Below are 144,179 nucleotides of genomic sequence, written 5' to 3'. Positions count from 1 at the left end.
TTCTCTGACCCCGGCCCTTACTAGATTCGGACCCCAAAATAGGACCTTTTTTCAACAAAATCTCATATATCTTCTATAATTTTAGTCGGACAGCGAAAATATGCGATGACCACATATACCCCCATAAAACGAATCTATGCTACAGTCTAACACAAAATCTGAAACCGAAAATTTTGGGACATTTTCTCTGACCCCGGCCCTTACTAGATTCGGACCCCCAAAATAGGCCCTTTTTTAACGAAAATCTCATATATCTTCTATAATTTTAGTCGGACAGCGAAAATATGCGATGACCACATATATACCCATAAAACGAATCTATGCTGCAGTCTAACACAAAATCTGACACCGAATTTTTTGGGACATTTTCTCTGACCCCGGCCCTCACTTGATTCGGACCCCCCAAATAGGCCCTTTTTTAATGAAAATCTCATATATCTTCTATAATTTTAGTCGGACAGCGAAAATATGCGATGACCACATATATACCCATAAAACGAATCTATGCTACAGTCTAACACAAAATCTGACACCGAAAATTTTGGGACATTTTCTCTGACCCCGGCCCTTACTAGATTCGGACCCCAAAAATAGATCCTTTTTTAAACAAAATCTCATATATCTTCTATAATTTTAGTCGGACAGCGAAAATATGCGATGACCATATATATACCCATAAAACGAATCTATGCTGCAGTCTAACACAAAATCTCACACCGAAAATTTTGGGACGTTTTCTCTGACCCCGGCCCTTACTAGATTCGGACCCCCAAAATAAGCCCTTTTTTAATGAAAATCTCATATATCTTCTATAATTTTAGTCGGACAGCGAAAATATGCGATGACCACATATATACCCATAAAACGAATATATGCTGCAGTCTAACACAAAATCTAACACCGAAAATTTTGGGACATTTTCTCTGACCCGGCCATTACTAAATTTGGACCCCCAAAATAGGCCCTTTTTTAATGAAAATCTCATATATCTTCTATAATTTTAGTCGGACATCAAAAATATGCGATGACCACATATATACCCATAAAACGAATCTATGCTAAAGTCTAACACAAAATCTGACACCGAAAATTTTGGAACATTTTCTCTGACCCCGGCCCTTACTAGATTCGGACCCCCAAAATAGGCCCTTTTTTCAACAAAATCTCATATATCTTCTATAATTTTAGTCGGACAGCGAAAATATGCGATGACCACATATATACCCATAAAACGAATCTATGCTTCAGTCTAACAAAAAATCTGACACCGAAAATTTTGGGACATTTTCTCTGACCCCGGCCCTTACTAGATTCGGACCCCCAAAATAGGCCAATTTTTAATGAAAATCTCATATATCTTCTATAATTTTAGTCGGACAGCGAAAATATGCGATGACCACATATATACCCATAAAATGAATCTATGCTACAGTCTAACACAAAATCTGACACCGAAAATTTTGGGACATTTTCTCTGACCCCGGCCCTTACTGGATTCGGACCCCAAAAATAGGTCCCTATTTCAAAAAAATCTCATATATCTTCTATTATTTTAGTCGGACAGCGAAAATCTGCGATGACCACATATGTACCCATAAAACAAATCTATGCTGCAGTCTAACACAAAATCGGACACCGAAAATTTTGGGACATTTTCTCTGACCCCGGCCCTCACTAGATTCGGACCCCGAAATAGGCCTTTTTTTAATGAAAATCTCATATATCTTCTATAATTTTAGTCGGACAGCGAAAATATGCGATGACCACATACATACCCATAAAACGAATCTATGCTGCAGTCTAACACAAAATCTGACATCGAAAATTTTGGGACATTTTCTCTGACCCCGGCCCTTACTAGATTCGGACCCCCAAAATAGGCCCTTTTTTAATGAAAATCTCATATAGCTTCTATAACTTTAGTCGGAGAGCGAAAATATGCGATGACCACATACATACCCATAAAACGAATCTATGCTGCAGTCTAACACAAAATCTGACATCGAAAATTTTGGGACATTTTCTCTGACCCCGGCCCTTACTAGATTCGGACCCCCAAAATTTCCCCTTTTTTAATGAAAATCTCATATATCTTCTATAACTTTAGTCGGAGAGCGAAAATATGCGATGACCACATATATACCCATAAAACGAATCTATGCTACAGTCTGACACAAAATCTGACACCGAAAATTTTGGGACATTTACTCTGACCCCGGCCCTTACTAGATTGGGACCCCCAAAATACGCCCTTTTTTCAACAAAATCTCATATATCTTCTATAATTTTAGTCGGAGAGCGAAAATATGCGATGACCACATACATACCCATAAAACGAATCTATGCTGCAGTCTAACACAAAATCTGACATCGAAAATTTTGGGACATTTTCTCTGACCCCGGCCCTTACTAGATTCGGACCCCCAAAATAGGCCCTTTTTTAACGAAAATCTCATATATCTTCTATAATTTTAGTTGGAGAGCGAAAATATGCGATGACCACATATATACCCATAAAACGAATCTATGCTACAGTCTGACACAAAATCTGACACCGAAAATTTTGGGACATTTACTCTGACCCCGGCCCTTACTAGATTCGGACCCCCAAAATAGGCCCTTTTTTCAACAAAATCTCATATATCTTCTATAATTTTAGTCGGAGAGCGAAAATATGCGATGACCACATATATACCCATAAAACGAATCTATGCTGCAGTCTAACACAAAATCTGACACCAAAAAATTTGGGACATTTTCTCTGACCCCAGCCCTTACTAGATTCGGACCCCAAAAATAGTCCCTTTTTTAATGAAAATCTCATATATCTTCTATAATTTTAGTCGGACAGCGAAAATATGCGATGACCACATATATACCCATAAAACGAATCTATGCTACAGTTCAACACAAAATCTGACACCGAAAATTTTGGGACATTTTCTCTGACCCCGGCCCTTACTAGATTCGGACCCCCAAAATAGGCCCTTTTTTCAACAAAATCTCATATATCTTCTATAATTTTAGTCGGACAGCGAAAATATGCGATGACCACATATATACCCATAAAACGAATCTATGCTTGTCTAACACAAAATCTGACACCGAAAAATTTGGGACATTTTCTCTGACCCCGGCCCTTACTAGATTCGGACCCCCAAAATACGCCCTTTTTTAATGAAAATCTCATATATCTTCTATAATTTTAGTCGGACAGCGAAAATATGCGATGACCACATATATATCCATAAAACGGATCTATGCTACAGTCTAACACAAAATCTGACACCGAAAATTTTGGGACATTTTCTCTGACCCCGGCCCTTACTAGATTCGGACCCCAAAAATAGGTCCTTTTTTCAACAAAATCTCATATATCTTCTATAATTTTAGTCGGACAGCGAAAATATGCGATGACCACATATATACCCATAAAACAAATCTATGCTGCAGTCTAACACAAAATCTGACACCGAAAAAATTGGGACATTTTCTCTGACCCCGGCCCTTACTAGATTCGGACCCCCCAAAATACGCCCTTTTTCAACGAAAATCTGATATTTCTTCTATAATTTTAGTCGGACAGCGAAAATATGTGATGACCACATAAATACCCATAAAACGAATCTATGCTGCAGTCTAAAACAAAATCTGACACCAAAAATTTTGGGACATTTTCTCTGACCCCGGCCCTTACTGGATTCGGACCCCAAAAATAGGTCCCTTTTTCAACAAAATCTCATATATCTTCTATTATTTTAGTCGGACAGCGAAAATATGTGATGACCACATATATACCCAAAAAACGAATCTATGCTTCAGTCTAACACAAAATCTGACACCGAAAATTTTGGGACATTTTCTCTGACCCCGGCCCTTACTAGATTCGGACCCCCAAAATAGGCCCTTTTTTCAACAAAATCTCATATATCTTCTATAATTTTAGTCCGACAGCGAAAATATGCGTTGATCACATATATACTCATAAAACGAATCTATGCTACAGTCTAACACAAAATCTGACACCGAAAATTTTGGGACATTTTCTCTGACCCCGGCCCTTACTAAATTCAGACCCCCAAAATAAGCCCTTTTTTTAATGAAAAACTCATATATCTTCTATAATTTTAGTCGGAGAGCGAAAATATGCGATGACCACATATATACCCATAAAACGAATCTATGCTGCAGTCTAACACAAAATCTGACACAGAAAAATTTGGGACATTTTCTCTGACCCCGGCCCTTACTAGATTCGGACCCCAAAAATAGGCCCTTTTTTAATGAAAATCTCATATATCTTCTATAATTATAGTCGGACAGCAAAAATATGCGATGACCACATATATACCCATAAAACGAATCTATGCTGCAGTCTAACACAAAATCTGACACCGAAAATTTTGGTAGATTTTCTCTGACCCCGGCCCTTACTAGATTCGGACCCCCAAAATAGGCCCTTTTTGATGAAAATCTATAATATCTTCTATAACTTTAGTCGGACAGCAAAAATATGCGATGACCACATATATACCCATAAAACAAATCTATGCTACAGTCTAACACAAAATCTGACACCGAAAATTTTGGGACATTTTCTCTGACCCCGGCCCTTACTAGATTCGGACCCCAAAATAGGCCCTTTTTTAATGAAAATCTCATATATCTTCTATAATTTTAGTCGGACAGCAAAAATATGCAATGACCACATATATACCGATGAAACAAATCTATGATGCAGTCTAACACAAAATCTGACACCGAAAAATTTGGGACATTTTCTCTGACCCCGGCCCTTACTAGATTCGTACCCCCAAAATAGGTCCTTTTTCAACGAAAATCTCATATTTCTTCTATAATTTTAGTCGGACAGCGAAAATATGCGATGACCACATATATACCCATAAAACGAATATATGGTGCAGTCTAACACAAAATCTGACACCCAAAAATTTGAGACATTTTCTCTGACCCCGGCCCTTACTAGATTCGGACCCCCAAAAATAGGCCATTTTTTCAACAAAATCTCATATTTCTTCTATAATTTTAGTCGGACAGCGAAAATATGCGATGACCACATATATACCCATAAATTGAATCTATGCTGCAGTCTAACACAAAATCTGACACCGAAAATTTTGGGACATTTTCTCTGACCCCGGCCCTTACTAGATTCGGACCCCAAAATAGGCCCTTTAATAATGAAAATCTCATATATCTTCTATAATTTTAGTCGGAGAGCAAAAATATGCGATGACCACATATATACCCATAAAACAAATCTATGCTGCAGTCTAACACAAAATCTGACACCGAAAAATTTGGGACATTTTCTCTGACCCCGGCCCTTACTAGATTCGGACCCCCGAAATAGGCCCTTTTTTAACGAAAATCTCATATTTCTTCTATAATTTTAGTCGGACAGCGAAAATATGCGATGACCACATATATACCCATAAAACGAATCTATGCTACAGTCTAACACAAAATCTGACACCGAAAAATTTGAGACATTTTCTCTGACCCCGGCCCTTACTAGTTTCGGACCCCAAAAATAAGCCTTTTTTAACGAAAATCTCATATATCTTCTATAATATTAGTCGGACAGCGAAAATATGCGATGACCACATATATACCCATAAAACGAATATATGCTGCAGTCTAACACAATCTGACACCGAAAAATTTGAGACATTTTCTCTGACCCCGGCCCTTACTAGATTCGGACCCCCAAAAATAGGGCCTTTTTTCAACAAAATCTCATATTTCTTCTATAATTTTAGTCGGACAGCAAAAATATGCGATGACCACATATATACCCATAAAACGAATCTATGCTGCAGTAAAATCTGACACCGAAAATTTTGGGACATTTTCTCTGACCCTGGCCCTTACTAGATTCGGACCCCAAAAATAGGCCCTTTTTAAACGAAAATCTCATATTTCTTCTATAATTTTAGTCGGACAGCGAAAATATGTGATAACCACATATATACCCATAAAACAAATCTATGCTGCAGTCTAACACAAAATCTGACACCGAAAATTTTGGGACATTTTCTCTGACCAAGGCCCTTACTAGATTCGGACCCCCAAAATAGGCCCTTTTTTAACAAAAATCTCATATTTCTTCTATAATTTTAGTCGGACAGCGAAAATATGCGATGACCACATATATACCCATAAAACGAATCTATCCTACATTCTAACACAAAATCTGACACCGAAAAATTTGAGACATTTTCTCTGACCCCGGCCCTTACTAGATTCGGACCCCAAAAATAAGCCCTTTTTTAATGAAAATCTCATATTTCTTCTATAGTTTTAGTCGGACAGCGAAAATATGCGATGACCACATATATACCCATAAAACGAATCTATGCTGCAGTCTAACACAAAATCTGACACCGAAAATTTTGGGACATTTTCTCTGACCCCGGCCCTTACTAGATTCGGACCCCAAAAATAGGTCCTTTTTTCAACAAAATCTCATATACCTTCTATAATTTTAGTCGGACCTCGAAAATATGCGATGACCACATATATACCCATAAAACGAATCTATGCTACAGTCTAACACAAAATCTGACACCGAAAAATTTGAGACATTTTCTCTGACCCCGGCCCTTACTAGATTCGGACCCCAAAAATAAGCCCTTTTTTAATGAAAATCTCATATTTCTTCTATAGTTTTAGTCGGACAGCGAAAATATGCGATGACCACATATATACCCATAAAACGAATCTATGCTGCAGTCTAACACAAAATCTGACACCGAAAATTTTGGGACATTTTCTCTGACCCCGGCCCTTACTAGATTCGGACCCCAAAAATAGGTCCTTTTTTCAACAAAATCTCATATACCTTCTATAATTTTAGTCGGACCTCGAAAATATGCGATGACCACATATATACCCATAAAACGAATCTATGCTACAGTCTAACACAAAATCTGACACCGAAAAATTTGAGACATTTTCTCTGACCCCGGCCCTTACTAGATTCGGACCCCCAAAAATAGGCCCTTTTTTCAACAAAATCTCATATTTCTTCTATAATTTTAGTCGGACAGCGAAAATATGCGATGACCACATATATACCCATAAAACGAATCTATGCTGCAGTCTAACAAAAAATCTGACACCGAAAATTTTGGGACATTTTCTCTGACCCCGGTCCTTACTAGATTCGGACCCAAAAATAGGCCCTTTTTTACTGAAAATCTCATATATCTTCTATAATTTTAGTCGGACAGCAAAAATATGCAATGACCACATATATACCCATGAAACAAATCTATGCTGCAGTCTATCGTAAAATCTGACACCGAAAAATTTGAGACATTTTCTCTGACCCCGGCCCTTACTAGATTCGGACCCCACAAATAGGCCCTTTTTCAACGAAAATCTCATATTTCTTCTATAATTTTAGTCGGACAGCGAAAATATGCGATGACCATATATATACCCATAAAACGAATCTATACTGCAGTCTAACACAAAATCTGACACCGAAAAATTTAAGACATTTTCTCTGAACCCGGCCCTTACTAGATTCGGACCCCCAAAATAGGCCCTTTTTCAACAAAAATCTCATATTTCTTCTATAATTTTAGTCGGACAGCGAAAATATGCGATGACCACATATATACCCATAAAACGAATCTATGCTACCGTCTAACACAAAATCTGACACCGAAAAATTTGAGACATTTTCTCTGACCCCAGCCCTTACTAGATTCGGACTCCAAAAATAAGCCCTTTTTTTAATGAAAATCTCATATTTCTTCTATAATTTTAGTCGGACAGCGAAAATATGCGATGACCACATATATACCCATAAAACGAATCTATGCTGCAGTCTAACACAAAATCTGACACTGAAAATTTTGGGACATTTTCTCTGACCCCGGCCCTTACTAGATTCGGATCCAAAAAATAGGTCCTTTTTTCAACAAAATCTCATATACCTTCTATAATTTTAGTCGGACAGCGAATATATGCGATGACCCCATATATACCCATAAAACGAATCTATGCTACAGTCTAACACAAAATCTGACACCGAAAAATTTGAGACATTTTCTCTGACCCCCGGCCCTTACTAGATTCGGACCCCCAAAATAGGCCCTTTTTTAACGAAAATCTCATATATCTTTTATAATATTAGTCGGACCGCGAAAATATGCAATGACCACATATATACCCATAAAACGAATCTATGCTGCAGTCTAACACAAAATCTGACACCGAAAAATTTGAGACATTTTCTCTGAGCCCGGCCCTTACTAGATTCGGACCCCCAAAAATAGGCCCTTTTTTCAACAAAATCTCATATTTCTTCTATAATTTTAGTCGGACCGCGAAAATATGCGATGACCACATATATACCCATAAAACGAATCTATGCTGCAGTCTAACACAAAATCTGACACCGAAAAATTTGAGACATTTTCTCTGAGCCCGGCCCTTACTAGATTCGGACCCCCAAAAATAGGCCCTTTTTCAACGAAAATCTCATATTTCTTCTATAATTTTAGTCGGACAGCAAAAATATGCGATAAACACATATATACCCATAAAACGAATCTATGCTGCAGTCTAACACAAAATCTGACACCGAAAATTTTTGGACATTTTCTCTGACCCCGGCCCTTACTAGATTCGGACCCCAAAAATAGGCCCTTTTTTAATGAAAATCTCATATATCTTCTATAATTTTAGTCGGACAGCAAAAATATGCAATGACCACATATATACCCATGAAACAAATCTATGCTGCAGTCTAACACAAAATCTGACACCGAAAAATTTGGGACATTTTCTCTGACCCCGACCCTTACTAGATTCGGACCCCCAAAATAGGCCCTTTTTCAACGAAAATCTCATATTTCTTTTATAATTTTAGTCGGACAGCGAAAATATGCGATGACCACATATATACCCATAAAACGAATCTATGCTACAGTCTAACACAAAATCTGACACCGAAAAATTTGAGACATTTTCTCTGAGCCCGGCCCTTACTAGATTCGGACCCCAAAAATAGGCCCTTTTTTCAACAAAATCTCATATTTCTTCTATAATTTTAGTCGGCCAGCGAAAATATGCGATGACCACATATATACCCATAAAACGAATCTATGCTGCAGTCTAACACAAAATCTGACACCGAAAATTTTGGGACATTTTCTCTGACCCCGGCCCTTACTAGATTCGAACCCCAAAATAGGCCCTTTTATAATGAAAATCTCATATATCTTCTATAATTTTAGTCGGACAGCAAAAATATGCGATGACCACATATATACCCATAAAACAAATCTATGCTGCAGTCTAACACAAAATCTGACACCGAAAAATTTGGGACATTTTCTCTGACCCCGGCCCTTACTAGATTCGGACCCCCAAAATAGGCCCTTTTTTAACGAAAATCTCATATTTCTTCTATAATTTTAGTCGGACAGCGAAAATATGCGATGATCACATATATACCCATAAAACGAATCTATGCTACAGTCTAACACAAAATCTGACACCGAAAAATTTGAGACATTTTCTCTGACCCCGGCCCTTACTAGATTCGGACCCCAAAAATAAGCCCTTTTTTAACGAAAATCTCATATATCTTCTATAATATTAGTCGGACAGCGAAAATATGCGATGACCACATATATACCCATAAAACGAATCTATGCTGCAGTCTAACACAAAATCTGACACCGAAAAATTTGAGACATTTTCTCTGACCCCCGGCCCTTACTAGATTCTTACCCCCAAAAATAGGGCCTTTTTTCAACAAAATCTCATATTTCTTCTATAATTTTAGTCGGACAGCGAAAATATGCGATGACCATATATATACCCATAAAACGAATCTATGCTGCAGTCTAACACAAAATCTGACACCGAAAATTTTGGGACATTTTCTCTGACCCCCGCCCTTACTAGATTCGGACCCCAAAAATAGGCCCTTTTTTCAACAAAATCTCATATATCTTCTATAATTTTAGTTGGACAGCGAAAATATGCGATAACCACATATATACCCATAAAATGAATCTATGCTGCAGTCTAACACAAAATCTGACACCAAAAATTTTGGAACATTTACTCTGACCCCGGCCCTTACTAGATTCGGACCCCAAAAATAGGCCCTTTTTTATGAAAATCTCATATATCTTCTATAACTATAGTCGGACAGCGAAAATATGCGATGACCACATATATACCCATAAAACGAATCTATGCTGCAGTCTAACACAAAATCTGACACCGAAAATTTTGGGACATTTTATCTGACCCCGGCCCTTACTAGATTCGGACCCCGAAAATAGGGCCTTTTATAATGAAAATCTCATATATCTTCTACAATTTTAGTCCGACAGCGAAAATATGCGATGACCACATATATACCCATAAAACGAATCTATGCTGCAGTCTAACACCGAAAATTTTGGGACATTTTCTCTGACCCCGGCCCTTACTAGATTTGGACCCTGAAAATAGGCCCTTTTTTGATGAAAATCTCATAAATCTTCTATAATTTTAAATGGACAGCGAAAATATGCGATGACCACATATATACCCATAAAACGAATCTATGCTGCAGTCTAACACAAAATCTGACACCGAAAATTTGGGGAGATTTTCTCTGACCCCGGCCCTTACTAAATTCGGACCCCAAAAATAGGCTCTTTTTTAATGAAAATCTCATATATCTTCTATAATTTTAGTCGGACAGCGAAAATATGCGATGACCACATATATACCCATAAAACGAATCTATGCTGCAGTCTAACACAAAATCTGACACCGAAAAATTTGGGACATTTTCTCTGACCCCGGCCCTTACTAGATTCGGACCCCAAAAATAGGCCCTTTTTTCAACAAAATCTCATATATCTTCTATAATTTTAGTCGGACAGCAAAAATATGCGATGACCACTTATATACCCATAAAACGAATCTATGCTACATTCTAACACAAATCTGACACCGAAAATTTTGGGAGATTTTCTCTGACCCCGGCCCTTACTAGATTCGGACCCCCAAAATAGGCCCTTTTTTAACGAAAATCTTATATTTTTTCTATAATTTTAGTCGGACAGCGAAAATATGCAATGACCACATATATACCCATAAAACGAATCTATGCTTCAGTCTAACACAAAATCTGACACCAAAAATTTTGGGACATTTTCTCTGACCCCGGCCCTTACTAGATTCGGACCCCCAAAATAGGCCCTTTTTTCAACAAAATCTCATATACCTTCTATAATTTTAGTCGGACAGCGAAAATATGCGATGACCACATATATACCCATAAAACGAATCTATGCTACAGTCTAACACAAAATCTGACACCGAAAAATTTGAGACATTTTCTCTGACCCCGGCCCTTACTAGATTCGGAACCCCAAAATAGGCCCTTTTTTAACGAAAATCTCATATATCTTCTATAATATTAGTTGGACAGTGAAAATATGCGATGACCACATATATACCCATAAAACGAATATATGCTGCAGTCTAACACAAAATCTGACACCGAAAATTTTGGGACATTTTCTCTGAGCCCGGCCCTTACTAGATTCGGCCCCCAAAATAGGCCCTTTTTTAACGAAAATCTCATATTTCTTCTATAATTTTAGTCGGACAGCGAAAATATGTAATGACCACATATATACCCATAAAACGAATCTATGCTACAGTCTAACACAAAATCTGACACCGAAAATTTTGGGACATTTTTTCTGACCCCGGCCCTTACTAGATTCGGACCCCAAAAATAGGCCCTTTTTTAATGAAAATCTCATATATCTTCTATAATTTCAGTCGGACAGCAAAAATATGCGATGACCACATATATACCCATAAAACAAATCTATGCTACAGTCTAACACAAAATCTGACACCGAAAATTTTGGGACATTTTCTCTGACCCCGGCCCTTACTAGATTCGGACCCCAAAATAGGCCCTTTTTTAATGAAAATCTCATATATCTTCTATAATTTTAGTCGGACGGCAAAAATATGCGATGACCACATATATACCCATAAAACGAATCTATGCTGCAGTCTAACACAAAATCTGACACCGAAAATTTTGGGACATTTTCTCTGACCCCGGCCCTTACTAGATTCGGACCCCAAAAATAGGCCCTTTTTTAATGAAAATCTCATATATCTTCTATAATTTTAGTCGAACAGCAAAAATATGCAATGACCACATATATACCGATGAAACAAATCTATGATGCAGTCTAACACAAAATCTGACACCGAAAAATTTGGGACTTTTTCTCTGACCCCGGCCCTTACTAGATTCGTACCCCCAAAATAGGTCCTTTTTCAACGAAAATCTCATATTTCTTCTATAATTTTAGTTGGACAGCAAAAATATGCGATGACCACATATATACCCATAAAACGAATATATGCTGCAGTCTAACACAAAATCTGACACCCAAAAATTTGAGACATTTTCTCTGACCCCGGCCCTTACTAGATTCGGACCCCCAAAAATAGGCCATTTTTTCAACAAAATCTCATATTTCTTCTATAATTTTAGTCGGACAGCGAAAATATGCGATGACCACATATATACCCATAAATTGAATCTATGCTGCAGTCTAACACAAAATCTGACACCGAAAATTTTGGGACACTTTCTCTGACCCCGGCCCTTACTAGATTCGGACCCCAAAATAGGCCCTTTAATAATGAAAATCTCATATATCTTCTATAATTTTAGTCGGACAGCAAAAATATGCGATGACCACATATATACCCATAAAACGAATCTATGCTGCAGTCTAACACAAAATCTGACACCCAAAAATTTGAGACATTTTCTCTGACCCCGGCCCTTACTAGATTCGGACCCCCAAAAATAGGCCATTTTTTCAACAAAATCTCATATTTCTTCTATAATTTTAGTCGGACAGCGAAAATATGCGATGACCACATATATACCCATAAATTGAATCTATGCTGCAGTCTAACACAAAATCTGACACCGAAAATTTTGGGACATTTTCTCTGACCCCGGCCCTTACTAGATTCGGACCCCAAAATAGGCCCTTTAATAATGAAAATCTCATATTTCTTCTATAATTTTAGTCGGACAGCAAAAATATGCGATGACCACATATATACCCATAAAACGAATCTATGCTGCAGTAAAATCTGACACCGAAAATTTTGGAACATCTTCTCTGACCCCGGCCCTTACTAGATTCGGACCCCAAAAATAGGCCCTTTTTAAACGAAAATCTCATATTTCTTCTATAATTTTAGTCGGACAGCGAAAATATGTGATGACCACATATATACCCATAAAACGAATCTATGCTGCAGTCTAACACAAAATCTGACACCAAAAATTTTGGGACATTTTCTCTGACCAAGGCCCTTACTAGATTCGGACCCCCAAAATAGGCCCTTTTTTAACAAAAATCTCATATTTCTTCTATAATTTTAGTCGGACAGCGAAAATATGCGATGACCACATATATACCCATAAAACGAATCTATGCTACATTCTAACACCAAATCTGACACCGAAAAATTTGAGACATTTTCTCTGACCCCGGCCCTTACTAGATTCGGACCCCAAAAATAAGCCCTTTTTTAATGAAAATCTCATATTTCTTCTATAATTTTAGTCGGACAGCGAAAATATGCAATGACCACATATATACCCATAAAACGAATCTATGCTGCAGTCTAACACAAAATCTGACACCGAAAATTTTGGGACATTTTCTCTGACCCCGGCCCTTACTAGACTCGGACCCCAAAAAAAGGTCTTTTTTTCAACAAAATCTCATATACCTTCTATAATTTTAGTCGGACCTCGAAAATATGCGATGACCACATATATACCCATAAAACGAATCTATGCTACAGTCTAACACAAAATCTGACACCGAAAAATTTGAGACATTTTCTCTGACCCCGGCCCTTACTAGATTCGGACCCCCAAAAATAGGCCCTTTTTTAACAAAATCTCATATTTCTTCTATAATTTTAGTCGGACAGCGAAAATATGCGATGACCACATATATACCCATAAAACGAATCTATGCTGCAGTCTAACACAAAATCTGACACCGAAAATTTTGGGACATTTTCTCTGACCCCGGCCCTTACTAGATTCGGAACCCCAAAATAGGCCCTTTTTTAACGAAAATCTCATATATCTTCTATAATATTAGTTGGACAGTGAAAATATGCGATGACCACATATATACCCATAAAACGAATATATGCTGCAGTCTAACACAAAATCTGACACCGAAAATTTTGGGACATTTTCTCTGAGCCCGGCCCTTACTAGATTCGGCCCCCAAAATAGGCCCTTTTTTAACGAAAATCTCATATTTCTTCTATAATTTTAGTCGGACAGCGAAAATATGTAATGACCACATATATACCCATAAAACGAATCTATGCTACAGTCTAACACAAAATCTGACACCGAAAATTTTGGGACATTTTTTCTGACCCCGGCCCTTACTAGATTCGGACCCCAAAAATAGGCCCTTTTTTAATGAAAATCTCATATATCTTCTATAATTTCAGTCGGACAGCAAAAATATGCGATGACCACATATATACCCATAAAACAAATCTATGCTACAGTCTAACACAAAATCTGACACCGAAAATTTTGGGACATTTTCTCTGACCCCGGCCCTTACTAGATTCGGACCCCAAAATAGGCCCTTTTTTAATGAAAATCTCATATATCTTCTATAATTTTAGTCGGACGGCTAAAATATGCGATGACCACATATATACCCATAAAACGAATCTATGCTGCAGTCTAACACAAAATCTGACACCGAAAATTTTGGGACATTTTCTCTGACCCCGGCCCTTACTAGATTCGGACCCCAAAAATAGGCCCTTTTTTAATGAAAATCTCATATATCTTCTATAATTTTAGTCGAACAGCAAAAATATGCAATGACCACATATATACCGATGAAACAAATCTATGATGCAGTCTAACACAAAATCTGACACCGAAAAATTTGGGACTTTTTCTCTGACCCCGGCCCTTACTAGATTCGTACCCCCAAAATAGGTCCTTTTTCAACGAAAATCTCATATTTCTTCTATAATTTTAGTTGGACAGCAAAAATATGCGATGACCACATATATACCCATAAAACGAATATATGCTGCAGTCTAACACAAAATCTGACACCCAAAAATTTGAGACATTTTCTCTGACCCCGGCCCTTACTAGATTCGGACCCCCAAAAATAGGCCATTTTTTCAACAAAATCTCATATTTCTTCTATAATTTTAGTCGGACAGCGAAAATATGCGATGACCACATATATACCCATAAATTGAATCTATGCTGCAGTCTAACACAAAATCTGACACCGAAAATTTTGGGACACTTTCTCTGACCCCGGCCCTTACTAGATTCGGACCCCAAAATAGGCCCTTTAATAATGAAAATCTCATATATCTTCTATAATTTTAGTCGGACAGCAAAAATATGCGATGACCACATATATACCCATAAAACGAATCTATGCTGCAGTCTAACACAAAATCTGACACCCAAAAATTTGAGACATTTTCTCTGACCCCGGCCCTTACTAGATTCGGACCCCCAAAAATAGGCCATTTTTTCAACAAAATCTCATATTTCTTCTATAATTTTAGTCGGACAGCGAAAATATGCGATGACCACATATATACCCATAAATTGAATCTATGCTGCAGTCTAACACAAAATCTGACACCGAAAATTTTGGGACATTTTCTCTGACCCCGGCCCTTACTAGATTCGGACCCCAAAATAGGCCCTTTAATAATGAAAATCTCATATTTCTTCTATAATTTTAGTCGGACAGCAAAAATATGCGATGACCACATATATACCCATAAAACGAATCTATGCTGCAGTAAAATCTGACACCGAAAATTTTGGAACATCTTCTCTGACCCCGGCCCTTACTAGATTCGGACCCCAAAAATAGGCCCTTTTTAAACGAAAATCTCATATTTCTTCTATAATTTTAGTCGGACAGCGAAAATATGTGATGACCACATATATACCCATAAAACGAATCTATGCTGCAGTCTAACACAAAATCTGACACCAAAAATTTTGGGACATTTTCTCTGACCAAGGCCCTTACTAGATTCGGACCCCCAAAATAGGCCCTTTTTTAACAAAAATCTCATATTTCTTCTATAATTTTAGTCGGACAGCGAAAATATGCGATGACCACATATATACCCATAAAACGAATCTATGCTACATTCTAACACCAAATCTGACACCGAAAAATTTGAGACATTTTCTCTGACCCCGGCCCTTACTAGATTCGGACCCCAAAAATAAGCCCTTTTTTAATGAAAATCTCATATTTCTTCTATAATTTTAGTCGGACAGCGAAAATATGCAATGACCACATATATACCCATAAAACGAATCTATGCTGCAGTCTAACACAAAATCTGACACCGAAAATTTTGGGACATTTTCTCTGACCCCGGCCCTTACTAGACTCGGACCCCAAAAAAAGGTCTTTTTTTCAACAAAATCTCATATACCTTCTATAATTTTAGTCGGACCTCGAAAATATGCGATGACCACATATATACCCATAAAACGAATCTATGCTACAGTCTAACACAAAATCTGACACCGAAAAATTTGAGACATTTTCTCTGACCCCGGCCCTTACTAGATTCGGACCCCCAAAAATAGGCCCTTTTTTAACAAAATCTCATATTTCTTCTATAATTTTAGTCGGACAGCGAAAATATGCGATGACCACATATATACCCATAAAACGAATCTATGCTGCAGTCTAACACAAAATCTGACACCGAAAATTTTGGGACATTTTCTCTGACCCCGGCCCTTACTAGATTCGGACCCAAAAATAGGCCCTTTTTTAACGAAAATCTCATATATCTTCTATAATATTAGTCGGACAGCGAAAATATGCGATGACCACATATATACCCATAAAACGATTATATGCTGCAGTCTAACACAAAATCTGACACCGAAAATTTTGGGACATTTTCTCTGACCCCGGCCCTTACTAGATTCGGACCCCAAAAATAGGCCCTTTTTTAATGAAAATCTCATATATCTTCTATAATTTTAGTCGGACAGCAAAAATATGCAATGACCACATATATACCCATGAAACAAATCTATGCTGCAGTCTAACACAAAATCTGACACCGAAAAATTTGGGACATTTTCTCTGACCCCTACCCTTACTAGATTCGGACCCCCAAAATAGGCCCTTTTTCAACGAAAATCTCATATTTCTTTTATAATTTTAGTCGGACAGCGAAAATATGCGATGACCACATATATACCCATAAAACGAATCTATGCTGCAGTCTAACACAAAATCTGACACCGAAAAATTTGGGACATTTTGTCTGACCCCGGCCCTTACTAGATTCGAACCCCAAAATAGGCCCTTTTATAATGAAAATCTCATATATCTTCTATAATTTTAGTCGGACAGCAAAAATATGCGATGACCACATATATACCCATAAAACAAATCTATGCTACAGTCTAACACAAAATCTGACACCGACAAATTTGAGACATTTTCTCTGACCCCGGCCCTTACTAGATTCGGACCCCAAAAATGAGCCCTTTTTTAACGAAAATCTCATATATCTTCTATAATATTAGTCGGACAGCGAAAATATGCGATGACCACATATATACCCATAAAACGAATCTATGCTGCAGTCTAACACAAAATCTGACACCGAAAAATTTGAGACATTTTCTCTGACCCCGGCCCTTACTAGATTCGTACCCCCAAAAATAGGGCCTTTTTTCAACAAAATCTCATATTTCTTCTATAATTTTAGTCGGACAGCGAAAATATGCGATGACCACATATATACCCATAAAACGAATCTATGCTGCAGTCTAACACAAAATCTGACACCGATAATTTTGGGACATTTTCTCTGACCCCCGCCCTTACTAGATTCGGACCCCAAAAATAGGCCCTTTTTTCAACAAAATCTCATATATCTTCTATAATTTTAGTCGGACAGCGAAAATATGCGATAACCACATATATACCCATAAAATGAATCTATGCTGCAGTCTAACACAAAATCTGACACCAAAAATTTTGGGACATTTTCTCTGACCCCGGCCCTTACTAGATTCGGACCCCCAAAATAGGCCCTTTTTCATGAAAATCTCATATATCTTCTATAACTATAGTCGGACAGCGAAAATATGCGATGACCACATATATACCCATAAAACGAATCTATGCTGCAGTCTAACACAAAATCTGACACCGAAAATTTTGGGAGATTTTCTCTGACCCCGGCCCTTACTAGATTCGGACCCCGAAAATAGGGCCTTTTATAATGAAAATCTCATATATCTTCTACAATTTTAGTCCGACAGCGAAAATATGCGATGACCACATATATACCCATAAAACGAATCTATGCTGCAGTCTAACACAAAATCTGACACCGAAAATTTTGGGACATTTTCTCTGACCCCGGCCCTTACTAGATTTGGACCCCCAAAATAGGCCCTTTTTTGATGAAAATCTCATAAATCTTCTATAATTTTAAATGGACAGCGAAAATATGCGATGACCACATATATACCCATAAAACGAATCTATGCTGCAGTCTAACACAAAATCTGACACCGAAAATTTGGGGAGATTTTCTCTGACCCCGGCCCTTACTAGATTCGGACCCCAAAAATAGGCCCTTTTTTAATGAAAATCTCATATATCTTCTATAATTTTAGTCGGACAGCGAAAATATGCGATGACCACATATATACCCATAAAACGAATCTATGCTACAGTCTAACACAAAATCTGACACCGAAAATTTTGGGACATTTTCTCTGACCCCGGCCCTTACTAGATTCGGACCCCAAAAATAGGCCCTTTTTTCAACAAAATCTCATATATCTTCTATAATTTTAGTCGGACAACAAAAATATGCGATGACCACATATATACCCATAAAACGAATCTATGCTACATTCTAACACAAATCTGACACCGAAAATTTTGGGAGATTTTCTCTGACCCCGGCCCTTACTAGATTCGGACCCCCAAAATAGGCCCTTTTTTAACGAAAATCTCATATTTTTTCTATAATTTTAGTCGGAGAGCGAAAATATGCAATGACCACATATATACCCATAAAACGAATCTATGCTTCAGTCTAACACAAAATTTGACACCAAAAATTTTGGGACATTTTCTCTGACCCCGGCCCTTACTAGATTCGGACCCCCAAAATAGGCCCTTTTTTCAACAAAATCTCATATATCTTCTATAATTTTAGTCACAGCGAAAATATGCGATGACCACATATATACCCATAAAACGAATCTATGCTTTAGTCAGACAGCGAAAATATGCGATGACCACATATATACCCATAAAACGAATCTATGCTACAGTCTAACACAAAATCTGACACCGAAAATTTTGGGACATTTTCTCTGACCCCGGCCCTTACTAGATTCGGACCCCAAAATAGGCCCTTTTTTAATGAAAATCTCATATATTCTATAATTTTAGTCGGACAGCGAAAATATGCGATGACCACATATATACCCATAAAACGAATCTATGCTACAGTCTAACACAAAATCTGACACCGAAAATTTTGGGACATTTTCTCTGACCCCGGCCCTTACTAGATTCGGACCCCCAAAAAAGGCCCTTTTTTAACGAAAATCTCATATATCTTCTATAATTTTAGTCGGACAGCGAAAATATGCGATGACCACATATATACCTATAAAACAAATCTATGCTGCAGTCTAACACAAAATCTGACACCGAATTTTTTTGGACATTTTCTCTGACCCCGGCCCTTACTAGATTCGGACCCCAAAAATAGGTCCTTTTTTCACCAAAATCTCATATATCTTCTACAATTTTAGTCGGACAGCGAAAATATGCGATGACCACATATATACCCATAAAACGAATCTATGCTGCAGTCTAACACAAAATCTGACACCGAAAAATTTGGGAAATTTTCTCTGACCCCGGCCCTTACTAGATTCGGACCCCCAAAATAGGCCCTTTTTCAACAAAGTCTCATATATCTACTATAATTTTAGTCGGACAGTGAAAATATGCGATGACCACATATATACCCATAAAACGAATCTATGCTGCAGTCTAACACAAAATCTGACACCGAAAATTTTGGGACATTTTCTCTGACCCCGCCCCTTACTGGATTCGGACCCCAAAAATAGGTCCCTTTTTCAACAAAATCTCATATATCTTCCATTATTTTAGTCGGACAGCGAAAATATGCGATGACCACATACATACCCATAAAACGAATCTATGCTACAGTCCAACACAAAATCTGACACCGAAAATTTTGGGACATTTTCTCTGACCCCGGCCCTTACTAGATTCGGACCCCCAAAATAGGCCCTTTTTTCAACAAAATCTCATATATCTTCTATAATATTAGTCGGACCGCGAAAATATGCAATGACCACATATATACCCATAAAACGAATCTATGCTGCAGTCTAACACAAAATCTGACACCGAAAAATTTGAGACATTTTCTCTGAGCCCGGCCCTTACTAGATTCGGACCCCCAAAAATAGGCCCTTTTTTCAACAAAATCTCATATTTCTTCTATAATTTTAGTCGGACCGCGAAAATATGCGATGACCACATATATACCCATAAAACGAATCTATGCTGCAGTCTAACACAAAATCTGACACTGAAAAATTTGAGACATTTTCTCTGAGCCCGGCCCTTACTAGATTCGGACCCCCAAAAATAGGCCCTTTTTCAACGAAAATCTCATATTTCTTCTATAATTTTAGTCGGACAGCAAAAATATGCGATGACCACATATATACCCATAAAACGAATCTATGCTGCAGTCTAACACAAAATCTGACACCGAAAATTTTGGGATATTTTCTCTGACCCCGGCCCTTACTAGATTCGGACCCCAAAAATAGGCCCTTTTTTAATGAAAATCTCATATATCTTCTAAAATTTTAGTCGGACAGCAAAAATATGCAATGACCACATATATACCCATGAAACAAATCTATGCTGCAGTCTAACACAAAATCTGACACCGAAAAATTTGGGACATTTTCTCTGACCCCGACCCTTACTAGATTCGGACCCCCAAAATAGGCCCTTTTTCAACGAAAATCTCATATTTCTTTTATGATTTTACTTGGACAGCGAAAATATGCGATGACCACATATATACCCATAAAACGAATCTATGCTACAGTCTAACACAAAATCTGACACCGAAAAATTTGAGACATTTTCTCTGAGCCCGGCCCTTACTAGATTCGGACCCCAAAAATAGGCCCTTTTTTCAACAAAATCTCATATTTCTTCTATAATTTTAGTCGGACAGCGAAAATATGCGATGACCACATATATACCCATAAAACGAATCTATGCTGCAGTCTAACACAAAATCTGACACCGAAAATTTTGGGACATTTTCTCTGACCCCGGCCCTTACTAGATTCGAACCCCAAAATAGGCCCTTTTATAATGAAAATCTCATATATCTTCTATAATTTTAGTCGGACAGCAAAAATATGCGATGACCACATATATACCCATAAAACAAATCTATGCTGCAGTCTAACACAAAATCTGACACCGAAAAATTTGGGACATCTTCTCTGACCCCGGCCCTTACTAGATTCGGACCCCCAAAATAGGCCCTTTTTTAACGAAAATCTCATATTTCTTCTATAATTTTAGTCGGACAGCGAAAATATGCGATGATCACATATATACCCATAAAACGAATCTATGCTACAGTCTAACAAAAAATCTGACACCGAAAAATTTGAGACATTTTCTCTGACCCCGGCCCTTACTAGATTCGGACCCCAAAAATAAGCCCTTTTTTAACGAAAATCTCATATATCTTCTATAATATTAGTCGGACAGCGAAAATATGCGATGACGACATATATACCCATAAAACGAATCTATGCTACAGTCCAACACAAAATCTGACACCGAAAATTTTGGGACATTTTCTCTGACCCCCGCCCTTACTAGATTCGGACCCCCAAAATAGGCCCTTTTTTAACGAAAATCTCATATATCTTCTATAATTTTAGTCGGACAGCGAAAATATGCGATAACCACATATATACCCATAAAATGAATCTATGCTGCAGTCTAACACAAAATCTGACACCAAAAATTTTGGGACATTTTCTCTGACCCCGGCCCTTACTAGATTCGGACCCCCAAAATAGGCCCTTTTTTATGAAAATCTCATATATCTTCTATAACTATAGTCGGACAGCGAAAATATGCGATGACCACATATATACCCATAAAACGAATCTATGCTGCAGTCTAACACAAAATCTGACACCGAAAATTTTGATACATTTTCTCTGACCCCGCCCCTTACTGGATTCGGACCCCAAAAATAGGTCCCTTTTTCAACAAAATCTCATATATCTTCCATTATTTTAGTCGGACAGCGAAAATATGCGATGACGACATATATACCCATAAAACGAATCTATGCTACAGTCCAACACAAAATCTGACACCGAAAATTTTGGGACATTTTCTCTGACCCCCGCCCTTACTAGATTCGGACCCCCAAAATAGGCCCTTTTTTAACGAAAATCTCATATATCTTCTATAATTTTAGTCGGACAGCGAAAATATGCGATAACCACATATATACCCATAAAATGAATCTATGCTGCAGTCTAACACAAAATCTGACACCAAAAATTTTGGGACATTTTCTCTGACCCCGGCCCTTACTAGATTCGGACCCCCAAAATAGGCCCTTTTTTATGAAAATCTCATATATCTTCTATAACTATAGTCGGACAGCGAAAATATGCGATGACCACATATATACCCATAAAACGAATCTATGCTGCAGTCTAACACAAAATCTGACCCCGAAAATTTTGGGACATTTTATCTGACCCCGGCCCTTACTAGATTCGGACCCCGAAAATAGGGCCTTTTATAATGAAAATCTCATATATCTTCTACAATTTTAGTCCGACAGCGAAAATATGCGATGACCACATATATACCCATAAAACGAATCTATGCTGCAGTCTAACACAAAATCTGACACCGAAAATTTTGGGACATTTTCTCTGACCCTGGCCCTTACTAGATTTGGACCCTGAAAATAGGCCCTTTTTTGATGAAAATCTCATAAATCTTCTATAATTTTAAATGGACAGCGAAAATATGCGATGACCACATATATACCCATAAAACGAATCTATGCTGCAGTCTAACACAAAATCTGACACCGAAAATTTGGGGAGATTTTCTCTGACCCCGGCCCTTACTAAATTCGGACCCAAAAAATAGGCCCTTTTTTAATGAAAATCTCATATATCTTCTATAATTTTAGTCGGACAGCGAAAATATGCGATGACCACATATATACCCATAAAACGAATCTATGCTGCAGTCTAACACAAAATCTGACACCGAAAATTTTGGGACATTTTCTCTGACCCCGGCCCTTACTAGATTCGGACCCCCAAAATAGGCCCTTTTTTCAACAAAATCTCATATATCTTCTATAATTTTAGTCGGACAGCAAAAATATGCGATGACCACATATATACCCATAAAACGAATCTATGCTACATCCTAACACGAATCTGACACCGAAAATTTTGGGAGATTTTCTCTGACCCCGGCCCTTACTAGATTCGGACCCCCAAAATAGGCCCTTTTTTAACGAAAATCTCATATTTTTTCTATAATTTTAGTCGGACAGCGAAAATATGCAATGACCACATATATACCCATAAAACGAATCTATGCTTCAGTCTAACACAAAATCTGACACCAAAAAATTTTGGGACATTTTCTCTGACCCCGGTCCTTACTAGATTCGGACCCCCAAAATAGGCCCTTTTTTCAACAAAATCTCATATATCTTCTATAATTTTAGTCAGACAGCGAAAATATGCGATGACCACATATATACCCATAAAACGAATCTATGCTACAGTCTAACACAAAATCTGACACCGAAAATTTTGGGACATTTTCTCTGACCCCGGCCCTTACTAGATTCGGACCCCAAAATAGGCCCTTTTTTAATGAAAATCTCATATATCTTCTATAATTTTAGTCGGACAGCGAAAATATGCGATGACCACATATATACCCATAAAACGAATCTATGCTACAGTCTAACAAAAATCTGACACCGAAAATTTGGGACATTTTCTCAGACCCCGGCCCTTACTAGATTCGGACCCCCAAAAAAGGCCCTTTTTTAACGAAAATCTCATATATCTTCTATAATTTTAGTCGGACAGCGAAAATATGCGATGACCACATATATACCCATAAAACAAATCTATGCTGCAGTCTAACACAAAATCTGACACCAAATTTTTTTTGGACATTTTCTCTGACCCCGGCCCTTACTAGATTCGGACCCCAAAAATAGGTCCTTTTTTCACCAAAATCTCATATATCTTCTACAATTTTAGTCGGACAGCGAAAATATGCGAGGACCACATATATACCCATAAAACAAATCTATGCTGCAGTCTAACACAAAATCTGACACCGAAAATTTTGGGACATTTTCTCTGACCCCGGCCCTTACTAGATTCGGACCCAAAAATAGGCCCTTTTTTAACGAAAATCTCATATATCTTCTATAATATTAGTCGGACAGCGAAAATATGCGATGACCACATATATACCCATAAAACGATTATATGCTGCAGTCTAACACAAAATCTGACACCGAAAATTTTGGGACATTTTCTCTGACCCCGGCCCTTACTAGATTCGGACCCCAAAAATAGGCCCTTTTTTAATGAAAATCTCATATATCTTCTATAATTTTAGTCCGACAGCGAAAATATGCGATGACCACATATATACCCATAAAACGAATATATGCTGCAGTCTAACACAAAATCTGACACCGAAAATTTTGGGACATTTTCTCTGACCCCGGCCCTCACTAAATTCAGACCCCCAAAATAGGCCCTTTTTTAATGAAAAACTCATATATCTTCTATAATTTTAGTCGGACAGCGAAAATATGCGATGACCACATATATACCCATAAAACGAATCTATGCTGCAGTCTAACACAAAATCTGACACCGAAAAATTTGGGACATTTTCTCTGACCCCGGCCCTTACTAGATTCGGACCCCCAAAATAGGCCCTTTTTTAATGAAAATCTCATATATCTTCTATAATTTTAGTCGGACAGCGAAAATATGCGATGACCACATATATACCCATAAAACGAATCTATGGTACAGTCTAACACAAAATCTGACACCGGAAATTTTGGGACATTTTCTCTGACCCCGGCCCTTACTAGATTCGGGCCCCCAAAATAGGCCCTTTTTTAATGAAAATCTCATATATCTTCTATAATTTTAGTCGGACAGCGAAAATATGCGATGACCACATATATACCCATAAAACGAATCTATGCTGCAGTCTAACACAAAATCTGACACCGAAAATTTTGGGACATTTTCTCTGACCCCGGCCCTTACTAGATTCAGACCCCAAAAATAGGCCCTTTTTTAATGAAAACCTCAAATATCTTCTATAATTTTAGTCGGACAGCAAAAATATGCGATGACCACATATATACCCATAAAACGAATCTATGCTACAGTCTAACACAAAATCTGACACCGAAAATTTTGGGACATTTTCTCTGACCCCGCCCCTTACTGGATTCGGACCCCAAAAATAGGTCCCTTTTTCAACAAAATCTCATATATCTTCCATTATTTTAGTCGGACAGCGAAAATATGCGATGACGACATATATACCCATAAAACGAATCTATGCTACAGTCCAACACAAAATCTGACACCGAAAATTTTGGGACATTTTCTCTGACCCTGGCCCTTACTAGATTCGGACCCCCAAAATAGGCCCTTTTTTCAACAAAATCTCATATATCTTCTATAATTTTAGTCGGACAGCGAAAATATGCGATGACCACATATATACCCATAAAACGAATATATGCTGCAGTCTAACACAAAATCTGACACCGAAAATTTGGGGACCTTTTCTCTGACCCCGGCCCTTACTAGATTCGGACCCCAAAAATAGGCCCTTTTTTAATGAAAATATCATATATCTTCTATAATTTTAGTCCGACAGCGAAAATATGCGATGACCACATATATACCCATAAAACGAATATATGCTGCAGTCTAACACAAAATCTGACACCGAAAATTTTGGGACATTTTCTCTGACCCCGGCCCTTACTAAATTCAGACCCCCAAAATAGGCCCTTTTTTAATGAAAAACTCATATATCTTCTATAATTTTAGTCGGACAGCGAAAATATGCGATGACCACATATATACCCATAAAACGAATCTATGCTGCAGTCTAACACAAAATCTGACACCGAAAATTTTGGGAGATTTTCTCTGACCCCGGCCCTTACTAGATTCGGACCCCAAAAATAGGCCCTTTTTTAATGAAAATCTCATATATCTTCTATAATTTCAGTCGGACAGCGAAAATATGCGATGACCACATATATACCCATAAAACGAATCTATGCTGCAGTCTAACACAAAATCTGACACCGAAAATTTTGGGACATTTTCTCTGACCCCGGCCCTTACTAGATTCAGACCCCAAAAATAGGCCCTTTTTTAATGAAAATCTCATATATCTTCTATAATTTTAGTCGGACAGCAAAAATATGCGATGACCACATATATACCCATAAAACGAATCTATGCTACAGTCTAACACAAAATCTGACACCGAAAATTTTGGGACATTTTCTCTGACCCCGCCTCTTACTGGATTCGGACCCAAAAAATAGGTCCCTTTTTCAACAAAATCTCATTTATCTTCCATTATTTTAGTCGGACAGCGAAAATATGCGATGACGACATATATACCCATAAAACGAATCTATGCTACAGTCCAACACAAAATCTGACACCGAAAATTTTGGGACATTTTCTCTGACCCCGGCCCTTACTAGATTCGGACCCCCAAAATAGGCCCTTTTTTCAACAAAATCTCATATATCTTCTATAATTTTAGTCGGACAGCGAAAATATGCGATGACCACATATATACCCATAAAACGAATATATGCTGCAGTCTAACACAAAATCTGACACCGAAAATTTGGGGACATTTTCTCTGACCCCGGCCCTTACTAGATTCGGACCCCAAAAATAGGCCCTTTTTTAATGAAAATCTCATATATCTTCTATAATTTTAGTCCGACAGCGAAAATATGCGATGACCACATATATACCCATAAAACGAATATATGCTGCAGTCTAACACAAAATCTGACACCGAAAATTTTGGGACATTTTCTCTGACCCCGGCCCTTACTAAATTCGGACCCCCAAAATAGGCCCTTTTTTAATGAAAAACTCATATATCTTCTATAATTTTAGTCGGACAGCGAAAATATGCGATGACCACATATATACCCATAAAACGAATCTATGCTGCAGTCTAACACAAAATCTGACACCGAAAAATTTGGGACATTTTCTCTGACCCCGGCCCTCACTAGATTCGGACCCCAAAAATAGGCCCTTTTTTAATGAAAATCTCATATATCTTCTATAATTTTAGTCGGACAGCGAAAATATGCGATGACCACATATATACCCATAAAACGAATCTATGCTACAGTCTAACACAAAATCTGACACCGAAAATTTTGGGACATTTTCTCTGACCCCGGCCCTTACTAGATTCGGACCCCCAAAATAGGCCCTTTTTTAATGAAAATCTCATATATCTTCTATAATTTTAGTCGGACAGCGAAAATATGCGATGACCACATATATACCCATAAAACGAATCTATGCTGCAGTCTAACACAAAATCTGACACCGAAAATTTTGGGACATTTTCTCTGACCCCGGCCCTTACTAGATTCAGACCCCAAAAATAGGCCCTTTTTTAATGAAAATCTCATATATCTTCTATAATTTTAGTCGGACAGCAAAAATATGCGATGACCACATATATACCCATAAAACGAATCTATGCTACAGTCTAACACAAAATCTGACACCGAAAATTTTGGGACATTTTCTCTGACCCCGGCCCTTACTAGATTCGGACCCCCAAAATAGGCCCTTTTTTAACGTAAGGGCTTTTCGGGGTGTATATTGCCATGTAGCGTGTCAAGAATACGTCCCCTGATGATATACGATACCCTTAAGAGTAATCTTAAAGGTACTCGCGCCAGAAGTTAGAATTCTGAGAATCCTTTGGTTTGATTCTCTGGGAATATCACTGTAGTCATATATACCCTTCGGAAGCTACTAAAGGAACCTTCCATTAGGACGTCATGGCCATCTCACCCAAAAATAGATTTTTCGCTTCGCTCAAAATCCGTTTTTTTTAGTGAGGCAGATTTGCACCGACTCGCAGGGGTGCCCTTTTCGCTCGGAAAAGTTTCCTGATTGCTGATTGGTCGGAAGTATTCAGACAAACACTTCCGACATATCAGCTATCAGGGAACTTCTCCGAGCTAAAAGGGCACCTCTGCGAGTCAGTGAAAATCTGCCTCAATAAAAAAGATTGACTATAGTCACTATCCTCTTTGAAATGTAAACCTACATAAGATTCTACAGAACTTGGAGAATAAATAAATGAAGAAATCCCATTTCATAAAACAAAGTAGAAAGCTTTTTTTTTTTAAAGATTATGTTACATAACAACCTCTGTGGGATGAGACTGCAAGTCCCACATATTTTTCCAACCATTTTTTTTTTGTTTGACTCATCTATGTTGACAAGCCTCTTGATGAGTGTTCCATAGTTAAAAATCAAGAGAGAGACATAACTTTTTAACTATGAATGTTTGTCTTTATATGGGTCCCTTCACGAGTGAAGTTGTGAGGCGAGCGTGTTACCGATCATATCACAATGCCTCTCCCCTCTCTATCTCTCAAAATATATCATCATTATCTCCTCCTACGCCTATTAACGCAAAGGGCCTCGGTTAGATTCCACCAGTCGTCTCTATCTTGAGCTTTTAAATCAATACTTCTCCATTCGTCATCTACTACTTCACGCTTCATAGTCCTCAGCCATGTAGGTCTGGGTCTTCCAACTCCTCTAGTGCCTTGTGGAGCCCAGTTGAAAGTTTGGTGAACTAATCTTTCTTGGGGAGGGCGAGAGCAAGACTACACCATCTCCATCTGCCCCTCATCATAATCTCATCCACTTACGGCACTTGAGTAATATCACTTATAGTTTCATTTCTAATCTTGTCCTGCCATTTAACTCCAAAGAGGGCTTTGTTCTCAAATCTACAAAATCTGTTGGATATAGTTTCATTGTCATACCACGACTATGTCCATTAGGTAACAACGATCTCACTACACTGATATATAGCCTGATTTTCATGTGCAATTTGAGGTGATATGGTTTCTAAATTTTATTTACCCTAGCCAATGTCTGATATTTGTTTTTTTTCAATCTTTCATTAAACTTCAATTCTAAAGACCCTGTATTAGATATCACAGTTCCTAAATCTTTAAATGATTCAGTATGGAATTTCATGACATCTACAGCCTTATGGGTTTGTCTGGCACAGAGTGTTTTTGAGACACTACTTGAAACCTCTCCAAGATGGTACAACATAATATAGATGATGGGGATACCAACCATGTTCCTCAGCAGAAGCATAATGACTGGAATTTAGCTGAAAGTCACTCATGAATGACTTTGGCAAGGGATAGTGACAATGCCATAGAGACTGATCATACAGTATACCTGTGTGTTCAGCAACCAATCCATGACCAGGGATGGCCAGGAAATGGCTGCTGGTAACTAAACAGGTAGACCTGTGGGCTCTCCCCACCCCATCCTTAGCTCATAACGATGGTGAGGTTGCAGGCACTACAAAAAACTATCGAGCTTAAGTGGATCTTGAACGCCAATTCAACAGATTGCCAAACATGGACATTTCCAAATAGGCTACCACAATCCTTCTCCAGAGTTTTGCCCTATTAGGCGAGTGCTAGACTCGTTAGTTTTTCTTCTAACCAATACATGCATGATTGAGTTGTTTGCTTAGTTGTAGACAGTAGTCTTCTATGATACACGAGTTTACTCAGTTACTGCTCTGATATTAGCCCATGGAGACCACATAGCATATTAAACCCCTAAACAATAAGTTTGACAAAGGAAGAACCTATTTTTTGGGAGGTGCTGTGTGGTCTCCAAGATCCTGCCTCCTCCCTAGCTTCATGTAGGGAAGAGCAATAATTGATTCTCACTCTGAGTATGGAAGATGGCAGCTTGGTGCAAGTATCATTATCTCAAGATTAATATTGGTTCTTAAAGATGTATCATTGGTTACTAGATGATTTAAGCTTTGGAGGTGCTGTGACAAGTTCAATAGAGACTGAACTCGTGGACCTTCCTGACACACCTAAGTCTGTGGTATGCATGTTTAAACACTGGCCCTAGAGCAGGGAAGAAAAAATTTCTTTGTAATTGATGCTGTATTGAAATACCTGTTATGGTCTTTTAGAGGTCGGTGGAGACCCCACAGCACCTCCCAAAAACAGGGTTTTCCCTCATCGAAGCCACTTTCCTCATATACTGTATAGGATTTTTGCAGCCTCCTGCTTTTCAAACTAGGATCATAGCTTGCTAGTAATGACAGTAATAATGCAGGAAAATCTGTACTATTTTCTTCACCCTGTTTGCCAAATCTGCTACTGAATGATATTCCCTTCTCATGAATGTTGTGGCATTCATCTCCGGTATGAAAAGATCCTCTGTGTGGTATTCCTGTTAGCAGTTGAAGTTGGAGGGGAGGAACACAACTAGCAACTTCACCAAGAATATCTTCACGACGCCAGCCACGACGAATAAGTGGGAAACGACGAGCAACAGCGACTGAAGCTGGTTCACTGCATCGGTAGAGGCCATAAAATGTAAGTTATTTAATTAAGCCTCATGATTTGTCATTCATAAATTCTCGCTAAGAAGTAAAAATAGAATTTCAGAAATAAAACTGACTAAATTAGTTTGAAAATCACTTTGATCTTACCTTTGATCAAATTTTCTCTTTACCTTGTCATATATCGTGTAGGCAAACTATGTGCAGTAATACTGAAATGAGTGACAGTTTTTCATACAAAATAATTTTGAACTGCACAAAGGATTTCAGGAATATCTGAAGGATGGTGAGCACACAGGATACACTAATCCCAGTCGCAGCCATTGCCGGTACAGTGGTGACAGACATTACAGGGTACTGAATAAGGTCCAGCAAATCTACTAAAACTCTGGAAAGTGAATGAAATTCCTCCTTTATAGAAACCACTGTATCTGTCTCCATAACCAGAAATCTTTCTTCCTTATTCTTGAATACTGTATCGTGGTATCCACGTCCTCCAGCATGGAAAGATTCTTTAAGATTAAAATTGACCCTGAATTCCCATGCACCATCAGCACTAGGTTTAGGGCAGATGGGAGTGGAAACACAACAAACAACAGGACTAAGATCACCTGCATGATACCGGAGAAGACACTGCCACTGAACAAAAGCTTGAACACTGATGAAGAGGTTGGGTACAATGAGCAACAACGACTAACATTTGTTTGGTACAACCTGAGGCTCTGGTAAGCCTAGAGGGTTTTGGGTCCTTTCAAGTCCTCATGATTCCCCCAAAATATTAAAAAAAGAAAAAGAAAATATCAAATTATAGGAAAGATTTGCCGAGAACAGTTTTAATTGGTGGCAAAATTTTGATATGATACAAAGTTAAACAACCACCCCAAACCCACTTCTTGCCCATCACCCCACAAACCCCAGCCCTTCTTCCCGCACCTTATGCCCCCAACGCTCTTCAAGATCAGAAATCCAGAATATATTAATAAGCAAAATAATACAACAAATAATCAGTAAAATTAACAAAGAAGAGAGTAAAACCATTTGGGAGAATTGTTTTTACAAAATAATTAATAAGGTATCAATTCATATCCCTGCATTAACTTTTTCACACAACTGTCAATAACATATAAGGTAAGCTAAAAACGAAATTAAAACCTCTTGGATCACACAACATACAAGATTTTCAATTAATTGCACCTCCTCCCTATACACACATAATGTATATATGAAAGCAGTGATTATTAAACAACATGGGTATCTTTCTGTTTTCCATAATATAAAAAATTTAAATATGTGGCATGTGTAATTTCATTCACAGTTTAGCCTTGATCAAGGGAGTGAACCTCTCTGCCTCGTAGGAGTTGCCCATGCATGCGAGGACTTTCGGGCAACCTTGCCCACTACATGAACTCATGACCTTTGAGTACAAAGTGACTGATATTCTTAGGTTTCAGACTCAAACTATTCGAGCCAATGAGGTCCTTTGACAGGGAGCTAACCCTCAAAACTGTCTTTGCTAGCCTCAACATAAAAGGAAAAAGCAGGTAGGCTTCATAGACATTCTCCTCACATCAACCACTCATTTGTTTTGTCTCTAACTTTGTGACATATCCACAACCTGTCTATGCCAGACCCTACATTTAAGACCCTCTTGATTCCCCGCTTCTGAGGTTTTGTTAATGGGATCAAGAAGAACTCATTGTTAACGGGATCAAGATGAGCTTATTTTGTGTAAAGAAAAGTTGCTTAAATATAATCAGAAAAGAACTAGTCACTGTGAGGTCTGAGTGTCGAAGACTTTGTTAGCACCGTCATGAATAAGAAGTGTCTAAATAAACAAATTCTTTTTGGCTTCATGAAATGATCAAGAAAGCATATCCCTTGCCCCGATAAGGAGACAAGAGATCACGATGCTAGGGCCATAGCCCCCATCTGTTTCTAAAGAACTTGTTGGTTTTTCAAGTGATTAAAGATGGCAAAACCACCTTCACTTCCTTTTATTCATTGGATATTCAAGTCCTTAGGCACTTTTTCCCTGAATCCCTTGGTGGCAGCTCAACAAGTTGTACAGTATACAACATTATTCTCAGCTTCTTATTGAAAGAAATTAACACCCCATCAAAGGTAATACCCAAAGTATAAATCTAAATTAAAAGGCAGAATGGTTGGCTCTTCTACTAGTTTTTTCTTCTCTTGGGAGTAGAGTAGTCTGGACATTGATGGCTGGATTGGAGAATGATGTTGTTAAGTTACACTCCTCAGCAATTTTACTTTCGCACACTGTCAGATAAGAAGCCGCTCCCCCATCTTCCTTTAACAAAATTAGGACAAATGATAAGTCTAACCCAAACACATTTCTTGCAGTTGCCTTCAATGTATGACACTAATCTTCCTTCTTGAAGTAAGATAAGGTTTTTTTGCGAGACATAGTATAAAGTTCAACATAATCTTGTACTGACTTAAGCGCTAACAGCTTCTACATGCTGTATGTGTGTCACTGATTAGGTTACTGGAGACAGCTTTTATAAAGACCAGAAAGATAGTATTCCAGGACAGAGAACCATACCACTGGGTTCTTAGGGACTTCTTCTCACCAAGCATGTCTTCTCTTTTAATGGATAGACATACAAATTGAGCCCTATGAGGAAACTTACCTTCTTCAACTACCCTTATAAATCTAGGGATCAGATCAAAAGTGACTTGGCTGTGTTAAAGGGGTGGGTAGAGCTACTCACCCATCTGTTGTTAGTTAACGATGTTATATTCTCAACACTGCTCCGTGTCATACAGAGGTGACTCTTTTAATAAAGGAATTGAGCTTCTTATAGCTAAGAAAAATACATATCTTAAAATTAGGGGTAATCAACTGGATTTCTTGAATGAAAGTACCATATGCATCACTGCCATCTAGATTAAGTAAATTTAATTCCTTTATTCTTCTCTATATAATAAATTTCTCTTAAAATAATTATATAGCACTTATGTCATAATGTATAACATGCAGTATAAACAAATATTTGGTATCAGAGGATGAAGGATAGCATGCAAGTTATCATATGAACTTTGATTCATATTTGTTGATGGTTGATGCATTAATGGCTTGACCAGTGAGGTTCTGGTAACTGGAATGAAGGCTTGGCAGACTTGGATGAGTGTGTCCCCTGGCTTCCGCGTACCGATGCTCGGCAACGGTGAGAACGCCATCTAGAAGGAAGGCACTGTTCCTTTTGATTGTGGACTGCTGTAATTTTAAAGATCTTTCGTTAGTTAACCTAAACGTAAGGAAACCTGATTAGCAAGTCCCATCATATCTTGACCCCATTAAAAGAAAATGAGAGACTTACAACAATAAATTGTGATCAGAGGAAATGAAGCCAAGCAAATTTTCTTATTATGAACTATCTTTTTCTATTCATATTTTCTTATTTATTTATAAAAGATAGCAGGAACAAATAGGCGGCTAGCTGCGTCAGGAAAACCATTGCTGTTCCTAAAATAAAACTTATCGAATTTTCACTTTGATCTTTTTAACTTGGGACATTTACTTTTATAAATGTTGCCTAGAGTACTTACAGGTATATTCAACTTCTGCAAAACTCAAGTTATTCATTATTTTTAAACATTACATATACAGTACAGTATATCGATGTCTAATATACATGATTTTCAACATCACAATAAATGATAATCCTTTTTGAAATGTAGTTAAACCAGATGAATGAGTAGCCATTCTACTTTTCCCTTATAGACGTAGTAACGACAGAGTATCTTATGCAGTACGCCGTAGGCAACACAGGACTAAAGGATTTCTGTAATATACCATTTTTGGTCCTTAGCTTTTTACTTTACATCTGTTCCTGCTTCATTTCTTCCCTCTTATTGTCCAGCCTCTTGACATTAAATTTCATAGTACAACTGCGAGGATTCCCCCCGGTTGCAAGTTGGCGCTGAATAACTTCCCTGGTTCTAGCAATGGGGCTTAAGGTGCAAATTCCATATATTAATCTCATCATCATCATCATCATCTCCTACGCCTATTGACGCAAAGGGCCACAGTTAGATTTCGCTAGTCGTCCCTATCTTGAGCTTTTAATTCAATACTTCTCCATTCATCATCTCCTACTTCGTGCTTCATAGTCCTCAACCATGTCGGCCTGGGTCTTCCACCTCTTCTAGTGTCTTGTGGAGCCCACCTGAATGCTGAACGTTTGGTGAACTAATCTCTCTTGGGGAGTGTGAAGAACATGCCCAAACCACCTCCATCACCCATCATCATGATCTCATCCACATATGGCACTCAAGTAATCTCTCATAGTTTCATTTCTAATCCTGTCCTGCCATTGAACTCCCAATATCCTTCTGAGGGCTTTGTTCTCAAATCTACTAAATCTATTAGAGATTGTTTCATTGTCATACCAATCTATCAATGCTTGGCTCACGAGATTCGTTTCTAAATTAGGTGAAATAAAAAGGAGTAAGTAATAAGATGTTGAAGTCAGACACCTAGAGGGAAAAAATTATAAGTAACTATTGAAAAGTAAAAGGCATAAAGTAATGCAAAGGAGATCAGGAGAGAGCAAAAGCCTTTTTTAAAGCCAACAGTGTGCCAGAAATAGCACTGTACACCGTAAGAACTTTGCTCCATAAGGACACCGTAATCTATGGTAAATATCGTGAGGATAAGTTCAGTAGAGTTCACCATAAAATTTCATGTTTTCTAACAGTGGATGGACCTGAGCTGTCATAAGGCCAGCTTAATTATAATATACCAATTATCATGTAAAACTAGAAGTAAACATCTTGAAAGGGTGAGTATTGTGCAATGAACTGTTTGGTAATTAAATAAGGTAATTGATTTTCCAAACTTTGCATAGTAGTTTCTTGAACATAACCCCTGAAGGGGGCACTAACTGCACATTAAGAATAAACAGAATTTTGATAAAAACAATTTCTTATTTCTGTACTTATTTATTCCTACACAAATACAAACACTTATTCCTTAATAGGTGTATGACTTCAGTGAGGCTGAAGCAGCCACTAAAACTTTTATAGATAGTAGTAGCTGGAGGGTAGAGAGTAGGCCCCGCCCACTAACTGGGTAGAGTATTATTACCATTATTACAAACTAAGCTACAATCCTAGTTGGAAAAGCAAGTTGCTAAACCCCCAAGTGCTCCAACAGGGAAAAATAGCCCTGTGAGGAAAAGAAACAATGAAATCAATAAACTACAAGAGAAGTAATGAACAATCAAAATAAAATATTTTAAGAAAAATAGCAACATTAAAATAGATATCCTAATTAAATAAAACTAAAAAAAAGAGAAAGAGAAATAATATAGAACAGCGTGCCCGAGTGTACACTCAAGCAAGAGAACTCTACTCAAAGACAGTGGAAGGCCATAGTACAGAGTCTACGGCACTACCCAAGATTAGAGAAAAATGGTTTGATTTTGTAATGTCCTCCTAAAAGACCTGCTTACTATAGCTAAAGTCTCTCTTGTACCCTTACCAAGAGGAAGGTAACCAACAAACAATTTACATTGCAGCAGTTAACCCATTGAGCGAAAAAGAATTGTTAGATAATCTCAGTGTTGTTAGAAGCAAAAGGACAAAAGAGAATGTGGAAAGAATAGGCCAGACTATTTGGTGTATGTGTAGGCAAAGGCAAAATAAGCCGTAACCAGAGAGAGGGATCCAATGTAGTACTGTCTGGCCAGTCAAAGGACCCCATAACTCTCTAGTGGTAGTATCTCAACGGGTGGCTGGTGTCCTGGCCAACCTACTACCTTCACTTTGACTTTGGCTCCAATCCAATGCACATACTACTCTACTCTACGGCCTCTTAATCTTGCTGTTTGAATCTTTATTTTTTTCTTACAGATTGAATAAATATACTGGTAGATTGTTGCGTTTGAAGGATATCAATGGAAGAACCCTAGAATAAGTAGTGTAGTCTACCATAGCCTAATCTAGCCTAGTTTAACATATGCTAACTACCATATGTTACCTTACATTAGTCAGTAAACAATACCAGACTATATTAGATGTACCAGAAACCATGCAGTGTGAAATGCATTTCATGTTAAGCAGAATTACCAGTTTAATACTGTTATTTCATATTATCAAGTTATGATAATTATCTGGAACCAACCTCATTTAGGTACCATGCAACATTAATGTAAAATAATAATTACATTAATGATTATTTCAAGTTAAAATAATCAATCTCATTACTACAAGTGTCAAATGATCTAAAAGGTATTTCTTATTATAATCTGTAATTTCCTTGCTGATGGGCTCAAGGTTAGAGATCAGATCCTATTCCAGAACTGGATTGGGCAATTGATCCGTTTATTGGGATGGAAGGCTTTAACACTAAGCGGAAACTTAAATAACCAGTTTTTCTTTTGATTTTGGATATAAATTTATAGATTTTACCGTAAACAAAACACAAAAATTGAGATGCATGAGGCATCTTGGGAGCAGTTGTTCCCTACAATTCAGAATAACAAAATCTTATAATACCTTAAGTAACTTATTTTGATATCTTTCAGAAATAAGCTGCCTTAAATATTTAGACTAAAAGATGAGTTTTCTTTGTAGTCTATTGATAAAGACCTTACCAAACCGTCTTCAATTGTTTATTTACTTTAAATGAGAACTGATGCATGTTTGTTTTAAGAGACACGTTTTGGCAACAGATAATAATCCCTATATTTACTTTACAAGAAAAGAAATGAGTGATGAGCTGGTTGCTGAACTTGCAAGGGAACAACACATAGAGCCGTTTAAACCTGATAAAACCGAATAGTTTTATCCAATCTTTACCAGAGTAACGCAAAAAGAAAATATTTCATGTAAGGGAGTTATATGATTTGCCATGCTATCCACATTGAAATAAGAGGTTATTAAGGGGCACTTATTTCATTGAGAAGAGTGATATATGATCTAGAATACCACTCGGCACATAAGGGATAGGCGGTTCGTTTAGTGGCACTTACTTTAGCGAGAGAAGGGATATAAGGATCCAGGCTTCGATCTAAGCTTTCTGTCTCTATTAACCAACTGAATTGATATTCAGTTGGGCAATAAAACAACTGGAAATGCATGAATGCTACGATTTCACAGCAGAATGTTGAAAGTAAATAAAAGGTTAGAGGTCTTATGAGAGGATTTCAACTCTGAGTTGTACATTGTACCATCAAAAACCTTACTGAATGGTGCATAAGAACCACTAACTACCCCTTGAGGAGTTAGGGTAAGGCTTGAAACAATTAAGTTTAGGGCTGATGAATTAACTTTTATTGAAGATTTTTTGATCTTTTGAGCTTCTACAAAATAAGCTAATGATGTTAAAAGCGTTATAAGCAAATGATGTTAAAAGCGTTATAAGCAAATGATGTTAAAAGCGTTATAAGCTAATGATGTTAAAAGCGTTATAAGCTAATGATGTTAAAAGCGTTATGAACTCATGATGTTAAAAGCGTTATGAACTCATGATGTTAAAAGCGTTATAAGATCATGATGTTAAAAGCGTTTTATGCTAATGATGTTAAAAGCGTTATGAACTCATGATGTTAAAAGCGTTATGAACTCATGATGTTAAAAGCTTTATAAGCTAATGATGTTAAAAGCATTATAAGCTCATGATGTTAAAAGCGTTATAAGCTAATGATGTTAAAATCGTTATGAACTCATGATGTTAAAAGCATTATAAGCTCATGATGTTAAAAGCAATATAAGCTCATGATGTTAAAAGCATTATAAGCTAATGATGTTAAAAGCGTTACAAGCTAATGATGTTAAAACCATTATAACCTCATGATGTTAAAAGCGTTACAAGCTAATGATGTTAAAAGCATTATAACCTCATGATGTTAAAAGCGTTATAAGCTAATGATGTTAAAAGCATTATAAGCTAATGATGTTAAAAGCGTTATAAGCTAATGATGTTAAAAGCGTTATAAGCAAATGATTTTAAAAAGCGTTATAAGCTCATGATGTTAAAAGCGTTATAAGTTAATGACGTTAAAAGCGTTATAAGATAATGACGTTAAAAGCGTTATAAGCTCATGATGTTAAAAGCGTTATAAGTTAATGACGTTGAAAGCGTTATAAGCTAATGACGTTAAAAGAGTTATAACCTCATTATGTTAAAAGCGTTATAAGCTCATGATGTTAAAAGCGTTATAAGTTAATGACGTTAAAAGCGTTATAAGCTAATGATGTTAAAAGCATTATAACCTCATGATGTTAAAAGCGTTATAAGCTCATTATGTTAAAAGCGTTATAAGTTAATGACGTTAAAAGTGTTATAAGCTAATGACGTTAAAAGCGTTATAAGCTCATGATGTTAAAAGCGTTATAAGCTAATGATGTTAAAAGCGTTATAACCTCATGATGTTAAAAGCGTTATAAGTTAATAACGTTAAAAGCATTATAAGCTAATGATGTTAAAATCGTTATAAGCTAATGATGTTAAAATCGTTATAAGTTAATTACGTTAAAAGTGTTATAAGCTCATGATGTTAAAAGCATTATAACCTCATGATGTTTAAAGCGTTATAAGCTCATTATGTTAAAAGCGTTATAAGTTAATGACGTTAAAAGTGTTATAAGCTAATGACGTTAAAAGCGTTATAAGCTCATGATGTTAAAAGCGTTATAAGCTAATGATGTTAAAAGCGTTATAACCTCATGATGTTGAAAGTGTTATAAGCTAATGACGTTAAAAGCGTTATAAGCTAATGACGTTAAAAGCGTTATAGGTTAATTACGTTAAAATCGTTATAAGCTCATGATGTTAAAAGCGTTATAAGCTAATGATGTTAAAAGCGTTATAACCTCATGATGTTAAAAGCATTATAAGCTAATGATGTTAAAAGTGTTATAAGTTAATGACGTTAAAAGCGTTATAAGCTCATGATGTTAAAAGCGTTATAAGCTAATGATGTTAAAAGCGTTATAAGTTAATGACGTTAAAAGTGTTATAAGCTAATGACGTTAAAAGCGTTATAAGCTCATGATGTTAAAAGCGTTATAAGCTAATGATGTTAAAAGCGTTATAACTTAATGATGTTAAAAGCGTTATAAGCTAATGACGTTAAAAGCGTTATAAGTTAATTACGTTAAAAGCGTTATAAGCTAATGATGTTAAAAGCGTTATAAGTTAATGACGTTAAATGCGTTATAAGCTCATGATGTTAAAAGCGTTATAAGCTAATGATGTTAAAAGCGTTATAAGTTAATGACGTTAAAAGTGTTATAAGCTCATGATGTTAAAAGCGTTATAAGCTCATGATGTTAAAAGCGTTATAAGCTAATGATGTTAAAAGCGTTATAACTTAATGATGTTAAAAGCGTTATAAGCTAATGACGTTAAAAGCGTTATAAGTTCATGATGTTAAAAGCGTTATAACCTCATTATGTTAAAAGCGTTATGAGCTCATGATGTTAAAAGCGTTATAAGCTCATGGTGTTAAAAGCGTTATAAGCTAATGATGTTAAAAGCGTTATAACTTAATGATGTTAAAAGCGTTATAAGCTAATGATGTTAAAAGCGTTATAAGCTCATGATGTTAAAAGCGTTATAAGCTAATAATGTTAAAAGCGTTATAAGCTAATGACGTTAAAAGCGTTATAAGCTCATGAAGTTAAAAGCGTTATAAGCTAATGATGTTAAAAGCGTTATAAGTTAATGACTTTAAAAGCGTTATAAGCTAATGACGTTAAAAGCATTATAAGCTAATGACGTTAAAATCGTTATAAGTTAATTACGTTAAAAGTGTTATAAGCTCATGATGTTAAAAGCATTATAACCTCATGATGTTTAAAGCGTTATAAGCTCATTATGTTAAAAGCGTTATAAGTTAATGACGTTAAAAGTGTTATAAGCTAATGACGTTAAAAGCGTTATAAGCTCATGATGTTAAAAGCGTTATAAGCTAATGATGTTAAAAGCGTTATAACCTCATGATGTTGAAAGTGTTATAAGCTAATGACGTTAAAAGCGTTATAAGCTAATGACGTTAAAAGCGTTATAGGTTAATTACGTTAAAATCGTTATAAGCTCATGATGTTAAAAGCGTTATAAGCTAATGATGTTAAAAGCGTTATAACCTCATGATGTTAAAAGCATTATAAGCTAATGATGTTAAAAGTGTTATAAGTTAATGACGTTAAAAGCGTTATAAGCTCATGATGTTAAAAGCGTTATAAGCTAATGATGTTAAAAGCGTTATAAGTTAATGACGTTAAAAGTGTTATAAGCTAATGACGTTAAAAGCGTTATAAGCTCATGATGTTAAAAGCGTTATAAGCTAATGATGTTAAAAGCGTTATAACTTAATGATGTTAAAAGCGTTATAAGCTAATGACGTTAAAAGCGTTATAAGTTAATTACGTTAAAAGCGTTATAAGCTAATGATGTTAAAAGCGTTATAAGTTAATGACGTTAAATGCGTTATAAGCTCATGATGTTAAAAGCGTTATAAGCTAATGATGTTAAAAGCGTTATAAGTTAATGACGTTAAAAGTGTTATAAGCTCATGATGTTAAAAGCGTTATAAGCTCATGATGTTAAAAGCGTTATAAGCTAATGATGTTAAAAGCGTTATAACTTAATGATGTTAAAAGCGTTATAAGCTAATGACGTTAAAAGCGTTATAAGTTCATGATGTTAAAAGCGTTATAACCTCATTATGTTAAAAGCGTTATGAGCTCATGATGTTAAAAGCGTTATAAGCTCATGGTGTTAAAAGCGTTATAAGCTAATGATGTTAAAAGCGTTATAACTTAATGATGTTAAAAGCGTTATAAGCTAATGATGTTAAAAGCGTTATAAGCTCATGATGTTAAAAGCGTTATAAGCTAATAATGTTAAAAGCGTTATAAGCTAATGACGTTAAAAGCGTTATAAGCTCATGAAGTTAAAAGCGTTATAAGCTAATGATGTTAAAAGCGTTATAAGTTAATGACTTTAAAAGCGTTATAAGCTAATGACGTTAAAAGCATTATAAGCTAATGACGTTAAAAGCGTTCTAAGCTCATGATGTTAAAAGCGTTATAAGCTTATGATGTTAAAAGCTTTATAAGCTAATGACGTTAAAAGCGTTATAAGTTAATTACGTTAAAAGGGTTATAAGCTAATATTGTTAAAAGCGTTATAAGCTAATGATGTTAAAAGCGTTATAGCTAATGACGTTAAAAGCGTTATAAGTTCATGATGTTAAAAGCGTTATAAGCTAATGATGTTAAAAGCGTTATAACCTCATGATGTTAAAAGCGTTATAAGATAATGATGTTAAAAGCGTTATAAGCTAAAGATGTTAAAAGCGTTATAAGCTCATGACGTTAAAAGCGTTATAAGCTAATGACGTTAAAAGCGTTATAAGCTAATGACGTTAAAAGCGTTATAAGCTAATGACGTTAAAAGCGTTATAAGCTAATGACGTTAAAAGCGTTATAAGCTCATGATGTTAAAAGCGTTATAAGCACATGACGTTAAAAGCGTTATAAGCTCATGACATTAAAAGCGTTATAAGCTCATGACGTTAAAAGCGTTATAAGCTCATGACGTTAAAAGCGTTATAAGCTCATGACGTTAAAAGCGTTATAAGCTCATGACGTTAAAAGCGTTATAAGCTCATGACGTTAAAAGCGTTATAAGCTCATGACGTTATAAGCTAATAACGTTAAAAGCGTTACAAGCTCATGACGTTAAAAGCGTTATAAGCTTATGACCATCAAAACTAAACTCATTAGGACAATAGCAAAATCAAAGGCTGGAGTGAGATTATCGTCATCGTTCTCTTTAAAATCAACTTGCCTAACCTTCCAATTTCCCTTTAAACTAAAAGTACGCTTTCTTTTAACCCTTTTACTCCCAAAGGACGTACTGGTACGTTTCACAAAAGCCATCCCTTTACCCCCATGGACGTACCGGTACGTCCTTGCAAAAAAATGCTATAATTTTTTTTTTTCATATTTTTGATAATTTTTTTAAAAAATTCAGGCATTTTCCAAGAGAATGAGACCAACCTGACCTCTCTATGACAAAAATTAAGGCTGTTAGAGCAATTTAAAAAAAATATACTGCAAAATGTGCTGGGAAAAAAATAACCCCCTGGGGGTTAAGGGTTGGAAATTTCCAAATAGCCTGGGGGTTAAAGGGTTAATATGATCAGCAACCACAAAACATACTTCCAAAGAGGAATAGCGAGACCTTCGCAGGTCTCCCAAAGATTCTCTAAATAAAAAAAAATTCAAATTTAGAAAAAAAATACAGATCATGTTCACCCAAAAACAAATCCTTTTTTTAACTACGCAGCAACTGCTAATGAATAGGGGCGAAGACATCTTTATACCACTAAAAGAAATCAAGACCACAAAAAAACTTGATGAACTGCATTGCATGTCCACGTAGCTGACAGCTGACAAAGAAACTGAAGATGATGATGTATGTCATGCAACATGTTTTTGGCAGTAGACAACATTAGTCTCATTATTTACAAATCATTGGTATAATATGAAAAGAGAGAAAATGGATAATTTTTATATTTTTAGGGGTAATATTAACATATCAAGCTTCAGGAGACGAAAGCAATATGAACATCAGGAGACGAAAGCAATATGAACATCAGGAGACGAAAGCAATATGAACATCAGGGGACGTTCTTAGAAATAAAGCCTATAACGACAGTATATATAGATTATCTAAATGTGGGGATGAAAATTACAACTTAGTCACTATGATGAAACCATTTTCCTTCATAAAGAAACTACCAAAGGTTTTCCGAACACCTCGTGACTGAATGGCTTCTTTGTTCCAAGCAATGGACCAATTGGCAAAAAATCTATAAATACAATTAATACATCTAAAAATGTACCTCGTTCTTGAAGAGAGGCTCGTCCAAGGAAGACTTGCAGTGGCGAAGTTGAGCAGAAAATATAGCTGTGAGAGACTCGTCAACAAGGTGCTCGGTCTCTGGCCAATGAAGACGCAGTACGTCCTCCAGGTAGCCCAAAAATGCACGGCTGAACTGAATGCTGTTGTTGGTGAGTCCGATACATAATTCATCTGAAACATATGCAGAGAAGTCATAATACTTACATTTCTACACAGAGAACACAGAGGAATTACTGTATTTTGCTATTAATGACCAAATTTCAGAGCATAAAATTTCATCGTTGGCCAGTTGTGCAAAACATGAGACCATAACATGGATTACAAATGGTTCTCATTTTTCATCAAGCTTATAATTCAAGCATACCAGTTGTATTTACAATGAACTGTATGTTGCCATTCATAAAAAATTCTGTACTTTAGCTACCAATCAATATTTTTAATGTTTGCCCTGTCTACATTCTATTACAAGTCAACATACAAAATTATCAAATCACAGAATGTAAATCTCAGTAATAAATAATAAATTTCTATGACTATCAAAAATATAGCTGAAATCAATCTTATACATAAAATATGAAGTAAATGCTGTACAGAAATATGCTGAATGAATTATATGAGATATGGGGAAAAAGCAGAATTATCAATAATTTTCGTAATTTTCGAAACATTCCATTTCACTTGATAAAAACAAAGCATGTATCCAACAGCACTTCAACGAGATTAAAATGGTTTTTTCCTAATAACAGTAAGATTTATATAAAGACCAAAAATAATTATTGCATCAATTCCAAAATAATAAATTCATACCCGTGACATACGACTGTACGTTTGCTATTCCAATGTCATTCATATCTTCAATGAACTTGTTCAATAGATCTTTACTGTCGTACTTCAGGGTCTTCCAAGTATCCTCCTGTCCTCTCAATTTCACAGCTTCTATCATTTTATCACGTCCGTCGCGGATCCACCTCTCTACATCACGTAACAAGAGGGTGTGGAGAGAAAAAGTGAGATCTAGACCAATTTCGGCTAACTGGAAGATGAAATACAGCATGAGATAATATACATATGGTTATTAATATCAAAAAATAATTTTTGTTTCTCAGTTATTATTATCATTATTATTATTATTAACCCTTTTACCCCCAGGCTATTTGGAAATTTCCAACCCTTAACCCCCAGGGGGTTATTTTTTGTCCAGCACATTTTGCAGTATATTTTTTTTAATTGCTCTAACAGCCTTAATTTTTGTCATAGAGAGGTCAGGTTGGGCTCATTCTCTTGGAAAATGCCTGAATTTTCTCAAAAAATTATCAAAAATATAAAAAAAAAAAAAAATTTATAGCATTTTTTTGCAAGGACGTACCGGTACGTCCATGGGGGTAAAGGGATGGCTTTTGTGAAACGTACCAGTATGTCCTTTGGGGGTAAAAGGGTTAATTGCTAAGCTATAACCCTAGTTGGAAAAGCAGGATGCTATAAGCCCAAGGGCTCCAACAGGGAAAATAGCCCAGTGAGGAAAGGAAATAAAGAAAAACTATAAGAGAAGTTTAAGAACAATAATAACATTAAAATAAATCTTTTATATATTACCTATCAAACCTTGGAGATAAGTAGATAAACACTTCAAAATAACTAGAAGAGAAACAAGACAGAATAGTGTGCCGGAGTGCACCCTCAAGCAAGAGATCTCTAACCTAAGACAGTGGAAGTCCATAGTTGTGAATCTGAATAGGCATACCCTATCATACTACATTGGGATAAGTAATTTTTTAACCCTTTTACCCCCAGGCTATTTGGAAATTTCCAACCCTTAACCCCCAGGGGGTTATTTTTTTCCCAGCACATTTTGCAGTATATATTTTTTTAATTGCTCTAACAGCCTTAATTTTTGTCAAAGAGAGGTCAGGTTGGGCTCATTCTCTTGAAAAATGCCTGAATTTTCTCAAAAAATTATCAAAAATATAAAAAAAAAAAAAATTTATAGCATTTTTTTGCAAGGACGTACCGGTACGTCCATGGGGGTAAAGGGATGGCTTTTGTGAAACGTACCAGTATGTCCTTTGGGGGTAAAAGGGTTAATTGCTAAGCTATAACCCTAGTTGGAAAAGCAGGATGCTATAAGCCCAAGGGCTCCAACAGGGAAAATAGCCCAGTGAGGAAAGGAAATAAAGAAAAACTATAAGAGAAGTTTAAGAACAATAATAACATTAAAATAAATCTTTTATATATTACCTATCAAACCTTGGAGATAAGTAGATAAAAACTTCAAAATAACTAGAAGAGAAACAAGACAGAATAGTGTGCCGGAGTGCACCCTCAAGCAAGAGATCTCTAACCTAAGACAGTGGAAGTCCATAGTTGTGAATCTGAATAGGCATACCCTATCATACTACATTGGGATAAGTAATTTTTTAACCCTTTTACCCCCAGGCTATTTGGAAATTTCCAACCCTTAACCCCCAGGGGGTTATTTTTTTCCCAGCACATTTTGCAGTATATATTTTTTAAATTGCTCTAACAGCCTTAATTTTTGTCATAGAGAGGTCAGGTTGGTCTCATTCTCTTGGAAAATGCCTGAATTTTCTCAAAAAATTATCAAAAATATGAAAAAAAAAATTTTATAGCATTTTTTTGCAAGGACGTACCGGTACGTCCACGGGAGTAAAGGGATGGCTTTTGTGAAACGTACCAGTACGTCCTTTGGGGGTAAAAGGGTTAATCTATTATCAACCATTGAAGTACAGATTATTTGTTGGAATTTTATGACATGAAAGCAGATGGGGCACTGAAAACTCTTTGTTTCTTTGAATAAAAGAAAATTAATCTCTGCCATAAATTTCATGCTCCTAGTGACAACAACCTTTTTAACCCTTTTACCCCCAAGATTTGTGGAACTTTCAAGCACATTTTGCTATATATTTTTTTAAATTGCTCTAACAGCCTTAATTTTTGCCAGAGAGAGGTCAGACTGGTCTCATTCTTTTGGAAAATGCCTGAAGTTTCTCATAAAGTTATCAAAAATATGACAAATTCGTAGATAATTTGTATTTTTCCTAACTATACAAACCTTAGCTATTTACATGGGGTAATTACTTCGGCGTAGCTGAATGACAAGCCATAAGAATTTTAACGAGGGTTTACTACCCCTCCGCTAGTTAGCGGGGGGTAGGGAGGGGTAGCTTGCTACCCCTCCCCCCTCACACACACAGTGCGAACTCCACTTTACTTAAAGGTAGGACTTATCTTGGGGGACAGGGATGGCGGGCACATTTGTGTAAATAGCTAAGGTTTGTATGGTTAGGAACAATACAAATTACAGTATCTTCGAATTTGTCATTTGTTTCGTAACCGAAATACAAACCACGCTATTTACAGAGGGTGACTTACCCCTTAGGAAGGGTGGAAAGTCCCCAGCCTTACTGACTTCGGCTTGCCCGGGGGCTCGATCCCTCAGTGAGCAGCACTAGAGAGGGGGAGCCCCTGTACCTCACAAGTTCCTAGCATCGCTAGGAACGAGTGGCCTACACAAGCAGTGTGAGGAGGAGTGTGTGACTCGTCCTATGAAGTTGACCTTGAGACCTTCAGATAGGAATTCTAGGATAGGACGTTCCCCATACCACCTCGTCAGGGTATGGGAGACGCAACAGTATTAAGCTTAATACTAGGAGCACAAAGAAGCATGGGTTATCTGCAGAGGTCAAGGTCAGCTATGCGAGGACCAGGATGCTGCTTCCCCAATAGAGGGGAGAATGAAGAAAGAAGTAAGGGTCAGACATACTCTTTCATTCACGCAGACTAAGACCGGGTAACAACGCCCTCAACCTACTGCTACTTGTCCAAAAGGAGCCTGAGGTTAGACCAGCTGTTGTGCAGCCACCACAGGGCCGATAGAAAACGTATCGAGGCTCCTGTGGGTCACGTCTTGCAGGTAGTGGGCTGTGAAGGTCGTTTGACGCTTCCAGACCCCAGCTTGAAGTACCTGCGTCACAGAGAAGTTTCTCTTGAAGGCCAGGGATGTAGCAATACCCCTGACATCGTGGGCCCGAGGGCGACGTGACGGAGGAGGGTCAGGATTCAGGGCATGGTGAATAACCCTTCGAATCCAAGCTGAGATGGTGTTCCTGGTGACCCTCCTCTTAGTCCTGCCTGTGCTCACAAACAAGGCTCGCACAAGGACGGACTGCAGCCGTTCTCTTCAAGTAGTGCCTCAGACACCTCACTGGACATAGTAGCAGCTGGTCTGGGTCGCTTGTTACAGAACGGAGACTAGCGATCCTGAAAGAGTCGAACCGAGGATCCAGCACTCCAGGATTCTGAGTCTTGGCAACAAACTCAGGGACGAACCTGAACGTTACCTCCCCCCATCCCCTTGAATGGGCGATGTCGTACGAGAGACCATGAAGTTCACTAACTCGCTTGGCCGAAGCCAAGGCGAGTAGGAAAGCCGTCTTCCAAGACAGGTGGCGATCGGAGGTCTGGCGTAATGGCTCGAAGGGAGGTCTCTTAAGAGACCTGAGGACTCGAACCACGTTCCAAGGAGGGGGTCTCACTTCCGACTGGGGGCAGGTAAGCTCATAGCTACGTATGAGTAAAGAGAGTTCTAGCGATGAAGAAATATCCACGCCCTTCAATCTGAAGGCCAAGCTTAAGGCTGAGCGATAGCCTTTCACTGCCGAGACAGAAAGGCCCATTTCTTCTCGCAGATACACGAGGAAGTCCGCTATTGCTGGAATAGTGGCATCGAGTGGAGAGATACCCCTTCCACGACACCAACCACAAAAGACTCTCCACTTTGCTTGGTAGACTCCCTCAGAGGACCTTCGCAGGTGCCGAGACATTCTCTCCGCAACCTGTTGCGAAAAGCCTCTCTCCGCGAGGAGACGCTGGATAGTCTCCAGGCGTGAAGCCGAAGCGAGGCTACGGCCCTGTGAGGGACGCCGGAGTGGGGTTGTCTGAGAAGCTCCCTTGGAAGTTCCGTCAGGAGTTGCAGAAGGTCCGGAAACCATTCCGCGTGATGCCATAGCGGAGCTACCAGAGTCATCGAACAGTTGACCGATAGTCTGGTCCTGTTGAGCACCCTTCTCATCAGACAGAATGGTGGGAAGGCGTACACGTCGATGTTGTCCCACCGTTGCTGGAAAGCATCTTGCCAGAGTGCCTTGGGGTCCAGGACTGGGGAGCAGTACAGGGGCAGCTTGAAGTTCAAGGCTGTCGCAAACAAGTCCACAGTCGGGGAACCCCACAAAGTCAGGACTTTGTTGGCTATCTGAGGATCCAAAGACCACTCGGTACTCACTATCTGCGAAGCCCTGCTCAGACTGTCGGCGAGCACATTCCTCTTGCCAGGAATGAAGCGAGCTGATAGTGTTATCGAGTGGGTTTCGGTCCACCTCAGAGTCTCTACTGCAAGATGGGATAGCTGTTGCGAAAAAGTGCCTCCCTGCTTGTTGATATAAGCCACTACCGTGGTGTTGTCGCTCATCACCACCACGGAGTGACCCGCCAGGGACCGTTGGAACTGCTGAAGAGCCAGAAAGATGGCCTTCAATTCTAGCAGGTTGATGTGTAGGCACTTTTCTGATTCTGACCAAAGGCCTGAGGCCCTCTGGTTCAGAACGTGCGCCCCCCACCCTTCTTTTGACGCGTCCGAAAACAGAGTCAATTCCGGGGGGAGGACGAGAAGACTCACTCCCTTCCGCAGGTTCTCGTCGGCCAGCCACCACCGCAAGTCCGTCTGTTCCAGAGACCCCATTGGGATCAGAATGTCCGGGGAATCGGATCCTTGATTCCACCGGGACTTGAGCCGCCATTGAAGGGATCTCATCCTGAGGCGGCTGTTTGGAACCAGACGGGCCAGGGAGGATAGGTGGCCTAAGAGACGCAACCACGATTGGGCGAGGAGTTCTTTTCGCCTGAGGAAGGGTTCCGCCTCCCTCCTCAGTCTTGCTATCCGGTCGTCTGATGGAAAGGCTTTGTGGAGATTGGTGTCTATTAGCATGCCTAGATAAACCAGTCGTTGGGACGGCTGCAGAGAGGACATCTCGAGGTTTACCACGATCCCCAGATCCTGGCAAAGATCCAGAAGCCTGTCTCGGTGCCGAAGAAGGGTCGACTCCGAGTCTGCTAGGATCAGCCAATCGTCCAGGTAACGAAGGAGACGAATGCCGTTCCTGTGCGCCCAAGATGAAATCAGGGTGAACACTCTGGTGAACACCTGAGGAGCTGTGGAGAGACCGAAACACAGCACCTTGAACTGGTAGATCTTGTTGTCTAGGCAAAATCTCAAGTACTTCCTGGAAGACGGATGAATTGGGATCTGGAAGTACGCGTCCTTTAGATCCAGTGTGCACATGAAGTCTTGTGGTCTCACCGCAAGTCTGACCGTGTCTGCTGTCTCCATCCTGAACCGGGTTTGTTTGACAAACCTGTTCAGAGCTGAGATCGATGACGGGTCTCCAGCCTCCAGTAGCCTTCTCTACAAGAAAGAGTCAACTGAAGAAGCCTGGGGAGCCGTCCACGACCTCCTGGAGAGCACCCTTCTCGAGCATGGTCTCGACTTCGGCCTGAAGGGCCAGCCCCTTTGCCGATCCCGTGGCATAGGAGCTCAACGACACTGGATTCGCAGTCAGGGGAGGTTGAGATGTTGTGAACGGGACGCGATAGCCTTGGCCGATCACTGAGACCGTCCAAGCATCGGCCCCGTGTTGCTGCCACCTGCGGACGCAACGCTGAAGGCATCCCCCCACAGGTGGACATGCAGGGGGACTGCCACCCCTAGGGCTTGCGGCCGCGGCCGCCACCCCTAGGAGTCTTGCCTCCCCTGGAGGACTTACCGCCCCTCTTGACCTTGGCTGGAAAGGGCTGGGGCTTAGACACCACCTTCTTAGCTGCCGGTGCCTGTTTGGGAGCCTTACGAGGCTGTTGCTGCTGTTGTGGCAGGGCTGGAGGCTTATAGGGCCGAGTTGTAAGGGCCCTATGGAGGAGGGAGTCCGTGCTGGATTTCCTCCACCTCTCAGCCGTTCGCTCCATGTCTTGAGGCTCAAACAGGTTCTCCCCCAGAAGGGAAGCATGTCGGAGCCTACACACATCCACGGCGGGGACCTTCGGATGGAATCTCTCGGACACAGCATCGCGACGCTTCAACACCGAGTTGGCCCACAGGGTGGTAACCTGATGCGCCAAAAACTCGATGGAGCGGGTGCCCGAGAGCAAGAAGGTCTCTAGGGCCTTCCTATTGGTCTCCTTGGACAAGTCCTCCGATCGCAATAGGATGCCCAGAGATCCTAGCCAAAAGTCCAGCCACGAAGTGGCCTGCATGGCACACTTAGCGACCTTCTCGTGGCTAAGGATCTCTGCCGCCGAGAACGACACCTGCCGGGCAGAGTTTCTCAAGGGGAACTCCCTTCGCCAGCTCCTCCACAGAGTGATGGAGAGGAAGAGCGAGGTTGTGCTCACCCAGGATCTCGAAATACCTCCTCTGCTGAAGACGAGGAGGAGGGATGAGCTTGTTCCCGGTAGTGGAAAGACTGGAGGAGGCAAGAAGTGCGAGCTGAGCGTTGGCCCTACCCCTGGCACTCTTCAGCCCCAGAGACCAGGGCAGAGCCGCACTGGTCTTAGGGGCCTTCCGAACGTCAAACACTTCGTCCAAAATCGTGTCTTTGCCTTCACAGGGGGCGATGACTGGATCCATAAGCCCGTTAAGTTGCCTTATCAGGCTTAGGACCTGCCAGAAGGCATGTTCGGATTCTTGCTGTTCTCCTCCCTGCGGGCTGGCAGCTAAGTCTCCTGCCCCAGGGATCTCTTCCTGGGGTGACACGTGGACATTCCCCCGGGTAGTCGTGGGTTCCTGACGAATCCTTGCAGAGGATTTAGGGACGGTCTTGGAGTCCTTGGATTCCCTCCTGGGAGGGATCCAGGATCCCAACAACGAGGTTCGAGGGGCCCCTTCCTCACGAGACGATTCTCCTGCATGAAGCGAAGTCTCCACCCCTGGTGCCGAGGGGAAGACTACCGCCCCACTGGACTCACCTGAGGACGGAAAGGCCTCGTCCACGGGAGAAGGAGAGAGCACTCGTGCAGGAGAAGGGACCTTCGCGACTGACCTCTTGGGAACCAACTTCGCCCTGGGGAAAGTCACCACGAAGTCCACTCCTCTCTTTCTCTTCAGCGTAGGAGAGACAGCCGTTGGTTTGTTACCCTGGCCGGCGAGTGCTGGTTTCGTAACCCTCACTAATGCCCGTGCCAGAAGACCAAACCAAGTCTGTTGCTCCAAGGACACAGAGTCCGAAATCCTCGCTAAAGAGAAAGGGATCGGGCGATCCTTTGGAGTGGACACCACTGTACCTGCCTGAAAAGAAGGTGGGGAAGAATGATGTACTAACCTCTCCTCGTCCTGCACTACCAACCTGTGTTTGGGTGGAGGTGATCCCGAGTGCCGTCTAGGAGCACGCGTTCCTGCTGCTACCACCGGCTGCGGAATTCGCTGCGAATGATGGTCGCGCGAGGGCGAATGGTCACGCGGGCGAGCGATCGCGCGGGCGCGCAGGCGAGTGGGCGCGAGGGTGGGCAGGTAAATGAACGCGTGTCCGAGGCGACGAACGCAAGCGTTGGCGCGACGGCGAGGAAACGCGCTGCCGCGTGGGTGAGGAAGACCGCTGGCGATGTAGATCCACAGGCGATCGATGATGAGCTGGTGAGTGCGGTCGCTCAGGTTGGCGATGGCGCGATGTGGCATGTCGACGCGTTGGCGAGCGATGGCGAGCAGCATGCGCAGGTGAATGACCGCGCAATGGCAAGCGATGGCGAGCAGCATGCGCAGGTGAGTGATCGCGTGATGGGGAGCGATGGAGATCAGCATGAGCAGGTGGGCGATCGCGAGATGGGGTGCGATGGTGATCAGCATGCGCAGGAGGGCAATCGTGCAATGGCGAGCGATGGCGAGCAGCATGCGCAGGAGGGCGATCGCGTGATGGAGAGCGATGGCGAGCAGCATGAGCAGGTGGGCGATCGCGTGATGGGGTGCGATGGTGATCAGCATGCGCAGGAGGGCGATCGTGCAATGGCGAGCGATGGCGAGCAGCATCCGCAGGAGGGCGATCGCGTGATGGCGAGCTAGAAGCTGGCGAACCATGTTCCTTCAGGAGCGTTGGAGAACGTTGGCGCGTCGGCTGTCGCTGTTGAATAGGCGATCCTAAGATCGCCTGTGCGCGCTGGCAAGCAGGTGAACGCTGGCGAGGAGGTGATCGCTGGCGCGTAGGTGATCGCTGGCGAGCAGAAGGTCGACGCGTGTCATGTGAAAGGACAGGTGGCGCGGCAGGTGGTGCGGCGCGTTCACGAGCAGGAACTGGAAGATCGCTGGCGCGTTGGCGAACATGTGTTTTTGACACGCGCAGCACGATGTTGCGTAGCCACAGGACCAGGCAGATGGTGAGCAGGGAGCTCAGCAGGAACTATAGGGTGGTCAGAGACCGCAGGGCGATGGTCCTCAAATGAGCGCTGACGCTCAGAAGAGAGCTGACGAGCAGGAGAGCGCTGGCGAGGAGGGCGAACATCAGGAGAGAGCCGACGAGCAGGAGAGTCTTGACGAGCAGGAGATCGCCGACGAGCAGGAGAGCGCTGAAGATCAGGAAAGCGCTGGCGAGCAGGAGAGCGCCTGTGAGCTAGCACTGCTCGAGGAAGGGAAGGATCCCTTAGCCCCGAAGGGACCGTTGCCCGTCGGGTGACGAGTTCTCCAGAAGGCGAAGATCTGGCAGGAGATGGTGAACGGTCTGCAGAGAGGTTCAAGGAAGGCGGAGCTGTAGGTTGAGGCTGATGAGGAGAGTCCCCCCGGAGGATGAAGACCCAAAAAGGCGCCTCTTAGTCCCCCTGTAAGGGGAAGGGAGGCCCTTGTGGCATAGCGGACGGTGAGCCTTACGGCGGAGGCGGCCTCGGGGAAGATCGTCGGGACCATCGGTCCTCCGAAGGGGAGTCTCCGTCAAAGCACTTCCCTCAGAAGGAAGCTGAGCAGCAGCAGAGACCGAAGGACTCACTTCCCCCTTCGAAGGATATACGGAAGGGGGAGGAGAGCCTTTAGCACCATCATACGCAACAGCACCTGCGGCGGATTGCCCAGCCACGTCGGAGGCCTCTGTCACCACGACGTCGACAATAGACAGAGGGTCTACCTCTGCTACCGCCGGCGACTGCTTAACAGCGGCCCCCAACGAGACAAGGTCAATAAAAGCGACCCTGGAGGGCAAACCCTTAAGCCCCAGGGACGACCAAATCTGTAAAAGATCATCATTGGTTAAGGCATTATCAATAACCTCCCCCCGGAGGAGGAGGGGAACCGCCTCGCTATGGGGGGCGACGCCCTCTCCCCCCACCGAAGGTCGGCCGACTCTCCTTAGGAGGCGGACGAGGGGGAGCTTCGGAGGAGGTTTGGGCGGCGGAAGAAGAGTCCCGAGAACCTTCCTCCTTCAAGGCTAACCCCGGAGGAGAACGGTCTCTCTTGGACTTCTTCTTACGCCGACGGCCAAACCTCTCCCACTGGGAGGCAGACCACTCCCTGCACTCACGGCACATGTTCTCCTGGTCACACCGTCGGCCCCGATATTGAGGGCAGAGGGTGTGCGGATCCGTAGTTACGTCCGACATGAAAGTCCCACAAGGACGACCGGCAACTACAGGGCATGTACGCATTGTAAAGAAAAAAAAAAAAAATAATGAAGGTCAACTTCCAACCAACACACACGCTGAAAAGAAAAAGCAGAAAATTAAAGGCTGTCACGAGGGCGATGAGCAGACACGTCTGATCACCGCCGAGTCAAAAGTGAAGTGGAGCAAGTCACCGGTGTGTGGAGGGGGGAGGGGTAGCAAGCTACCCTTCCCCACCCCCCGCTAACTAGCGCGGGGGTAATTAACCCTCGTTAAAACTATTGGCTCGTCACTTCAGCTGCGCTAAAAGGTAAACCCCCTCTGTAAATAGCGTGGTTTGTATTTCGGTTACGGAACAATTCCTATTTCAAAAAACTAAACTAGGCATTTGGTATGTCAATACATGTGTAGGCAAATAAAGTATTAAATTGTATGTAAAAAAATTACAAATTAAACTAAAAATACCTTCTTTCCTATATGTATTACCTGTTGGCAATGATGATCCGCTTGGCTAATGCACTCGGCAACAGTGGTGAGTGAAGACTGTGTTGTAAAAACGTGCCTGGAGAACATGGAAGCAAAGTTGTTCACTTCTCCGTGAGCCCAGACTACAAATGCTGAAAAAGATGATTAATAATTAAGTCAAGTAAACCTCGATTAAAAAGTTATAAAGGTAAATGGAAGAGCCCATAACCGACAGCTACAGAAATTGGTCAAGGTTAACGGGAAGGGGGGGGGAGAGAGAGAGAGAGAGAGAGAGAGAGAGAGAGAGAGAGAGTTCTGCAGATCAGTCGTATACCTTTCTCAAGATGGCTGGGATCAACACAAACTTTACAATAAAGGGATTTTGACGAAGGAAAAATCTATTTCTGGGGAGAGACCTGTGACGCCCGGTGAAAAAGTCCTTCTTTGTACTTTTTCTGATATAAATCTTCCAAATATACCAGAGAAAATCAAAAGCATGGAATGCAGAGGTTACAACCCTCGCGCAAGCACCTTGTTGGTGTCGTATATCTAACAAGGGCGTTTGTAAAACACTATTCACAGGCTGTCTTCCATTTAGATAATCCCTTCATCAAAAGGGGGAGGGCCGTGACAGGCCCTAGAGAATACAGTTGGGTTACCCTACCGACACCTACCACTCGCGCTCACCAGGTCATCCTTCTGTTTTTGGACTTGCGAGTAAGTTGAATTTGTTTGGCCACAGTGTTACCACAAGCTTTACAATAATACCCTTTGTACAGGTAATGGAATCTGCAGTAAACATAAAAATGCAAAGACCATCATAATAATCCACAAATCAACCCAACTCTATGAGCATCAAAAGATTTAACACAATGGTCTGGTTACTAAGTATGAGTTAAATATACAATAAAAATTATACTAAAATCAATTTACTAAACTGTATAATGCTGTATTTCATCCTGGTTTTTAACTATTCCCTTACAGAAATTTACCTTTTCCTTGCAACATAATAAAGTTCAGTTTTATTTTACAAAGGGAGGAATTGAGCACAACATAGATGTCTCAACGATTATAACTACAAAACTCGTCTAACACTCAACTTGAACAAAATAGTCTTCAGCTGGTAAAGGCATTAAATCTTTCATTACAAGTATTTAATAAGACAGACGATAAAATATTTTTGCTATTCGTAATACACTATAATGTGTAACCAAAATAAAATAATTTACATTAAACCTCTGATGTTGAAGTTAAACCAAATAATAATGGCAATAAACAACATTTAGAGTGAAATATATAACATCCTCATATATGAATATATAAGTATTGTAAATATGCTTCTAATTTTAATATTGAAACCCTACAGACCAAATACCCTTTTAAATAAATAAACATTTGCTTCTAATCTTAGACAACAAATCATACTAGATCTTAGACAACAAATCATTGCTAAAGTCCTGAGGCGCTTCTTTGGAGAAGTATAACAAATATTAAAAGCAATTTGTATTTTTCCTAGCCATACAAACCTAAATTTGGAACGGTCAAGGTAATCATTAACAAGGTAGTTTATAATAGGTGGTGAGTGCAGGTAAGTAACCTAGCCCACTCTCCTGTCAAAGGTTCTTCACTTTTGACCTTTGGCTATGGACTGAGAGAGTGGCTGAGATGGGAAGTTTAAAGGACACAAGTTTTCATAGCTAAGAAAAATAAGAATTTATTCTAAAATTAGTTATTTGTTCCTACAAGATTTTGCTCTTTAAAATAGGGATACTTGATTATATGTCAGGTAAGGTTTCCGCTAGAACTAAATTGGTTCCTAATTTTTTAATGGGAAATATAACTCTACTTGGTCCAATACATGAGTAAAGGAGATGACTCAAGCAACCTTCAATCAGTTCATCATATGGATGAGCAGGCTGTTAGGGCCTGGCCAGTACAGTACAGGGTTACTACCTGGTACTTGGTCGATGAGAGAATCTTTCTCCTCAGAAAGGGGAGATGCAGTCTGGAATTAAATACCTGGTGCATAATGGCCAATGGAAAAGCTTTCATTCCACCATCCTCCCCTTCATAAGGGGAGAGCTACTTACATAATCACTAATTGGACATCGTCCACTTCAGACCGCTTATAAGAAAAATTGACTTGCTGGAGGACCGAGAAGGAACGGATTTAGGACGACAGTGAGACCAGCTTTGCGGTGCTCTTGACGCCTGCTCCGGACTCTCTCCTGGCCATTGTTGCTGCTTAATCTCATCATCATCTCGCCCATCCGTTTATGTCGTGCCGATCCAGCATGTGTACCCTGCTTCAACAAATCTAATCCAGCGATCTTCGCACCACCTACAGGCCGCCAATACATTATAGACCGTGGTCCGCCTAGTTGCGGGTCAATCTACAGCCATCCCTCCATGCGCACTGCTTACAGATCCAACCTAATATGACTAGTACTCAGAAATGTAGCTTACCAGCATCAACATCAGATATAGCGCGTAACAGTACAAATGATTCATTCCAAAGTGAGGGGAATGAAAGAAGCAGAATAGCTAGACATTACACCTGTCCTGCAGACTTAATAAGAACAAGTTACAACAAACATGATGCTTCTTGTTCTATATGGGAGTTGGGCTGGTTACACAACTACTACAGCTACGACCACAGGGCCAAGAAAGTTGAAGGACTTATGAGTATACTTCTTTAAAAGGATGCCTTTGAAGGTTATTGGGTACTTCTAAACTCCTTCATCACCTATCCGATTGCAGAATCTTCAAAGTCTAAGTAAGATCAATACTACTGACTTTATGAGCTAGTTTAAGCTGGTACCACAAACTCCTAAAATTTCAGTGTGTGTGCTCTTAATTGTCTCACGAGGGCAGGAAGATACCGCTCTCAACACCTTTTCCTTGGTTCTGCTGGCTAGTGTTAAGGAAGACATTATACTCAATCCTGAGATGCAAAGTCCTCTTCAGACAGCAATGAAGAGCCCTCATGGAACACAAAAGCATCTCCTAAATTACCACTGGACTCTACATGGAGAGAGGATGGAGAAGGTTTTGCACCTGATGTTCTCTCTCAATTGATTCTGGGCTTTTTGCTATGATTAATAATAATATTAATAATGATAATATCAATACTATTATTTATAAGAGAGAGAGACATTAACATACTGCATATAAATAACTTTAAACGTCACCTCAGAAACATAACTAAAAAAGATCTTCTAGTCCTCAGCTTGGGTTATTGCATAAGAGAAATGATGCAACTCCCTTAGTCTCAAACAGATCCTGAGGCTAGTAAAAAGGCAGACTAGAGAGTCAGATCTCTATCTGACAATCTTCTCAAAAGCTCATATGGATTATATGTAAGAGCCTTGAAAACAAGGGTCACATCCAAATCCGTGGGCCAGAGGTCTAGAGGTGGACAAGGCTAACAAAGCTCCTGATGAGAATAGACAACTCCCATGAGGAGGAAGGGTCTTTGCCCTTCAATTGATAAACGGATTTTGAGCGAAGCGAAAAATCTATTTTTGGGTGAGATCGCCATGTCGTCCTGATGGAAGTTCCTAAGGTAGCTTCAAAAGGATATATTATATACTACAGTGATATTCCCAGAGAATTAACCTTCAGGTTCCAGAATTCTAACTCCTGGAGCGAATATCCTTAAAATTTTCTCAAGGATATCGCATATCAGAGGACGCATTCTTGACACGTCACATAGCAATCTCTACCCCAAATAGCGTTAACGCTTCGAGGGGGACGTGGCAAAAGAATAGAAGGGGTCCGTAACAAGGTTACCCCCATTCCCGTACATGTACTACTATTGACCACCACCCCAGCGCCATTCCCAGGATGGCGGACATTCCTTGTAGCATTGAGCGTGGAGCTACAGATACAGTACGTCAGGGAGGGAACTGTGAAGATCTTTTCTTTTAAGAAAGAAGGGTTGGTCCATCAGGACAACATGGCGATCTCACTCAAAAATAGATTTTTGCTTCGCTCAAAATCCGTTTTTGGGCTCAAGCCATGTCGTCCTGATGGAAGTATACCAGAGCATTAATGTATCTGTGGATTTTCATCAGTGCCTTAACCTTGGGACAACCTTTCTATGATCATTTGGATCAACTGAGACAAATGACCTTACCGTTATCCGTCATTATCACTAATCATCTCCGATGTTAGTGCTTCCTGCCCCCTACAAGGAATAGTCATTCTAGACGGTAGAAAGGGGGGTCTCAAGGTAAGCATATATTGTATGGACAAACATAAGAATACATGAGATGAACAAACCGTCTCGTTGTTTGTCAAAATTACCAAATACTTAAGTGTTTCTTAATTCCATTGTTTGTGAGCATACAAATATATAAAAGTACATACTCTGGACTATAAACATGCAATTGTCGGGCGAGTTAGGATGCAATTACATTCTAATAGACATTTACTAGTAAGTAAAACGAATGTAGCATGATAACGGAACTATACATGTAACCTGTGCAGAGATTATCTTTCTTTCTTGGAAAGCAAGAAATGATGAGTGCCACTCTCAGATTGAAGAGAATTATAAAACAAATTCTCTTCATAATTCCTGTACTGGGTACTTTTATCGGCACTGTGTACTACGTACACCGGCACTAGTGCCATCTGTATAATTCCACACCTGGGATTTTGAACAGAGCTAGTGTCACCATGATAACACTTGATCAAAGGAGGTCACACCCTAAGAGGGATGACCTCTTCTCCCTTTAATTGACAGTCCCAGTCAATTAGCTGTTCATCGTAGAATTAGACGGCGGGTTAAGTATTCTACCCAACGTCACCACATACTGCTTCAGATCATGAACTTGCTTAGCATAGTGTTTGTAGAACACTGTGGATGATTCTCACCCAGAATACGTGCGAGGACATTTGAAGTCCAAACCATTGACTGTCTATAACAGTAATTAGGGGGTAGGTTTTAATACACTACCTGCCGCCACTACATAGTGTTTCAGTTCATGTACCTGTTTCGCATAGTGTTTGTAAAACACTCTGGATGATTTCCATCCAGTGTATGAATGAAGACACTCAAAGTCCATATACTGAAAGAAGTTCAGTGATGAAGCAATCCTTCTCGGATCATGACCTGCGGGAGTACTGTCAGGATCCGCTCTACTAATAAAGTATGTGAGCTTTACCCTCAGTTGTTTTAGGGATAAGTTTGATCCAGAGGTTTCTCCTTTAAAGTGCTGACCTCCCCTGAAGCCTGAAGTTCTACGAAGATAGACCTTTAGACACACTACCGGACATAGAGAGACATCTTCCTTCAGAGGGCAGATTCTCCAGGGACCCCACCTTTTAGTGGGTAGCTCATTTTTAGCGAGAAAGGATAGATCAGGGAAGAGATTCAGTTCTCCTGTTTCTGAGAACTGAATGTGGCCCTCATCCCTAGAAAGGGCCACTATTTCACTAACTCTAGCCCCTGAGGCTATAGCGAACAGAAAAATAACCTTTTGGGTTAGATCCTTAAGCGAACAATCTTCATTGTTCAAGAATGAGGCATAATGTAGGACCTTGTCCGAAGACCAAGAGATGGGCTTTGGTGGTGCAGCAGGCCTAAGCCTCGCACATGCCTTCGGGATCTTATTAAAGATTTCATTCGCCAAGTCTACTTGAAAGGCATTTAGAAGAGGTCTAGTCAAGGCTGACTTGCACGAAGTTATCGTGTTGGCCGCCAAACCCTGGTTATGAAGAAGGATAAAGAAGGACATGCAGAAGTTCATTGAAATCTCTCTCGGTCCTTTTGCTTTTACGAAAGCAACCCACTTTTTCCATGATGACTCATATTGTCTTCTAGTTGACTTAGACTTGTATTCCTCTAAGAATTCTACATTGCCTTTTGAGATCCCAAATCTTTTCTTAACCGCTAGGGAAAGAAAATCATGCAATGAAGGGTTTGGGTTCTCTGTAATAAATCGAAGGCAATTAATCTCTGAACCTTCTGGAGTTGTCCCACCTGGAAGGATCTCAGCATGTTGAGGACTCTCAGCAGGTAATTGGATGGGATGAACTGGAAATCCTAAGTCTATCCCTTCCATTTCAGAGACATGATGTTTATCATTTGAATTAGAGGATCCTCATATAGGGCTACATATCAAGGTAGTTCCTTGACAGCGCTTGTAATGAAGAGGTCGGATTGCAGTTCGGGGACTTGTTCCCATCTGGGAGAGAATAGGTCTGCGTCCGTGGACCATTCTAACTCTATCAGCCTGAGCCTGAGTAGAGCATCCACTGTCACATTGCGGATTGGTTGTATGTGAACTGCTGACAGGTGCCATCCCTTTAGGTAAGGGATGGCTAACTACACTTAAACTGTATGAGACGTTTCTTAGCATCGTCGATTGCGGCGTCACGTTATCGCTTCGGAGTCCCAGATCAGCTGTAGACAATCTGATCTGCTTGGAGAGAGTTTCCCTACTCATGACTGGACCAATATGGTCTTGGGATTTTCGGGCTTTGACCTTTGTTAGGAAAGCAATTAAGGAAGGACCGCTATCGGTCTTTTTAGGCCTCTTCGAGCGTTTGATGCTTGTTTTCTCCAGGTTCCCAGCGCATCTTGCAGCCGTGCTCTTAGCACAGGGCCTGCCTTTATTGCGAACTGGAGAGAGAACAGGGTTCCTCCCAGTTCTCGTTTTGGGAATCTGAAATTTATCTTTCATCCACGATGTTCCGGGGACCGGATCATTTCTTCGGATGTTCATAGACCAGCCACCTTGGGTGCTGCCCACCCCAGCCTCTTGTCCAGGAACATTGTTGCCTGGACCTTTCTTAGGCTTAAATATTGCATGACTGTGTCTGCCAATTTTATGAAGGCAGCTAGGACTCTGTCTAGTCTGACGAGTATCTTTCCTAGGAGGTGAGTTACTTTGTGTAACCTGAATCCTAGATAGGAGGGGAAAGGGTGATTGACTAGAAGTTGCCGATAGACGACTTTCAGGTCTGGTAAGACTATAGGCACCCTTTTTTGCAGCGGGGTCCTTATGTTCAGGAGGCTAAACCTCCTGGACTCGTTGTTTTATTTGGACTTGTTGAGAGGCAATAAGTCCTGAATGACACTGAATTTTCTTGAGTCCTTCTCGTAAACACACAACGGCCTTCCCTGGAATTCGGTGGACTAAAGTTTCCTTACCACCTGTATGCTCTAGAGCTCTCAGGTAAACTCCTCCAGGAGGGTTTTGGATAATCAGAGGAGTAGAGGAAATGGTGGTAGAGATATCTCCACCTCTCATCTTAGTCCCATCTTGATTAGGCCATGGACCCAAGGATCGAAGGTCCAGCGATCCTGAAGGAATCTCCCTCCTACTAGAAACATTTCTATGCTTCGACTGATCAGTAGGAATCTCTTTTCGACCATCTGACTGTGACATCTAGGTCACTAGAACTGTGGATAGTTGTTGAACCGCTCGAAATTGATGTCCAGACCTCTCCATCTTCCTTTTAGGTTGGGGACCCACAACCTTAGAAGATTCTCTTTTTGAAAGGATGCCCCACTTTTGGAGAAGTCCTACTTTCTCCGTGGAGGCGTTCTTAATCACTTCCTTGACTATCTCGTTTGGGAAGAGGTCTTTACCCCAGATGTTGGAAGATATTAGCTTTCTTGTATCGTGTTTCGCTGTTGCGCTAGCTAACACAAATTCGCTACATGTTCTTCTAGCCTTTATAAAGGCATAAAGGTCTTTTACCAAAGTAGCCATATGTATTTTGGCTAAGACCTTAAGCATGTCTGGGGTATCTTGATGAGCCGAACAGAACTCTATGTAGTTCTGTAGAGATAAGGAGGCTGCAAGTCTCTCCTTTGTTTCTTGTTCGTCCTGTAAGAGAAACTCAGATAATTTTGGAAGATTTTCCTTAAATTGTCGACTGGCGACATCCACCTCGTCTTCCTACAGAAAAGGTGAAATGGGCCTCCTTCCAGTTCTCCTGTCTGGGAAATGCTAGTGACAGAGGCTCGCACTCCTTGAGTGTAGGACACGGTTTACCTGTCTCTATTGACTCAGTGACATATTTAAAAGCCTTCTCCGTAAAGGGGAATGAAATTGAAACAGGAGCAAGAAAGGAAGAGTGCTTGTTACCCGGTGTGGATACCTTCGACACCGAGTAACCCGTCTTTTTTATGCTGCTTGATAGGATAGCCTGTGCTTTATCATTGTCGAGAATCATAACCTCCTTTGATTCCGTTCCTTTTTCTGACGTAGGTTCATCCTTCAGTCTAATGAAACAGTTTGGGAAAGCGTCAAAGCTTGGCCAGAACTGGATTTTGTCCAAAGGAACAGCACCCATCTTCTCCGAGATGTAGAGTTTGCCGTTTAAAATCGGCATTAGCTCCGCAAACCTCCAGGGATTGGTTGTGGAGCATGTCAGAAGGTCTTGATCTACGAGTCTTTTGTACGACCCTTTAGGAGCGACAAGCGGAGCTTTACCAAGCTCTACCTTGCATTTCGCTTCCTGCTTTGTGCTCTGTTTGCACAAATTTTCTACTAGATTCTTGACATGGGCCCATACCTGGTTCATTCCATCTAAAAGAGGGATAGAAGGCGGAGATATCGATGTCATTGGCTCATGAGCCTGTTGGGACGGAGACAATTCCAACTAGACATTCTCCCCTTCTTCCCGTGGGCACTTTTTGCCCTCCTTCCCGAAGGTTATCTGGCCATCGGGAAATGTACCTCGTGTCTGGGGTACCACTATTTCCTTACCTGCTGTTGGAAATAGTAACCTACGCATCTTGTCATTAGGCAAGTAAGGTCCCGGAGAGATTTTCTGAAAGTCTCTCACCCAGTTGCGTAGTTTGAAACGAGCTGCATCCCTAGACTCCACCGACTTGGGATTCTTGAAACCTTCGGACAATGGGGCCCGACATACTTTGCAGGCCTGCGGGTTCCAATACTGCAGGTGTTCGGAAATAATATTGCAGGGGGCATGAAACCTGCATACGTTATGTCTGTAAAAACACTTACTCTTAGTTTTGCAGAAGACTGCAACACATGACATCTGGCGTTACTCCTGTAAAGAAAGGAAAACAAAATGAGTATACGATTGATTATCTCACTGATAACCAATAAATCAAAAGTCATATCTTAACAGAATAGCTTAGGATAGCAAGCTATAAAGGGATAGTAGGAGACACATACTTGTGTATCCCTTGCAAGCAAATGCTGGTACCTCCCCTCAGTATTAAGGGATAGGAATTTCCTTTTCGAGGGAATTCCAACTGAAAAAGGAGTTTTCTAACCCCTAGGGATAGGGAAGTGTATACTTCACTGTCCCTTTCATACTAAATACTGTGGGGTACGGAAGACTGATTTCTCAATCAGCTTAACGAAGAAACACTATTCCTTCAATGTAAGAGCGGCTGCAGCATAAGCTCACATGAGGATACCCAAGATATGCTAGAAATCGTTACTGTATAATCATACTATAGTTTTCTATTAGCAGTATGCACTATATTGCAATATACTGGCTACTGTATAATTATATATAGTATGGAAAGGAAAGACATATATTTGTATATATCCCACCCAACTTATTTGCTGTGACCCCCCTTACAAAATTAAAACATAAGAGTTTCCTAATCATGGAGACTCGAGGATAAGGGCTCTGCCCTTTAAGGGTTAGGAGCGTAATCTCCAGTCCTTAAAATTTTAATATTGCAGGGTAATCTGAAGACTGATTTCTAATCAGAATATTGAAGAATTAAATTCTTTCAATATGAGATTGGGTTCCACAAATATTTGGGTAAGATTTTCAAATATATTGGAAAAACACTACTAGCATAAAATATACAGAAGCTTTCTATTTGCAGTATATCCTATACTGCAGAAATACTAACTATCTGTATAAACATATACTGTAGTACAGCCAGCATGTCGTCGGCATAGCTAGCTAATGCTAGCACATCTAGCCTGCTAGCTAAAAGAAAGAGAGATAGCATGGAGAACAGGCTACCTAATACTGTATATATATACAGTAAAAGTGATGTAAAAGTCTACTATTACTACCTTCTCCAGAGAGAAGGTTCAAATGGAAGGGGAGAATATAAAATTCCTGCTTCCATCCAGCTACAGTACTGTCGCCGGCAAGGATCTGTCTAAACCTTGCCGGCCGGCACCGCTGGCCAGTACTGCCGGCCGGCAGTATCAGTACAGTCGGAGTGCTGCCGGTTGAGCAGGCACCAATCTGTGTCGGCCTGGTAGGCAGCACCCCGGCAGTAGCCACTGTAGCTAGCAGTTCAAGAAAGAACTGAAGAACCTTTGTAAACAGAAGGGACTTTCCACTTACAGCCAACATGACCAGCAGCTGCCGGCCAGCAGCTGCCCTGGTTGCCTGCCAGCAGTCACCATGACTGCCGGCCGGCAGCAGCCATGACTGCCGGCCGGCAGTAGTCTTTACTGCCGGCCGGCAACTAAAATGGCCGGCAGCTCACAGCTGTCATTACTGCCGCCGACAGATGTTAAGACTGCCGGCCGGCAGCTATCAACTGAAAGAGGGGGAGTCTGCCAACATAAAGGGAAAGAAGGGAAGGGAAAAGAAGGTCCTGTGAAAGGTACAGCAGGAGCCGGCCTTAGCCTGCCCTGCCACACCTAACAACTTCGTTCCTGTATTAGAACTATCCCAGGTGGCTAAAGAATTCTATTCCTTAGCCTAGGGTTAGATTAATACAAATAAGAGGTTGGTAGCACCCTCGCCACCACCTCTAAAGGAAAGGAAACGGGGTTGCAGTGCCAGTGTCCCCTAAGCATAAGAAGAATTCTATTCCTCAGCCTAGGGTCCACTAACACAGAACTAGTCTGCTAGGTCACAGGAAGAAGGGTCATATCGTACAGACCCTTCAGGAGTGGCCTAGGGAGGTCTAGCCTCCTATGTCGGCAGCCTAACATAACAAAAGAATTCTATTCATCTTGCCAGGTAGCTACCGACCACAGACTAAATACTCTGAGATTCTGGCCAAAACCCCAAAAACCTGCATCTGCGGTTACAGAGGAAGGGCAGAAAAAAACCGTAGGAAAGTCATGCCTGAATTAAAAATTCGAGGCCGACCCGCTAAGGTTGTAGCCTGAGGCTACACTCAGAGGGAAGAGGGATTTTGTAAAGTTCATCCAATTAAAAGAGATACATATCTCTACATAATTGAAATCACCGTACACAAGGGTAACCGGGGAGTGTCTAACGTATAAAAACACGCCTAGGATAGGAACCTAGGCGAGACGAGATCTCGGTTACCTCACTCACCAAGTCTCTAACTATACGATCGACATGGAAAGGAAAAATATGCACAATGTAAATATCTTTACAAGAAAATATTGCCTAAATAGCTAACATAATAAAATAATTAATTAATGATATATGAAGCTGTTTTTAGCTATTTAAAAACCGGGAAGTCGTTCTGCTAACTAAATAACATGCCCAACAAACGGCAGCGCTCATAGCGCCTCCGGTACAGGCTAGCTCTAAACACAATAAACAACTCAAATTTCACGGTGAAAAGGGAGCTAAAAAACTATTCATTGTAAAGACCCAATACTCAACTTTCCGAAGGCTAAAGAAGTTGGAGAATGCATAATAAATCCTTGAAAATCGATCGAAAAGTTAGATCAACAGGGAACACCACTGAGCGAAATCGCTAAAAAATTAGGAATGTCCGCCATCCTGGGAATGGCGCTGGGGTGGTGGTCAATAGTAGTACATGTACGGGAATGAGGGTAACCTTGTTACGGCCCCCTTCTATTCTTTTGCCACGTCCCCCTCGAAGCGTTAACGCTATTTGGGGTAGAGGTTGCTATGTGACGTGTCAAGAATGCGTCCTCTGATATTATGCGATATCCTTGAGAAAATTTTAAGGATATTTGCTCCAGGAGTTAGAATTCTGGAACTTGAAGGTTAATTCTCTGGGAATATCACTGTAGTATATAATATATCCTTTTGAAGCTACCTTAGGCACTTCCATCAGGACGACATGGCTTGTGCCCAAAAAGCCACTGTCAAGGATGAGCGGTAGCCTTTTACATACACAAATGAGCGGTGCTTCTCTCGGCAAAAGAAGACGAGGAAATCAACAATCTACATCGGAGAAGCTTCGACTGGAGAAGTACCCCATCAAGGATACCAATCACATAAGTTAGCCTGCTTTCCCTGGTATGCAGCTGCAGAGGACCATTAGAGATATCCTGACATATGAGCAGATCTAGAAAAAAGCCTTTCGCTTAGAAGAGAAGCTGGTTAGATAGTTGCATGGATTCGTGGTACCTCTGACGATGTAGTTGTCAGGGTAGGGTGATCCACAGAGGTAATTCTCTAGGGACCTTGAGTAGAAATAATAGATCGGAATATTACTCAGCACATGTGCATCTGGGAGAAACCAGGGATATACTGAAGCCTGGTGTGATCAACAATTGGATAAAGATTTACCCTTCCCACTCCTCAAAGGAGGAACGTAGAGAGTAGAGGTCCCCTTTCTGTTTTTGTTTCATTGTTGTTTCATTGTTGATGTCAGCTACCCCGCAAAATTGGGGGAAGTGCCTTGGTATATGTATGTATGTATGTATGTACTCCTCAAAGAATACGCCTTCCTTAATTGGAGGCCAGTATCTATTCAAGAAATGTGGATAACTGTAAACAATCATAGCACCAAAATACAGTTTGTGGATCTCTAGCCAGTTTGGCCATAACCAGAATCAGTGTCAAACATAAACTTCATTTCATTATTAACATCACTATTAACTATTCAAACTAAAAAGTATGTGGAAAACATTAAACAGCCTTGGATAGGGAGCAACATTATGACAGTGCTCGGTGCGGCCAAAGATGAAAGTGAAGAGTCTTTGATTAGAGAGTGGGCATAGCTAGATAACCACATTCACAACCTGTCTTTCACTACAGTACCTCATTAACAATTTAAATTCCCATTCTAGTTCCATTGATGACATTCCCTATTTTAAAGGACAAAAGGTTCGTATATGCATATAAACAATAAGCTTTTTTGTAGCAACTTTTTTTAACACTTCATCTACATTGTTCAAGTCTTTGACATTTCGTCCACTTCTCCTTGGGATCTTCCCGCTTAGCTATCTAACTCCAATAAATCCTTCTGGCTTTAATTTCTATTTCTTTTTCCTAAGAAAATCTTTTTAATGCAACTCTAATGAAGCCAGAAATTTGATTCATTTATGTGGTTATTAAGTGAATAATAAGACCAATAAATCAAATTACATGACATGCCCAATAGATTTATTGTTATTCCTATATGGATTAATGTTAATAGACAGAGTAACCACACTAATGAGTTTAAACTCTTTACTGACCTGCTTCTATATTGGAACAGGGTAATTGATCAACTAAAAATGGGAATAGATAAAAAAGAAAATGAAAAGCAGACGACCGTAATATGATGCAGTTGCGGGTCAGGCAGACAGAGTAAGCAATACGGTACACCTGGCAATTGGTACCATCCATGGTTAACCCTTTTACCCCCAAAGGACGTACTGGTACGTTTCACAAAAGCCATCCCTTTACCCCCATGGACGTACCGGTACGTCCTTGCAAAAAATATGCTATAAAAATTTTTATTTTAATATTTTTGATAATTTTCCGAGAAAATTCAGGCATTTTCCAAGAGAATGAGACCAACCTGACCTCTCTATGACAAAAATTAAGGCTTTCAGAGCAATTTAAAAAATATATACTGCAAAATGTGCTGGGAAAAAAATAACCCCCTGGGGGTTAAGGGTTGGAAATTTCCAAATAGCCTGGGGGTAAAAGGGTTAAACTGAACTACAGGTACAGTGCTTTACTTTATCTACTGCCAATTCAGAAAACTCTTGTTACATCAGGAAATTAGTGGGCTAACCATAAATTATAATAAATAAGTACCTAAAAGAACAATTTCTTGCAATCCTCACCTGATGTACAACTTCGGTTGGCCGGGAAGGCTTTGTTGAATTCCCGTCCAGTTTCTAAGAGATTGTGGAAAAATATAGAGCATAACTGTCTTACGTAAAGTACAGTCTTGCCCTCCAGTCTCAGTCTCTTGAGACCAGCCTTTAGAATAGCCCCTCGATGTCCTAAGAATAAGCCACATGCCTATAAAAAATGAAACAAATAGGGATACTGTACTGACTTAGTAGAGCAAAATGATTAATTGAAGTCTTTTATACAGTATACTGTATCTTACCTTTATGACTGCCTGCAATACAAATGCAGACTTTTGGCATTTAACCCTTTTACCCCCAAAGGACGTACTGGTACGTTTCACAAAACCCATCCCTTTACCCCCATGGACGTACCGGTACGTCCTTGCAAAAAAATGCTATAAAAAAATTTTTTTCATATTTTTTATAATTTTTTGAGAAAATTCAGGCATTTTCCAAGAGAATGAGACCAACCTGACCTCTCTATGACAAAAATTAAGGCTGTTAGAGCAATTTAAAAAAAATATACTGCAAAATGTGCTGGGAAAAAAATAACCCCTTGGGGGTTAAGGGTTGGAAATTTCCAAATACCCCGGGGGTAAAAGGGTTAAGAAATATTGCATTGCAAGATTACCTCCCAACAAAATACCCTTCATTCTGAATATCTCTAACATCAGGAAAAATATATATAGAGTAATTTTTCCCTCAAAAAGATCTTTCTATCCTTTAAGGCAGTGTTTCCCAACCCTGAGGTAAATTACCCCAGTGGGGTAATGGACCCGTATTTTTGGGGTAATCAAGATGTTCTGAAATTGAGTTATTCACATTCCCATAATCCTTGATGATGGTTCATTTGATATCCATTAAAATGGAAAAGTCTACATTTGTTTTGGATCCTTAACTATAAGCAGCCAATAGCAGGCTACATGATTCATACAGTTCATCAGGTGGCTGCAAAAAAACATCCGATGTTACCGGGTATATGTTCAATGGGGTCATTGATTAGTTGGAAATAAAATTTTGGGGTAATCATTTAAAAAGGGTTGGGAAACACTGCAAGGGGTCCAAGTTTCTATTTCTACTGCACACAGTTCATGTTACCTCAGTCTACCATCATCACAAAAACACTTGAAAGTTTTCTACTTATTATTTTCCTGTGGCTATGTAACTGTACAATCTGTTGGTGATAAAACTATTCAAATTTGAGAATTGATAAATGAGAAATATTTGGACATACTGTACTAGCATTATCTGAAACATGGTTAAATAACTTTGACAAGGTCTGGTGGGGGAGACGAGCTCTTCATTCTTAAGGGTTACTAAAATCTCGAGATGTTAAAAAGGACTGATGCAACAAGCTTTGAATATATAGAAAGCAGCTTTATGTGAAAACAAATATCCATTGTAACAGTTTAAAAATCTCCGAGAACAAATACTAGTATCTTCTTTGAAGAATTCCTACTGCTATTTGTACATAAATATGCAAACAAGAAATAAGTTAATTGATTTTTCATTACTTTGTATTAATTCAAATAATTTTCTAACTATTACAACCACAGTTCTCAAGTAGAAGATTTTTATCTAGAATATTCACTTAACCCTTTTACCCCCAAAAGGACGTACTGGTACGTTTCACAAAACTCATCCCTTTACCCCCATGGACGTACCAGTACGTCCTTGCAAAAAGCTACTATCTAAAATTTTTTTTGCATATTTTTGATAATTTTTTGAGAAACTTCAGGCATTTTCCAAGAGAATGAGACCAACCTGACCTCTCTATGACAAAAATTAAGGCTGGTAGAGCAATTTTAAAAAAATATACTGCAAAATGTGCTTGAAAAAAATAACCCCTGGGGGTTAAGGGTTGGAAATTTCCAAATACCCTGGGGGTAAAAGGGTTATACTGTGACGTTTCAACATTCTACTTTTTACCTGACTAGACTTGTTGAGGTGCACAAGTAAAGTTGTAGCTCGCCTAGCCGCTCGTGGGCCACCTTGGAGACTCTTCTCTGGCGTCACTTGCAATTCACCTTGCAAGACGTCCACCAAGCTTCTCACTCGGCCTTCAAGAGCACGTCTGTTGAGTACAGAATCATTACTGTATTGGAAATCAACATAAGCCGTAAGTGCAATAGAAATTATTTCCAACCTCAAGTGAGAGGTGAGGAGACTACAAACTGTTGGCTCACTAGATAGCTCCATTGCCTTTCACTCGAGAGGAATGGATTTGATCCTGACGTGAAGTAAAAATTTACTACTCCTTCGAGGAAGTGATATGATACAGTAATCAGAATCTCTTCCACTGAATAAAGTTGTTAGTAAAAGCACCAGCCATGTTGCCATTAGGGAAACATTACACAAGGTCATTATAATTTCCAGTTTAAATAAAAAGTAAAATTCAACATACAATTACAGTAGTATAAAAGTTCATGTGATTGGAAAAAGATGCTCACTATACAGTATGTGTGTTCAGCAGAGAGTGAAGGTGTTGAATGCCTTTTGGTTGGCGATATATAATCAAGCTTTAACTTTAATATTACTGGCTGGGAGGAACATAGAGAGTAGAGGTCCCCTTTTTTGTTTTGTTTCATTTGTTGATGTCGGCTACCCCCAAAATTGGGGGAAGTATATGGATGGATGTATGTATATTGATAATTCAGCTACAATTATGAAAACAATAATATTTTGACATCTGGAAAGAGAATAATATTCAAATATGGCAAAATAAGAGTTGAAACATTTACTCACAATAGACTTGTCTCTACTATCACTGTAAGCCATTTTGTATGCAATTGAAAGGATATGTAACTCAAATGTGGTTTTGTAATTATGAAGTAAGGAAATGATGTCTGTGAAAAGATTTTGGTGCGGGGGATTCACTCACATACCAGAAATAATGGTACAAGTTTTATTAGGGTTTAGCTTTTAACTTGATCTTTTTAATGAGATTCATCAACTACAGGTCAACATTTCAGAGATGAGATGGGTGCAAAGACAGTAGCAACATCCGCATAAGCAAGAAGTTATTTCTCTGGGCAAAACTACTTATCATGCATATTCAATATAAAAATCAAAGGACTAAAAACATTAATATGAGGAAAAACATCGATTGTATTCAAATATAGATTGATAAAAGGTGATATTTTCTAGAAGGCAATCTGAAAGTTGAATAACATTAACCCTTTTACCCCCAGGCTATTTAGAAATTTCCAACCCTTAACCCCCAGGGGGTATTTTTTCCCAGCACATTTTGCAGTATATTTTTTTTAAATTGCTCTAACAGCCTTAATTTTTGTCATAGAGAGGTCAGGTTGGTGTCATTCTCTTGGAAAATGCCTGAATTTTCTCAAAAAAAATATCAAAAATATGAAAAAACAAAATTTTTATAGCATTTTTTTGCAAGGACGTACCGGTACGTTCAATGTGAAGGTGTTGAATGCCTTTTGGTTGGCGATATATAATCAAGCTTTAACTTTAATATTACTGGCTGGGAGGAACATAGAGAGTAGAGGTCCCCTTTTTTGTTTTGTTTCATTTGTTGATGTCGGCTACCCCCCAAAATTGGGGGAAGTGCCTTGGTATATGGATGGATGTATGTATATTGATAATTCAGCTACAATTATGAAAACAATAATATTTTGACATCTGGAAAGAGAATAATATTCAAATATGGCAAAATAAGAGTTGAAACATTTACTCACAATAGACTTGTCTCTACTATCACTGTAAGCCATTTTGTATGCAATTGAAAGGATATGTAACTCAAATGTGGTTTTGTAATTATGAAGTAAGGAAATGATGTCTGTGAAAAGATTTTGGTGCGGGGGATTCACTCACATACCAGAAATAATGGTACAAGTTTTATTAGGGTTTAGCTTTTAACTTGATCTTTTTAATGAGATTCATCAACTACAGGTCAACATTTCAGAGATGAGATGGGTGCAAAGACAGTAGCAACATCCGCATAAGCAAGAAGTTATTTCTCTGGGCAAAACTACTTATCATGCATATTCAATATAAAAATCAAAGGACTAAAAACATTAATATGAGGAAAAACATCGATTGTATTCAAATATAGATTGATAAAAGGTGATATTTTCTAGAAGGCAATCTGAAAGTTGAATAACATTAACCCTTTTACCCCCAGGCTATTTAGAAATTTCCAACCCTTAACCCCCAGGGGGTATTTTTTCCCAGCACATTTTGCAGTATATTTTTTTTAAATTGCTCTAACAGCCTTAATTTTTGTCATAGAGAGGTCAGGTTGGTGTCATTCTCTTGGAAAATGCCTGAATTTTCTCAAAAAAAATATCAAAAATATGAAAAAACAAAATTTTTATAGCATTTTTTTGCAAGGACGTACCGGTACGTTCAATGTGAAGGTGTTGAATGCCTTTTGGTTGGCGATATATAATCAAGCTTTAACTTTAATATTACTGGCTGGGAGGAACATAGAGAGTAGAGGTCCCCTTTTTTGTTTTGTTTCATTTGTTGATGTCGGCTACCCCCCAAAATTGGGGGAAGTGCCTTGGTATATGGATGGATGTATGTATATTGATAATTCAGCTACAATTATGAAAACAATAATATTTTGACATCTGGAAAGAGAATAATATTCAAATATGGCAAAATAAGAGTTGAAACATTTACTCACAATAGACTTGTCTCTACTATCACTGTAAGCCATTTTGTATGCAATTGAAAGGATATGTAACTCAAATGTGGTTTTGTAATTATGAAGTAAGGAAATGATGTCTGTGAAAAGATTTTGGTGCGGGGGATTCACTCACATACCAGAAATAATGGTACAAGTTTTATTAGGGTTTAGCTTTTAACTTGATCTTTTTAATGAGATTCATCAACTACAGGTCAACATTTCAGAGATGAGATGGGTGCAAAGACAGTAGCAACATCCGCATAAGCAAGAAGTTATTTCTCTGGGCAAAACTACTTATCATGCATATTCAATATAAAAATCAAAGGACTAAAAACATTAATATGAGGAAAAACATCGATTGTATTCAAATATAGATTGATAAAAGGTGATATTTTCTAGAAGGCAATCTGAAAGTTGAATAACATTAACCCTTTTACCCCCAGGCTATTTAGAAATTTCCAACCCTTAACCCCCAGGGGGTATTTTTTCCCAGCACATTTTGCAGTATATTTTTTTTAAATTGCTCTAACAGCCTTAATTTTTGTCATAGAGAGGTCAGGTTGGTGTCATTCTCTTGGAAAATGCCTGAATTTTCTCAAAAAAAATATCAAAAATATGAAAAAACAAAATTTTTATAGCATTTTTTTGCAAGGACGTACCGGTACGTTCAATGTGAAGGTGTTGAATGCCTTTTGGTTGGCGATATATAATCAAGCTTTAACTTTAATATTACTGGCTGGGAGGAACATAGAGAGTAGAGGTCCCCTTTTTTGTTTTGTTTCATTTGTTGATGTCGGCTACCCCCCAAAATTGGGGGAAGTGCCTTGGTATATGGATGGATGTATGTATATTGATAATTCAGCTACAATTATGAAAACAATAATATTTTGACATCTGGAAAGAGAATAATATTCAAATATGGCAAAATAAGAGTTGAAACATTTACTCACAATAGACTTGTCTCTACTATCACTGTAAGCCATTTTGTATGCAATTGAAAGGATATGTAACTCAAATGTGGTTTTGTAATTATGAAGTAAGGAAATGATGTCTGTGAAAAGATTTTGGTGCGGGGGATTCACTCACATACCAGAAATAATGGTACAAGTTTTATTAGGGTTTAGCTTTTAACTTGATCTTTTTAATGAGATTCATCAACTACAGGTCAACATTTCAGAGATGAGATGGGTGCAAAGACAGTAGCAACATCCGCATAAGCAAGAAGTTATTTCTCTGGGCAAAACTACTTATCATGCATATTCAATATAAAAATCAAAGGACTAAAAACATTAATATGAGGAAAAACATCGATTGTATTCAAATATAGATTGATAAAAGGTGATATTTTCTAGAAGGCAATCTGAAAGTTGAATAACATTAACCCTTTTACCCCCAGGCTATTTAGAAATTTCCAACCCTTAACCCCCAGGGGGTATTTTTTCCCAGCACATTTTGCAGTATATTTTTTTTTAAATTGCTCTAACAGCCTTAATTTTTGTCATAGAGAGGTCAGGTTGGTGTCATTCTCTTGGAAAATGCCTGAATTTTCTCAAAAAAATTATCAAAAATATGAAAAAAAAAAATTTTTATAGCATTTTTTTGCCAGGACGTACCGGTACGTTCATCAGGATAAAGGGATGGCTTTTGTGAAACGTACCAGTACGTCCTTTGGGGGTAAAAGGGTTAACTTAAAGAACTAAGCCTTTGGAGTTAAGCAGTAATGTCCCGCTGAGCTAACACATACCTCATTTCATTGTACACCGGAGTTTTCGGAGCAGAGTCAAAGTATTCTCTTCCACTGTCAATCAGGCTAACAGCATCCTCAAAGTTCCTTTGAGCTATTGCTTGATCTAATTCCTCAGGTAATTCTAAAACCCACTCCGGAGGACCCATGGATGGAGGAGGGGGTTCTTGGAAGGGATTGAGACTATCGCTATCTTCGGAAAAGGCTGTGAAAAATTAACGGATGATCATTGGTTTGAAAATCAGGAATAAAAGAAAATAGAATTTTATTATTTCAATATTTAGCCTATGTTCATTTGCTACATGGTTCAAAGTGTAGCTTTATTGCAAAGGTAGAAAAAAACAAGGATTTTAGAGTGGAATCTATGACTAGTCTGTGTGGTATCTGAGAATCTCCAGAAGAAAATAGCACTCACAGTATCTGCATTTCTTTATATTATCCCTTTCAGTCCATTAGATGAAGGGATGAGAGTGGGAAAATTCCTGAATATCAGGAAAGCATTGAATTCAGGACTGCAATCATTAAAAAAAAAAAAGAAAAAAAAAATCTAAATTAATCTTACCCAATACTCATTTGATAAATAGTAAATTTAGAGGGGCAATGGTAACAAATAATACCTCGAACAGTAATTAGAAAATCCACATAAAAGAGATTAGGAATCTAAAATATAAAAATTAATTCCTTCAACTTTTAACCACAACTCAGCCTTCTGCTGCCTTAACCTGGTGCCGTTGTGAAGGTGGAAACAGGACAGACCATGGACACTCTATGTCAATGTTATGAAAATTATACAGTAGTAGAGCTTATAGAAAATCGTCGTCGTCGTCGGCGCCCACTCGTATCCGATTATTGGGTTCTGTCGTTAGCCATCAGCCTCCTGAGAAAGAGATGAAGAAGGGTGGAGGAAACGACAGAATGCCAGTAGCTGGGTATATTGTTTTGTGTGGTCGTGGCTTTGCAACGGCCACGCACACACACTTGGCCCACACCGTTTTCACCGCGGCTCAAGACATATGAGACAGGCGGCTTCTCCGATGTTGGTTGCATCGGGCTGCCGGGTTCTTGTTATGTCAAGGCCCGCCTTGTTGCCTGCCCGACAGGCATTGCCCTCTTCCGCCGGCGCTGGGAAGCTCCGCCGTTGGGGTCTTGTTTGGTTTGATTTTGGAGTTTTCCTTCTCCTAGCCTTTGCCTATCTTTGCTGCAGTAGAGGGGCTTGAGTGTCTCAATGATGGGCTGGGCAATGGCGGTGGGGCAGTTTATCCACCCTGGCAGGCTCAACCATACCGCTAGGGCCAGTTCTGAGAGACCAGACCAAGACTGGACCCCTATAGGCCTATAGGCTATAGAAAATATCTTAGCAAGTATAAACGTCCTTTAAGCTAAGACTCAAGGCACCTAGCAGAAAGAACTAGTCAAATATAACTAATGATGTAAAACACATCGTTAAATCAAAGATCAGGTTCTCCATGAAGGACATATCATGCCACATAGAGGACAAGGATTTTTCCCAGTACTATAAAATGGATTCACAGCATTGTTACTTATAGATCACTTCAAATAGGTGTACGAAGTCTAACTAAACCTAGAATAATTTCCTGCAGGTTCTGTCTACGAATGAATCCATAACAGGTAGATAGAAGTCTTTTATATGTTCTTGACTTGATATTCATTCTTAGCTCTGAACCTTGGTAGGAGAGTCAGAACTGTCTTCAGAAGTGTTTCAAAATCTTTGTTTTATTAAGTTTGCTTTTCTGTTTTACACATAACAGGGTATAAATGTCAGAAAAAGTTCCTAATCGTGTACTTATGAAAATTCAGTAGGATACTTAGGAAAATGCAAGGGATAATGAAATTGTAAAGATGATGTTGATTTAAATTTGACACACTATTCTGAAGGAAAATGAGATTTGTCTGTAGGCTACTATCTGGAGTGTGAGTCACACCATATCTTATTCTGATAAATCAAATTAAAAGACATACCGTACCTTTAACAAAATATTAAGTCAAAACTTTGAATAAACACTTATGTAGCCAGTGAATTTAGCACCCTGGCATTGTGAACGTTGTAGAGGCTGTGCAGTAAGCGCATGTGGGGTTAAATGTGATTTTAGCTTTCTGGTTGCATTTTAAATGTTGCAGAGGTTGTGCGATAAGTACCAGTATTGTTGTAACTAGTGAGTTTAGCCTTCTGGAAGCTTAAAGAAAAAAACATCTGCCTATTATGCTAACAAAGCAAAAGTGACTGGGTAAGCAAACATTGACACTGCGAGAAGTATATATACCTTTTGATATTGATTCTTAGTTACTATAAAGCCTTGTCACAAAATACATACTAGAATTCTGTTTTTATCTGCCTTGTCACTAAAGCTTGGCCTTAAAGCATGAAGTAACTAAATATTTAATAGGATTTACTGAAAAAATTATATAACAATAATCATTAAGTATCCCATATGATGGCCTAATAAAACAGGTTTACACTTTTTGCAAAGTATAAATCTATGACAGTCATAAATCATTCATTTATTGAATTGCAGTACTAATGCTTCTAAAACAAATATAATATAAATTTAATGTTGACCTATAACCCAATCTCCATCCATACGTACGATTATTGCTATCTAGAGAGTCTTCTTTACTTAACGACAGTTGACGTTCCTTCTGCTGTATCTGAGCCCTCTCTGCCTTGAGCTTGTCAACGGCTACTTTGTTGGCTTTGGCCCGCTCTATCTCGTCAAGCCAGTCTTGCTGCAATAGAATAAGAACTTGATGGAAGACATAATACATGGAAAATAGAAGGAAGATTCAAAATTCACATAAATTAACACTACCAAACAAATTATTAATGTTACAAATGTTACAAGTGAAGGAAGCTCTGGGTGATAGGAGGATAGATGTGAGAGAGGCAAGAGAGCGTGCTAGAAATAGGAATGAATGGCGAGCGATTGTGACGCAGTTCCGGTAGGCCCTGCTGCTTCCTCCGGTGCCTTAGATGACCGCGGAGGTAGCAGCAGTAGGGGATTCAGCATTATGAAGCTTCATCTGTGGTGGATAACGGGGGAGGGTGGGCTGTGGCACCCTAGCAGTACCAGCTGAACTCAGTTGAGTCCCTTGTTAGGCTGGGAGGAACGTAGAGAGTAGTGCCTTGGTATATGTATGTATGTATGACAAATGTTTAAAGTAATTTTTAATTTTCCTAACTACAGTACACAAAGCTGAGCCATTTAATATGAGTATGACTTCTGCAAAGCTTGAATGGCTGTTAAATCTTTTTAACAATGTAAATATAGAAGCTTGGTGGGTTAAGGGTAGGCCCCACTACCTTCCATGTGGAACAAGCCTCACTCTGACCTTCAGCCTAGGACTTGCAGGATGCCTGAGACAAGATGTGAAACTTGAAGGACTCGGGGTCAACATAGTTAGGAAAATTACAAATTTTTTGAAAAATTTGTGATTGGTTCCTACACAAATACAAACCATGTTTCCAGGGGAAACAATATTGATATTACTCATAAAACTATTACAGAGTTCTTCTAGAAATATGAACACCAATGAGTTGGTAATGTAACTCATTTATTGACGTAATCATAATAATTTATTAAAAAAAAGGAAAATAGTGCAACACCAGGTAAATTCAATTTTAAAGAACTGAACGCTATGAGACTTATAATATGGAGGGAGTAAGACCCTACTAACTAATCTGGCTGGATTACTAACCAGGGAAAGGTCGATGCACATTGGTCTTGGAGAAGAACAAAAGGGATGACTCATATCAAGCCCCTAACAATCTGAACATGAAGATGTCATAGATTATAGGCTAGGCCCATACCAGATATCTAGTAAGCAATCATGAAAGAACCTATATCACTAAGGATATGATGTTCAAATCTATGGTTATTAATGAGAAATTTGGTTTGCATACATTAATGTCCATCAAATACTTCAATACAAACTTCCGGGTCGGCGTGATAACGTGCGGTGTCCTAACGCTACGTGACTTCGTACTGAAACACAGCGATGAAAGTACTATGAGAGAGAGGCAAGGGAGTATTACCTTCACTGGTGGAAGGTGATACTACTGCCTCCTCCAAAGCACTTCCTGAGGGCAAGGCAGGATCTTCCTTCCCTATAAGAATTCCTCCATAGGACCCAACCCCCGAGGAACCTGAAAGAGAAACCGCAGGTTTTGAGCCAGAAGAGAGGACGATGCTATAGAGCTTCTTTGGCATCAACTTGGGCGTTGCCAATCAGATGCCGACAAATCCTGCTTACTCCTCTTCTTCAAGAACTTCACTCAATGAAGAGAACTCTACATCCTACAGTCATTATAAGGAGAAGCATGCGAACAATCATGACCACTGCAGAACACACACATGGCGCAGAGAGGTATGTCATGGAAAAAGTGTAGCCAAAGTCTAAGGAGGTTGCTACACCTGGCGAGTGGGAGGGGCCAACCCTCCATTTGCCAAGAATTATGTTTAATTTAATAGCCATTCCACCTTTACTGAAATTACACTCCTATCAAAGGATGATGGTTTGTATTCGTATAGGGACAATTAAATGTTTAAGATGATAAAAGTTTGAACCTTATAGTCTGAGAGAATAGACATAATTTATTAATGTTACAGTAGCTACAGATTTCTATTAAAGAATTCATTAATTATCTAACATCTTTAAACTCAACATATTGTACTATACTTTGGTAGCCAAACTCCTCAATGGTACAAATATAAAAATGTTATTTTCAAACCTTGATCTTTGCGGTTGGAGCCATAAAAACTCTCGTGTCTGGAAAGATGAGGACTTTGAAAGCATTCTTTGTTGTTCCACGATCTTTTATGTTAACGGGGAGAACTTGATCTAGAGGGTAGAGAACCTCAAACCTGTATCGAACCGGCCCACGTCTGCAAAAATTGTTGCATCAAAATTAATATTAAAAAATACAATTTCAATAATGAAATTTTTTTAATACTTACCCAAGTCACAGTGATAACATTATTGAAGAGTGGCTTCACGACTTTTAAAACAAAAATAAACAGTTTTATCTCTCTCTCTTATGTCCCCCATCTGGGCCGCTGACAAGTGCCTTCTATTGAGGGAGGAAACGATCCTGCGTCTACCAGTGCCCCAGAAAAAACATAACTCATTGCCTCATATCATTATATTTGACACAAATGGAGACGACGACTTTCTGGCGGCTTTTCAATTTAAAATTTTGTTTTAATGGACAGAAAAGCTGTCTTTTTTGTTTTCAATGTCGAGAAGCCAGGCTTCAAATATAAAAGAAATAGAATGGACTGTAGGAAGGCTCAGAATATTCTGAAAAGAGGGAATAGATAACAATTTACACTTGACAGGAGTTCAGGCTGAAAAAGCACAAAAAAAACGAAAGCGAAGAATACTAATTTAAAATCAAACTACGTAAAAGAAAATCTAATTTAAAAAAATACATGATGAGAACTTCAAAGACCGGCAAAGTTTTCTTCTACATATAAAATTCATAGTGAGTACTATTCACTACCATGTAAGCCTTATCATAATTATTGTTAAACCTCATTTCATGAAAATACTAACACTAGAACTCACTAACTGACAGAAAGGAAAGCCATATCATAAAAAAAATCCTGAAATAAGGCATGAGAATTAGAACAGATGAATCATTATAAACTCTAATGAAAAAAGTATATAATGCACAATTTATTCTCAAGTAATGAGATCTTACAATTCAAGAGAAAACCATATACCTATGCTATATTGAATTTCAAACGGTCTTTCACAATGGAGGCATTAAAATTGAAGCACTAACGCTAGACGTTTTATAACTATTATTATTATCAATACTAGCTGATGCTACAAGCCCTATGGCTCCAACAGGAAAAGCAGCCAAATGGAAAAAGAAAATAAGGAAATACTAGATAAACTATATACTGTATATGAGGTAATGAATAAAGATCTAAAATATTTTAAGGTCAGTATCAACGTTAAAATAGACCTGTCATATATAAACTATACAAAAAGTGTTATTTCAACCTGTCCATCAAAATTGTAACCAGATTAAAAAGGGTTATCTAAGGGATAAATCTCTGTCCCATAATTGCCAACAGCTAAACACTTGCCTGTCACTCAGCCATGCTGCAATCATCAAAGAGTCGTTTAGGAGATATGCGTGAACTCGCTGCATGGCAGTATAGTCATCCTGATTAAGTTCAACTAAATCGCCATCGAATAACAAATAGCGATCTTCTACTTCCATTACATGCTGTTGAATAACAGGTGAAAAATTATTTCACATTACTAGTACTGTACATCACATTCGTAAAATGACAATTTGTCCTAAATTGTATTTTTCCTAGCTATAGAAACCCATAATCATTTAATATCGGAATTTGTTTCAGCTGAGCTGAAGCGAATTCCTATATTAACCCTTTTACCCCCAAAGGACGTACTGGTACGTTTCACAAAACTCATCCCTTTACCCCCATGGACGTACCGGTACGTCCTTGCAAAAAAATGCTATAAAAAATTTTTTTTTCATATTTTTGATAATTTTTTGAAGAAATTCAGGCATTTTCCATGAGAATGAGACCAACCTGACCTCTCTATGACAAAAATTAAGGCTGTTAGAGCAATATAAAAAAAAAAAATATACTGCAAAATGGGATGGGAAAAAAATAACCCCTTGGGGGTTAAGGGTTGGAAATTTCCAAAGAGCCTGGGGGTAAAAGGGTTAATATTGGAATTTGTTTCAGCTGAGCTGAAGCGAATTCCTATATTAAATGATTACGAGGTTTGTATATCGCGTTGGAACAAATTTTAAATATCATATCAAGTATTCTCTACAATAAGTACATTACTACCTTCTAAAGTACATGATATAATTAGTAAGTTATAGCCTCTACTTTAAATATAAATCTTATGAACAAGAAAACCTGTTGCCAGTGTTACTCTTTAACTGTAAATAGAGCTGACTACCCTATAAAACAACACTTCTACATTCAATCCGGATGTACAGTACTTTAGCAGCAGTTTACATAAAACAATTACATATACTAGTCTTACAATAGAGTCAGCAATAAAGTCTGCAGCCATAATATCAATCCTACGAATTGGTAATTCAAATTTATCTCTATAACCTTGTTCAATTGCTTATTCATTTTATTTGTATTGAGCTACTTACAAGTTTATTACCAAGATATAAACAAAATAAAAAAAAATTTTTGGTCCACAAAAGTTTTCCTTTTTTTAAACATGACAGGTAAATACAGATATGGACCAGAAGGGTAAATTCTCAAGAAGAATGCCACTTAGGTAAAATAAATTTTAAGACATCAGTCACCACAGATGGAGAATAGTGTGCCAGAACACACAAGATGACTGACCAGTCAGGCTTAAGTAGCCGACATATACTTTAACCCTTTTACCCCAAAGGACGTACTGGTACGTTTCACAAAAGCCATCCCTTTACCCCCATGGACGTACCGGTACGTCCTTGCAAAAAAATGCTATAAAAATTCTTTTTTTCATATTATTGATAATTTTTTGAGAAAATTCAGGTATTTTCCAAGAGAATGAGACCAACCTGACCTCTCTATGACAAAAATTAAGGCTGTTCGAGCAATTAAAAAAAAAATATACTGCAAAATGTGCTGAGAAAAAAAATAACCCCTTGGGGGTTAAGGGTTGGAAATTTCCAAATAGCCTGGGGGTTAAAGGGTTAATGGTATGACAAACATGGCCTTTTTAATATCAGACAGATAGTCTAGTAGAGGGATATGAATAACAACAAGTCAAAGATACCTGATCTATCAATGGTAACAAAGAAAATGAGACATTTATCACCCAATAAAAAAAATCATAATATAGTAAGAGCTTTTAAACATTCCCTATTTCAAAGAACAAAACGTTTGTTTAGGCATAGATACAAGCTACAATATACAGTATACATACTTCCTACTCACAACAATTCTTCGTTTTACCTTCACAATACTTTTCTTAAGGCACAAGGAAATAAAGAAAATTGATTAATGCCCTGTCACACATACAATTTCTTTCTTGATAAGACTAATCAAACAAATTATCCCATTTTGAAATAAAATGAGTAGGCAAAATTGAAAAGAAACAACAAAAGTGGATGAAGTTAGCTAATAGTTAAACAGTACATAAAACAGAACAAAAGTCTGATCAATAATGTTTTGATGAAATAATTATAGAGAAAAAATAATGCTCAAAAATATGAAATTGTTCAAAATCAAGATTTATATACATACATACATATATCAAGGCACTTCCCCCAATTTTGGGGGGTAGCCGACATCAACAAATAAAACAAAAACAAAAAGGGGACCTCTACTCTCTACGTTCCTCCCACCCTGACAAGGGACTCAACTGAGTTCAGCTGGTGCTGCTACGGTGCCACAGCCCACACTCCCCCGTTATCCACCACAGATGAAGCTTCATAATGCTGAATCCCCTACTGCTGCTACCTCCGCGGTCATCTAAGGCACCGGAGGAAGCAGCAGAGCCTACCGGAACTGCGTCACAATCGCTCGCCATTCATTCCTATTTCTAGCACGCTCTCTTGCCGCTCTCACATCTATCCTCCTATCACCCAGAGCTTTCTTCACTCCATCCATCCACCCAAACCTTGGCCTTCCTCTTGTACTTCTCCCATCAACTCTTGCATTCATCACCTTCTTTAGCAGACAGCCATTTTCCATTCTCTTAACATGGCCAAACTACCTTAACACATTCATATCCACTCTAGCTGCTAACTAATTTCTTACACCCGTTCTCACCCTCACCACTTCGTTTCTAACCCTATCTACTCAAGATACACCAGCCATTCTCTTTAGACACTTCATCTCAAACACATTCAATTTCTGTCTCTCCATCACTTTCATTCACCACAACTCCGATCCATACATCACAGTTGGTACAATCACTTTCTCATATACTGTAGAACTCTCTCTACATTCATGCCCAACCCTCTATTTTTTACTACAGTGAACCCTCGTTTATCGCGGTAGATAGGTTCCAGACCCGGCCGCGATAGGTGAAAATCCGCGAAGTAGTGACAGCATATTTACCTATTTATTTAACATGTATATTCAGACTTTTAAAACTTTCCCTTGTACGTAGTACTGTTAACAAACTACCCTTTAATGTACAGAACACTTAATGCATGGACTAACGTACCCTAAACTAAAACAGGCACAAATATTAAGGGCGACTTTATATCATGCGTTTCCTAAACACGCCTAAAAGCACGATAAAAAATGGTTAGCAATGTTTTGTTTACGTTTATCTCTGATTATAATGAAGAAACAAACGCATTTATACATCTGTGTATAGGTTAGTTTCTGCATCGATTATATTGATTATTCAGTACAGTATGTTGATTTGGTTATTACTAATGTTTTACTTAATTTTTCTTAGGATTTCCAAATGAAATGTTTTTCTTTATGACACCACCTGAAACGACGGCGTCATAAAGTACGCTCAGGAAACAAACTAAGGAATTTAACGCGCATGATGAAAGTGATAAATAATGATATTACAGTAAAATATGTTATTACAAATATTATTTACCGTATCTATATAAAATCATACATACGTAGCAAAGCAGAAAAACAATCTACGAGAGAGAGAGAGAGAGAGAGAGAGAGAGAGAGAGAGAGAGAGAGAGAGAGAGAGAGAGAGAGAGAGAGAGAGAGAGAGAGAGAGTTGTTTTACATACATAAATGTAAATTTAAAAAAAAAAAATAGCCCCATTTCATCTAAAATAGATTACAAATATTTTACTTTATCATATTACAGTAGTCTGTATAATACTGTAAAGTTCAGTACAGTATGTTGTTGTTAAAGTCGTGGCGATGAAATTCTCACGAAACAAAAACACGCCATTTGAGTACAACAGCTGATTCTCTCTCTCTCTCTCTCTCTCTCTCTCTCTCTCTCTCTCTCTCTCTCTCTCTCTCTCTCTCTCTCTCTCTCTCTCTCTCCGTGTTATACAATACTTACATTTAGATGAAGAAGCTAAAATTAGTTTTCTTAGTGTCAATTAAATACGAAACGAAATAATTAGGCCGAGTCTACATCCATTTCAATCATAGCTAAAAATACGGCATCCGATTTCATCAGCAAACCACTATTTTTTGGGAAATATCCTTTTATTCTAGAAAATTGCTACTCTTTAAATAGTTAATTGCACATTAAGAAAGCGTGTACTTTTATTTTTAAATTTCGGGTTTGTTTTAAAAATCGAGTATTGTTGACTTCTTTTTTTTTTTACTTTTGGCTGTGATTAGATCAGCTGTCATCTAGCTGCCGCTCTTGAGTGTGTACGAATACACTAACAAAGTATCATTTATACCATTTCTTAACTTATTCAAACCGTCTACAGTATACAGTTGATATTACATAAGCACCAATGTGTTATAACCTATCAATTTTTTTGTTTATTACATTTAAACACACACACACTCTCTCTCTCTCTCTCTCTCTCTCTCTCTCTCTCTCTCTCTCTCTCTCTCTCTCTCTCTCTCTCTCTCTCTCTCTCTCTCTCTCTCTCTCTCTCTCTGTGGGCTACTTTTCACTACCTCCCATTCCTTACCTCTCTCTATCTCTCTAACAAATGATATCTTTGTTGCTCCTCAAAGTTTCATTTATATTGAAAATCAATCATGATTCAATTTTCCTTACTTTCTCCAATCTCGCACCATCGGTCACTTCGCGGTATTTTTTATATTTCCGGAAAATCCGCGATATATGTATATACATGGGTTATGAAAAAAATCCGCGAAGTGGTGAATCCGCGATGGTCGAACCGCGAAGTAGCGAGGGTTCACTGTACTCCCTTAACTGCCCCCAACCTTCATTCACTCTCTGACGTACATCTGCTTCCACTCCACCATCTGCTGCAACAACAGACTCCAAGTACTTAAACTGATCCACCTCCTCAAGTAACTCTCCATTCAACATGACATTCAACCTTGCACCACCTTCCCTTCTCATACATCTCATAACCTTACTCTTACCCACATTAACTCTCAACTTCCTTCTCTCACACACCCTTCCAAATTCTGTCACTAATCGGCCAAGCTTCTCTTCTGTGTCTGCAACCAGTACAGTATCATCCGCAAACAACAACTGATTTACCTCCCATTCATGGTCATTCTCGTCTACCAGTTTTAATCCTCGTCCAAGCACTCGAGCATACACCTCTCAATCCACTCCATCAACATACAAGTTAAACAACCACGGCGACATCACACATCCCTGTCTCAGCCCCACTCTCACCGGAAACCAATCTCTCACTTCATTTCCTATCCTAACACATGCTTTACTACCTTTGTAGAAACTTTTCACTGCTTGCAACAACCTTCCACCAACTCCATATAACCTCATCACATTCCACATTGCTTCCCTATCAACTCTATCATACGCTTTCTCCAGATCCATAAACGCAACATACACCTCCTTACCTTTTGCCAAATATTTCTCGCATATCTGCCTAACTGTAAAAATCTGATTCATACAACCCCTACCTCTTCTAAAGCCACCCTGTACTTCTACCATTGCATTCTCTGTTTTATCCCTAATCCTATTAATCATTACTCTACCATACACTTTTCCAACTACACTCAACAAACTAATACCTCTTGAATTACAACACTCATGCACATCTCCCTTACCCTTATATAGTGGTACAATACATGCACAAACCCAATCTACTGTGCTACCCTAGCAGTACCAGCTGAACTCGGTTGATCGGTTGAGTCCTTTGTCAGGCTGGGAGGAGCGTAGAGAGGAGACGTCCCCTTTTTGTTTCATTTGCTTGATGTCGGCTACCCCCCAAATTGGGGGAAGTGCCTTGGTATATGTATGTATGTATAAAAACCTGAGTTCTTTAATAGCAGAATGACTTCACTGAAGCTGATACAGCCATTTAAACGTTTAATAAGGTACAGTAGTTATAGTTTCTAGCAGGTGGAAGGCAGGCACCACCCACTCATCATGCATTACCACCCTCACTTTGACCTTAAGCTAGGAATTACAAGGTGATTGAGGAAGGCACATAACTTGAAGGACTAAGATTTATATAACTAGTAGTGCGGTACATGAGTACTGAACTGCGGCCTAAGTCAAAGTGAGGAATACTCCACCTGGTGAGTGAGAGGGCCTTGCCCTCTACCCGCCAGTAACTATACAGTAACCACCTCGTTAAAAATTCAAACAGCCATTCCACCATCACTGAAGTCATATTCCTATTAAAGGACCAAGCTTGCATTTATATAGAAACAAATCACATTTTTATAAAACACTTACCGAGCAGCCTTCAATTTTTTCTAACAACCCCGTTAACTTTTTACGGTTTTCACGTTCACGTTTCTCCTTCAACTCCTGAGGATCGACTTCTATCATTTCTTGAGCTGCACACCCAGGACCACGCTCACCTTGGGAAAGAGGACCATTTTAGTTATATTGTTTTCTTTCATAGAAAAAACTTAGATGCCAGCTTTCAAATGAGGCAGCTGTAATATTACAAGGGTCATTCTATCTCGATATCTAATGATAATCCTAAACACAAGTTTTATATTAAATCAAGCAGCAAAGAGACTAATGGCAAGTTAAAACAGTAAAAAAGGAGTCAGATGAACTTCAGTGCACCTGAAGATATCTTATTGCATTGATCTTATATATTTGGAGTCAGGGATACTTGAATTTTCAAAGAACATGATTCATGTACACTGTCTATTACAGTATCTACTGCTTATTACTTTGATTAAGAGGCATTATAAAAAGATGTACAATAATTTTACACAGTGCATCATGAATTTCTGTATAAAATTTATGTACTGTACACAAGAGTTAAAAGTGGACTGGGTTGTTGGTCTTCTTACAGTTTACCTAAGGTACTGTATTGAGAAAATATTCTATAGATTCAGCTTACTTGACTAGTTTCATCGTTTATCAAAATGACAAATTTCGAAGTAATTTGTATTATTCCTAACGATACAAACCTGTGGCTATTTATAGGGGATATTACTTTCGTCGAAGCTGAAAGACGAGCCAATAGATTTTTAGCGAGGGTTAACCACCCAACTGCTAGTTAGCAGGGGAGTGTAGTAGCTACCTTCATCACTCACACACCTGGGTTGAGAACCCACTTTGCTTGGAGGTAGGACTTCAAGGGGGACTGGTGCTGGCAGGCCAATCTGTATAAATAGCTACAGGTTTGTATCGTTAGGAAAAAGCCATATTACTGTACTTCCAAATCTGTCATTTGTTCCGTCCCTATGTACAAACCAACACTATATATAGGGGATGACTTACCCTTTAGGAGGGTGGAAGTCCTTACCAACTTGCTTTTTGGCTTTGACGTGGGATTTTCCCCTTTATGTGTTTTGCACATAATTGGTGGAAACCCTATATGTTGCTAAAACCATGCAATGCCTGGTCTGTAGCCTAAACAAGCTGTATGCTCATGATACTAGCAATGTGACTGTCTAGGTATGAGTTTTTCAGAGTCATAGGAATCTTCAGAGGTTACCAAGACATACCCAATACCCCCTCGTTGGGGTATGGGGACACAACAAGTACAGTGGAACCTCTACATACGATTGTCCCAACATACGAATTTTCCAACATACAAAGTAAAATTCAACCAAATTTCTGTCTCAACATACGAAGTGTTGCTCCAACATACGACGTAAACAATACGCTTACCCGTGGAATTTTCTCGAAAGCGTCCAGCGTAGCTTGTTGTTGACGACGCTAGACGGCAGCACATCGGAGGGACACCAATCGAGCATCACCTTGACCAGTCCTCTCATCGCGTGCGCATCGTGTGGTTGTCCTCTATTCGCTCAGTTTTAACAGTTTTTTATCTTGCCTTTTCACGTGTTGTTTTCTGTGTTCCGTTATCATGGGTCCTAAAAAGCTTAGTTTCGGTTCAGGAAGTAGTAGCAGTGGTGAGAAAAAGAGGAAGTCTATGCTTTCATTAGAATTAAAGCAGGAAATCATAGAAAAGCATGAGCGAGGTGTACGTGTTAGCGATCTGGCTAAACAATATGGCTGGAATATGTCGACGATCTCAACAATCATAAAACAGAAGTCAGCCATTAAATCAGTGAAACCTTCGAAGGGGGTCACGATTATTTCTAAATGTCGTAGCCCTACCCTTGAAGAGATGGAACGACTTTTGTTAATATGGATCAAAGACAAGGAGATTGTTGGCGATACGATCATTTGTGAGAAGGCCAGCGCTATCTACAGTGACTTGAAGGCGGCGCGCTCTCGGGGTGACGCAGGGGAGAGTTCAGCCGATCCTACGACGGATGAATTCAAGGCGTCTCAAGGTTGGTTCGAGAAATTTAGGACACGGACCGGGATTCATTCAGTTGTTCGTCATGGAGAAGCTTCTAGTTCGGACACTAAGGCTGCTAAAGACTTTGTTAAAAAGTTCGAAAGCATCGTGGCGGAGGAAGGTTACGTAGAGCAGCAGGTTTTCAACTGTGATGAAACTGGTCTGTTTTGGAAAAAGATGCCTAGTCGAACGTACATTACCGCTGAAGAGAAGAAAATGCCTGGACATAAGCCAATGAAGGATCGGTTGACTCTTGCGCTTTGTGCCAACGCCAGCGGGGGACTGCAAAATTAAGCCTCTGTTAGTTTACCATTCCGAAAACCCTAGGGCATTTAAAGCACATAGAATTAATAAAGACCTGCTACATATTCTATGGCGTTCTAATTCTAAGGCTTGGGTTACTAGGCATATCTTTGTGGAATGGGTAAACGTAGTTTTTGGCCCTGCTGTCAAGAAGTATCTTCAGGAAAGGAATTTGCCTTTGAAGTGCTTGCTTTGTTTGGACAATGCACCCGCTCACCACCCCTGACTCGAAGATGATATCATCGACGAATACAAATTCATCAAGGTGTTTTATCTTCCATCGAATACCACCCCTATCCTCCAGCCCATGGACCAGCAAGTCATCTCTAATTTTAAGAAGCTGTACACCAAGCACTTATTTAAGCAGTGCTTTAATGTCACGCAAAGCACCAACTTAACTTTGCGTGAATTTTGGAGGAGCCACTTCAATATCGTGCACTGCTTAAAGATCATTGATCAGGCTTGGGAGGGAGTAACTCGTCGGACCCTGAATTCCGCTTGGAAGAAGCTTTGGCCTGATGCTGTTGCTCCCAGGGATTTCGAAGGTTTTGGCCCCGAGAATGAACCTGAGCTTGCCGCCGAGGAAGACGTCGAAGAGATTGTATCCCTTGGCAAGTCCATGGGTCTGGAGGTGGATGAAGATGACATCACCGAACTCGTCTGTGAGCATCACAAAGAGCTCACCACCGAGGAACTCAAGGAGCTGCAAGCCATGCAGCATGATGAGTTCCAAGCGCAGTTGAGTGAGTCGGAGGAGATCGAGGAGGTAGGCCAAATCTTAGGTACGGCGGAAATAAAACAGATGTTGGCATATCATCAACACGTTGTTGATTTCATCGACAAGCATCACCCACAGAAACTTCAGGTTTGCCGTGTTGTTGCGCAGTTCAATGATGTTTGCTTAATGCATTTTAGAAAAATCCTTAAAAGCCGTACAAAGCAACTTTCACTCGATAGTTTCTTTAAAAAATCTCTACTAAAACGGTCTAGTGATCATGATGAAAAGAAAGAAAGTGAAGCAAAGAAAAGGAAGACCGAATCGAGTGAAAGTGAGGAAAATTAAAAACAAGAAAAGAAAAATGTAAAAAAAAAATATAAAATTCTAAAAATGAAAACAAAAAATAAGCTAAGTTAAGTTAAAGTTCACGTAGTGGTGTAAGTTAGCGTAAGTTATCGTACACGTTATCGTACAAAGTCACCGTCCCTACCTCCTCGCTGATCTTCCATCTTTACTCCTGCGTAGAAGTCCCTACACCTGCGCTGGCCTGTCGCTAAGGTAAAGTGTTACATTACAACCCGTTTTTTATCTATTATTTCATTATTATTATTCTTTTTTTTTGGTTTGTAATATGTATTTATTATACAGGCATTGGATTAATGTATTGTGTAATTATGTGTAGCCATTTATTAAGGATTTATTATGGGTTTTTAGGCTAAGGAACAAATTAAATCAATTACCATGTATTCTTATGGGAATATTTGCTCCAACATACGATCGTTTTAACATACGAAGTAGTTTCTGGAACGAATTAAGATCGTATGTAGAGGTATCTCTGTATTGAAACAATACCAGGGTACACAAGGAAATAATGGTTGACCTGCATGTAGTTGAGGTCAGCTTTGCAGAGGACCCTGGGTGGTGATTCCCCAAGAGAGGGGAAGATGAAGAAAAGGAGGAGCCAGTCATTCTTAATCATTCATTCAGACTAATCCCAGGTAACCTTTGCCCTCCAACCCTCTGCCACTTGTCCATTAGGGAGCTTGAGGTGCAGCCACCACAGGACCAATGGAAAATGTTTCCATGTTCCTCTGGGTTACGTCTTGCAGGTAGTGGGCAGTGAAGGTCGTCTGACGCTTCCACACGCCCACTTGTAGTACCAGCACCACAATAGTTTCGTTCGAACGTCAGGTACGTTGCAATGACCCTTGACGTTATGACCTTGCAAATCCAAGCAGAGATAGTATCCTTCGTGATCCTCCTCTTGACCTTCCCCTTACTGACAAAAAGTGCTGGCACTTGGGGGCGCGCTGCAGATGTCCTTTTGAGGTAGTACCTCAAACTCCTTACTGGGCCTAGTAACAGTTGATCTGGGTCAAACATTACAGAACGGAGACTCTTTATCTGGAAGGAATCGAATCTAGGGTCCGCTACCCCTGGATTTTGAGTCTTTGCAATAAACTCAGGGACAAAGATGAAGCTTACCTCTCCCCATCTCCCTGCATAGACGGTCATACGACAGACCGGACAGAAGAAGAAAAGGGCAGCTGTGGCTTTGAAGGTTCCACTTTACGGAGGAATGGAACAGGCTGGCTTGCCTGTTTGGGCTCCTTGGGTTCCCCAAAGGTTGGTTCTTCCTGAGGAGGAGATCGTCGGGAGTCGTCCTTCCGCCGAGATGTTCTTGGAAAGCAGTGATCACGGGTAGATCTGTGAGAAACAGACTTCCGTTCTACAGGAGAACAGCGATCTTGATCTGATGGTCGACGCTTGCGGGCCAGAAAACGAAAGGAAGAACCTCTACAAGGCGCTGTCGAACAGTGTATTGGTGAGTGACAATGCCCCATCGAGGCTCGAGAAGAAAAGTGGCTGGACGACTGTCTCCGATCTAAAGGAGATCGCCTACGTTCTGGCGAACGACGGTTAGCTGGCGAACAACTAAGAACTGGGGATCAGCGAGTCACAGGAGAACTAGGCAAAGCTGGAGAGCGACAAGGAGCTGTTAAATGATGAGCTGCTGGTGATAGGTGTGCAGCTGGCGAACGCCGATAAGCTAGGAACAGCGAGCAGCAAGAGAATGATAGGTAACTACCAAACACTTAGTAGTAGGGGATCAGCGAGTCGGTGAACGACGAGCTGTCGGAGAATGACGAAAAGCTAGCGAACAGCAAACTGCTGGAGATCGTCAAGAAGCCAAAGCATGATAGACAGCCAGCAGTTGACGAATCACACGCGAGTGACTGCAAACAGCCGGTGAACCACGAACTGCAGGAGCTCGACGAACAGTCGGAGAATCCATAGATTCTATGGCAACTGGTGAACCACGAACAGCTGTCAGGTGGCAAGAGGTCGGAGAGGGACGGTGGATAGGTGAATGCCACTAGGCTGGTGAAAGGTGAGTTCAAAGAGAATCCGATAACGTAGGCAAGGGTCGGAAACCATAAGGCTATCGGCGAGGCTGACGAGATTCGTCATGATGACGATCTCTAGGAGAGAATTGCGCCTGAGGTGGCGAGAGACGAGGAGTGGGCGAGTGGCGAGATCTTGGCGAGAGACGAGGAGTGGGCGAGGGGCAAGATCCTGGTCAGTGACGATCCTCCAAGGGGGATCGTCCGACAAGTGAAGAAGGAAGAAAGCCGAAGAGACATCTCTTAGCAAGAGGCGAAGGAAACCGTTGAAGCGACGAGGATGATCACGCACTCTGCAAGCTCGACGAGGGCGGTGAAAATCTTCTGAAGGAGAGGACTGCTCAGCGGGAAGATCTCTGGAAGGCCTCTGGATCGGGGTCTCTAAGGGGGATCTCAATCTAAGACAAGAGATGCCCACCCGCAGTAGAGACCTGCTTCAGACTTTACTCCGTCCTGACGGAAGAGTCGGCTCAGCAAGGGGGTGAAGCGCAGTCTGCGACAAAAGCGCCGGAAGAGGCAGGGCAGGATTCGTCAGCAGACGACACCTCAGAATCACGTGAGCCCTCACTCAGCAACGATAAGGGATCCATCTCTGAGGAAGTCAGTGTACGCTTCCTCTCTGCATCGAGTTGAAGTTCAAAAAGCGCCTTCTTCAAAGGGGGCCCGGACAAATGAAACACATCAGAAAAGGAACAGGTCTCACACAGGGGGAATGGCAGGGCCACTTCGCTAGGGGAAGCAGCACTGTCCCTCAAGAACTGAGGTTGACCTGGAGTTAATTGGTTTACGCTCTTGTTAGATGGTTCCTCGAGGGAAACAAACCGAACAGGAGCTTTGGGGGGAGGTCGGGGGTGAAAGAAAGAAGCCTTGGTTTTCTTTGACTTCAAGGGAGACCCCAAAGGCGAAGAATCCCTTTTGAATTTCTTTTTACGCCATCGCCCAAACTTGTCCCACTGGGAGGCAAACCACTCACCGCATGCAGGGCAGGTGTTTTGGTCACAAAGCCGCCCCCAGCATGCAGGACACAACAGATGCGGGTCCGTATCAACGGACGACATGAAAGTCCCGCAGGAGCGGCCCTCAGGTCCTGGGCAGGTCCTCATGAATGCAGCTAAGAAGAGAGCACTCATACACTGAAATAAAAAAGCAAAAAAAAAAGCAATTAGTTAGTAATGGCAAGTCAATCGTTGGTGAGGGGAAGAGCAGTAATGCCTATTCTCCACCCGAGCCAAAAGCAAAGTGGGTTCTCAACCCAGGTGTGTGAGTGAGTGGGGGAGCTACTGCCCCCAACCACGGCTAACTAGCGGGTAGGCAGTTAACCCTCGCTAAAAATCTGATGGCTCGTCTTTCAGCTTCGCCGAAAATAATATATCCTATAAATAGCATTGGTTTGTATTCAGTGATGGAACAAACAACATTTAAGAGACAAATTCTACAAGACTTGGCTTTTACCTTAAAAACACCAATGGGCAAGGTGTAATTTGGTTAAAGAATATAAGAATTATTGCTTGCAAAAGTAATAAACAGCTAAATACCTGTGATTGAGAGCTCCAATAAAGATGTTAAAAGTGACTTCTGCTCTGTGATCAGATGTGATAGCTGATACATCTCACTTTCTAAATCTGTGAAAAAGATAAAAGAAATTTGGTAAGTAAAATTCCAAAGAGAAGATTCACCATCAGCTTCATATTGAAAGTAAACTACAATATGGATGAAGCAGTCCTCCAGTAACAAATATAATGTTCCTTATTCTAAATATGACATAGCTTTCATTTATTCAAATGTTTATTATGCACTGTTTCCTATGATAATGCACCATATGGGGTACCACTATTATTCTATAATTACCTTCCATAACATAACACCTTCGGCCACTTTTACATGGCCTTCATCCCTTTCATACTAATTTCCTCAATTAAATATGTAAAAAGAAAAAAAAAAAAAAAAAAAAGAGCACTGTAATTAGAATTATGAATATTCTGCTCATATAGTATTATGTTTTCAGAAATTACTCTTCCATTTAACAATTGAATAAGGAAGATTACGAACTTGAATCACCTGGCGCAGTGAATCTTAAGCATTAAAGTATGTGCTGATGAATGACTAAGCAGTTACAGTACGCATAAAAAATTAGGAAAAAGAACAGTACCGGTACTTATTGATGCATTACTTACATGAAATTTCTTTAGCTGTGTCTATGAACTGCATGTAGTTCATATACACATTTTTCTTCAGCTGAGCATTAGTCTCCTCCGCCAAATGATGAATCCTTTGCCTCTGCTGCTGGAGTTCCAGCCCTCCAACACTACTCTGACTAAGGTCTTGAACATCTGAAAGGAAAAACAGTACTGTAAATATATATTTCTTCCCTCCCTTTTCACATATGAAATTAACCCTTTTACCCCTAAAGGACTTACTGGTACGTTTCACAAAACCCATCCCTCTACCCCCATGGACGTACCGGTACGTCCTTGCAAAAAAATGCTATAAAAATTTTTTTTTTCATATTTTTGATAATTTTTTGAGAAAATTCAGGCATTTTCCAAGAGAATGAGACCAACCTGACCTCTCTATGACAAAAATTAAGGCTGATAGAGCAATTTGAAAAAAAAATATACTGCAAAATGTGCTGGGAAAAAAATAACCCCCTGGGGGTTAAGGGTTGGAAATTTCCAAATACCCTGGGGGTAAAAGGGTTAAATGAGTTATCTGCAAATTAGTTTTGTCCCCTTGCACAAATATCCAGCAGACAGATTTACCACCAGGTTTCAAAACATGGAAACTGACGAAGGGAAATAATAAAAAGAAAAACCTCTTCTTTAGCTATAGAGGTACAGAAGAGAGACCAGTGAAAGCAATCAAATCATAAATCCTAAAAATATGCAAAAATCACAGAGAAGGTCTACAACAGTATCTTCATTACTAAAAAATCCCTCATACCTACAAGGCTCTATAGTATTAACAAGATGTGACAATTCTTAATCAACTGAAGGCCCAATAATTCAGAAATATTACGAAAGGGCATTGTAATCCATCTTCACCTAAGACACCCCACCATTCATGACCAACCATGGGCATCACCAATGTGCATAACTGATTTTGAATACAGAAGAAGTTTAAGGAACTGAAGCAAGCTAATCACTAATGATTGGCAATTCAAGTATGTTTTGGTACAGTTAGAAACTCTTCCAGTGCTTTTCTAGTTTTACCACTCCTTTTAGCATTGGCAATATATTGAACTGTACTGTGTTTGCTTTACCCAATCTAAAAGCTCTGATTCCCCCTAGTTGGCTACCGTAAAACAATAGTTACCCTACAGGGTTATGAAAATGGTAAAGCTCACTAAAATGGGTAGTAATTATTGTTCATTGCAATCTGGCATTAGACACTGGTTGGGGCAAACTTATGACATGCATGTATATCTTTACCCTAGCTCATGCAGATTTATTTGGTTACCAATTAGTGAGAATACAGCATCAAAGTTCAGTTTAGGTATTTATGGGGGTGAGGGGGTTCAGTGTCCTCAGATGAACAAGGAATTGGCATCCTATATTTAGGTTATAAAAGAATGTAATCTTGCAATGCTTATTATTAATGGTGTTAGAAAAAATAATCCTATCATACAGAGAACCCTACGGTAAGACTACTGTGCTGTAATAAAGATAATGCCAACAGAGCTCTACTAAATGAATATGTTATTTTCCTTAGTAAAATAAATTTTTGAATATACTTACCCGATGATCATGTAGCTGTCAACTCTGTTGCCCGACAGAAAAATCTAAGGTCGGGATACGCCAGCGATCGCTATACAGGTGGGGGTGTACACAACAGCGCCATCTGTCGAGTAGGTACTCAGGTACTTCTTGTCAACAAGAACTCAATTTTCTCCTCAGTCCACTGGTTCTCTATGGGGAGGAAGGGAGGGTCCTTAAATTCATGATCATCGGGTAAGTATATTAAAAAATTTATTTTACTAAGGAAAATAACATTTTTCAATATTAATCTTACCCGATGATCATGTAGCTGATTCACACCCAAGGGGGTGGGTGGAGACCAGCAGACATGTTAACATTAGAAGCTAAGTATCCGTATTTCATTTTAGCAGTTATTCAAAATAACAAACATAAAATAAATAAGTACCTGGTAAGGAAGTCGACTTGAACCATTACTCTGCCTTTTTAAGTACGCCTTCCTTACTGAGCCTAGCGATCCTCTTAGGATGCTGAGCGACTCCTAGGTGCTGAAGTATGAAGGGCTGCAACCCATACTAAAGGACCTCATCACAACCTCTAATCTAGGCGCTTCTCAAGAAAGAATTTGACCACCCGCCAAATCAACCAGGATGCGGAAGGCTTCTTAGCCTTCCGTACAACCCAAAAACAACAATAAAAAGCATTTCAAGAGAAAGATTAAAAAAGGTTATGGGATTATGGGAATGTAGTGGTTGAGCCCTCACCTACTACTGCACTCGCTGCTACGAATGGTCCCAGGGTGTAGCAGTTCTCGTAAAGAGACTGGACATCTTTGAGGTAAAATGATGCGAACACTGACTTGCTTCTCCAATAGGTTACATCCATAACACTCTGCAGAGAACGGTTCTGTTTGAAGGCCACAGAAGTAGCGACAGCCCTAACTTCAAGTGTCCTTACCTTCAGCAAAGCAAGGTCTTCTTCCTTCAGATGAGAATGGGCCTCTCTAATCAAAAGCCTGATGTAGTAAGAAACTGCGTTCTTAGACATCGGTAAAGCAGGTTTCTTGATAGAACACCATAAAGCTTCTGATTGTCCTCGTAATGGCTTTGTACGTTTTAAAGAGCTCTTACAGGGCAAAGTACTCTCTCTAGTTCGTTCCCAACCAAGTTGGACAGGCTTGGGATCTCGAACGACTTGGGCCAAGGACGAGAAGGAAGCTCGTTTTTAGCTAAAAAACCAAGCTGCAAGGAACATGTAGCCGTTTCAGATGTAAAACCTATGTTCCTGCTGAAGGCGTGAATCTCACTGACTCTCTTAGCTGTTGCTAAGCAAACGAGGAAAAGAGTCTTCAATGTGAGATCCTTAAAAGAGGCTGATTGAAGCGGTTCGAACCTCGCTGACATCAGGAACCTTAAAACCACGTCTAGGTTCCAGCCTGGTGTAGTCAACCGACGCTCCTTTGAGGTCTCAAAAGACTTAAGGAGGTCCTGTAGATCTTTGTTGGTGGAAAGATCTAAGCCTCTGTGGCGGAAGACCGCTGCCAACATGCTTCTGTAACCTTTGATCGTAGGAGCTGATAGGGATCTTACATTCCTTAGATGTAAAAGGAAGTCAGCTATCTGCGTTACAGAGGTACTGGTTGAAGAAACTGCATTCGCCTTGCACCAGCTTCGGAAGACTTCCCATTTTGACTGGTAGACTCTGAGAGTGGATGTCCTCCTTGCTCTGGCAATCGCTCTGGCTGCCTCCTTCGAAAAGCCTCTAGCTCTTGAGAGTCTTTCGATAGTCTGAAGGCAGTCAGACGAAGAGCGTGGAGGCTTGGGTGTACCTTCTTTACGTGCGGCTGACGCAGAAGGTCCACTCTTAGAGGAAGAGTCCTGGGAACGTCCACTAGCCATTGCAGTACCTCGGTGCACCATTCTCTCGCGGGTCAGAGGGGAGCAACCAACGTCAACCGTGTCCCTTCGTGAGAGGCGAACTTCTGAAGTACCCTGTTGACAATCTTGAACGGAGGGAACGCATACAGGTCTAGATGGGACCAATCCAGAAGAAAGGCATCCACGTGAACTGCTGCTGGGTCTGGAATCGGAGAACAATACATCGGGAGCCTCTTGGTCATCGAGGTAGCGAATAGATCTATGGTGGGCTGACCCCACAGGGCCCATAGTCTGCTGCAAACATTCTTGTGAAGGGTCCACTCTGTGGGGATGACCTGACCCTTCCGGCTGAGGCGATCTGCCATGACGTTCATGTCGCCCTGAATGAACCTCGTTACCAGCGAAATCTTTCGATCTTTTGACCAAGTGGGGAGGTCCCTTGCGATCTCGAACAACTTCCTCGAATGAGTCCCCCCTAGCTTGGAGATGTAAGCCAAGGCTGTGGTGTTGTCGGAGTTCACCTCCACCACCTTGCTTAGATGGAGGGACTTGAAGTTTATCAAGGCCAGATGAACTGCCAAAAGCTCCTTGCAGTTGATGTGAAGTGTTCTTTGCTCCTGATTCCACGTGCCCGAGCATTCCTGTCCGTCCAGTGTCGCACCCCAGCCCGTGTCTGATGCGTCCGAGAAGAGACAGTGGTCGGGGGTCTGAACAGCCAATGGTAGACCTTCCTTGAGAAGAATGCTGTTCTTCCACCACGTCAGGGAAGACCTCATCTCTTCGGAAATAGGCACTGAGACCGCCTCTAGCGTCATGTCCTTTATCCAGTGAGCAGCTAGATGATACTGAAGGGGGCGGAGGTGGAGTCTCCCTAACTCGATGAACTGGGCCAGCGATGAAAGTGTCCCTGTTAGACTCATCCACTGCCTGACTGAGCATCGGTTCCTTCTCAGCATGCTCTGGATGCATTCTAGGGCTTGACTGATCCTGGGGGCTGACGGAAAAGCCCGAAAAGCTCGACTCTGAATCTCCATACCGAGATAGACAATGGTTTGGGATGGGACGAGTTGGGACTTCTCTATATTGACCAGGAGACCCAATTCCTTGGTCAGATCCATAGTCCATCTGAGATTCTCCAGACAGCGACGACTTGACGAAGCTCTTAAAAGCCAGTCGTCCAAATAGAGGGAGGCTCTGATGTCTGCCAAGTGAAGGAATTTGGCAACATTCCTCATCAGTTTGGTAAACACAAGAGGTGCCGTGCTTAGGCCAAAGCACAGGGCTTGGAACTGGTACACGACCTTTCCAAAGACGAACCTTAGGAAAGGTTGGGAGTCTGGATGGACGGGGACGTGAAAGTACGCGTCTTTCAGGTCTAACGAGACCATCCAGTCTTCCTTCCTGACCGCTGCAAGGACCGACTTCGTCGTCTCCATTGTGAACGTCTGCTTGGTGACAAAAGCATTGAGAGCACTGACGTCCAGCACCGGTCTCCAACCTCCTGTCTTCTTCGCAACCAGGAAGAGACGGTTGTAGAAGCCCGGGGATTGATGGTCCCGGACTATGACTACCGCTCCCTTTTGTAGCAAGAGCGACACCTCTTGTTGCAACGCTAGCCTCTTGTCCTTCTCCTTGTAGTTGGGAGAGAGGTTGATGGGAGAAGTTGCTAGAGGGGGACTGCGGCAGAATGGAATCCTGTACCCCTCCCTTAGCAACTTCACAGACTGAGTGTCTGCACCTCTGTTCTCCCAAGCCAGCCAGAAGTTCTTGAGCCTGGCTCCCACTGCTGTCTGGAGAGGTAGGCAGTCAGACTCTGCCTTTTGAGGACTTGGAACCCTTCTTCGATTTGCCACGATGACTGTCGGCACGGGTACCTCCTCTGCCGGAGGTTCTGCCACGAAAGGGCGGGATGAACCTAGACGCTGGTGTGTCCATCCTAGGTCTGGGCACGGAAGGTAAAGCTTTGGCCTTACGTGCGGAGGACGCCACCAGGTCATGGGTATCCTTCTGGATCAACGAGGCAGCCATCCCCTTGACCAGCTCTTCCGGAAAGAGACACTTGGAAAGTGGAGCAAACAACAACTCCGACTTCTGGCAAGGAGTGATCCCAGCCGACAAGAAGGAGCAAAGATGGTCTCTCTTCTTAAGCACTCCCGACACGTACGAAGCCGCAAGCTCACCAGACCCATCCCGAATGGCTTTGTCCATGCTAGACATGATAAGCATGGCAGAGTCCTTATCCGAAGGGGAAGTCTTTCTGCTTAAAGCTCCCAAACACCAATCGAGGAAGTTGAAGATCTCAAAAGCATGAAAAACCCCCTTCAACAGATGATCCATGTCAGAAAAGGACCAGCAAATCTTAGATCATCTCATAGCCAGCCTGCGGGGAGAGTCAACCAGACTTGAGAAGTCGCCCTGGGCAGAGGCAGGAACTCCCAAGCCGGGTTCCTCTCCCGTGGCATACCAGACGCTAGATTTGGAAGCAAGCTTGGTAGGCGGAAAGATGAAAGCAGTCTTTCCCAGCTGCTTCTTGGACTGCAACCACTCTCCCATAACCCTCAAAGCTCTCTTGGATGAGCGTGCAAGTACAAGTTTGGTGAAGGCAGGAGCTGCTGACTGCATGCCTAAAGCAAACTCGGAGGGAGGAGAGCGAGGGGTAGCAGACACAATCTGTTCCGGATATAAATCCCTGAACAGGGCAAGGACTTTCCTAAAGTCTAAGGAGGGAGGCGTAGACTTGGGTTCTTCTAAGTCGGAGTGCGGATCGTCCAAATGCGCAGCTTCGTCGTCATCAGATACTCCAACATCCGAAAGCTGAGGAGGAAGTGGCAAAGGTGGAGCTGAAAGCTGAACGGCTGAATCCGGCAGCACGGGTGCATGCGTAGCTGCTGCGGATCCAACATCATGCCGCTGCTGGTCAGTCTGCGAGCTGGCAACAACAAAAGCGGAGTGCTGGTGCGTGGGAGGGACTGCCGTGGGTTGCGGAGCATGCCGCATTGCATCAAAACACGGCAGCTCGACAGCACCTTCCCACTGCTGATGCGGTAGCTCACGCATGTCAACGGAGGGTGCAGCATGAACATGCGTCTGGCAGGGTCGACTGCGCATCGTTGGTGGAGCTCTCACAGGTGGAGTGTGGGAGCAGGCAGCCGCAGTATCTGCTGAGCGCAAAACCGTGGCAGGTTGTAGGTTAACTGGTGCAGTGTCAACCTTCTCAGCACGATACTCCTGCATGAAAGAAGCAAGCTGAGACTGCATAGTCTGCAGCATGGACCACTTAGGGTCTACCGTGGTTGGTGCGGCAACAGACGGAGTAGTTGCCTGCCACTCTACCTCTCTTGGGAGGTGTGCAGTCTTCGGAAGACTGCGGCGAGTCCGAACTGACCCAGTGGCTACACCTGGGCCGTTGGACTCGCTCGGAAGGGACCTTACGCTTGAGAGGTCGTGAGACCTTGGTCCAACGTTTCTTCCTTGAAACTTCTTCCACAGACGAGGAATGACAGGGCTCATTCGTCTGTTTGTGGATGGGACGATCTCTGACAGATACGTCCGCAACCACTGAGGGTACATCCGTACGCTGATCAAGGCCTGTCGAACCCTTTGGTCCTTCGACATTGCTTCTCCCCTGGGCTTGGGAGCTTGCAAGAGGTCCCGGACTGGGAGAACGACTGGCACGAACAGATGTACCCTCATGCGCAACACTGACACTGACACTTTTCACTTCACTTCCACTCACTACACTTCCCACTGCACTTCGCGCTTTCAACTCTTTGACATCTGCCAAAAGTTGATTCCGGTCATTAGCTAATGACTCCACTCTGTCACCAAGAGCTTGAATGGCACGCATCATGTCCGCCATGGAGGGTTGAGCACTAGTAGCAGGGTCGGGAGTCACCACTACAGGGGAAGGAGTAGGATGAGGGGCATGGGGTTGAGGAAAAATCAAAAGAGCGAGAAGAACTCCTCCTGATCCTATCCTTCTCTAGCCTACGTGCATTCTTTAGGAATTCGTTAAAATCGAATTCCGAAAGCCCAGCGCATTCCTCACATCGATCTTCCAATTGACAGGATTTACCCCTACAATTGGAACAAACGGTGTGAGGATCTATGGAGGCCTTCGGAAGACGCCTAGAACAAGCCCTAACGCTACACTGCCTGTACTTAGGGACTTGAGAATGGTCAGACATCTTGAATTCTAGAAATAGTCAAGGGAGAAATCCAAAATCTAGCAAAGTTCATTAACAATTAATCCAAATGTAATCAAAAAGCTTGATAAGCTAATGATAAAGGTTCCTGAATAGCGAAGGCTAAAATCTAGAGCGAATACATCACCAAAATCGTGAAAAACAACTCCAGAAACAACAGCGTATCCAAGTAGGTCTTGCCGGTGGCACGACAGAGGAAAAATTGAGTTCTTGTTGACAAGAAGTACCTGAGTACCTACTCGACAGATGGCGCTGTTGTGTACACCCCCACCTGTATAGCGATCGCTGGCGTATCCCGACCTTAGATTTTTCTGTCGGGCAACAGAGTTGACAGCTACATGATCATCGGGTAAGATTAATATTGAAAAAAATAAAATAAACATATAAAAAATTAGAAACAACAACAATCTGGGAGACAAGACTGTATATATTCTGATACAAGATAGCAATTCGAATAGTAGATGCTCATGCTCAGCATGAGCCGTAAGTTTCTTTGTACGGTAGGATTACTGGTATGTATTAACACTAACACTATTCCTATATAGTATACAACACAACAGGTACGTATTCTTATCCTTCCTACACTCTTCTTGCCGAACCACTTGCTTTTCTGTAACTTTTGCAGCAAATAAAGTTTTCACTTAATTACTTTTTGCTTCTAATTTTCTCTTATCCTTAGAACCAAGTAGCCATGGCAATCATCATCTTATTGACCATTCAGCACCGCCTTTTCATTATCACAAGAATTTTTTGGACCAATTACCTACCTTTATTTAGGCAGAGGCCCTATCTTCTTTCTCTTTGTACAGTTATTGTCATTATTATTATTACTACTAACCAAGCTAAATCCCTAATTGGAAAAGCAGGATACTACAAGCCCAAGGGCTTCGAAAAGGAAAGCAACACAGTGAAGATACTTCACTGCCCCAGTTAGGTTAGGTTAGGATGGGAACCTTAGGTTAGATGGTGTTGGTGTGTTTGTTTCCCTTCTAAAATGTGGTTTTTCGATCATAACTTTCAAAATTTCCTGCGAGATCTGTCCCAACAAACTACAAAGGCTCCGAAAGTGATTCTATAAGAAGCGAGTCAAGAGGATGAATATGCATTATCGTTTAGGCAGTTGGTGTTAACCCTTTTACCCCCAGGCTATTTGGAAATTTCCAACCCTTAACCCCCAGGGGGTTATTTTTTTCACAGCACATTTTGGTGTATATTTTTTTTAAATTGCTCTAACAGCCTTAATTTTTGTCATAGAGAGGTCAGGTTGGTCTCATTCTCTTGGAAAATGCCTGAATTTTCTCAAAAAATTATCATAAATATGAAAAAATTATTTTTTATAGCATATTTTTGCAAGGACGTACCGGTACGTCCATGGGGGTAAAGGGATGGCTTTTGTGAAACGTACCAGTACGTCCTTTGGGGGTAAAAGGGTTAAGTGAAATATCTACAGCCTTTTTCCCCCACCACACCCGGCGTACGGATAAAGATTTACCTTTAGGGAGTGGAAGCCTTTGTGTATCAAGGGCCTTTCCTCCCGTTTGCATAGAAAATGGACATCAGCAAACCTAAACTTCACCACCTAACCTAACCTACAAGCCGTGTCCTTACCTAACAGGGGGGGGGGGGAACTAACGGCGCCTGTGACCCCCTTTACACTGCCATATTCTTAGTCGGCCGTCACCATAAACACAGGTGGTCGCTATCATACATAGACCCCCATGAGTATAGCTATAAACCCTTTACAGCTACGAATGGCCTAAATTTCAATAAGTTTATACCTAACCTAATATGCCTAAACAAACTGGGTTATCCTTGGCTAAACCCAACCTACGTCTTGTCTACTCAAAGAATAGCTTTCCTTGAGCTACACTTAATCGATTTGGCCCTGTGCTTATCTAATATAAAAATCCATAACACCTAAATTTACACCTATATATAGGCCTAGAGATGTTGGAGCCTTTGTATATCAGCGGCCAGTTCCTCCCATGTGGATTAAAAATGGACATCAACAAACTTAAACTTCCCCACCTAACCTACAAGCTGTGTCCTTACCTACTTACCTAAGTAGGGGGGGGGTGGGCCTAACGGTACCCTTAGAACCCCTTTACACTGACGTACTCATAATCGGCCATCATCATACATACAATTGGACGCTATCATATACATAACCCTGTGAGTGTAACTATAAACCATTTAAAGCTACGAATGGCCTAAATTTCCACAAGTCTAAGCCTAACCTAACAAGCCTTAAGAAACTAGGTTATGCTTGGCTAAAGTCAACCTACGTCTTATCTACTCAAAGAATAGCTTTCCCTGAGCTACACTTAATCAATTTGGCCCATTAATTATCTTATATCAAAATCCATGACACTCAAATTTACGTCTATGTATAGTGATGTTATATGGGGGCGGTACTCGAGGTAAGGACAGGGCTCCCGTACATAGTTCAATTAAAGTATTTCTTACATATCCTTTCAAAATATCATTACAGTAAATCTTCAGGATTATAATAACTACCAAATATATCATTTTGAATTGCAAAATATGCTACGACTTACATCTTTCAGCATTGAAATCTTCAGCTGTCAACTTCTTGACGAGTAGGTCCGCCATGTTTGTTTACATCAGGCGACTTTTTCACCGGAGGTCGGCTCAAGACAACGGCGTTTGCGTCTTTTAGAAAATATTTTTAAATTTCCATAATGTTTCTCTGAAATTTAAGAGATACATTTTATATTTTATTAATTCCTTTAGCCATTTATATTCTTCATAAAGATTGGACTTTCAATATGCAGTTATATTAAATTGTTTATGCACATGATTTAAAATGTGTGTGCACAGTAGTTACATTATGCAAGAATTATATTCTGATCATGAGAACTATAAAATCACGGATAACACACACACACACACACACATATATATATATATAATATATATATATATGTATATATAATATATATATATATATGTATATATATATGTATATATATATATGTATATATGTATATATGTATATATATATGTATATATGTATATATGTATGTATATATGTATATATGTATATATGTATATATGTATATATGTATATATGTATATATGTATATATGTATATATGTATATACATACATACATACATACATACATACATACATACATACATACATACATACATACATACATACATACATACATACATACATACATACATACATACATACATACATACATACATATATATATATATATATATATATTATATATATATATATATATATATTAAAGGGTAAAATCCACAGGAAACAGGAAAGGAAAAGACCAGGTACCAAGCGCTTTCGTGTATTACGTACACTTCTTCAGGGTACAAAGTGAAATAGAAAATAAAATCATGCAATAAAGAAACCTACCAAAACTAAAATAAAAGCCACAAACAAGCAAAGCATCATCAATATGCTAAAATAACTAATAGTCGTTAAAAATGAATTAACAAATGTCCAGTGCCTTGTTTGTCCACATGAACGATTTTAACCACTGTATTGACTGGGAAAACTCCTCAGAGATTTTATTTTGTAAAAATCTTGTTAAAAGAAATATTATTGAATCTGCTTTTATAAAATATTTTAATAATCAAAATTTTAAATCTCAGTTCTGGTCTTTTTAAACTAGACACTCGTCTTGTTAATGAAATTGTAAGGAAGTACGATGTAAACATTTAGTTTAACGATTGTTATATCACTAGTATTTTATTATAAACTACAATTGTTAATTCATTTTTAACGACACGTGCAGTTTTGTGACTGATAAGTGTATATATATATATATATATAGAGAGAGAGAGAGAAGAGAGAGAGAGAGAGAGAGATATATATATATATAGAGAGAGAGAGAGAGAGAGAGATGTTATATATATAATATAGATATATATATATATATATAGAGAGAGAGAGAGAGAGAGAGATATATATATATATATAAAGAGAGAGAGAGATATATATATATATAGTATATAGAGAGAGAGAGAGAGAGAGAGAGAGAGAGATGTATATATATATATAGAGAGAGAGAGAGAGAGAGAGAGAGAGATATATATATATATATAAAGAGAGAGAGAGAGAGAGAGAGAGAGAGATAATATTCATACTTGGGACAGGCGGAAACTGTTTCTCAAGGACAGCAGACCATTATTAAGAGGATAAGTATCGGATGGAGAGCTTTTGGTCAACAAAATGAGATTATGAAATGTAAAGTGCCACTTTCTCTAAAAAAATGTAATCAAATGGTCCTACCAGTATTAATATATTAATGAGAAACTCGGAGCTTTAAAACATAAGCTAGTTACAACACGAAGAGGTAGGAAGAGATTAATGATGGGAATAACACTAAAAGACAGAAAAAGAGCAAACTAAATTATAGGATACTCTAACGTATAAGAAAAGGAAATGGACATGGGCAGGACATATAATGAGAATGACAGACAATAGATGAACAGTAAGAATAACAGTATGGGTCCCCAGAGATTGCAAACGAAACGGGGAAAGGAAGAAAAAGATGATGGAGTATCCATGACAAAATGCAGCCATTTCTAGTCCAAGGCAGGACAAAGGTCTCAGACATGTCAATATAATTTTTAGGTTTCGCCAGTTTTCATCTCCACGCTGGCCACTGCGGATTGGTGATGGTGGGAGATTTTTACCTGATTGCTCACAGGAAACCAACCTATTATCGGTGGCCCTGACTAGTACAGCTTTGCTGGTCATAGTGATAAACAAAATCTTTCCACACGTTAAAGTTTCCCCACTTTATATATATATATATATATATATGTGTGTGTGTGTGTGTGTGTGTTGGAGCCCTTAAGCTTATAGCAGCTTGCTTTTCCAACCAGGGTTGTAGCTTAGCTAATAATAATAATAATAATAATAATATGAGTGCTTGTGTGTGAGAGAGAGAGAGAGAGAGAGAGAGAGAGAGAGAGAGAGAGAGAGCTTTCTTCTTCTTCCAATAGAATGCTGCCCTGCAAAGATGGTATTTTTGCTTTCTCTTTCCCATGAAAGTAAGAACTTTCCTTTTTAAAAGAAACCACCCCGAAAATATGAGAGAAAAAGGGCTAATAAACGGAAAATGTAGTTTTATAGTGTCATCTAGCCTACTTCATTTCTCCAGTGACTTAGTAATAAGGTGGCTTATTCGGAATTACGTATTTTATACGTAAAGAAAGATATGTTCAACTTTTACATCTGACGGTGCTTGCATACACCGACATATCCTGGATTTTCCAACCACATCTTGGAGGTCAACGTTATCGGGAGATTCTAGGAAAAGAAAACTGGTTTTGGGGCAAAACCTCAACTCCGCCCACCCACCTAAAAGAAAAAAAAAACTTAGGGAAATTTCCCTTTGAACCAGTTTTATCTGTACTTCTCTCGACTTATAAATGTGAGAGTAAAGCATCAGTTTATTCAGTTCTCCGCTGAAGTTCACTCGAGTGAACACGATGGTTCCTAAACTGGCATTCCTCTTCTTGACGATTTACTTGAGTGTGAGGATCCAAACGACGTATTGCCAGGGTATCGGCTATCATCCAGGGTTTGTGCACAGGCCTCCTCAGAAGTACCCATGGCCTCCTACAACTGGTGTCCCTACAACTGGTGTCCCTACAACTGGTGTCCCTACACCTGGTCCTCATATAGGAGGCGGAATCGAAGAAGGGGCTAGCATTATTCCGAAAGCCTGCGGACCGTGCTACTTGGCAATTGGAAACAGCTGTGCATTCCAGGAGCATCTCTGCCCTACCAGGAGTGGGATTAGGAACCAGCAAGTTGACACACATATTCAGGACGCTTGAAATTATGAAGATAAGAGATTGGGGTTAAGGAACTCTGATTATGGGCTTATGTAAAATCTTGGAACGTAGTAGGCCTATGAAGAAATTTCTCGTGCTACCTATAGTGAAGAACACTGGTGTTTGTTCGTATCAATGATTATGACAGTGCTATTCTGGTTGGTGTTTGCTTTCTGAATTAAACTCGGTTGCCTTTAGAAATACTAATAAGTGCATTCGAATACATTTCAATTGAGCATATATACGCATATAAATTAATGTCTTGTCCCTGGTAAAAAGGACATTTTTTTTAAGACAAACTTAATAAAGGAAGATGAAATAAAACATTTGAGAGAGAGAGAGAGAGAGAGAGAGAGAGAGAGAGAGAGCATGTTTTGCTAAAGAGAAAATTCCTTATGGAAAATATTTATTCTAAGCTTGGGTTTAATTGCCCATAAATATCAAATAGATTTTGTCCACATCATTTTGGACAATATTTAATTAAGATTAACTTTAAAACAAAATCCTTGTAATATTTTTTTTCGAAACTTTCCGAGTTTGTTAATGATAAAGTTTTACATTGTTATGTTTGAATAAATGATATACGAAGAAATTGTGGATTTTAGTTATATACAATGCCCGATATCACAATAGCTTTAAAGCTTTATGATACAAAAAAAATTTTTTTTGTTTTGTTTTGCTCTCACTAATTGGAAAAGCAGGATGCTACAAGCCCAAAGGCCCAACAGGGAAAAATAGTCCAGCGAGGAAAGAAAGTAAACTATATAAGACAATTGAATAGAGAGTGAGGAAAGAAAATAAACTATATAAGACAATTAAATAGAGAGCGAGGAAAGAAAATAAACTATATTAAGACAATTAAATAGAGAGGGAGAAAAGAAAATAAACTATATAAGACAATTAAATAGAGAGCGAGGAAAGAAAATAAACTATATTAAGACAATTAAATAGAGAGCGAGGAAAGAAAATAAACTATATAAGACAATTGAATAGAGAACGAGGAAAGAAAATAAAATATATTAAGACAATTAGTGAAAAGAATAAGAAATATAAGATAACTAATAATGTTAAACAACGAAATGTGAGAGTTAGTATTTACCGCTCTAGGAAAATTTGTTACATTCGTTTTATTTGAGTTAATGAAGTTGTTCAAAAATAAAGTAAAACAAAATTTGCTGTTACTTGCCAATATGAAAAAAAAAAAAAAAAAAAAAAAAAAAAAAAAAAAATTCGAGGTTCTTGTGTGATGACGAACAAGTCAAATTATTATTATTACAACCCTAGTTGGAAAAGCAAGATGCTAGAAGCCCAAGGGCTCCAACATGGAAAAAAAGCCCAGTGGGGAAAGGAAATAGGGAGATATCAACATAAAAACAAATGTTGCAGTTCAACCGAATATATATATATATATATATACAGTATATATATATATATATATACTGTGTATATATATATATATATATACAGTATATATATATATATATATATACAATATATATATATATATATACAGTATATATATATATATATATATACAATATATATATATATATATATATGTACACACACACACACACACATATATATATATATATATATGTATATATATATATATATATACTCATTTGTGCAAGAGATTATACTCACATTACACAAAGTATATGGGCTTGTTTTTGTGTATACGACAAATCTAGCCATTTATACATGTGCAATTGCATACATTTGAATGGAATAGTGACGGATTATAATTCAAGGCTAAATTGTTTGGAAAATACAACAAGTTTGCAACTTGAATACGAAAAAAATGGTTCACATTAAAACCCAAAATGTGCGCATTGAAGGAATGATTTTTAAAGTTTTTATTAATGTATTCATTTCAATACATTTTCTGTCTTGATTAAACAGAAGCCTGTAGTTTACGATATACGCAATTAAGAAGTTATAAAAGGATGAAAAATGGGAGCACTAGAAAAAATATTTCTATTGTTTTTTTTTTTTGTTTTTTTATCAGAACAGGGAATCCCCTGTATCCTATTCATCTGGTCCTTGTTATGTTCTTCAAGGGACATGCTAAAGCTAGAACTTCCTCAAGTAATTTACGGAGGAGGAGGAGGAGAAAAAAAAAAAAAAAAAAAAAAAAAGCTTGGCATGAATTTCTTGTCGTTTTCTTCATGATCGGAGCATTGCTCGACCTTATGATCAAAGTAGGAACAATTATCAAGGTTATACCAACTTTATTTTATTAAAGGTTACATCCTCTCAGCTCTCACAGCGGTACCGGGAGACGTCATTTTACGATGTTGCTTCCCTTCAGGAATAAGGACAATATCTATTGGATATTACTTTATTGTTTTTAAATATCGTCTACCGAGGGTTCACTTGACCAGTAGCCGTGCATGTTTTAGACCTAATGGCGTCTCTCCTTTAAAAGAAGAAGAAAATGAGAATGCGGAGTAATTTTTTCAAAGTTAATGACTTCATGTGAATAGAATTACATTAAATTCTAATTTGTGATTGAATTTCAAAATAGAAATTGTCTATTGTTTAAAATAATCTTTGATTTCTTGCTATTTGTAATCTATCGCAACTCCCATAGATATCCTAAAATAGATGGCCAGTGGTAAGGCATACGTGAAGAATACAGCCATCTTGCCACGGGAGACATGAGCAGTGGCTAGCTTAGTCATCAATGTAAATAAATGCAGCAAAAAGAGTTTATTGTAAAATATGTGCATGTAGCTCCGAGATTTACCTAGCTTCTCTTTTAATATGTTACACTGAACATTATATATATATATATATATATATGCTTCCTAAATATTTGCATATAACCATATATCCCTTTGAGTGGGGACTCCTTAATATAGTGAAACAGTTTGAGTATCACCATGATCATGGCCACCCCTATTAGGTTGGTTTGCTGTGAGAAATCAGACCAAAGTCTCCCCTCATCACCAATCTTCAGTGGCCAGCATGGAAATGATGATGGCCAAACTCTTGACATGACCAAGGACATGTCTGATGCCTTTGTCCTTCAGTGGACTCTATATATATATATATATATATATATATATTTATATATATATATATATATATATGAGCAGCCATTGCTAGTCCACTGAAGGGCAAAGGTATCAGACATATCCTTGGTCATGTCCAAAGTTTAGCCATTATCATTTCCATATATTTACAACCTCCAACACTTATTGATGCAAAAGGGCCTCGGTTAGATTTCGCCAGTCTTCTCTATCTCCATTCATCATCTCCTACTTCACGCCTCATAGTCCTCAGCCACATAGGCCTGGGTGTTCCAACTCTTCTAGTGCCTTGTGGAGCCCAGTTGAAAGTTTGGTGAACTAATCTCTCTCGGGGAGTATGAAAAGCATGCCCAAACGACCTCCATCTACCACTCACCATGATTTCATCCATATATGGCACTCATATATATATATATATATATATATAAGTTTGTTTCTCTGTGCATTTACTCTTTAATATATCGCCAGTTGTATTGATAACACTGTACGTTTGTTGGAGCAGCCAAAAGCAACACAAAACTGTAATAAACAATGGTAGGAACTCAATTTGTACTGAGCGACCTTGATAAGTTCCCAGGGCAAGATGACTGTGGTCTATAGGTATGAGGGCTTGGTTCATGAGTAATCTATGGTAACTCCTGGTTTGGGAAACTGAACACAGACCGACCAACCTATATGAATTTGCAGTTGTGACTTATAAAACAATTAAGCTGAACTCGGTTGAGTCCCTTGTTAGGCTGGGAGGAACGTAAAGAGTAGAGGTCCCCTTTTTGTATTTGTTTCTTTGTTGATGTCGGCTACCCCCCAAAATTGGGGGAAGTGCCTTGGTATTTGGATGGATGGATAAAACAATTAATGATAATTGCAAATGAATGAAATATAGATAATTACAGAACTGACTGAATGTTACATACCTTTTTTTGTAATCAGAGTCCTCAAGCACAGCATTCTCCAGAGGGTTAATGCTGTCAGTAATATTTAAGCCTTGCTGCATCCACTTTTTACCCCTCGATTTTGTCTCTGTTCTGTTACATTTCTTGCATCTTGCTGTCCAAATTCTTGTTACCCTAAAGATCATTTATGCAAAAATAGAGTTTTCACTTACTTGTAGTCTACCTTACCAAATTCCATACACCCATCCACTCAAGTACAGGATTCCAAAGCACATAGCTAGGTCTATAAAAGAAAAATGTAATAAACGTTTACTGTTACAATAATTCCTTTCAAAGTGCTTTGCTAATTTTTCTTTAAAAAATAAATGCACATCTATACTCTAACTGATTGTAGGCTTTTTAAACCAGTCTGAAATAATTGCATTCACGAACCACTGACTTTTGTTCATCGTCCTCAAGTGCATGTTAAGTAGGTTTCTACCAACATCCTACAGTGACATACACACACACACACACATATATATATATATATATATATAAAAATATATATATATATATATATATATATATATATAAATATATATATATATATATATATATAAAAACACACACACACACACACAGTATAAAAGCAGTCATCTTGAGTTCAACGAAACCTGCTCTTTTAGATCTAGAGACAGCATAAATTGCTTCTCCCTGAAGGCCGCAAATACAGTACTTGCCATCTCCATCTTGAATGATGACCAGTCTCCAACCCCTAGTTGATTTCTCTAGGAAGAACAGGCAACTGTAAAAGCCTAGATATCCATCACATACAATCTGCAGCACGCCTTTGTCTAGCATCTTGTCTACCTCTAACTGAAGGATGCAGTGTTTCTCAGAAGCTGGATGGTATGATAACCACGTCGTCAGAGTCTGATTGAAGGAAGGACAAGAGCCTATGAAGGGGAGTCAGTATCCCTTCACCCTTTGGCCCCTTAAAACTTCAACCTTACCCAAAGGTTTGATAGGCATCCCCTCTCCCCATTGTGGCAGCCATTACAAGGTACTAACTTCCTTACCGTCCTCTGGTTCCTTTTCTACCTCATCCCCTTCTCGATTACCAGGGCGGAGCTAAAAGGACTGCCTCAAGTTAGACGTCCTATGCGAGGAAAAAGTAACGTGTTGATGGCAGTTTCTTAAAACTGAGCACTGTTGAACATCTGACTGCACACGTGTTAAGGGGTGCGCGGTACTTGGTGAGCGCATACTAAATATGGGTATTGAGCTCAAGTGAGCGGACAGGTGGGCATGTTGAGGGGTGTGAGCATGTTGATGAGTGAGCACAAACCTAAGGCTCTTCGTGTGAGAGTTCTTCTTCAGAAGGATCAAGTAAGCACAAGCTGAAGTGCTTGAGAATTGGAGAGCAAGTGTGATATGAAAAGCACAAGTGAAAAAGAGGATCTACCTTGTGTAAAGGCATATATATATATATATATATATATAATATATATATATATATATATATGTATATATATATAAAGTATATATATATACACATAAATATATATATATATATATATATATATCTCGAAGGTCATCGTTATCGGTAAGAGAAAACTGGTTTTGGGGCAAAACATCAACTCCGCCCACCCACCTGAAAACAAAAAACTTAAGGAAATTTCCCTTTGAACCAGTTTTATCTGTACTTCTCTCGACTTACATATGTGAGAGTAAAGCATCAGTTTATTCAGTTCCCCGCTGAAGTTCACTCGAGTCAGAACAATGGTTCCTAAACTTGCATTCCTCTTCTTGGCGGTTTACCTGAGTGTGAGGATCCAGACCACACACTGCCAGGGTATCGGCTATCATCCAGGGTTTGTGCACAGGCCTCCTCAGAAGTACCCATGGCCTCCTACAACTGGTGTCCCTACAACTGGTCCTCATATAGGAGGCGGAATCGAAGAAGGGGCTAGCATTATTCCGAAAGCCTGCGGACCGTGCTACTTGGCAATTGGAAACAGATGTGCATTCCAGAAGCATCTCTGCCCTACCAGGAGTGGGATTGGGAACAAACAAGTTGAGCCACATACTCAGGAAGCTTGAAGTTATGAAGATAAGAGATTGGGGTTAAGGAACTCTGATTATGGGCTTATCTAAAATCTTGGAACGTAGTAGGCCTATGAAGAAATTTCTCGTGCTAACTATAGTGAAGAACACTGGTGTTTGTTCATATGATTGTGACAGTGCTATTCTGGTTGGTGTTTGCTTTCTGAATTAAACTCAGTTGCCTTTAGAAATACTAAGTAGTGCTTTCGAATACATTTCAATTGAGCATATATACGCATATAAATTAATGTCTTGTCCCTGGTAAAAAGGACATTTTTTTAAAGACAAACTTAATAAAGGAAGATGAAATAAAACATTTGAGAGAGAGAGAGAGAGAGAGAGAGAGAGAGAGAGAGAGAGAGAGCATGTTTTGCTAAAGAGAAAATTCCTTATGGAAAATATTTCCTCTAAGCATGGGTTTAATTGCCCATAAATATCAAATAGATTTTGTCCACATCATTTTGGACAATATGTAAATAAGATTAAATTTAAAACAAAATCCTTGTAATATTTTTTTTTCGAAACTTTCCAAGTTTGTTAATGATTAAGTTTTACATTGTTATGTTTGAATAAATGATATACGAAGAAATTGTGGATTTTAGTTATATACAATGCCCAATATCACAATAGCTTTAAAGCTTTATGATACAAAAAAAATATTTTGTTTTGTTTTACTCTCACTAATTGGAAAAGCAGGATGCTACAAGCTCAAAGGCCCAACAGGGAAAAAATAGTCCAGCGAGGAAAGAAAATAAACTATATAAGACAATTAAATAGAGAACGAGGAAAGAAAATAAACTATATAAGACAATTAAATAGAGAGGGAGGAAAGAAAATAAACTATATTAAGACAATTAAATAGAGAGGGAGGAAAGAAAATAAACTATATAAGACAATTAAATAGAGAACGAGGAAAGAAAATAGAATATATAAGACAATTAGTGAAAAGAATAAGAAATATACGATAACTAATAATGTTGAACAACGAAATGTGAGTTAATATTTACCCCTCTAGGAAATTTGTTACATTTGTTTTATTTGAGTTAATGGAGTTGCTCAAAAATAATGTAAAACAAAATTTGCTGTTAATTGCAAAAAAAAAAATCGAGGTTCTTGTGTGATGACCAACAAGTCAAATTATTATTATTATTACAACCCTAGTTGGAAAAGCAAGATGCTAGAAGCCCAAGGGCTCCAACATGGAAAAATAGCCCAGTGGGGAAAGGAAATAGGGAGATAAACAAACGATATAAAAAGTAATGAAAATAAAAATTTAAAAACGTTATCAAAATAGATATTTAATTTATCAACATAAAAACAAATGTTGCAGTTCAACCGAATATATATATATATATATACTGTATATATATATATATACATACATACATACACAGTATATATATATATATATATACTGTATATATATATATATATACACTGTATATTATATATATATATATATATATACTGTATATATATATATATATATACACTGTATATTATATATATATATATATATAGGCCTATACAGTATATATATATATATATATACATATATATATATATATATACTGTATATATATATATATATACACTGTATATTATATATATATACTGTATATATATATATATATATACTGATATATATATATATATATACTGTATATTATATATATATATAGATATATATATATATATATATAGATATATATATATATATATATAGATATATATATATATATATATAATATACAGTATATATATATATATATATATATATATATATATATATATATACAGTATATATATATATATACATATATATATATATATATACTGTATAGGCCTAATATATATATATATATATTTACTTATTTGTGCAAGAGATTATACTCACATAACACAAAGTATATGGGCTTGTTTTTGTGTGTACAAATCTAGTCATTTATACATATGCAATTGAGAAGTTATAATAGGATGAAAAATGGGAGCACTAGAAAAAATATTTCTATCGTTTTTTTCTATCAGAACAGGGAATTCCCTGTATCCTATTCATCTGGTCCTTGTTATGTTCTTCAGGGGACATGCTAAAACTAGAACTTCCTCAAGTAATTTACGGAGGAGGAGGAGGAGGAGGAGGAGAGAGAGAGAAAAAAAGGAGCTTGGCTACAACCCAAACCAGACAGTCTGTCTCACAAAGGACAATCGTCATGAATTTCTTGCCGTTTTCTTCATGATCGGACTATTGCTCGACCTTATGACCAAAGTAGGATCAATTATCAAGGTTATACCAACTTTATTTTATTAAAGGTTACATCCTTTCAACTCTCACAGCGGTACCGGGTGACGTTATTTTACGATGTTGCTTCCTTTCAGGAACAAGGACAATATATATTGGATATTACTTTATTGTTTTTAAATATCGACTACCGAGGGTTCACTTGACCGGTAGCCGTGCATGTTAGACCTAATGGCGTCTCTCCTTTAAAAGAAGAAGAAAATGAGAATGTGTAGCAATTTTTTCAAAGTTAATGACTTCATGTGAATAGAATTACATTAAATTCTATTTTGTGATTGAATTTCAAAATATAAATTGGCTACTTTTTAAAATAATCTTTGATTTCTTGCTATTTGTAATCTATTGCAACTCCCATAGATATCCTAAAATAGATGGCCAGTGGTAAATCATACGTGAAGAATACAGCCATCTTGCCACGGGAGACATGAGCAGTGGCTAGCATAGTCCGCAATGTAAATAAATGCAACACAAAGAGTTTATTGTAAAATATGTGCATGTAGCTCCGAGATTTACCTAGCTTCTCTTTTAATATGTTACACTGAACATATTTATATATATATATTTATCGCCAGATATGTGCATGACGCTCCAGGATTTACCTAGCTTCTCTTTTAATATGTTACACTGAACATATTTATATATATATATATATATATATGCTTCCTAAATATTTCCATATAACCATATATCCCTTTGAGTGGGGACTCCTTAATATAGTGAAACAGTTTGAGTATCACCATGATCAGGGCCACCCCTATTAGGTTGATTTGCTGAGAGCAATCAGGCCAAAGTCTCCCCACAATCAACATTCTTGACATGACCAAGGACATGTCTGATGCCTTTGTTCTTCAGTGGACTAGAAATGGCTGCTTATATATATATAATATATAATATAATATATATATATATATATATATAATCTATGTGTGTATATATATATATATATATATCTAATATATATACATATATATATATATATATATATAGCCTATACACACATATATATATATACATATATATACATATTTATATATATATATATATATATACATATATATATATATATATATGTAGGTAAATATATATGTATGTACATATACAAATAACAATAAATGCAGCTGTTTTAGTCCACTGCAGGACAAAGGCCTCATATATATATATATATATATGAGGCCTTTGTCCTGCAGTGGACTAAAACAGCTGCATTTATTGTTATTTGTATATGTACATACATATATATTTACCTACATATATATATATATATATATATGTATATATATATATATATATATATAAATATGTATATATATATGTATATATATATGTGTGTATAGGCTATATATATATATATATATATATGTATATATATATATATATATATACACACACACACAGAGGAGTATAAAAGCAGTCATCTTGAGTTCAACGAAACCTGCTCTCTCTCTCTCTCTCTCTCTATATATATATATATATATATAAATATATATATATACTGTATATATATATATATATATATAACATGCACATATTGACGCAAAGGGCCTCGGTTTGATTTCCCCAGTCTTTTCTATCTTGAGCTTTTAAATCAATATTTCTCCATTCATTATCTCCTACTTCACACTTCATAGTCCTCAGCCATGTAGGACTGGGTCTTCCAACTCTTCTAGTGCCTTGTGGAGCCCAGTTGAAAGTTTGGTGAACTAATCTCTCTCGGGGAGTATGAAAAGCATGCCCAAACCACCTCCATCTACCACTCACCATGATTTCATCCATATATGGCACTCATATATATATAAGTCTGTTTCTCTGTGCATTTACTCTTTAATATATCGCTAGTTATATTGATAACACTGTACGTTTGTTGGTGCAGCCAAAAGCAACACAAAACTAATAAATAAACAATAAACAATGGTAGGAACTCAATTGGTAACAAGCGACCTTGATAAGTTGCCGGGGTAAGATGACTGTGGTCTACTCGTATGAGGTCTTGGTTCATGTGTCATCTATGGTAACTCCTGGTTTGGAAAACTGAACACAGACCGACCAACCTATATGAATTTGCATTTGTGACTTAAAAACAATTAAGCTGAACTCGGATGAGTCCCTTGTTAGGCTGGGAGGAACGTAGAGAGTAGAGGTCCCCTTTTTGTTTTTGTTTCTTTGTTGATGTCGGCTACCCCCCAAAATTGGGGGAAGTGCCTTGGTATATGGATGGATGGATAAAACAATTAATGATAATTGCAAATAAATGAAATAAAGATAATTACAGAACTGACTGAATGATACATACCTTTTTTTTGTAATCACAGTCTTCAAGCACAGCATTCTCCAGAGGGTTAATGCTGTCAGTAATATTTAAGCCTTGCTGCATCCAGTTTTTACCCCTCGATTTTGTCTCTGTTCCGTTACATTTCTTGCATCTTGCTGTCCAAATTCTTGTTACCCTAAATATCATTTATGCAAAAATAGAGTTTTCACTTACTTGTAGTCTACCTTAACCAAATTTCATACACCCATCCACTCAAGTACAGGATTCCAAAGCACATAGCTAGGTTTATAAAAGAAAAATGTAATAAACGTTTACTGTTACAATAATTCCTTTCAAAGTGCTTTGCTAATTTTTCTTTAAAAAATAAATGCACATCTATACTCTAACTGATTGTAGGCTTTTTAAACCAGTCTGAAATAATTGCATTCACGAACCACTGACTTTTGTTCATCGTCCTCAAGTGCATGTTGTTTAAGAAGTAGGTTTCTACCAACATCCTACAGTGACATACACACACACACACACACATATATATATATATATATATATATAAAATTGAAAGTTTGCATCTTTTAGGTCTAGAGACAGCATAAATTTGTTCTTCCAGAAGGTCGCAAATACAGTACTTTCCGTCTCCACCTTGAATAATGACCAGTCTCCAGCCCCTAGTTGATTTCTCTAGGAAGAACAGGCAACTGTAAAAGCCTATATATCCATCACATACAATCCGCAGCGCGCCTTTGTCTAGCATCTCGTCTACCCCTGACTGAAGGATGCAGTGCTTCTCAGAAGCTAGATGGTATGATAACCACGTCGTCAGAGTCTGAGTGAAGGGAGGACAAGAGCCTATGAATGGGAGTCAGTATCCCTTCACTCTTTGGCCCCTTAAAACTTCGACCTTGCCCAAAGGTTTGATAGGCATCCACTCCCCCCATTGTGGCAGCCATTACAAGGTACTAATTTCCTTACCGTCCTCTTGTTCCTTTTCTACCTCATCCCCTTCTCGATTACCAGGGCGGAGCTAAAAGGACTGCCTCAAGTTAGACGTCCTATGCGAGGAAAAAGTAACGTGTTGATGGCAGTTACTTAAAACTGAGCACTGTTGAACATCTGACTGCACACGTGTTAAGGGGTGCGCGGTACTTGGTGAGTGCGTACCAATATGGGGATTGAGCTCAAGTGAGAGCTCTAATTCAAAGCGGACAGGTGGGCACGTTGAGGGGTGTGAGCATGTTGATGAATGAGCACAAACCTAAGGCTCTTCATGTGAGAGTTCTTCAGAACGATCAAGTTAGCACAAGCTGAAGTGCTTGAGAATTGGAGAGCAAGTGTGATATGAAAAGCACAAGTGAAAAAGAGGATCTACCTTGTGTGAAAGCTCTTCTTCGGAAGAATGAATGCGGGTGATGATTCTCATTATCACGTTTGGTCCTCTGCGTCAGGGAGACTACAGAGAACTAGCCTCAGAAGAGGAATGGGCACTCTTTGCTGTTTTCAGCTGGAGAAAATTTCCTAGGGAACTTTAGGCAACCTCGTGTGAAGAAAGGACAGCAGACTGTGAACAGGAAAAGCACTCTCTTTTCACCCTCAGGAGATGGGCAGTTGTAGGAAACTTCTCTGCAGATGGAGAGGTTGAAATAAAGTTGAGAGACTAGGGGGGATGAGGACACTTCCTCCATTTCCCAGAAGACGTTATCGGGTAGATTATAACAAGAGAATGACGGAGCTATCGAAGGTAAAGACCTGTTGTCAACTGCACCAACAGTAGTTAACAGTCAGGTCAGACACTACTTCTGTCCTAGGCTGTGTGATCATCAGTTACAACAGACTCCCTACAAAGTTAAGGACAAAGGTTACCTGGTTCACTGTGGAAATCAGATAGAACTGCTTCAAACTCGGCCAGTGGTTATGAAAGTTTTGGGTTGTTATCCTTTTTTACTATCTCTCAAGCATAAGGAGAGAGATATGGGTTAGAAGGTAGAATACCCAAGAGTGAAAGAAGAGCTTCAGCAGATTTCTTTGCCCTTGAGGAAGACATTGATGGGGAAAATTCTTGCTTCAACTTCTTCCTTCTTTTGCCGTATTCTACTCACTTCGGTGACAGCCATTCATTGCACCCCTTACATGTGATGATTAAGAGCAGTCATGTCCACTGTAGGAAGGGCACAAGCAATAAGGATAATCATTGATCCAGCACTTTGCAGCAGTAGAGGGGCTTGAGTGTCTCAATGATGGGCTGGGCAATGGCGGTGGGGTAGTTTATCCACCCTGGCAGGCTCAACCATACCGCTAAGGCCAGTTCTAAGAGACCAGACCAACTCTGGACCCCTATCGGCTTTCTCCTTTATTTAAGATAGGCAAAGGCTAGGAGAAGGAAAACTCCAAAATCAAACCAAACAAGACCCCAACGGCGGAGCTTCCCAGCGCCGGCGGAAGAGGGCAATGCCTGTCGGGCAGGCAACAAGGCGGGCCTTGACATAACAAGAACCCGGCAGCCCGATGCAACCAACATCGGAGAAGCCGCCTGTCTCATATGTCTTGAGCCGCGGTGAAAACGGTGTGGGCCAAGTGTGTGTGCGTGGCCGTTGCAAAGCCACGACCACCCAAAACAATATACCTAGCTACTGGCATTCTGTCGTTTCCTCCACCCTTTTTCATCTCTTTCTCACCATCATCATCACCACCACCAAGTCCTGAGGCGACAGCACCGTGGGTGAAGGGGGCAGGCCTGGATAGCTGGAAGCCCTTAGCCCACGACTGCACTCAGGCGGCGAGTCTAAGATTCAGTCGCTCTCTGGTGACGGTACCGTGACACCAGAGTTCGGCAGCTGGACCCGTGACTGGGCTGGCCTATTGAGGACACTGCAGCCCACCCCACATGGGGAGGCCCCTAGAAAAGGTGGGGTAAACATCGGACACGGCAAAACCCGTCTGGTCAGCTCACCGCGGCTGGCGGACATCCCACTAATGCGGTCGAAACAACAAGAAAAAAAATATTAATCTTAGGTGCGTGGAACATCCGCACCCTCCAAGACGGGACGAACACCAACCGCCCGGAACGACGTACAGCCCTCGTCTGCAAGGACCTAGCCCGCTTCAATGTTGATGTGGCGGCTCTTAGCGAGACCAGACTACCCGAAGAGGGCAACATCGGGGAAGCTGGAACAGGCTACACCATCTTCTGGAAAGGCAAGGCCCTAGAGGAGCCTCGCATCCACGGTGTCGGCTTCGCCATCCGTTCCCAGCTAGTGCAGCAGCACAACCTCGCTCCCAAGGCCATCAGTGAGCGCCTGATGACTTTCCGCATCCCCATCACGCGGGACAGACACCTCTCCCTGATCTCTGTCTACGCCCCGACTATGACCTCAACCGATGATGACAAAGCTGCCTTCTACACCCAGCTCGACCGCACCATCCAGGCAGTGCCCGCCAATGACAAGCTCGTTGTGCTTGGCGACTTTAATGCCCGAGTAGGCAAAGACCATCGCCTGTGGGAGGGAATCATCGGCCGCCATGGCATTGGAAATTGCAACGCCAATGGCCAACTCCTACTGGGTCTGTGTGCAGAACACCAATTTGTGGTAACCAACACCATCTTCCAGTTACCAAAGTGACAAAAGACCACATGGAGACACCCACGGTCTAAACACTGGCACACCCTGGACTACGTCCTGACCAGAGCCAGAGACCAAGGAGACGTCCGCATCACCCGATCCATGCCCGGAGCGGACGACTGCTGGACGGACCACAGACTCCTCATCTCCCGACTCTCCGTGACGACCCTACGACCACCCAGAAGGGCACCTGACAGCGTACCACACCAACGCTTTGATTGTAGTAAGCTCAGCAACCCACAGGTGGCACAGAACTACAAGGAGGCCTGCGAACAACACCTCGCAGACCCCGTGGGTCAGGCCACTGTTGAGCACCACTGGACCACCCTCAGAAATGCCATGGCCCATGCCGCGGAGGAAACACTAGGCTACACCACCAAGAAACGGCAGGATTGGTTTGATGAAAATGATGCTACCATCTCTCTTCTCATTGAAACCAAACGACAAGCACGCCTGACTTTGGAAAACCAACCAACAGCAGCTAACAAATGTGCTCACAAGGTGGCTGAAGCTGGTTGCCAAAGAGGGATCCGTGAAGCCCAGAACACCTGGTGGCAAAGCAAAGCTGCAGAAATACAGAGTTTCGCTGACCAACGTGACCTGCGCAGCTTCTATGCAGCAACAAAGGAAATATTCGGTCCCACACGGTCATCAGTGGGCAGCCTGAAGGACGCGGATGGGGCCACGACCATCACCGATAGCGAGGGCATCCTGGCCAGGTGGAGGTCTCACTTTGAGAACCTCCTCAATGACCAAGCAGACACCCCAGACGATCTCCTGCGAATGACCCCGCAGCATCCCGTCCGTCACTGGATGGCACTACCACCCTCCATCCATGACTTCAACAAGGCCCTGCAGCGCATGAAGCCCGGCAAAGCCCCAGGGCCAGACAACATCCCGTTGGAGCTCCTCACTCACGGTGGCCCCGGTTTGAGGAACCGTTTGATGCTCCTTATACTGAAAATATGGGAGACCAAGACCCTCCCCAGTGACTTCCGCGATGCAAACATCATTACCATCTTCAAGAAGGGAGACAGGGAGAACTGTAACAATTACCGGGGAATATCACTACTAAGCATCGCGAGTAAGATTTTAGCTCGGATTCTCCTTGACCGCCTCCTTATTCTCGCAGAAGATGTCCTGCCAGAGTCCCAGTGCGGCTTTCGACCTTCTCGCGGGACCATAGACATGATCTTCTGTGCGCGACAACTACAAGAGAAGAGCCTCGAACAACAACAGCCCATAATGTTCATCTTCTGGGATTTGAAAAAGGCCTTCGACAAAGTACCTCGACCTGCCATGTGGGCTGTCCTCAAAAGATATGGCTGCCCACCCGATTTTGTCAAACTAGTGCGTGCCCTCCATGACGGAATGGTTGGGAGAGTCTGCCACCAGAACTCTCTTTCAGACCCATTCCGCATCAACGGCGGCCTGAAGCAGGGCTGTGTTCTGACCCCAACGTGTTTCTCGCTATACACCGCAGCAATGCTCAACGAGATTCCCCCAGACACACCCTCAGTCGACCTACGTTTCCACATGGATGGACGCGCTTTCAACCTCGCTAGACTCCGCGCCAGAACCAAGACCACCTTGTGTGCAGTGCGAGAACTGAAGTATGCTGACGACAATGCCACCCCAGGTCAGACGGCAGAGGACCTGCAGTCGTTAGCTGATGCATACAACTCTACCTACGAACGTTTTGGGATGCAAGTCAACACAGACAAAACCAAGACCCTCGTCCAACATCCACCAGGACTGATGCTCCCAAACTTCAATACCACAGTGAATGACTAACCGTTAGAACAGGTGGACCAGTTCTCCTACATAGGGAGCATCCTAACATCAGCTCCCACAAGCAAAAAGGACGTGGAGAACAGGATCAGGGCAGCCCACTCCGCCTTTGGCCGACTCAACTGCCGCGTATTTAACAACCACGCACTGACAATGACCACCAAAATAATGGTGTTCAGGGCAGTAGTCCTCTCCACGCTCCTGTATGCATGTGAAACATGGACGCTATATAGAAACAATATTAAAAACCTAAAACGCTTCCAACAAATGAAACCGAGGCAGATCTTGAAAATCCCCTGGGAGAGCAACACCACCAACATTGAAGTCTTAGAACGTGCCTTGCTGACCAGCGTGGAGGCCACCATCATCCACCACCGCCTCCGCTGGATAGGACACGTGCATAGGATGGATCCATCTAGGCTAAAGAAAATATTCTACGGAGAACTGACCCAGGGCACCAGACCACGAGGAGCCCCGAAAATGCGCTATAAAGATCAACTAAAGCGCACCCTGGCTCTAACTGACATCGATACTTCCTCATGGGAAGAAACAGCCAGGGACAGGAAAACCAGGAGGAGTACAGTACACCATGGCACCGTGGACTTCGAGGAGAGGAGGAGACAAAATGAGGAGGCTAGGAGGAGAAGAAGGAGAGAGCGATTAGAACAACCCCGCCCACCACCTACCCTCCCTTGTGAACACTGTCCGCGACTCTTCCACCACAGACTAGGACTTAACAGCCACATCAGACATAAGCACCCACCCCATAGATAGGAGGCTGATGGCTAACGACAGAACCCAATACTCGGACACGAGTGGGCGCCGACGACGACTTAAAAAGGTACTGCACTTATGGCTAGGAGCACTATGGCACAACTGCATGTCTACACATTTCTCCATTCCACATCAAACAGCAACCAAACTACACTATGCAGAGAAAAAGAAATAATGCAAGCCAAGTTAAAAACACAAAGAGTATGTTTGCACTGCTCGGCAGCTGAAGTCAAAGTGGCTACTTGGTGCGCTGGCAGGGGGTATCTTTACCGACACCTTACAATAACGTTTACCAAATAACACCGAAGTTCTCTGAAATCATACTATTATCAAAGGACGATGGTTTGTATCCATGCCGGAACAATTAGGTTTTGATGGATAGAAGCTCAGACTTTTGCATTAAATATTCTATTGACTGAGAACAAAGCAGAAAATCCTGTTTAATTTCTGTTCAGGATATAGAATAACATATGAATAAATATTGACTTGCCTGGGGGAGGTGCAGTCAGTTCACCTAATGGGGTGGACTCTTGGTACTGTATTACTTAAGTCTTTGCAGTGTCCTTATAACCAATAGCTGCTCTACTTTTACTGATAATCTTTAAATTTATCTTCATTCCTGCTTCCCTTCACCTTATTGTCCAAAGGCTTTTAATTCCAGCTTGATGGTATATTTGTGGGATATTCTCCATTTGCATCCTGTGCTGAATAGCTTCTTTGGCTCTAGCATCAGACTACATGGCCCAAATTTCTTATATTGAATAAAAATATTGACTTTTCCTCCATTTCCTTAGATATATTTCGGTTCATCTTCCATTTTAGCATTTTCTTTATAACTATGGTTTTAGGTTAAACTACCATTTGAAAAAAAAGTGAATGAAAATTACATTACTTTACTGTGCTGTCTTTTTTTTTAATATTGAAACTTTAAGCTCTGTCCATTTATTTCAGAATTTACACACTATGAATGATTGAAAGGTGCTTCATTATTAATCTAAGACAGTGTTATAACACTCCATTCTTCTATTCACTTTAAAAGAAAGTTACATTTCAGCCTCCATGAAGTGTAGAAATGAATAAAACATTGTCTTTATCTTCAAGAACATACTCAAGTTCTCCAAGAAGCTCCCAATCAGCATCATTAATCAACACCAAGATCCCTGGTCGAACGGAATCCCCCTGAAGAAACAACTCGGGTCTTTCCTGAAGCAAGTTGTCGCGAATCCAATTAAGTAACCGGGACATATTCCACGATCCTTCGATGTCCACATCGTGATGAGCTTTATTTGAGACTAGTAATTCAGCACCACCTCTGAATTCAAGTGAAACCTTCATAGTGACTATGATGTCCCTAAATTAACAGTAGTTTGAAAACACAAAGTGACTCCAGTCGCACGTTTACGACTTTGAACTTGCAGGTACTGGAATAGGATTCACGGTTGACTAATAAAGCCTTGTTCTATAAATGCTCAGAGCTCAGTCTATCGCTGCATATCGCGTACCTGGTGTAAAGAAAAGATAACATATTATATGATGGGATTTACATCTAAAGGAAGATTATTTTGATGTTAATAAATCCATAACACTTTTATTAGCTTAATGAAAATCTAATAACTTTCCATGTGAAAAAGAAATTTCTATTTAAAACAAGTTGAAAGAGTATGGTACGGTACTGCAGTATGCTTTGTGATGCCCATTAAGAGAAGATTAACATTAAGAAATAAAAAAGAAGTAAATATGACAAATTCGAAGATAATTTGTATTTTTCCTAACCATACAAACCTTAGCTATTTACAAAGGGTTATTACTTTTAGCGTAGCTGAAATGGCGAGCCATTAGAATTTAACGAGGGTGTATTACCCCCGCGCTAGTTAGCGGGGGGGTAGGGGAGTGGTAGCTAGCTACCCCTCCTCCCCCTCACACACAGGTGAATACTCACTTTCACTTAGAGGTAGGACTTGTCTTGGGGGACAGGGCTGGCGGGCAAATATGTGTAAATAGCTAAGGTTTGTATGGTTAGGAAAAATACAAATTATCTTCGAATTTGTCATTTGTTCCGTAACCGAAATACAAACCACGCTATTTACAAAGGGTGACTTATCCCTTAGGAAGGGTGGAAAGTCCCCAGCCATACTGGCTTTGGCTTTACCCGGGGACTCAGAATCCGAGTGAGTCGCACTCGAGAAAAGGAGTCCCTGCACCTCACAAGTTCCTTGCACCGCAAGGAACCATGTGGCCTACGTAAGCTTGTGTGTGAAGGAAGAAGTGTGACCCGTCTTAGGCAGTTGACCTGGAGTTCCAGAAGGAACTCTGGGTTAAGACGTTCCCAATACCACCTCGTCAGGGTATGGGGGACGCGACAGTATTGACTCAATACTCGGAACACAAGGAAGCATGGTTTACCTGCAGAGGTTCGAGGTCAGCTATGCAGAGACCAGGATGCTGCTTCCCCGTAGAGGGGATGATGAAGAAAGAAGTAAGGGCCAGACATACTTCTTTCGTACATGCAAACTAAAACCTGATAACAATGCCCTCAACCTTCTGCTACCTGTCCAAAAAGGAGCCTGAGGTTAGACCAGCTGTTGTGTAGCCACCACAGAGCGATAGAAAACGTATCGAGACTCCTGTGGGTCACGCCCTGCAGGAAGCGGGCTGCGAAGGTCATCAGACGCTTCCAGACTCCAGCTTGTAGCACCTGCGTCACAGAGTAGAATTACTCGAAGGCGAGGGACGTTGCGATGTATTTAACATCGTGCTGTAGGGCGACGTGACGGGGGAGGGTCTGAAGACAGGTCGAGATGAATGTCCTTGAGTCCGGGCTGAAGAGGTATACTGGTGACTCTCCCCCCATGTCCTCCTTGTGTTCCCAAATCGGCTGCAACTGAGGCCAAACTGCAGCTGTTCCCAGCGCTAACCTCTCGATTCCTGTACTGGCAAGAAAGAGAAGGTCTTGGGACATCAGACACAGAATGGAGACTCAAAATCTTGAATGAATCGGACCGAAGGGTCGGGACCCTCAGATTCTGAGTCTAGCCAACAACTCAGGAGCGAGCCTGAATGTTGCCTTCCCCTCTTCCTTAGAAAGGGGGGGAGTAGTAAGAGACCAAGAAGATTGCTTACACACTGGCCGTGGCCAGAGTGAGCAGAAGACCCAGGGCGGAATACAATCCGAGGCCTGTCGTAAAAGGGTCTTGAGAAGATCTCTTAAAGGACTAAAAGTCCGAGCCATGCTCCAAGTTGGAGGTCTTCCTCCGACTAGGGCAGGGACGATCGTAGCTTCGCATGAGCGAGGATAGATCCAGCGGGCAGGAAAAAGTTATTCCTTTAAGCCTGAAGGTCAGGGAAAGGCTGAGCGACAGGCTTCATTGCCAAGAGCAGAAAGGAGTTTCCTCCCGCCGAAAGGCAATAAGACCGTTATTGCTGGAGAAGAGGCCTCACGGGAAGAGGTATATCTCCCACGGCACCAACCACCTTAGACTCTTCACTTTGCCTGGGAGACCCCTGTGGATGACTATCGCAGATGACGCGACCTCCGTACCGCGACTGTAGCGGGTTGTCTCTTCTAGAGGAGGAAGCGTAGTGTCTCCAGGCATGAAGCCGAAGCGACGCCCCGGTTCGGGAGAGATGTCGCAGTGTGGTTGCTTGAGTAGTCTGCGCCGTGGGAGAAGCTCTCCCGGGAGTTCCGTCAGGGGAAGCAGAGGGTCCAGAAACCGTTTTGCACATAGTCCCAGTGGAGCTCTCCCATTGAAAGGTTGACAGACAACCTGGTTTTGTTGAGACCCATTGTCCGCAGACAAAAAGGAGGGAAGACGCAGGCGTCGAAGTTGTCCCACCATCACCGGAATGCATCTTGCCAGAGTCTCGGGGTCTGAGACTGGGGGGAAAACTAGCGGAAGCTTGAGGTTCCAAGCTGTCGCGATCAGGTCCCCCAGACCAGCACTTGCTGGTTACCCAAGGTCAAAGACCCCTAGGTACACTCTCTCTATGAGGCTCTGCTCGGATAGTCTGAGAGACACATTCCCCTGCCTGGAATGAGAGAGCCGATGGTGGAATTGAGAGAATCTCAATCATCCCGATATCTCTACTGCAAGATGTGAAGGTGTGAAAATGCGTCCCCTGCTGGTTAGCATGAAGTCGACACGCAACGGGGCGACTTGGCAGGAGCGGTAGGATCTGAAGAGGGGCCAGACTAAGGCCCTTAAGCCTGCCTGAATGATGGAGAGGTATCCTTCAGGTCTTGACCATAGGCCTGGACCGGAACATGCCCCCCCCCCTTTCCTTTGACGAGTCCGAGAACCGCATCAAGAATGTGGGGAAAGGACGAGAATATCCACTACCATCAAGAGGCTCCATAGGTCAACACCCATTGCAGGTTTAATAGTTCCGCTGGTCCCATAGGGCCAGGGAGTCCGGTTAAACATTGCCTGAAGCCACCGGAACTTGGATCGCCCCACATGGAACTTATCCTGAGGCGACCGTTCGGACTATAAACGGGTCAATGAGGAAAGAAGAACTAGGAAACGTTCCAAGGTAGGGCTGAAAACTCTGCTTGACTGAGAACAGGTACTGCGACTCTCCTCAGTCTTGCCACGGTGAACCGAAAGGAAGGCTCGGAGGATGTGGTAACAGAATCTGGCGTCCCCAGGTGGTCACCCATCCAAGTACCGACGTTGCTTAACCTCGCTGGACGGACGAGAAGCGGGGTTTCCAACGTGGTAAGGCGGTTGACTCAATATCATGGCCAGATACTCCAGATGTTGAGGCAGAGGAAGAGAAGGCTCCAAGCAAAATACCATGAGCCCACACTCATGGTCAGCATTCGGAAGCTTTTCCCGGCGCTGAAGAAGGTCGAAACCCGAGCCTACCGGAGTTGACCAGCCCTCCAAACAGCAGAGGAGGCGGAAGTCTGCACCTGAGCGGCCAAGAGGAAGGCAGGGAGAGTTCTCTGGGGAAACAAACCTGCTATGCCACGGCGGGATAGCCACACTGCATCATAAGCAGGAATACTTGCAGTTTAGGCTGAATTCGACGAGCACCCTGGAAGATGGATGGAATGGAAACTGAAAGTACCCGTCCTTCCGATCCAGGGTTAAAGGAGTCCTGTCGCCTCGTTACCAGTCTGATCGATTCTGCTGGTCTACGCTGGCCGAAGTTTGTTCGACAAACTTGATCAGGGCTGAGAGGTCGACTATGGACATCCCCTCTCAGATCCTTCCTTACAAGAAAGGATCGACTGAGGGGGCCAGGGGTGAAGCCGTCGATGATCCTAAGGAAGACCTTCGCCTAAGGTATGGATCATTCTGCCCAACCGGGCAACTCTGCTGATGCTATGGCATAGAGGTTCAGAGACACTGAATTCGCTGACAGAGACGGCAGGCGCGATATCCTTGGCTACTCACAGAGATTGTGCGGGAATGGGCATCGGGAAGCTGTCATTCGGATGAGTAACCTTAAGCATCCTCCCAGCGAAAAAACCTGCAATCCTAGAGTTCGTGAACTCCTTTTAGGACTATGCCCCCCCGGGGGAGTCTCCCGTGCCATCTGTTCCTGACAGGAGGAAACTGCAATTGGACACCTTGTCCCAGTTGTCGTAGCCGATAACTTAGGCCGACGTGGTTGAAAGAAAAGGGAGCTGGAGCCCTGCAGAGTCTGGAAGAAAGCGCCTTGGAGGAGTGAAACCGGAAGTCGATTTACTCCGCACAGCAGATGTTTAAGTCTCTGTCCTTGGGCAAAGACAAAACTCTTCTCAAGGATGGAAGGGTGTCTGAGGTCGTTGACCTCCACAGATGAGACACCCGAAGGAAGCCTTCAGTCAGTGCGTCCAGATGGTACAACATCGAGCTTGTCCGCAAGTAGATACTTAACGACGAAAGGCCAAGGTGCCTGAGCTCGAGAGGAGGAAAGTACCCTTGATCTTCCTGTAGCTTCCTTGAACCAAACCTCGGGCCGTAACCGAGGAGGGAAAGACCCTGGTAAGCTCCCAGAGGAAGAGGTAAGCAGTCACCCCTTGTCCGATGGAGAAATCTTCAACGGAAAGCCCCCCCCGCCAAAAATCCTTCCAGGGCGGGAGAAGGAGAGAGTACTCGTGCAGGAGAGGGGACCCTCGAGACCGACCTCTTGGGAACCAACTTCGCCCTGGGGGAAGTCACCACGAAGTCCACTCCTCTCTTTCTCTTCAGCGTAGGAGAGACAGCCGCTGGTTTGTTACCCTGGCCGGTGAGTGCTGGTTTCATAAACCTCATTAACGCCCGTGCCAGCGGATCAAACCATGTCTGCTGCTCCAAGGACACAGAGTCCGAAATCCTCGCTAAGGTGAAAGGGATCGGGCGATCCTTTGGAGAGGACACGACGGTTCCTGCCTGAAAAGAAGGTGGGAAGAATGCTGTACTGACCTGTCTTCGTCCTGCACTACCAACCTGTGCTTGGATGGAGGTGATCCCGAGTGCCGCCTAGGAGCACGCGTCCCTGCTGCTACCACCGGCTGTGGAATTCGCCGCGAACTATGGTCGCGCGAGGGCGAACGGTCGCGCAAAGGCGAATGGTCGCGCGGGCGCACAGGCGAGTGGTCGCGCGGGCGCGCAGGCGAGCGGTCGCGAGGGCGCGCAGGCGAGCGGTCGCGCGGGCGCGCAGGCGAGCGATCGCGCGGGCGCGCAGGCGAGCGATCGCGCGGGCGCGCAGGCGAGCGATCGCGCGGGCGCGCAGGCGAGCGATCGCGCGGGCGCGCAGGCGAGCGATCGCGCGGGCGCGCAGGCGAGCGATCGCGCGGGCGCGCAGGCGAGCGATCGCGCGGGCGCGCAGGCGAGCGATCGCGCGGGCGCGCAGGCGAGCGATCGCGCGGGCGCGCAGGCGAAAATGGGCGTGACGGCGAGGGATCGTGCTGCCGCGTAGGTGAAGAAGATCGCTGGCGGTAAGCGATGGCGAGCAGCATGTGTAGGTGAATGATCGCGTGATAGGGTGCGATGGTGATCAGCATCCGCAAGAGGGCGAGCGTTCAGGGTTGTGCGATGAGGAGCAGCATGCGTAAGCGGGCAATCGTGCAGGGTTGTGCGATGGCGAGCAGCATGTGTAGGTGAATGATCGCGTGATAGGGTGCGATGGTGATCAGCATCCGCAAGAGGGCGAGCGTTCAGGGTTGTGCGATGAGGAGCAGCATGCGTAAGCGGGCAATCGTGCAGGGTTGTGCGATGGCGAGCAGCATGTGTAGGTGAATGATCGCGTGATAGGGTGCGATGGTGATCAGCATCCGCAAGAGGGCGAGCGTTCAGGGTTGTGCGATGAGGAGCAGCATGCGTAAGCGGGCAATCGTGCAGGGTTGTGCGATGGCGAGCAGCATGCGCAGGTGAATGATCGCGTGAAAGGGTGCGATGGTGATCAGCATCCGCAAGAGGGCGATCGTTCAGGGTGGTGCGATGAGGAGCAGCATGCGTAAGCGGGCAATCGTTCAGGGTTGTGCGATGGCGAGCAGCATGCGCAGGTGAATGATCGCGTGAAAGGGTGCGATGGTGATCAGCATCCGCAAGAGGGCGATCGTTCAGGGTTGTGCGATGAGGAGCAGCATGCGTAAGCGGGCAATCGTTCAGGGTTGTGCGATGGCGCGCAGTTGAGGGTCGCGCGATGGCGATCAGCATCCGCAGTTGAGGGTCGCGCGATGGCGATCAGCATCCGCAGTTGAGGGTCGCGCGATGGCGATCAGCATCCGCAGTTGAGGGTCGCGCGATGGCGATCAGCATCCGCAGTTGAGGGTCGCGCGATGGCGATCAGCATCCGCAGTTGAGGGTCGCGCGATGGCGATCAGCATCTGCAGTTGAGGGTCGCGCGATGGCGATCAGCATCCGCAGTTGAGCTAGTAGCTGGCGAACCATGTTCCTTCAGAAGTGTTGGAGAACGTTGGCGTGCCAGCTGTAACACACGTGGGCGATCCGGAGATCGCTGGCGAGCTGATGATCGCTGACGAGCTGACGATCGCTGGCGAGCTGATGATCGCTGACGAGCTGATGATCGCTGACGAGCTGATGATCGCTGACGAGCAGAAGGCTACGCGTGGAAGCCTGCGCAAAGAAGAGTCCTTGACCCCGACCTGAACCGAAGTTCTAGATCGCGAGGGCGAACGTGGGCGCACAGGGCTCGTAACAGGAACCGCAGGGAAGATCATCTTGAAAGCGCTGACGAACAGGAGAGCGCTGACGAACAGAAGGGCGCGCAGGGAAACCCTGACACGCAAGGGAAGAACCCCCGTGGGGGCAACCCTTTGCCCCGAAGGGATCGTTGTCCGCCGGGAGACTGATGTCCGTCGGAAGACCGCTGTCCGTCGGGAAGACCGTTGTCCGTCGGGAAGACCGTTGCCCGTCGGAAGACGAGATTAGACTGCTGTCCATCTGCACCAAGACGGAAGATCGAGAAAAAGAAGTTGTAGGCTGCAAACGGAGATTCAAAAAGGCGCCTCAAGCACCCTTATAGGGAGATGAGAGGCCCTTACGACGAGGCGGACGGAGGGCCTTACGGCGAGGGAGGCCAACAGCAACAGAAGAAACCTCCGAAGAGGAGTCTCTATGAGTGTACTCTCTCGCGAACGAAAGAGAAACACTTCGTGGAAGAGACTGGTCAGCCAGTGACCTAAAAGGGGCAATCCTCCGAAGAGGAGCTCCTGCAGTTGCCCAGCCCCTTGAGCGAAACTGCAGGTGCGACCGCTCAGCACCAAGAGCATAGTCGCACGAAAAAAAGGCAAGAGAAGAACCCCCCAAAAGAGGAAAAGCTCAAGCCTGGACAGGAAAAAACTTCCCTCGGAAGGAAAGTTATCCGCCCAAGGAGGCAAGCCTCCTGACTGTTCTAAAATGAACTGGAGAGCTGTCCGTCGACACGGGAGTACTACCAGTAGGAGACACGCCCCTGACGACAATACAAGGGGGGAGGCAGCAACAGCCGAATCCCCAGGACTCAACCAGACAGCTCACACCGTTGCTATATTACAGAAACGAACTAGATCGGTAACTGTAAAAAAATAAAACAAATAATATTAGTACACATTCATTCCCCCGGGAAGGCTCCGAAGAGGAATCCCGAGGAAAAGGAACAAGAATTACACAACAGGCACGTGCCCTCACAACCACTTACACTCGCGGAAGGAGAGCTGTAACCAAAACAGAATTATAACAATTATAATTATGTAACTATGTAATTATGTAATTTAAAAATGAATGAACACTAAAGAAAAAAACGAAAACCCCGAAAGGAATCGTTCTACAAGCTGAAAAATTAACAACTACAATTAGATTCATAAACTAATTGAGACAAAATGTACGGCGTAGCAACCCCACCCACACGGGAAGGAAGCTACAAGGGCGTAGTAAAACATAGTAAAAGGGTGAACGACCTCAAGAGAGAGAGAGAGAGAGAAAGACCGAAGTCAAACTCGATCGCAACCCATAAAATTAGGCCGTGGTGGCCTAACTGCCGAGGCCTCCACGTAGATATCGTACACTACACACACACATCTGAAAAGGAAACTTACTTATTTCTATACTCAAATATATATACAAACATGAAAACATGTTTACATCTATATTGAGTAAAAGAAAAGTAAGCGATTAAGTAAAGACAAAACAGACAATGGCTGCCAAGCGAGGACCAAGACAGAGACGTCTGTCACAGTCCGAGCCAAAAGTGAAAGTGAGTATTCACCTGTGTGTGAGGGGGAGGAGGGGTAGCTAGCTACCACTCCCCTACCCCCCCGCTAACTAGCGCGGGGGTAATACACCCTCGTTAAATTCTAATGGCTCGCCATTTCAGCTACGCTAAAAGTAATAACCCTTTGTAAATAGCGTGGTTTGTATTTCGGTTACGGAACAAAATATGTTTAACTTGCCTGTTCTTTAACGTTCTCAAGGGCGTATGCAGATCGCTGGATAGATTCTTGTTGGTAGCCCAGATGCGTCAATAGAAGATTAAGTTTCTGCAAATTTTCCTCTGAATTCCTCATAGCATGTTCCTGAAAATATAAATTTCTATGAAAAATAAAGTAAATCATTACATTTGATAAAGAGTATTACAACCCTTCTGTCAGGAAGTCATTTTAAATTGGACAGTTAAATAACCCTAATCTTTGGACTATATTCTCAGTATTGTAAGTCATTTCACATGTCTGATTGAAAAAATTGTAAACTTAATTTGGTTACTTGAGCATCCTCAACATTGGATCTCATCATTTATACAGACTAGGAAGGAGTTGATCTCCAAAACATGCGATTTACTTTTCAACTAATACTTTCTCCCTTCCTTGAATTTTCTCAATAATCCTCGAGTTCTTTATTTATCTAATCAAGATTCAAATGACTCATTTCTCTCTTACTTGTCATGTAAGAGTTAATCATGTCGATAAAAGTAACAGACGTGACAGATATAATACTAGGAAGTAAATATGAGCGCTATATTCAAGATCATATCCCTCTCAGAACTAGTAAAAAGAAAAAAAAAATGTCATGCATTAAATATAGAAAACAAAGGTTCCAACAATAATAGTCTCTGTTGATAAAGTTTGGCAACAGCTGGCCTGGTCAGTACTTGATAAAGTGACCATCAATTGAATTGAATATGTTGTTTACAAGTTAATCCTTTTAACCATTATTGTGACTTGAAACATACCTTAGATTGAGTGACAGTGGGTCAAAATAAAATTATAAATAAAGCAAGAGAAAAAATGCAACCCTCCGATCACACTCAGTTTCTATATGGTGAAATATTGATTAAAAGCTGCCAGAATTCAGAATCCAACTAATAAGATACAACAAACAGTATCTTATATAATGGTTACCTACAATCAGGTGACTTGTGAAATGTTACTCACCCATTCATTAACATTGCTAAACTGTAATCCCTATGCCCAGTCTATTATACTTGATATACCGTAAGATATAAAAGGCAACGAATGTGTACACCATCATCAACAAGGTTGGCACAGCCAAAGAACCAACACTGTTTATCTTCAGAGGCAAAATGGGGTGCAGTGTTCACAACAGTCTTACATATCAGGGGTTCAAATTTACTTTATGCTTATTAAAAATAACTAGTAATTATACTGTTCTGGTACATTGAAAGCACCACTACCAACCTTTATAAACAACATCAAATCCCATCTTATTGGTTGCCATGCATTTGTACATAATACAACCAATTAACGGTTTTCCTTTGGATTGGATTTATGAATTTGGGCTTCAAATTTCAGTGCTATGTCCTGTGAGGCCCTTTAGCGCCCAAGACCAACTGAGGGACAATCCAGCAGTTGTACTATGAAGTAAAAAGTTAGAAGAGGCTGGGCAGCAAGAATGAAGGATGTGGGAAGGAAGGAAATGTAGAAGGATATAAAGCAACTGCACTAGGGGCTGAAGAAATGCTATGAAAATCATTAACCCTTTTACCCCCAATGGACGTACTGGTACGTTTCACAAAACTCATCCCTTTACCCCCATGGACGTACTGGTACGTCCTTGCAAAAAACTGCTATTTACATTTTTTTTTTTGGATATTTTTGATAACTTTATGAGAATCTTCAGGCATTTTACAAAAGAATGAGACCAACTTGACCTCTCTATGAAAAAAATTAAGGCTGTTAGAGCAATTTAAAAAATATATATTGCAAAATGTGCTTGAAAAAAAACAAAAAACGCCTGGGGGTTAAGGGTTGGAAAGTTCCAAATAACCTAGGGGTAAAAGGGTTAAGTAAAGAAGGCACTATCCCCAAAGAATGTCCAACCAGACAACCGAGTCATATTTTAGTCTCCTGGTGATGGTTCGGAAATGAATAGTTAAGCCTTGAACAAGACCATGCTTAAGGAGCTGGATAAGCTGAAGGTAGAGAAGAGATCAAAGACAACGGATGAAAAGTAAAAAGCAAAAGATAATGCAGCTAAGGCTAATACGATTCTACAAAGAACCTTCATAATGCATGTAGTGTGACATGCATAATTGTGGTCAGAAACCTCATCATACATCTAGCTAAATACTAATAATAAAGAAGCTAATATTCAATAAATTCATCCAAAGTGAAGTGCTGGGGGGATGGGGAAGTGGAATGTTATGGACATGGAGCATTACACTTCATATAACAATTCAATATAACGGAAAAAAAGGGTTACACAGGAGAACCAGAATATTTTTTAAAAGCCATTTACTTATCTATTATTACTATGACAGTTTTTTTTAACTTGCTACTTTTTCAAATCTATGAAATTTATAAATATTTTCCTCAAATTTAATGATATGAAAAAGTAGAGATTAGCTAATACTAAATATATTAGAATTATTGTTAGTAATTAAGACATTTAATTGGACTTAGTGATTATCATGTATGGAAGTGCATTCAAAGGACTCAGAAAACCATAGAGGCAACTGTATTAACTGTAAAGTAGTTCTGTTCTAACAACTTATATAGGTAGTGTATCTAACAAAACCAAGATTTGGCTAACTCCCAAAATTTCAATTACAATACAGTATTGGCTTCTTCTTCTCGGGGTATTAAAGCCAACACTTGTTGTTGGCACGGGCCTTTCCCTTGGTTGGCCCGTAGACAGTATTGGCTGAACCAGAAATGATAAGAACATTATAAAGAATATAAAGCATATTGGATAAATTGACAAATCTATTCCCTTGTTTCTTTTATAATTCTTTATCCTACAAAAGCAAGCTATTCTATAATTAATGTAATCAACACTATCATAACCTAAGAACAATCTTCAATCTACAGGACGAAAGAAACTGAGTATGCAACGCTAACCTGTAGGGCCATATTCCTGGCCGAGTGAGTCAGCATATCACACGATTGTGATCCGCGATTAACCTGTCGGCAGATGGATCCCATGTTGTTAACATTCATTTGGACCCTCTCTGCCAGACGAGTTTTCGAGTCTACAAATAGATTCTTGGCGCTCGTACTTGAAGCGGATGCCATGTCGGATCACAATCTGTGTCATTAAGAGGATATATAGATGACCTTGGGATGTCATGTTCTAAAGTACAGTTGTTAACCCTTTTACCCCCAAAGGACGTACTGGTACGTTTCACAAAAGCCATCCCTTTACCCCCATGGATGTACCGATACGTCCTTGCAAAAAAATGCTATAAAAATATTTTTTTTCATAATTTTGATAATTTCAGGCATTTTCCAAGAGAATGAGACCAACCTGACCTCTCTATGACAAAAATTAAGGCTGTTAGAGCAATTTAAAAAAAAATATACAGCAAAATGTGCTGTGAAAAAAATAACTCCCTGGGGGTTAAGGGTTGGAAATTTCCATATAGCCTGGGGGTAAAAGGGTTAACAGCAGAAAAAGCAAAAAGGATAGAAATCTAAAATGATATCCTGCATCATAAGCCAAGTTCTATTTAGTTATGCTTTCAGTCACAGACAGTAAACTTGAGAATGCACAAATAAACAATACAGTAATACCCATCTTTACGTCTGTTCAACACTCATCACTCTCTCTTAGATATTAAATATAAAAATATAATCTAAGTTATGTCATTTTACTAAACCTCACCCCACTCTCTAAGCAATAAGATAACAATGAAGTACAGTATTGTACTGTAATGTTCTGCACGTGGAAGCTTATTGAGATAGAAAAACTGACCACAGGGGAGTATGTTTATATAACTGGATTTATGAATTTGAAATACAGTATGTAGCTCAGCACTGGGATCTGCGAGTCAATTCCGCAACAAAGAGCATCCAAGAAGTTAGACAGCATAATAGAAGATATAACAAAGTAAAATTTAAGAGGTTGGATATAAAGATACAGAAGTAAATCGTCGTCGTCGGCGCCCACTCGTGTCCGAGTATTGGGTTCTGTCGTTAGCCACCAGCCTCCTATCAGAAGAAGGGTGGAGGAAACGACAGAATGCCAGTAGCTGGGTATATTGTTTTGGGTGGTCGTGGCTTTGCAGAAGACTGAGAAGCAAGTGCAGCTAGGGATCAAAGTGATGCTGCAAACACCTTAATGTACTGTAATATCAACAGTACACTACATGACGTAAACTGAAAACACTAACCCACCACACCCCCCACAAGGTACTGATCATGACATGAACATTTCTTTCTTTATCCTAACTGCTATCTATAACAAGAAATAAACTGGGACATTAACCCTTTTACCCCCCAAAGGACATACTGGTACATTTCACAAAACACATCCCTTTACCACCATGGACGTACCGGTACGTCCTTGCAAAAAAACTATTTACAATTTTTTTTTTAATATTTTTGATAATTTTTTGAGAAACTTCAGGCATTTTCCAAGAGAATGAGATCAACATGACCTCTCTATGACCAAAATTAAAGCTGTTAGAGAAATTTAAAAATATATATACTGCAAAACGTGCTTGAAAAAAAAATAACCCCTGGGGGTTAAAGGTTGGAAAGTTCCAAATAGCCTGGGGGTAAAAGGGTTAACAAATGTTGGCGTATCTTGACAGCGAATAGGAGAAACAATGAGTCAGAATACTAGTAAAATTCTTAGTTTTTCCAATAATTTTATCATAAAAGCATTGCTTGAAGGATATAGAAAATGAATAAAGTAATGATTTTCATATAAAGAACCACTTATATTCTTTTACTGGAAGTCTACAGGACTCTTTTATGAAATAATAGTTGGATCTTGAAATTATTCTGTACACGTTTCCTCACCCGACTCCCCATTATTTCAATTTCTATCAACGAATCATCATTTTAACCATCAAACTCATCCTATGTTATTTCATATACCTTACAATTACGATAATATAACTTCAATACTTGCAAGAGGAAAGCATATAAGACAATCAAAAAATAATTTCAATCATTTATTATCATATGTAAAATTTAATATAATTATACTATGGTTATCTCACCAGGCTAAAGATATTTCTATGTACATATCTTAACTTACAAATGCATTGCAAGGCAAACAGTTTAGAACTGCGTGCTACGAAATACAAACTTCCTAGGCGACTGGCATCACTATTGCATGTGGACATTTGCAACGCACGAAGCCAAACAAAATCATTTACACAAAGTAACAAAAATCATCTCGGCTGTGACACCTCAAGAATCATCACAAATGTCTAAAATGTTTTCATTAACATAAAAAAAAGTCACATGAAATGCATCAAAGCCTAAGAAAACATAAACACAAGGTGAAGGAGTTAATGTTTAGATGTATACAGAATGTATAAAGCTTATCAGTACATTCAACTGGTATGCACATTGCAATATTAAAGCTGGTGAACAACAGAGACTTAATTTTCTAGTACAGTCTACTCGTTTCCAAAAAGGCACACGACGAGTATGTTCCCATTGAATTTTTCAACTGGCATCTACAGCGATAGATCTCAAAAAGTAACTGCTTATCATCCATTGAGAAAAAAAAAAGTTCTAACTGTAATTAGAAATTTTCTTTTCTCTCTACATGAGAATCTTAAAGTACGATAAATTAACAAAGAAAGTCCTATACAAGTTTAACATTTGGCAGTGAATTTTCACCTTAAAATTTTAATACTACTGAATATAAAGTATTTATAAATAAGACAAGCTAGATTTTCTCATCAATAATGGGCCTTAGTAAGTTGAACAAGTTAGAAAACTTTGGCATAAAAATAAGATTCTATCAAAGAGATGTAAGTGAAAACTCTACAAAATCAATATAAAGAATTAATACTGGACTGTACTTTAGGAAAATGCTTCTTTTAGTCTAATTTTCTTGATTGTTAAATAAACAGAGTTGACTGAACAAAACATATCTTTAAACTACTGTAATGCTTTCCTTACTACACCACCCAACTTATAATTCATTCCAAATTCTAATTTGGATGTCAGATCTTCAAGCTGGTGTAAAATATTGCTATAACAGAGGCTTGCAAATACTGTATCACCATAACATACTTCTGTTCTAAGTATTTCTCACCTGCGGTTACTTATTCAATACAATTTACTAATCTCATAAAAATTTTATCATGGGAAAATTATACAATTCTTATTTACCATTCTTGTATACAGTATGCTTTCCTTACTACACCACCCAACTTATTTCATTAGTATGAACTGGAAAATTTCATCAAAGCAATTTTAGCAATATATCAATACATCTTATTTCAGCCAGTTGGTTAATTAGATTTTAAGCATCTATTTCTTCCCACAACTGCACAATCTTCCTTGTAATATTTTCTAGTATCACTGCAACTTGCATTTAATACATTAAAAAAATTTCCCATTAACCCTTTTACCCCCAAAAGGACGTACTAGTACGTTTCACAAAACTCATCCCTTTACCCCCATGGACGTACCGGTACGTCCTTGCAAATAAATGCTATAAATTTTTTTTTTTTTTTTTAATTTTTGATAATTTTTTGAGAAAATTCAGGCATTTTCCAAGAGAATGAGACCAACCTGACCTCTCTGTGACAAAAATTAAGGCTGTTAGAGCAATTTAAAAAAAACATACTGCAAAATGTGCTGGGGAAAAAATAACCCCCTGGGGGTTAAGGGTTGGAAATTTCCAAATAGCCTGGGGGTAAAAGGGTTAACAATACATTCACAGAATTTATCATTAATTTTACATTAGCGCTGCAAGTTGTACAATGTATCTAGCATTAGTTGTTACTTTCCGAGCAAAGGTACAAGTGCCACCATATTACACAAGAGATAACATGTCATGAGGAGACGACTAAAATAGAACCTTACAGGGTAATATCGATTCAAATCAAATTAGACAGACTAGCCTTAACTTATAGTCACCTTCCTTGGATTAAAAACTTAGAAAAATAAGGGTGTTTCACTGTGACCGGAAATAGCACCCTAGTCTGCAACACCACCATTATCCTCATTCAAAGAACTAACTACACTTCTGCCCGCGAAAAGAACAGGTTTGGATAAAACCTCAGGCCTTCATTTGATTCATCTCTAACGGCTTCTGCGCACCGTTCTGCTTGCAAGAGTCTCTCTTGAGCAAGAAGCAGAGGCATTCCACACACTCGTGCCAAATCGCCCGCTGATACTCCATCGCTTTCATGCTGGCTTAGAACCTCGACAGTTGCTTCCACAACTTTCTTTTGGTCGAGTCCAGCCGACTGGACGACCTGGACGCCCGACTCAAATGTGTGAAGGACAATGGGTAAATTCAACTTCCTCATGACTTGGCAAGCATGAAGAACATCCTCTGGAGACAGCAACTCCAAACCACGGGCTCTGTTGATGCGACAGTAAACTTCCGAGAGTAACATGACCCCACCAGCTTCTTTGACTGCCTCCTCTAAAGCCTGGGAGAGTTCCTTGGCTAAATTAAGATGGTAATCATTGGCCGACCCAAAGGTTTCCCGAGTGACGGGATCATCAATGCCAAGGCTTAAGAGATACGATCTGAACTGAACAGTGTCGTCTGACGATACATCGCCAGAATGTTCTTTGATTTTGTTTGAGATGTTCCTTGAAAGCATAACCATCTCTTTAGCAAGTCCCATCAAATTTTTCAGATCCTCAAAGGCACGACTGATGTTCTGATTTGTTGCTTGTTGTTTAGCCTGGATTGCCCGTTCAATGCCTAAAATACCAGTGTGTGTTTTCTGAGTTCCTCTGGATGCCTGAGGTATCGCTGGAGCCGTCCTTTCCCACTGCTTCTCACCCATAACCCTCTGTAATACTTGATGGAAAGTGCTGCATCCTCCCTGTCTAAAGGATAATTTGATGAAAGAATGAGGACTAGAAGCTACAGGTCCGGCAGATTGAGTATGTGAAGGTTGTGACAGATGAAGAGTCAACTTTGGACTTGAGGTAAAATATCCACCTGCCTCCTCTTCTATGAGAACCACTAAACTGAGCTGGAGGCCTAGAGAAGACGACTGGCTTTCGTGTCTCCAAAGCAGTCGATAATTGGTCAACACTAAATGGCCATCGTCATATCCTGTTTTCTTGTCACCATCATACAACCGTATTCCATTGGCCGAGGTTTCTGTCCTTTCGCCTGACGTCAAGTTAGGATCGCACCAGTACCAACGATCCATTGTTCATCAAACACAAAGATTCAAATTTGGATATATTTTACATATACAGTATTGCAGTCACAAAAAGAAGATTGTCAAGACTTCACGAAAATTTTCCACACATCACAACCAAGAATACAGCTCTCCTGCCACCTCCTGAAAAAGGAAGAAAACAAAAATCAGAAGGGGCAAACCAAAGGGTCAAGGTAGGTATTGTACTTCCAAAATCAATGGAAGTGGCAGGGAGCCAAAAATGTTAACATCAACTGCACTTCTCACCACCCAAAACTTGACACACACACCTCTACATTCCACAAACAAACATTCTGATCTATCAAGAAAGATGCAAAAGTTTTCTTGAGAAGGCACAAATGATGCACTCTAACATATGATATAATGACACCATTATAAACATATTCTCATGATTTCTATAAAGAGCACGGTAGTGCTTACAATTAAAAATGCTATTGATCTCCAAGCAAAAGCTTAGGAATTCTTTCTTAACCTACTCGTACATGTTACAGTGTACTTATAGTTTTGAAAACACTTCTAATTGCTTTTCATAGCCGCACTTTTAAATTTCATAGACATATACAGTATATCTTTTCCTACAACCAGTTTCCGTCTCACATATTCCAGTGGATATATTTCATAAAGCAATTCAAACTTCAAACTTCC

General features: G+C 40.4%; 4 protein-coding genes across 4 annotated transcripts in view; all 4 read right to left on the bottom strand.

The window, feature by feature from the left end:
- Positions 1 to 33,903: 33,903 nt before the first annotated feature.
- Positions 33,904 to 105,601, bottom strand: Exo84 (exocyst 84). Its single transcript, XM_068359922.1, has 14 exons — positions 105,455 to 105,601; positions 95,297 to 95,452; positions 94,658 to 94,744; positions 87,656 to 87,783; positions 81,445 to 81,587; positions 80,079 to 80,232; positions 77,938 to 78,076; positions 75,332 to 75,536; positions 70,863 to 71,007; positions 68,922 to 69,102; positions 55,018 to 55,148; positions 44,701 to 44,926; positions 43,874 to 44,064; positions 33,904 to 34,227 (listed from the first exon to the last, which is right to left on the bottom strand). The coding sequence occupies exons 1-14, from the start codon at positions 105,507 to 105,509 to the stop codon at positions 34,039 to 34,041; spliced, it is 2,130 nt and encodes a 709-aa protein (XP_068216023.1). The 5' UTR covers positions 105,510 to 105,601; the 3' UTR covers positions 33,904 to 34,038.
- A 20,953-nt stretch (positions 105,602 to 126,554) lies between these two features.
- Positions 126,555 to 126,839, bottom strand: Urm1 (Ubiquitin-related modifier 1). The gene has a single exon (XM_068359478.1). The coding sequence runs from the start codon at positions 126,837 to 126,839 to the stop codon at positions 126,555 to 126,557; it is 285 nt and encodes a 94-aa protein (XP_068215579.1).
- A 146-nt stretch (positions 126,840 to 126,985) lies between these two features.
- Positions 126,986 to 138,444, bottom strand: BORCS7 (BLOC-1 related complex subunit 7). Its single transcript, XM_068359477.1, has 3 exons — positions 138,271 to 138,444; positions 135,367 to 135,489; positions 126,986 to 127,006 (listed from the first exon to the last, which is right to left on the bottom strand). The coding sequence occupies exons 1-3, from the start codon at positions 138,442 to 138,444 to the stop codon at positions 126,986 to 126,988; spliced, it is 318 nt and encodes a 105-aa protein (XP_068215578.1).
- Positions 138,445 to 140,316: 1,872 nt separating this feature from the next.
- Vps36 (vacuolar protein sorting 36) overlaps positions 140,317 to 144,179 on the bottom strand; it is an 8,246-nt gene continuing 4,383 nt past the window's right edge. The window contains exons 2-3 of the mRNA XM_068359920.1: positions 141,308 to 143,657; positions 140,317 to 141,276 (exon numbers count right to left, since the gene is read on the bottom strand). Coding sequence (XP_068216021.1) covers positions 142,362 to 143,522 — 1,161 coding nt within the window. The 5' untranslated portion in view covers positions 143,523 to 143,657 and the 3' untranslated portion in view covers positions 140,317 to 141,276; positions 141,308 to 142,361. The remainder of the gene's footprint in view (positions 141,277 to 141,307; positions 143,658 to 144,179) is intronic.

This window comes from Palaemon carinicauda, chromosome 36 (assembly GCF_036898095.1).
Source record: "Palaemon carinicauda isolate YSFRI2023 chromosome 36, ASM3689809v2, whole genome shotgun sequence".
In the NCBI taxonomy this organism is placed as follows: Eukaryota; Metazoa; Arthropoda; class Malacostraca; order Decapoda; family Palaemonidae; genus Palaemon; species Palaemon carinicauda.
This window is presented reverse-complemented; position numbering and strand designations above follow the sequence as displayed.

Bases quoted from the DNA above. Each gene is read 5' to 3' on its own strand.
- Urm1 (XM_068359478.1), bottom strand. From the start codon at position 126,839: ATGAAGGTTTCACTTGAATTCAGAGGTGGTGCTGAATTACTAGTCTCA.
- Exo84 (XM_068359922.1), bottom strand. From the start codon at position 105,509: ATGGCGGACCTACTCGTCAAGAAGTTGACAGCTGAAGATTTCAATGCT. The intron at 78,077-80,078 runs GTTTGAAAATAA...ATTCTATTGCAG, and splicing joins CTCCAACCGCAAAGATCAAG to CAAGACTGGCTTGACGAGAT. The intron at 55,149-68,921 runs GTGAGGATTGCA...CATCTTTTTCAG, and splicing joins CAACCGAAGTTGTACATCAG to CATTTGTAGTCTGGGCTCAC.
- BORCS7 (XM_068359477.1), bottom strand. From the start codon at position 138,444: ATGGCATCCGCTTCAAGTACGAGCGCCAAGAATCTATTTGTAGACTCG. The intron at 135,490-138,270 runs GTTAGCGTTGCA...TTATATTTTCAG, and splicing joins CCAGGAATATGGCCCTACAG to GAACATGCTATGAGGAATTC. The intron at 127,007-135,366 runs GCAAGTTAAACA...TCTTTACACCAG, and splicing joins TTGAGAACGTTAAAGAACAG to GTACGCGATATGCAGCGATA.